The 144,179-nt window shown below is 37.6% G+C and overlaps 2 protein-coding genes across 2 annotated transcripts; both read left to right on the top strand.

The window, feature by feature from the left end:
• The first annotated feature begins 37,330 nt into the window (after positions 1–37,330).
• Positions 37,331–126,361, top strand: C6 (complement C6). The gene is made up of 18 exons (XM_061187744.1): positions 37,331–37,403; positions 42,962–43,124; positions 44,603–44,759; positions 46,037–46,181; positions 50,392–50,533; positions 55,494–55,632; positions 60,873–61,073; positions 74,871–75,111; positions 83,145–83,267; positions 92,762–92,928; positions 95,335–95,560; positions 96,495–96,666; positions 97,010–97,121; positions 100,289–100,421; positions 101,326–101,514; positions 106,555–106,645; positions 115,936–116,177; positions 126,013–126,361. The coding sequence occupies exons 2-18, from the start codon at positions 42,982–42,984 to the stop codon at positions 126,186–126,188; spliced, it is 2,799 nt and encodes a 932-aa protein (XP_061043727.1). The 5' UTR covers positions 37,331–37,403; positions 42,962–42,981; the 3' UTR covers positions 126,189–126,361.
• LOC133089650 (52 kDa repressor of the inhibitor of the protein kinase-like) lies at positions 78,537–81,737 on the top strand. Its single transcript, XM_061187743.1, has one exon. It carries the CDS (start codon positions 78,629–78,631, stop codon positions 80,915–80,917), a length of 2,289 nt encoding a protein of 762 aa, XP_061043726.1. The 5' UTR covers positions 78,537–78,628; the 3' UTR covers positions 80,918–81,737.
• Positions 126,362–144,179: the final 17,818 nt, after the last annotated feature.

Here is a 144,179-nt window from a genome sequence, read left to right as displayed (position 1 = left end):
ATAGGGCTTCTATTCTACCTTCTCCATTTTAAGATCCATCCAAATACTCATAGAGGTGGTAGGGTGGTGCCACTGATCCAGAAACTACCATTTCACATCATGCTGGTTGCATGTGATATGCTTTGTCCTAGTGAGTTACTAAGCATCCTCAACAGGTATTCATCTTCAACCAGTCTTTCCATCTGGTCTTTTGAGGCTTTATGCTAACAACCATTATGAAATACGTGTTCCTGTCATAGCATCTAGTCAAGGCCCCTTCTGTTCTATCAGTTTTCTCAACATTTCCTTGTCACACTATCTGGTCACACAGGAGCTTATGGATACCACAAATAGGCTTCATGCAACTGAGAAAATTATCCCTGGTCCATTCAATTCCTCTAAGAACATCGCGGCTTTTATGCTCCCAACCATATTGCTCATGACACCATTCTGAATTCAGGGTTCCCTGAAAGATTTGTATAATCTCTTCAGAATCCAGGAAATCAGAGTTCAAGACCTGATATTTTTGGATTCCCCAAAATTTATTTGGATATGTTTTGCTGTCCCCCAGGGTCTCAATTTTGGGAAAGAGAATGTAGCCAAGATCCAGTGGTATACTGGAGCCAGCTTATACCAGCTCATGAAAGCTGACCATTATATTTTCAGGGATGTTGCCAGTCAGCTGTTAAACACAGACATCATTTTTAATTAAATTATTGAACTTACATTTAAATTAATTACATTAAGAACAAAGGTAATAATTACTCCAACTCATCGTGTCCTAATAATTTTAATACATTTTTTCTAGTTTTATTAGTATTTTTCTAATAAAATAGACTTCACTAATATCTATGTCCTTGAGGTTATTTATGTGTAATGTATCTTTCCAACTCTCCACTCAGTGACTTCAGATTGGTAGCTTGAAATTGTCCATAATGTATTTACACAACAGAAATTGGCAAATACTATGGTAAACATTTACCAACATGTTTGCTCATTGCTCATAACTCACCTCTTGCCCATTATGTCCTTGAATTCTTCATCTCTTCTCTTCTTTCCAGTGGTCTTAGGGTTATATTCCTTTTGCTTCATGTGTGAAAGGCCTGCCTTTGTATTCTCTTCTTTTTCTGGGTTAAAAAATGTGATGATGACATTTATTATTTATTTAAAAAGAAAGGCAGCAGAGGACCTGGACTTTCAAAAACATTATCCTCATTGTGTGACTACTAACTTGCTTTGCAAGCCCTATCTTCATAATGAAAAAAAGGACAAATCTCAGCCAAGACTCCAAATCATTCCAAACTTCAAACTAATTGAGTTCCATTGGTAAAGATTTATTACAGCAACAAGCAGCAATAAATTGTATATTTACGTTCTGAATAATTCACAATTGCAAATGTGCCTCCATATTTTACCACCTTGGCATTTTTGGTTCCTCATAACTTTCTTAGTTTCTTATGGTAGGCAAGCCGATTTGATTTAACTAGTAATTCATGAACATGACTAATTGTGTTCCCTTGGCATCTTTACCAAATAAAATCACCTTAGAACAGCAATCTCAAAGCAGTGGATTTTCTGTTTCTGTTTCCAAAAATGGAACAGAGAAGGTAAGAGATAGCTTCATTAGTCAATAATAATTATTTATAAAATTGGAGAAACCACAGACTAATGAATGTTTCAGATTCTTCCAGCTCCTACCCTCAATCTTAGTCCAATTAAGTTCTAGACTAAATCTCTATTTTCTCACTCTGTTGATTAAATGGCCACTTTGCCAGAGAGAATTTAAAAGAACAAGCTTTTGGTAAATATATTTATGCCAAATTCTCTGATGAAATGATCCCAGTTCCCTGAGTTATGCAATATTTTCTAAGCCAAAGAAACAGAATAACAAAGTTTCATTCATGGGAAAATGCTAGAATTTTTCCCTGAACACAATGGGAAAGTGGAATTTCTATTATTGAGACAGTACAAAGAATCTAGTTACTTTGGAGGATATAAATATCAATACCTTGCAATTATATAGTGCTTTCTACTTTATCCTTTAAAACCCTAACACCCCCAAAATTTTTTTTTTTAATTTAAAAAGAGAAAAAGGGAGCTTCAAGATGGCGGAAGAGTAAGACGTGGAGATCACCTTCTTCCCCACAAATACATCAGAAATACATCTACATGTGGAACAACTCCTACAGAACACCTGCTGAACGCTGGCAGAAGACCTCAGACCTCCCAAAAGGCAAGAAACTCCCCATTACCTGGGTAGGGCAAAAGAAAAAAGAAAAAACAGAGATGAAAGAATAGGGACGGGACCTGCACCAGTGGGAGGGAGCTGTGAAGGAGGAAAGGTTTCCACACACTAGGAAGCCCCTTCGCGGGTGGAGACGGGGGTGGCGGAGGGGGGAAGCTTCGGAGCCACGGAGGAGAGCGCAGCCACAGGGGTGCAGAGGGCAAAGCGGAGAGATTCCCGCACAGAGGCTCGGCGCCGACCAGCACTCACCAGCCCGAGAGGCTTGTCTGCTCACCCGCCGGGGCGGGCGGAGGGGGGGACCTGAGGCTCTAGCTTCGGAGGTCGGATCCCAGGGAGAGGACTGGGATTGGCCGTGTGAACACAGCCTGAAGGGGCTAGTGCACCACAGCTAGCCGGGAGGGTATCCGGGAAAAAGTCTGGAGATGCCGAAGAGGCAAGAGCTTTTTCTTGCCTCTTTGTTTCCTGGTGCGAGAGGAGAAGGGATTAAGAGTGCCGCTTAAAGGAGCTCCAGAGACAGGCGCGAGCCGCGCTCTCAGCACGGACCCCAGAGACGGGCATGAGGCGCTAAGGCTGCTGCTGCTGCCACCAAGAAGCCTGTGTGCGAGCACAGGTCACCATCCACACCGCCCCTCCCGGGAGCCTCTGCAGCCCGCCACTGCCAGGCTCCCGGGATCCAGGGACAACTTCCCCGGGAGAACACACGGCGCACCTCAGGCTGGTGCAACGTCACGCCAGCCTCTGCCGCCGCAGGCTCGCCCCGCATCCGTACCCCTCCCTCCCCACGGCCTGAGGGAGCCAGAGCCCCTGAATCAGCTGCTCCTTTAACCTTGTCCTGTCTGAGCGAACAACAGACGCCCTTAGGCGACCTACATGCAGAGGTGGGTCCAAATCCAAAGCTGAACCCCGGGAGCTGTGCGAACAAAGAAGAGAAAGGGAAATCTCTCCCAGTAGCCTCAGAAGCAGCGGATTAAAGCTCCACAAACAACTTGATGTACCCTGCATCTGTGGAATACCTGAATAGACACCGAATCATCCCAAATTGAGGAGGTGGACTTTGGGAGCAATGATATATGTATTTTTTTCACTTTTTCTTTTTGTGAGTGTGTATGTGTATGCTTCTGTGTGTGATTTTGTCTGTATAGCATTGCTTTTACCATTTGTCCTAGCGTTCTGTCTGTCCTTTTTTTTTTTTTTTACTTAAAAAATATTTTTTTCTTAATAATTATTTTTTCTTCTAATAACTTTATTTTATTTTACTTTATTTTATTTTATTTTATCTTCTTCTTCCTTTCTTTCTTTTTTTTCTCCCTTTTATTCTGATCCGTGGAGAGGACAGGCTCTTGGTGGTCCAGCCAGGCGTCAGGGCTGTGCCACTGAGGTGGGAGAGCCAAGTTCAGGACACTGGTCCACAAGAGACCTCCCAGCTCCACGTAATATCAAATGATGAAAATCTCCCAGAGATCTCCATCTCAATGCCAAGACCCAGCTCCACTCAACGACCAGCAAGCTACAGTGCAGGACACACTATGCCAAACAACTAGCAAGACAGGAACACAACCTCATACATTAGCACAGAGGCTGCCTAAAATCATAATAAGGCCACAGACACCCCAAAACACAACACCAGATGTGGACCTGCCCACCAGAAAGACAGGATCCAGCCTCATCCACCAGAACACAGGCACTAGTTCCCTCCACCAGGAAGCCTACACAACCCACTGAACCAACCATAGCCACTGGAGAGAGACACCAAAAACAACGGGAACTACAAACCTGCAGCCTACAAAAAGGAGACCCCAAACACAGTAAGTTAAGCAAAATGAGAAGACAGAGAAACACACAGCAGATGAAGGAGCAAGGCAAAAACCCACCAGACCTAACAAATGAAGAGGAAATAGGCAGTCTACCTGAAAAAGAATTCAGAATAATGATAGTAAAGATGATCCAAAATCTTGGAAATAGAATGGAGAAAATACGAGAAACGTTTAACAAGGACCTAGAAGAGCTAAAAAGCAAACAAACGGTGATGAACAACACAATAAATGAACTTAAAAATTCTCTAGAAGGGATCAATAGCAGAATAACTGAGGCAGAAGAATGGATAAGTGACCTGGAATATAAAATAGTGGAAATAACTACTGCAGAGCAGAATAAAGAAAAAAGAATGAAAATAATTGAGGAAAGTCTCAGAGACCTCTGCGACAACATTGAATGCACCAACATTCGAATTATAGGGGTCCCAGAAGAAGAAGAGAAAAAGAAAGGGACTGAGAAAATATTTGAAGAGATTATACTTGAAAACTTCCCTAATGTGGGAAAGGAAATAGTTAATCAAGTCCAGGAAGGACAGAGTCCCATACAGGATAAATCCAAGGAGAAACATGTCAAGACACATATTAATCAAACTGTTAAAAATTAAATACAAAGGACAAATATTAAAAGCAGCAAGGGAAAAACAACAAGTAACACATAAGGGAATCCCCATAAGGTTAACAGCTGATCTTTCAGCAGAAACTCTGCAAGTCAGAAGGGAGTGGCAGGACATATTTAAAGTGATGAAAGAGAAAAACCTGCAACCAAGATTACTCTACCCAGCAAGGATCTCATTCAGATTTGATGGAGAAATTAAAAGCTTTATAGACAAGCAAAAGCTAAGAGAATTCAGCACCACCAAACCAGCTTTACAACAAATGCTAAAGGAACTTCTCTAGGCAGGAAACACAAGAGAAGGAAAAGACCTACAATAATAAACCCAAAACAATTAAGGAAATGGTAATAGGAACATACATATCGATAATTACCTTAAATGTAAATGGATTAAATGCTCCAACCAAAAGACATAGACTGGCTGAATGGATACAAAAACAAGACCCGTATATATGCTGTCTAAAAGAGACCCACTTCAGACCTAGGGACACATACAGATTTAAAGTGAGGGGATGGAAAAAGATATTCCATGCAAATGGAAATCAAAAGAAAGCTGGAGTAGCAATTCTCATATCAGACAAAATAGACTTTAAAACAAAGACTATTACAAGAGACAAAGAAGGACACTACATAATGATCAAGGGATCAATCTAAGAAGAAGATATAACAATTGTAAATATTTATGCACCCAATATAGAAGCTCCTCAATACATAAGGCAAATGCTAACAGCCATAAAAGGGGAAATCGACAGTAACACAATCATAGTAGGGGACTTTAACACCCCACTTTCACCAATGAACAGATCATCCAAAATGAAAATAAATAAGGAAACACAAGCTTTAAATGATACATTAAACAAGATGGACTTAATTGATATTTATAGGACATTCTATCCGAAAACAACAGAATACACATTCTTCTCAAGTGCTCATGGAACATTCTCCAGGATAGATCATATCTTGGGTCACAAATCAACCCTTGGTAAATTTAAGAAAATTGAAATCGTGTCAAGAATCTTTTCTGACCACAACGCTATGAGACTAGATATCAATTACAGGAAAAAATCTGTAAGAAATACAAATACATGGAGGCTAAACAACACACTACTTAATGCCCAAGAGGTCACTGTAGAAATCAAAGGGGAAATCAAAAAATACCTAGAAACAAATGACAATGAAAACACAACTACCCAAAACCTATGGGATGCAGCAAAAGCAGTTCTAAGAGAGAAGTTCATAGCTATACAAGCCTAACTTAAGAAACAAGAAACATCTCAAATAAACAACCTAACCTTACACCTAAAGCAATTAGAGAAAGAAGAACAAAAAAATTCCAAAGTTAGCAGAAGGAAAGAAATCATAAAGATCAGATCAGAAATAAATGAAAAAGAAATGAAGGAAATGATAGCAAAGATCAGTAAAACTAAAAGCTGGTTCTTTGAGAAGATAAACAAAATTGATGAACCATTAGCCAGACTCATCAAGAAAAAAAGGGAGAAGACTCAAATCAGTAGAATTAGAAATGAAAAAGGAGAAGTAACAACTGACACTGCAGAAATACAAAGGATCATGAGAGATTACTACAAGCAACTATATGCCAATAAAATGGACAACCTAGAAGAAGTGGACAAATTTTTAGAAATGCACAACCTTCCGAGACTGAACCAGGAAGAAATAGAGAATATGAACAGACCAATCACATGCACTGAAATTGAAACTGTGATTAAAAATCTTCCAACAAACAAGAGCTCAGGAACAGATGGCTTCACAGGCGAAATCTATCAAACATTTAGAGAAGAGATAATACCTATCCTTCTTGAACTCTTCCAAAATATAGCAGAGGGAGGAACACTCCCAAACTCATTCTACGAGGCCACCATCACCTTGATACCAAAAACAGACAAAGATGTCACAAAGAAAGAAAACTACAGGCCAATATCACTGATGACCATAAATGCAAAAATCCTCAACAATATACTAGCAAACAGAATCCAGCAGCCCATTAAAAGGATCATACACTATGATCAAGTGGGATTTATCCCAGGAATGCAAGGATTCTTCAATATACGCAAATCACTCGACATGATACACCATATTAACAAATTGAAGGAGAAAAACCATATGATCATCTCAATAGATGCAGAAAAAGCTTTTGACAAAATTCAACACCCATTTATTATAAAAACTCTCCAGAAAGTAGGCATAGAGGGAACTTTCCTCAACATAATAAAGGTCATATATGACAAACCCACAGCCAACATCATCCTCAATGGTGAAAAACTGAAACCATTTCCACTAAGATCAGGAACAAGACAAGGTTGCCCACTCTCACCACTATTACTCAACATAGTTTTGGAAGTTTTGGCCACAGCAATCAGAGAAGAAAAAGAAATAAAAGGAATCCAAATTGGAAAAGAAGAAGTAAAGCTGTCACTTTTTGCAGATGACATGATACTATACATAGAGAATCCTAAAGATGCTACCAGAAAACTACTAGAGCTAGTCAATGAATTTGGTAAAGTAGCAGGATACAAAATTAATGCACAGAAATCTCTTGCATTCCTATACACTAATGATGAAAAATCTGAAAGTGAAATTAAGAAATCACTCCCATTTACCATTGCAACAAAAAGAATAAAATATCTAGGAATAAACCTACCTAGGGAGACAAAAGACCTGCATGCAGAAAATTATAAGACACTGATGAAAGAAATTAAAGATGATACAAATAGATGGAGAGATATACCATGTTCTTGGATTGGAAGAATGAACATTTTGAAAATGACTACTACCCAAAGCAATCTACTGATTGAATGCAATCCCTATCAAACTACCACTGGCATTTTTCACAGAACTGTAACAAAAAATTTCACAATTTGTATGGAAACACAAAAGACCCCAAATAGCCAAAGCAATCTTGAGAAAGAAAAACGCAGCTAGAGGAATCAGGCTCCGTGACTTCAGACTATACTACAAAGCTACAGTAATCAAGACAGTATGGTAATGGCACAAAAACAGAAATACAGATCAATGGAACAGGATAGAAAGTGCAGAGATATACCCACGCACATATGGTTACCTTATCTTTGATAAAGGAGGCAAGAATATACAGTGGAGAAAAGACAGCCTCTTCAATAAGTGGTGCTGGGAAAACTGGACAGCTACATGTAAAAGAATGAAATTAGAACACTCCTTAACACCATGCACAAAAATAAACACAAAATGGATTAAAGACCTAAATGTAAGGCCAGACACTATCAAACTCTTAGAGGAAAACATAGGCAGAACACTCTATGACATAAATCACAGCAAGATCCTTTTTGACCCACCTCCTAGAGAAATGGAAATAAAAACAAAAATAAACAAATGGGATCTAATGAAACTTAAAAGCTTTTGCACAGCAAAGGAAACCATAAACAAGGCGAAAAGACCACCCTCCGAACGGGAGAAAATGTTTGCAAATGATGCAACTGACAAAGGATTAATCTCCAAAATATGCAAGCAGCTCATGCAGCTCAATATCAAAAAAACAAACAACCCAATCCAAAAATGGGCAGAAGGCCTAAATAGACATTTCTCCAAAGAAGATATACAGATTTCCAAGAAACACACTAAAGAATGCTCCACATCATTAATCATTAGAGAAATGCAAATCAAAACTACAATGAGATATCATCTGACACCAGTCAGAATGGCCATCATCAAAAAATTTACAAACAATAAATGCTGGAGTGGGTGTGGAGAAAAGGGAACCCTCTTGCACTGTTGGTGGGAATGTAAATTGATACAGCCACTATGGAGAACAGTATGGAGGTTCCTTAAAAAACTAAAAATAGAACTACCATATGACCCAGCAATCCCACTACTGGGCATATACCCTGAGAAAACCATAATTCAAAAAGAGTCATGTACCACAATGTTCATTGCAGCTCTATTTACAATAGCCAGGACATGGAAGCAACCTAAGTGTCCATCGACAGATGAATGGATAAAGAAGATGTGGCGTATATATACAATGAAATATTACTCAGCCATAAAAAGGAACAAAACTGAGTTATTTGTAGTGAGGTGAATGGACCTAGAGACTGTCATACAGAGTGAAGTAAGTCATAAAGAGAAAAACAAATACTTTATGCTAACACATATATATGGAATCTAAAAAAAAAGAAAAAAGAAAATGGTCAGAAGAACCTAGGGGCAAGACGGGAATAAAGATGCAGACCTACTAGAGAATGGACTTGAGGATACGGGGAGAGTGAAGGGTAAGCTGGGACAAAGTGAGAGAGTGGCGTGGACATATATACACTACCAAATGTAAAATAGATAGCTAGTGGGAAGCAGCCACATAGCACAGGGAGATCAGCTCGGTGCTTTGTGACCACCTAGAGGGGTGGGATAGCGAGCGTGGGAGGGAGGGAGATGCAAGAGGGAAGAGATATGGGGACATATGTATATGTATAACTGATTCACTTTGTTATAAAGCAGAAACTGACACACCATTGTAAAGCAATTATACTCTAATAAAGATGTTTAAAAAAATTTAAAAAGAGAAGTCAGAGTCAGTAATACCTCAATGACAGTAAATATTGATGTTCAGTAAAACCCAGTTGGCATGTCTCCTATGCGTAAACAATTTTACTCTTACTCAGAACATTCTGGACTAAAATTCTGAGTTAAAAATTATTTACTGTATTTTTTTCTTTTTAAAATAATTGAAGTATATTTGATTTACAATGTTGTGTTAATTTCTGCTGTACAGCAAAGTGATTCTATTTACTGTATGCTTTATATTTAAATAGGTATTTCTATAGGGATACTTTTAAATATGTGTCTGGTCTAATTTATTTGGTACTAACCAGGTGCTCAAAAAAAAAAGAAAAAGAAATATTGCAAAGTTCACCGGGGAAGAATAATCCTTGTGCAAGAGCTTTCCATATTGTTCACCTAGTTTTGTAAACGCTGGCTACCAAAACTTAACTCTAATGGTTAAGCAAAATCTACCCATCCAGGTATCATACATAGTGATACTTGAAGGTTTAATTTAGTCTCAGGGATTTATCAAGAAAACAGAAATATTTTTGGCAATTACTGAAGCAATATTCGATAGTGGTAATACTACCATATGCATACTATAACCAAAAGAAAACAACAAATTAATTTAGTGAAAAAATTAACTAAGCTGTAAATGTATACACAGGTAAGGTTCTCATAGCACCTGATATGATAATCCAGCATAGCTAGAAGAAAATGATCTGGTATCACCTGGATTTTGCTGTTTCTTTCACAGTGTTCTTCTTTCAAATCTTCTAAGACGGGAGAGCTCTTTTTCCTTCTCATCCCTTATTAATAAATGCAATGATTTATTTTTGCTCATGCACTTACTTAGAAGCAACTGAGTATCACATTTCTGCTGATGTGTTTGCCTCCCTCTACAGTGCACTACAAAAACTTAATTGCCTACTTTTCTGTAACAGGAATAGCTGCATCTTGTTTTAGCTCTATGCTCTTTTCTTATATTACTGCTGTATGACACCCATCCCTCTCCCATGATGTGAATATTCTATGTGTGCAGAGCTTCTCCATCTATGATGTCAGTAGAAAGACTTACACCTTCTTTAGAGATCTGAGGTGATTATGGATCTCTCACATCTGATAGCTCAGTTACACTTTTTGTAGACCATCCACCAAGTAACAATGGTAGCAACAGTTTAAGGCATCATTGTTTAACTACTTCATATCCAGTATCTTTAAGCCACAATTTCCTTGCAGATCAGTGGTTTCATTTACTTTTGACAACTATCAGAATGAGTAGTTAGAGCAGTTATCATTTCCTTATTTAAAATGAGGAAGCTAAGCCCTAAAAATGTTAATTTACATTCCCAAGGTCAAATAATTGTTGACTGAGCTGGCATTAGAAGAAAATCTTTGTATAGACGAATGTTTATGACATTGTTAAATAAATTTTAAAAGTAAAGAAAATAGAAAAATGCAGATAAAAATGATATGCATAATAGAATATTAATTTAAAATATATACATACAAAGAAATAATGCTGGTAGAGAAGCACATTTTATAAATATAACATATCTGTTATGTTCTAGGCTGTGATAGATACTATGTTTATAGAGAGGAGCAGACATGGTCCTTACCACAATGGAACTAATAATTCAATGAAAGAGACAAATGCTAATCAAAGAAATAAAAAATAAATCTATAATAACACACTGTGAAAAGTGTTAACAAAAAAACAAAGTGCTATGAAGAGTATCTAATTGAATATAAATAAGGGCTGATTAGACTCTGAAGAAATTCATTGAGGTTGCAAGCAGAAAGATGACTAGGAATTAACCAGGTGAAAATGTTGAATGATTTAAATTTTTTTTTTTTTTTTACTTTTCTGACTTTCCAAATTTCTACAAAACATGGGGGTTACTTTACCAGTTAGGAACTATGCATGTGTGACTTTTGATTCTCTCTCTGGCAGAGTACTTCCCATCAGACCAAACCTCTTTAAAAAACAACTCTAAAAGCTAAAATTAAAAAGAGGGCAAATAACCAAGGCAAGAAATACTTTAGCAATCAAGAAGCCTGAGAAAAGAAAAATCCACTGTGGTAAGCCAAATTCTCTGTCACTTTTCCTTTTAAGGAATCATCTGATATATGATATGGGCCAGAGTCCTAACCAAAAGGAGATCAGAGCTTTCTGCTGTCTCATAGTCCTAGGGAGCCCAAAGCTAGTAGGACTTCTAAGATAGCCAGAACTCAAGGGATAGGCAATGACGTTGGAATATTTTAATGCACTGCTCAGTAGTAACTTATAGAACAAGCAACCAAAATTCAGTAAAGATGTAGAAGATTTGAAAGAAAGATTTGAAAGAAAGATTTTTTTACTATTAATAAATTTGACCTAATTGAAATAGATAAAAGACTACAAAACTTTTTCATACACATTTTTCAAGTATATGTGAAACATCTACCATATGTTGGTAAATGATCATTTATTGGGTCAAAACACAAGTCTCAACAATTCAAAGGGATGGAAATATATAAATATATTCTCAAACAACAGTGGGACTTAGCTATATATGTGTATTCTAAAGTGTTTGGAAACTAAGTGATACACTTCTAAATTATCTATGGATTGGAGATGTAATAAAAATGGAAATTAAAAAATATTTTAACTTGAAAAACAAATGCAACATATCAAATCTTGTAGAATAAAGCTAAATCAATGTTTAAAGGTAAATTTAAAACTTTATATATATGTATTAAGGGGGAAAAGACTGAAAACAAATGATATAAGTTTATTAAAACATTAAAAAAATAAACCCAAATGAAATGAAATGATAAAAAGCAGAAGTTGATAAAACAGAAAACAAACATGCTAAAGAGAAAATTAATAAGACCAAAAATTGGAGCTTTGAAAAGACCAATACAATTGAGAAAACTTACTCCATACTGATATTGAGAGAGAATAAATATTAATAACAAAAATGTTAATATTAGGAATAATAAAAGACATGATTAGAGAGCCTACAGAATCTATAATTATCATACAAGCATATTTTGAACAACTTTATGCCAAAAAATAGAAGAAAAAAAGAGAAATGAACAAATTCCTAGAAAAACAAAAACATCAAAACACAAGAAATAGGTAATCTGTACACTGTAGTCCTATTTTGATTAAATAGATTTTGTATTTTGTTAAATTCTTTACCTCTCAAAAACTTAGGTCCATATTGGGTTTACTGGCAAATATTTTTAAATAACATCAATCTTAAACTCTTTCACAATATATTTTTTTAAAAAAACTTGTTTAATATGGCCAACATAATCTTTTTTTTTTTTTAATTATTATTTATTTATTTATTTATTTTTGGCTGTGTTGGGTCTTCGTATTTCTGTGCGAGGGCTTTCTCCAGTTGCGACAAGCGGGGGCCACTCTTCATCGCGGTACGCGGGCCTCTCACTATCGCGGCCTCTCTTGTTGCAGAGCACAGGCTCCAGACGCGCAGGCTCAGTAGTTGTGGCTCACGGGCCCAGTTGCTCCGCGGCATGCGGGATCTTCCCAGACCAGGGCTCGAACCTGTGTCCCCTGCATCGGCAGGCAAACTCTCAACCACTGCGCCACCAGGGAAGCCCCCAACATAATCTTAATACTAACATTTGACAAATACATTGTAAGAAAGGAAAATTATAGGCCAGTCTTTCTCATGAACATAGAAACAAAAATCCTAAATATATATTAGCAAATCAAATTCAGATATTTCCAAAATGTGCTTAGTCTCAAAATGCAATGTTGGTCTGAGATTCAGAAATCAACTGATGTTATCTCCAGATGTGATACTCTTAGACAAACCCAAAGTGAGGAATATTCCAAAATTAGCTGGGCTTTATTCCTCAAATTTGTTAATGCCACAAATGACAATAAAAATTTAGGATCTGTTCTTGTATGAAAAGAGAAAATGATAACTACATGAAACGTGATTTGGGGCTGAATTCTGTACTGGAGAGGGAAAAAAGCAATAAAGGATAATATTGAAATATGCATAATGTAAACTGTTCATGCCATAAACAATATCAACAATATTAGATAGAAGTACTGTATCAGTGACTAGCTTTTCTAAATCTGATAAATGTACTTGGATCAATAGTAGACTGGATACAAACTCATCGAAGCAGAGAGTAGAATGGTGGTTGCCAGGGTCTAAGTGGAAGGGTTAATGGGGAGCTATTAGTCAAAGGGTACAAAGTGTCAGTTGTGCAAGATGAATAAATCCTAGAGATCTACTCTACAGCATAGTGCTTGTAGTTAACAATACTGTATAGTATACTTAAAATTTTGTTAAGAGGGTAGATCTTATGTTGTGTTCCTGTCTTTATTAATAACAATTAATAAAGAGGGTGGAAAGAAACTTTTGAAAATGATGGATATGTTTATGTATGGCATAGATTGTGGTAATTGTGTATATTTATCTCCAAACTCATCAAGTCATATACATTAAATACATAAAACTTTTTGTGTGTCAATCACACCTCAATAAAGTGGTTTAAAAAAAAATAAAACCAAGTAGACTGGCTAAATAAACTGTGAAGTTCCTACAATGGAACTTATCTTTGTTGTCTTCTAAACATCTAAGCCTAGGGCAACGCTGTTTTTATTCAAATAGACTACTTCAATTTACCTATTAGAAAAGATTGAGCCAAATGCAATCACACAAAAGTTCAATTAGGCATATTCCATGGTGTCAAGAAAAGGTGTTTTGAGATCTCTTTTCCTGAAGGGTAGGGCTACGAAAGTATCATGTCCATGCCATCTTGAAAGCTTTGCTTAGTGACCTAGCACCTGGGATTGCTCATCCACCCAGCCTATTGTGTAATTTTGTCCCCATCTGATTTCCTTTAGTATCACTGGGGAGAAGAGCAGGAAAAGAACTTTTATTCAAGTACAGTATCATTCAATCATCTAGTCATTGTAAAATAATAAAATCGTCACAGTTTTGTAACTAATTCTCTGCTACTTTCTTTGTTTTCCTGCCTCATGTAACTTATATCTTCCCTGTACTCAGTGGGGTGACAGTACCTGTTAATTCCTAAATGTCAGCTATAGGAGAAACCATAAAACCCAAAACACTTATTTATTACAATAGTACCCGAGGCAAGTTCAGCTTCAGGCTGAATGCATTACATTCAGGGCATACATTACATTAAGGGCATACAATGCCCTTACATTCTCACAAATTGTATTCTTTATATCTGTGTTCAAAACAGATCAAGAAGCTTAATTTGCAATAGAAATTCAAATGGATTTACACAGGTTGAAGTTTCTTAAGATGGGGGAGAAGGATATGGAAAGTATCTGGTTAAATGAATATGGTTAATAGATTAAATGTATTCCCATTTAAAAGCTACATGAATTTCTACTGAATATAGCAATGGGCCATATGGACTTACTTCATCAATTTCCCTTTATAAGAGGAAAGAAATAAAATTTTGTAAATCCAAAAGGACAGGAAGAATAGAGGAGAGCACAGTAGACATAATATTTCAACACCTTTTGGAAAACAGAAAGCAGATGGAAGAATAGTACCTGACATAGAGCAGAGGAAGCTATATGCTAAAAGACACACAGAGAAGAATACTGCAGAGAAGAGAGTCAGTTTTCTGCAGAAACCTGTGGAGGCAAAGGACTTGGAGGCACCAGGTTACCTCATTCAAGATAAGTAACCATCTTACTTATCTTCCCAGCAGGACACTTTAGGCTTGGAAAAACAGAAGAATGGAATGAAGAACATCAGAAAAACATGAAAATAATGTTTTTTCCTTTTAATTTCTTTAAAATACATACAGTAGTTTAAATCAGTTTTCCAACCTTTTTTCCTTATTGCCCGTTAGGAGCCTATTTAGACATTTTTTCCCTTAACTATTCCCCCTGACTCCTGCAATAAAATTTTAATAGCTAAGATATATTCTATACCTATTTATATGTTGTATGTATATCTGAGCTTTATGTATAAAAAGAAAAATCTAAAGTTTTTTTTGTTTAATACAGTGTTCAGAATGACTAAATTTTTTTTTTAAACATCTTTATTGGAGTATAATTGCTTTACAATGGTGTGTTAGTTTCTGCTTTATAACAAAGTGAATCAGTTATACATATACATATATCCCCATATCTTTTCCCTCTTGCATCTCCCTCCCTCCCACCCTCCCTATCCCACCCTTCTAGGTGGTCACAAAGCACCGAGATGATCTGCCTGTGCTATGTGGCTTCTTCCCACTAGCTATCGATTTTACATTTGGTAGTGTATATATGTCCATGCCACTCTCTCACTTTGCAGAATGACTAAATTTTTAAGTTACAAGTTACACTAAAAATTAAAAAGTTACTAGCATGTAACCTAACTTTATAACTGCATGATTATTGCTAAGTAAATTTTAATGTTATTTATTTAGTTCTGTAAGTTGTATAAAATAATAGCAAATTAGCAACATATATAATACACAGGAATAAGAGCTTTTGAAACTATGAATTTTTGAAAAAGGTAATATAACTTAAACATTAAATTTCTTAAAAATTATTTTTAGTGAACTCAACTTTTAATTTTTGCTTGATATGAGAAAATAAAGAGCTAGATATTTATTTGAATATTGTTGATTTTTTTTTCTTTTTAGCCCTTGACATGATGGGTTAAATAATTTTTATAGAACTGAATAAAATAAAATGCAAAAAGCCCTGCCCATCTGTGAATGGCTGCAAGAAAGAAGAAATTAACACGTCCCTTCCCCGAGGCTGGCCTTTCCAGGAGATGTTTTGCAAGACTGATAGCCCTTTTTACTTTACTTCCTCACCACCTCTCCCTCTCTGATTCTATAAAAGAAACTGGCATCCAGACCCGGATAAGATGGTTTTTTGGGGACACTAGCCCGCCATCTTCTCGGTCTGCAGGCTTTCCGAATAAAGTCGTATTACTTGCCTCAAAAAAAAAATGCAAACAATTTTTATTTAATTCTCAGAGCCCAAGTCAAGCACAAAAACACTGAGGATCAAACAATGATTCAATGGCAGCCAATAGACACAAGAAGACCACTTCTTGCAATATGCCTTGAGATAAAGCAAACAATTGAAGAAAAGAAGCAATCTACTCACCACAGTTTCTTAGCACTGATCTTGTAAACATTTTGTGTATCTTCTTTGAACTCAATGTCAACACTGCTCATGAAACCCAACAAACCCAACAAGAGAAATTAAATTCTAAGGAATAAGGTTCTGTTGGGTAAATTTTTACAATGCCATAGACTATTGTAATAGCCAAGAATTTTTCACCACCTTCACCAACAACCAATTTTCATCCTCTTGAGAACAATGTCATTCTTGTAGTGAATGCATAGTTTAAAGCAAAAATTCTAACAGTGTATTATGGAGTTTACATGAAGACTATAGTGTAAATGCCTGGGATTGGGATAAATGCAGTCATGTGGGTACTAGTACTAAGAAATAGGGAGATTAAAAAGCAAAACGAAAAGACAAAACAGCTTGTTGGAGAGGAAAAAACTTTTCTTTACCCTTCTAGGTTATTCTGACTGTTCTGAATTCAACTGACTTAAAAAAGATTAACAGGAGAAAATCAAACAAAAGCTTAATAACATGCATACATGAGAGAGATACAGGAAAACTGAGTAACTCACCAAAATGACCAAAAGCTTCACATTAAGAATTGAAAGTCATGGGCTTGCTCTTGAGGAGCCTGTTTTGTGGTTACGGATTCACAGGTATGGATATGGGCCACATCCCTGGGAAGTAGTTGTACTATAAGTTCAGGATGTCAATTCAAAGTCTTGCATGGGCCAGGCTTGTAACATGATGGAAATTAGTTAGGGGGGAGGGAAGGGTGCTCAGTAAGTAGTGATGGAGCTGTGAGGAATGAATATATATGCCTTGCCCAATTTTTGACCCAACAAAACATGTCTGGCTGAATTTATCAAGTCCATTAATGTCCAACCATTAGGGAATAGAGTGTTCATTATAGGAAAGTGGTTCCCATGGGATCTGGATGTTTTTCTGGCCAAATTCTGTTTTTGTAAATAAAGTTTTATTCGATCACACACACACAAAACCTTCACCTTAAATAACATCTTCAGCTAAAGACAAAAATGGATATTGAGGGTAGTGGTTTGGAACTTCAAAGGGGAGGAAAGCAATTCACATGAGGAAGGAAAAGCAAACGTTTGGCTAAAAAAAAATGTTTGCTTGGCCATGAAGAGATGACGGCACATTGAGTAGACTCTGCTCTCTAGGCCCTGCAGAGTCTGCCCACCACACCTAGCCCATATTCTTTCCAGATATGTCTAGTGATAGCTCTATTCTGGGAACAGGCCCTTTATCTAAAATTTTTTAGGCAATGAAAGGGAAGGTAACAAGAAAAACTTCCCAAATCTTCTGTTTCTTAAAAATAATCAACCTAAATGAATCCTCTTGCCAAAGAGACACATTTTTGGGTGGCAAATTATGCTCCTCTACAGTGCCGATTTCTTAGCGAAGTTTCACAGTCCAGGAGCTGAGTTGGTAGATTGCTCCATCTCACTGACCAGTTTCATAGTCCTGACAATAGGTTAGTCCAGTTAAATTCATTTCAGGAGGAGGTGATGCAGGTGGGCTCTCAAAGTTATGCCTACAAGGTACAGGAATCAGGTATTTAATAACAGACATTTCTATGGAGACCAAAAACCAAAAAAAAAACCCCACAAATGTTAATATTCGGAGGAAATTATAAACCAGTTTCTTAGCCTAGGGGGCAGGAAGTCAAGAAGATTTCTAGATGTCAGTGTCAAAGTATCTTCTGCAGTTTGAAATGTCTCTGATGATGTCATTGAATGTTGAGATAAATTTTCTAAGTGGCTTACACAACAGGCATGAAGATTGTCTAAACATGGGCTATTGCGGTTGTCCCTCTTAAGTTTATATCAAGTTGTTCAGCTTCAGTCTGCAGGACTTCAGGAAAAGGGCAGCTTTAGTTCTCAATGATTCAAAGCCAAAATCAGGGAAAAAACTGAAAATGTAAGTTTAGAGAGTTGTAGCCAAATATTTGAGGAAAGTAGAAGAATTCAGGATCCAGTCCAGTTTACAGGTGGAAAAAAAAAAAACTTAAAAATAAGTAACAGGACTAGAATCTAAGGTCCACAAGGGTGTGTTATAGTTTATATTGAAACATATTTTTTCTCTCTAAAATCACTTCATTTCTATCAAAGATAGCCAAAATAAGACTGATTTGTTCGAAAAACAAGTTTAGTTTAGTTAAACTTGGCCTTATTTACATTAAGTCCAGCAATTATAGCAATTGACCATATTGGCTCTCTTAAGTCTGTTTTTCTGAAACTTTTCATAAGGAATCTCCAGACTGAATTTTTAATAGCCTCTCAAGGCTAAGAAGCCAAGGTAAATATTTCCCATCAGACTTAGCCTCTGATACCTATAAATTTGGGTGAATTCTTCCCTCCTTAAGATCCCCAAAATATCTTGAGGTTCTTACGCCTGACAGGAAGTGACCTTCATACTCACCTGGTGAGGCTTCTGGGAGCCCTGTAAGTAAGGTACCAGGTTGTTTTTCCAAGGGGTTTTATGGCTTCATAAAGTTAATCTTAGTTCCTTAAAGGTGTTTGGTTATATCTGATTCTAAGCACATTCTCAAATATGACATTCCAGTCAAAGTTTTGGTAATATAACCAATGTTTCCAATTGTGTCCTATTACAAGGAGAACAGATTTTTTAGTGAACGTATGTAAATAACTATATTGCCATGAAAATCAGAATGCTTACTAAGAGTCTCCAAATTCTGGAGGGATCAGATAAGGAGAAAAAGGTAAATGCTTCAATTCTGCTTACAAAAGTATAATTTACCAAATTGCTGAAATCTTAGTTAGCTTGAGAGGAAAAGTTTATTTGTAAGTGGAACAAATATTAAAATACCAGTAATACTTCAGACAAAAATCATAAAAATCATAATCATATTCATCAGTTCATTCAGTCCTATGTAATTAATTCTTGTTAATTTTGACCTTTTGTTAGCAGTTTTATGAAGCCATCAGGTTTTCCATTAGAGTTTTATAATTTATTACTCAGGTTAATGGTATGATCTGAAAGTTATCAGAAACCTTTCTATGAATCTTCTTGAAAATGAAGCATTTTTGCAAAAGCATCAGAGTAAAATAACTGTCTATAAATGACAAAAGACATAAAATGGCATGATTAAATATCTGATAAATTATAATGCAATTGACAAAGAAATTTGGTTATTTCTGTGACACATAATATTTAAGATAACTGAAATTATGACATAAAATTTTACCAGGACACATCAGATTTTTAGGAATTTCCTATAATTTTTAGAACACTTATATTAATAGCATTTACCAATAAAATATAACCTAAGAAGGCTTATCGTCACTTATTTGACAATGTTTCCCATGTAATTCTACATGCCAAATAAGTGTAGTTAATGTCTCTCTCAGATTTTTCAGGGGCCCTCTGAAGAATCCCAAAGTTAGCTAGAGGTCAAAAGGACTTCATTTAGAATTTGTTGGGAGAAGTTTGTCAAAGATATCAAAAGGTTTTAAAACACTTAGTTAAATAAGATCATAGGTCTCTGTGAAACAATACTTAGTTACCCACTTAAAGTGACAATAAAAGATTTCAACAGCAAATACAGAAAGTTACAACAAATTATAACTTATAGGGTAAAGAAACTTTTACAAACTGTTCTCAAAAGCAGATCGGTTGTTCAAGAAAACCATCCTCTAACCAGAGAGAGAAAACCAAATTCTAGTTTTATGCCAGTTTACTTTTAATATTAAAATTCATTCACTTAATAAATAAATGAATAAAATTTATTTACTCAATTAAATTCAATCTAATCTTAGGCAGTACTGACCACACACAAAACTCTTTTCTCTGGGTTCCTTTTCTATAAAACTTCTTTTTTACATTCAGATTTCCTCCTATGTTCTCTCTCTCTCTCTCTCTCTCTCCCTTCTCTCTCTCTAACATCTGTTTAGGAAAAAATTACTTCCTTTTTCCTGAACAAAATGCAGTTCCATTCTTTCTACTTTTTAAAAAATTTCCTTGCATACAAAGATGTTTTTTCCTTACTAATTTTAGTAGTTTTAATTACATATGTTAATTATAATTCTTAACCTTTAAACACCTTAATTTCTAGTGAAAACTAAGAAGTAAGCAATTGTGACTGTTATACAAGTATTTTTTGACTGACAAACTTATGACTACACTTCATAATTTCTAGAAAACATGTCCTCACAACATAATTTTTTTTCAATGTGGTACAACATTTTTACTAAAAGACCCAAATATCTTTAATTTTTCTGTAATAAGAAGACAAAAGTAGGTAAACATAGACTGGTTTAACAATAAATGTTTCAGAATTATTATTCAGCTATAATTATCTTATTTGGAAATAATCTAGACATTCAATGAATTCCTATCATTTAAGTTAACTTAGCAAAACTCTAAACTTTTAAGTTACCAAAAAGTATTGGAAGATATTTTTAAGTCTTATCTCACTCACCTCTATCTAAATCCCTTATTCTCAACAATTTTGTTTAAAGTACTCATGAAAACTTCATGAAACATTAGACAAAGTCAGCCATCATGCCAAACTATTTTTCTTGCTGACAAATTTTGTAAGAGACAACATGAATTTATTTGACTTTTTGTAAACCTAGATAAAATAAAAGTTTTATATTTAGTGCTGATAACTCTAAAGACATGCCTGTTTTAATTAAACCGATAACCTTAAACTTGTGTTTATTTACTAAAGATTAATCCTAGATCATGTGAACTTGAAAAATATTTGGATTAGTTTCCATTATATTTTTGAGAATTTTTAGATAAGCACTTGTTTGCTTTAGCCAATTAAATAGAGCTCTTTTTATCAATTAATTGTGACGATACTATCCAAAAGTGAAAAAAAAATCTATAATATCTTTGTGGAGAAGACTTCTAAGATCTGTATTTGCCCTTGACAAACAATCTTAATTAAAGGGTCCGTAAATTAGATTTTGGGTGAGGGAGACTTCCCAGCAGTTTGTACTTTGAAAAAAGCCTCTTTTCTGGGACTTCCCTGGTGGCACAGTGGTTAAGAATCCGCCGGCCAATGCAGGAATACAGGTTCGAGCCGTGGTCTGGGAAGATTCCACATGCTGCGGAGCAACTAAGCCTGTGCGCCACAACTACTGAGCCTGCGCTCTAGAGCCCATGAGCCACAACTACTGCAGCCCATGCACCTAGAGCCCGCGCCACTACAATGAGAAGCCCACGCATCACAACGAAGAGTAGCCCCTGCTTGCCAAAACTAGAGAAAGCCCGCGCACAGCAACGAAGACCCAACGCAGCCAAAAATAAATAATTTTTTTTTTAAAAAACCTCTTTTCTTTTTTTTTATTTTTTTCCTTTGCTTTCAGGTTCTACCAATTGAATTAACTGGGCTCAGTCTCAGGTGATTGTGGGTTATGTTTACATTTCTGATTTTGTAGAGGTTTGCAAGACAAAGACTATTGCTTCTGTTAGCCCTTGAACACTGGCCTTCAGCTTCCATTTCACATTGTGTGGGCTCAGGCTATTGGCCCCCGTTAGCACTTTCAGTTAACATTGCCCAAAGAACAGGTTTACATGCCCTGTTTTACAACACTAGGCAGAGGAAAGTTTCCCCAGTGAGACACAATGTCTATTCCACAAAACAATCTGGTGAAACAAATGTAACCACTTTACATAAAGCCCATTCAAATACACCAATTTGCCTACAAACTTTTTCATCAACTCTTATACCTGTAACCATAGCCTCCACTAGGACCTCATCAATAACTCTTGGTCTTACAGTTCTGGGTAGGGGAAGCACTCCTGGCCAGATATATCATACATTCCCAAAAAACACTCAGGCAATTTTGACATAACCTTTTCACATAACATTGCTCAAACTTTCCAACTTTTACAATCCTGTCAAGCTTTGCACTTTTACATTTTCTCAATCTAATTGTAGCCCATGTCAGGGTCCTACCAGTGGGTTTTGGTACCACAGCTTGTGGGGCTCTCACTTCAAGGAGTCTCAGAAACTTCTCTCCATCTCCCAGTCATTTTTTCCATTTCTCTGTGATATGCTTTGGGTACCCAGTGAGGTGTCGAGCCAAGAGACCCTGGTCTTTTTGTCAATTTTTAATGTGATTAATTGGCTTAACTGTTGCCCCAAGTGATTACCAACCAGATTTCTCATTGTAATTTTTTGTCTTCTGGCTTTTTAAATTTCTGCAAACTGAAGTAAATAGAGTGTAATTGTTGGGGGCCATTTAATATTGGGGAAACTGCAGGGGGTCCTTTGGCCCACTCAACTGTAGGTAGTGTTGAATTTAAAACTTTTTTTTAACCCCATCAATGTCTGTTTTATTTGTCCCATTTCTTAATAAGCATCTAAAGATTTCCACCCTGCTGGGACAAGTCCTGTGACTCTTCCCTTTCCGATTCCTCTTTGTTCCTCTTTCAATATCTGCTTTATTTACCTCATTTCTTAATAACCCTTTAAAATTTTCTACCTTGTTGCGAAGAGTCCCTTGACTTTCCTCTTGGCTTCTTCCCATTCCATTGTTAATAAACCTAATGTTTTTACTAGTGTCTATAAGACCCGTGAGGGGAAGCTGAAACACCAAATTTGATAAGGCTTCCCAAACCATTTTTTAAGGAAGTTCTTAAGGTTAGCCATTATATTCCCTTGTATCCACATTTTAACTTGGTCTTTCCATAGGTACCAATAAAACAGCTATTTAAAATAAAAGCTCTTTAAAAATTTATAAATTTAGAAGTTTTTCCAGTTCAAAAGACCCATCAACTGGCCACTGATGGGTAGGATCTCAATATTGACTCAAATCAGTAAGTCTTTTATGACTTAACCATGGCCGCAGGAGGCATCCCCACAAGAGAGTTCAAAATATGCAGACCTCACAAAATCAAGAAAGCTCACTCTCAAAGACAGTCTAGGATAGCAAAGTCCTTTGTTGTATAAGCAGTAAGAAGTGCCAGCACTAAGAAGGCAATGAAGGTTGAGACTATAAATGTCCCTTATGAACCGGGGCCCCCTATGACAAACTCCCCTGAGAGTTGGCAGAGCCAGACAAAGAATGCCAGTTGCAAGCCCAGGTTCTTACCTGTGCTTCTGACCAATTAGCCATAGTTGTTTGGAATCCCAGTCTATTTGACTGACCACCAAATGCACACTGGTACATGAACCTTCCAGATGGTGGAGACCAAAAAGAATATTCTCACTGGTCATAAGGCCAAGCACTCAAGACATAGCAAAAGATAAAAGGAAAACCTAATCAGAACAAAGGTTTTCCTCCTTATGACAAATGACACAGAGAAAAGAGAGACAAAGCAAAACAGTGATCATCTCTGGGAAGAAAAGGATCACCAAAGGTCGCTAAGTCCAAGGAACTAACTCCACAAATATTTTCTCCTGCTAATCTAATTTTAGAAAGAGAAAAGGCTCATTTCCAAAAGACCCTGAAGGCAGAGATCCAGGAGATTGACTGACATGGTAAGAATTCTTACCTTCTGCTGACTTTTGTCAGTTGTTCCAGGATGCAGCAGCCTCGGGGTGAGTAGCGTCCAGCCACTAAAGTTGAATGCCGCCAGTTATGCTAACTGTCAGAGAGGAGGAAATTTTGCTTTACCTTTCTAGTTTCTCTATCTAAATTCTTTTAGGCTGCTAAAGGGAAGGTAAAAAAAAAAACTTCCTGAATCTTTGGTTGCTTAAGAATAATCAGCCTAAATTAATTCTTGTGCCAAAGAGACACATTTTGGGGTGGCAAATTTTGCTGCCCTACAAGTTCTAGTTTGAAAGTGACTGGTACTGGAGAGAAGACTGAAAACATGGGAAATGGTGAAGTACTGGCTTTGGTTTGCTGTCTTAAAACTTTTCTTTTTTTTTTAACTATATAAATAGATCACTTTAATAAAATAAAGAAGATATTTTAATAAAATATTAAAACCAAACTTTCAAGAATGCTTATTAGATCATTGGTCTTTAAAAAAAAAATCTAGTTTATCAAAGGAACTCTGTTCTAATTACACTCAAAACATTAGTAAGTCTGTTCAAGGAAAAGAAACATAACAGGGACTTCCTTCGTGGCGCAGTGGTTAAGAATCCGCCTGCCAATGCAGGGGACACGGGTTCGAGACCTGGTCCGGGAAGATCCCACACGCCGTCAAGCAACTAAGCCCGTGTGCCACAACTACTGAGCCTGTGCTCTAGAGCCTGTGAGCCACAACTACTGAGCCCGCGTGCCACAACTACTGAAGCCTGCGTGCCTAGAGCCCGTGCTCCACATCAAGAGAAGCCACTGCAATGAGAAGCCTGCACACCGCAACAAGGAGTAGCTCCCGCTCACGCAACTAGAGAAAGCCCGCGCGCAGCAACGAAGACCCAACACAGCCGAAAATAAATAAATAAATAAATAAGCATAACAGAATGATTTGGAGTGGCCATGGGAATACTGTAAGATAATAATGAACAAAGTAAAACAAGTTCTACCAAAGAACAGACAACCCCTAATTCCTTTTTCACCATATATTTGTTGCATTAACTTGGCTAATTGCTAAAGTACATATGGCCTTAGATTCTCCTTTATTAATAATACTTTACCTGCATAAAGATGAGGGCTGTACAAATGGCTAACATGTACATGAAATAGTGCTCAACATCACTAAGCATAAGGAAAGTGCCAATCAAAACCACAATGAGATATCACCTCACACTAATCAGAATGACTTATCATCAAAAAGATGAGATAAATGTTGACAAGTATGTCAAGAAAGGGAACCCTTGTGCACAGTTGGTGGGAATGTACATTGGTGCAGCCATTATGGAAAACAGTACAGAGGTTCCTCAAAAAATTAAAAATAGAACTTACCGCCTGATCCAGCAATCTCATGCCTGGGTTCATATCCAAAGGAAATTAAAACAGGATATCAAAAAAATACCTATATTCCCATGTTCACTGCAGCTTTATTTCCAATAGCCGAGATATGGAAACAACCTGTGTCCATCAATGGATGAATGGACAAAGACAACATGGTGTATATATATAATGGAATATTATTTAGCCATGAGAAAGAAGGAAATACCATCATTTGCACACATGGATGACCCTTGAAGGAAGGCATTATGCAAATGAAATAAGCCAGACAAAGAAAGACAGATACTGTATAGTATCTCTTATATGTGGACTGTTTAAAAAAAAGTCAAACTCTTAGAAACAGAGAGTAGAAAAGTGGTTGCTAGGAGCTGGGGGTGTGGGGAAATTAGGCAGAGGTCAGTAAAAGGGTACAAACTTTCAGCTGTAAGATGAATAAGGCCTGAAGATGTGGTCTAAAACATGGTGACTATAGTTGATAACACTGTATTATATGATTATAATTGAAATTTGTTAAGAGAGTAGAACTTAAATGTTCTTACCAAAAAAGAAAAAAAAAAATATATGAGGTGGTGGGTGTGTTAATTAGCTAGATGGTGAGAATCCTTTTTTTTTTTAAGGTCAGTGCTGACCATTCACAGAAACAGCGAAGCCAATGCAATGGTCTTTGGATTCTTTTTTTGTTGTTGTTAATTGAAGTATAGTTGATTTACAATATTGTGTTACTTTCAGGTGTACAGCAAAGTGATTCAGCTATATATATATTTTCAGATTCTTTTCCATTATAGGTTATTATAAGATAGTGAATATAGTTCCCTGTGTCATGTAAATAGTAAATCCTTGTTGCTTATCTATTTTATGTGTATTAGTTTGTATCTGTTAACCCCATATTTCTAATTTATCCTTCCCACCTTTCCCCTTTGATAACTATGAGTTTATTTTCTATGTCTGTGAGTCTGTTTCTGTTTTGTATATAGATTCATGTGTATTATTTTTTAGATTCCACATATAAGTGATATCATATAATATTTGTCTTTCTCTGACTTACTTCACTTTGTATGATATTCTCTAGGTCTATCCATGTTGCTGCAAATGTCAATATTTTATTCTTTTTTATGGCTGAGTAATATTCCCTCATATATATATATATATATATATATATATATATATATATATCACATTTTCTTAAACCAATCATCTATTGATGGACACTTGGGTTACTTCCATGCCTTGGCTATTGTAAAGGGGGCTGCTATGAACATTGGGGTTCATGTATGGTGGGAATCCTTTTACAATGTGTGCTTATATCATCAAATCCCCACAATACACACTCAAAATATCTTACAGTTTTGTCAATTATATCTCAATAAAGCTGGGGGAAAAAAAAAAGAGGGCTGCCACAGTGAAGCTTTCAACACCTTTTCTAGCTTGAAGAAACACCCTCTTTTTATCTGCCTCCCTCCAGTCTACTTACTAAACCCTTATTCATCTAATACGTCTTAGCTCAAATGTTCATCCTCCATCCTTTCCTGGCCTCCAAATCTAAATTCCATACCCTTTATACTTTCTCATAGCACACTATCATTTTTATGGCACTTTTCATATTTCATTGTATACTTTTAAAGTTATTACTTTAAAAAATTATATACTTTAAGTTGTTATATACTTTGTGTGTGTGTGTTTATTTTTTTTTAATATCAGTTTTGCCTGGTATACTATAAGTAAGCACATGAGAGCAATATCTGTTTTAGTTACAATCATATTCAGGGTTGAACCCATTCCCTAACATATAGGTGGCACTCCAGGAATATTTCCAAAATGAACCTGGAAACAGGCTTTTTAAAATACTTCCAAATTGAGAATGGGTTTGGAAATAATTTGACTTCATTATCAACCCTCTTAAAATCAAATTTTGATAGACTGGTAAGAAAAAGTGGCTTTTTATTGAGTCATAGAAAGAATAAACACAGCTAAATGATCAGTTTCACTTTCTCAAGTGTTTAAGAAACTTCTTTGTCTTTGTATCACATAGTATCCCATGTCAAAAGAAGTTGAGTTTTTTTGTCACTGTAAGACTGTCTTTTGTCATTATCTATTAAAAAAAATACAAGTATTCATCAGAGTTTAGTTATTTTAAAAAGTGACCTCCTGGGGCTTCCCTGGTGGTGCAGTGGTTGGGAGTCCGCCTGTCAATGCAGGGGACACGGGTTCGAGCCCTGGTCTGGGAAGATCCCACATGCCGCGGAGCAACTGGGCCCGTGAGTCACAGTTACTGAGCCTGCGCGTCTGGAGCCTGTGCTCCGCAGCAAGAGAGGCCGCGATGGTGAGAGGCCCGCGCACCGCGATGAGGAGTGGCCCCCGCTCGCCGCAACTGGAGAAAGCCCTCGCGCGGAGACGAAGACCCAACACAGCCAAAAATAAATAAATTAATAAAAAAAAAAAAAAAAACTGTCCTCCTGTAGTGCAAACCCTGACAGTTGTGGGGGGTTTTGTCCATTTTTTCTTTCTTTTTTGTAATGCAGGTGCCTGACTGAAGCTTTGATTGCCAAGGCATCTACTGCAAAAGTCATCCACTTCAAAGACAGCTATCTTGAATAAACACATTGCCAGTCACATGACTAGATAAAGAGGCAGGTCACCTTCCCCACTGAGCTGCCTTTGTTTTGGGCCACTGTTTTTCCCCCCCCAAACTTTAAATTCCTGCTCTTATGTTTTAAATTCACCAATAAAGAGTGAGCCTATGTTTTAAATTCACCAATAAAGAGTGAGCCGGGGAAACCTCAGGCCCCTACCCTTGACCCCAATAAAAGAAGAACCCCAGGTGCTTGGTCACTCACTCTTGCACTCTCTCTCTACCCGAGACCTCACTGTGTGGCTCCAGGTGTGGTGCTGTGAGATTTCCAGTTTCTATAAGTAATCAACCTTTATTTTTTCAAAGTTTCCTGATGGTTATTGCTGAAGGGCATCTTGCAGTCATAATAAGATCCACAAGGCTGGTCCAGCCACAACATTGGTAATTGGACTCAGACACACAACATCTCCCTAAACACTTTAATTCATTCCATTTCTTTCATTTTCCTCTCTACTTTGGCCACAGACCTAGTGATATGTAGAAGGGCAATCAGGAACTGCCGTCTTCCACTGCTGGGGTAAAACACTGTGTATGTCCTGTTAATGGCCTTGTTAGACTTCCAAGCACTTGATTAAAACAACTTCTCCCTTAAAGATCTTGAAGAAAATTGATATTTATTTGTGTGATCCAAATCGCAAAGAGAGGATGTGCTCTGTCTCTCATTGCCTTTTATCTTAGGCTGTTGTTAAAAATTGGAAATGTTTATACATGCCCCAGCACAGTATTTCTTCCTTTGCCTCGCAGCCTCAAACTTAGACAAGTGATCCCAATGATCTCTTACCTGGACTTATTTCTTTCTTTGTTCCATGCTTCAGCTATTGCCATATGCCCAGAGGATCACATCGATGCTACCATTAGCTTTTCAGTAATTTTCCACAGCATCAGTGTTCAGAATAAAAATATTCCCTCAGAGCGCTTTGTCAGAACTATCTCAAGGACCTCACATCTTTCTTCGTTATTATTGCCTTAATCATTAGCTACCCACAACCCTGAAGATAAACAGTGTTCAATACAGCCCACTCAGCTCTCTCAACAGCCATACCCGAATTTTGGATGGCCTTTCTTTCTTAGCCTCTTCCCTTCCATCTTGTAGGTTGAGCCTAGATGGCTCTACCTGAAGGAAGCTACCCAATTTCTAGCTTCCTCTTTCCATGCTACCCTAGGAAATAGAGTAAATCATTTTTAGTAAATATTTAACGGATTTATTAATTTCTACAATGCTGGTGGTTGTAGAAAGCAGGCAATATGCACCATTGACTTAATTGTGGGCTAGGGCTCAGGGCTGACATCAACTGGGATACATGGCTTGGATGAATGGGACAGGGTTCATTCTGATTGTGCAGTGTACATCAGATAGTTGTTCAAATATCTTTTTTGAAATTGCTGGAAATTGCAATTGTTTGAAAATCACAAAATTTATCTTAGTTAAGGATCACTTGTTTGTAAGTAACAAAAATATGTTCAAAGTATCATAAGCAAAAATATATATAATTTATTGAAAGGAAGAGGAGTACTTTATGGAATTCAAGGGAAGGAAGTGTTGAGCCTCATGACAGACAACATTTACACTCCCTGGGCACACTTTTTCAAGTTCCCACTTCATTCTTCTTACTCTCTGCATCTCTGCAGAAAGACATTCTTGCTTCTATTTGCATATGACTTAAGTAAGCTTCCCATTATATCTAACTAGAGTTTCTGAGTCTCAATCCCCAGCCTTGGTACGTGAAATCCAATTGACTCATGCCCAATCCTAACCCATCAGCCGTGTCTAAGAGGCAGAATTATGAGACCTGCAGCCAACTCAGTAGGCCCCAGAAAATTTGATATTCTGAGATAAGAATGGACAGATTTTCTCCAAGTAAGCATAGGAGCAGGAGAAAATAGTGGCAGAGAGAATGACCTGCATTTTTTGAAGTTACAATATTTTAATAAATATTAAATAAATGCTTCTAAAAAGCTATATAATTTGCATATATATTTTGGTTTTTTTCTCTATCCTCTGCATAATAGATTGCAAATTTCATGAAGGCAGGATATTTTTTTCTGCTTTGTTCACTGTTCAAGTGCCTAGAATAATGCCTTGCAGTAAATTTTTGCTGAATGAGTGAATAAAAGGCTTTAGATAATAATAATGGTGGTAATTATAGTGTATATGACTTAAAGACAAGAGAAAAAGTGAATGCATGTGCAAGGGAGATTATGATTTCTGTGACAGGTTTCTTATAATCTTCCGTACTCCTCATATTCCTTTTTTTCTAACCAACTATCATTTTCCTTCAACTAAAGTTCTTGAAAGAATTAACCAAACTTATTCATCTTTTTAAGTCTCAACATAATGTCTGGTGTATAACAGGTGCCCAGTGAATATTTATGGATTGACTGGAATAAGTGAATAGATAATATTACTCTTATGGCACTTTGAAAAGTATCTTGCAAGCCATAAAATGCTACTCAAATATTAGATTGTTATTTTCGTCATAGTGGAGCTTTAGGAAAATGCTGTAGATTGAATGTTTGTGTCCCCACAAAATTCATATGTTGAAACCTAATCCCCAATGTGATGGTATTTGTAGGTGGAGCCTTTGGGAGGGGATTAGGTCATAAGAATAGAGCCGTCACGAATGGGATTAGTGCCTTCATGAGAGATCTCAGAGAGCTCTCTTGCCCTTTCTACTATGTGAGGTTATAGAGAGAAGACGGCGACCTATGAACCAGGAAGTGGGCTCTCATCAGACACTCAGTCTGCCGGCACCTTGATTTTGGACTTCCCTCCAGGATTGTGAGGAATAAATTTCGGTTGTTGATAAGTCACCCAGCCCATGGTTTTTTTGTTTCAGCAGCCCAAACTGAATAAGACAGAAAATTATCTTGGTAACAGTGGTGAAGATGCATGGGGCAACTAGAGGTCAAGAAGAAAACTAGGAAGCTGACCCAAAAGCTTAGGCAAGACCTGCTTGATCTCAATCAGCTTTTTTTGTTGCCCTTTTCCAGAAGGCCCTGCATTGAAATCTAATCCAGGTTTCTCTATAATCCTAGAAGGGGTAAAAGCTTGCAGAGGTTTGAGTTGTTTTATCTTAAAATGCATGTCTATTACATAGATATCTATACGTTAAACCAGTTTTTTTTTTATTTTTTTTCATATTCTTTTCCATTATCGTTTATTACAGGATATAGAATATAGCTCCCTGGGCTATGCAAGAGGACCTTGTTTTTTATCTATTCTATACATAAAAGTTTGTATCTGCTAATCCCAAACTCCCAATCCAACCCTCCCCCACCCCTTGGCAACAACAAGTCTGTTAAACCAGTTTTAGATTAGGAGCCTAACTAGTATTTCATTTTTTTTTTTTTTTTTTTTTACATTCCAAAGAATCACCAAAGGTTTTATTCAATTTAATATCATCATTATGCATCACTCAATAATTCAGCATGTAAATAAAAACAATTCTTGGAGCACTTTGCTGCAGGATAGATTGTTGCTTCTTATGCCAAAAGAGTGAGAACATACATGGTGAATTTTAGTTAAGGACATGTATCTAAAGGCATAATGTAAAATTCAACAATTTTCTTGCAAACTCATTGTGTATAGACAACTTAACTCAATTAACAATTAACTTCTATGTTAATCAATTACAAAGATGAATATTATTCAGGTCCCATCATCAAGGAGCTTTGAATATATTGTATGGAGTAAGAGAGACTAGGAGATAACATACAAATAATCATAACACCTGGCAATATCTGATGAGTTTCATATAAGAGGTTACAAAAAAAGATGAAGGAATCATATAGCATCTGATCTTACGGGCAAAAATGTCTATAAAATGTAGAAACGTTTAAGAAGGAAACATATTTGGAATGGCCTTAGAAGAACAGATGCACAATACACTAATATTTCAGAATTTGGAATTGAGGAAAAAAAGTTTCAAGAAAGAAATACAATGGTAGGAGAAACTGTACCCCATTTTGAAGGAACAGCAAGTTATCCAATATAGCTGGATGATGGCGAATACAAATGAAAGGAGAGAAAATAAGTCTACAGAGGTAATGTAGGATCAAATTGCTCAGGGCTTTAAAAATTAGGTATTAGAACAGTCTTTTGAAAAGAGCAACATTGAGATTTTGAGTCGTGTTGTGCCACTGGGAGGTGAGCTATAGAATGACTAACCTGGCAGAGAGTAGTTCAGAAGGAATTAGAGGAAGAGTCCTAAGGCTCAGAGACCAATTAAGCCACTGATGCGATCTTCAAGGTATGAGTTCATTGTTGCTCGAGGTGGAGCTGTAGCTGTAGACATGGTGAAGAGGTGGAAAAGATGGGAAATGCATAGACAAGAGACACTTCAGAGGTAACAGTTACAGAATTTAGCATCTAGTAGAATAGAGGAAGCGGGGGAGAGAGAATGTCAATGTCACCATTGTGATAGGATGTTCTATTTGGATACTATTAGTGAACTAATATTAGAATACAGAGACTGGTGGAAAAGATGCAATCAACACAAAGGTGCTAGGTAACGACATGGAAGCAGATAAAACGCCTTATGAAAGAAAAGAGGGCGAGGATATAATTCCAGGTGGGAATAGAAAGAGAATCATAAAGAGAGGAAAGAGAGAAATTTCCTGAGAAAAAGATGTATTGTACCATGTCCAGGAGCCAATAGAGGATTCAGAAGTGGTCATTCAGTTTGGCAGTTAGGGGGTTACTGATGGTCATTGAGAGAATAGTTCTTTAGGCTGGTTGTATTTATAACCCAGATTGCAAGTAGTGAAGTTAATAAGGAGTAGATGGTAAGAAATTAGATGCAGTTAATTTAGACTATTCTAATAATTTTAGTAGCAAAGGAAAAGAGAAAAAGATCATGGCAGCCTGAGGTCCAAAGCAAACTTCTATTTTCTCCATTTGAGACTTTTGATCTATGATTCTCCGAGTGAAATAATTTAATTTGCAATTTCACTTTATTGATGCACATATTGACTGACAAAGTACACTCTAAAGGACTTGTGAAATAGATGGGGTCATTAGTCTTGGCTCTAATGAGAAATTATAGTATTTTTGCTATAATGATAAGTTGGCATGTGACTATTTAGCATATGAAAAAGCCTTCAGAGAATCAGCAGCTTCCACTGATCGTTATCTTATGTTTGGGGTTATTTTCGTGGTTGAAAATACCATTTGGATGTGAATCTGTCATCATTAGGACAGGCATAAAGATTTTTAACAGAATACATATTCTCCTTCTGGAGAAATGATAATTGCTCCATTTTAACTTTCCACATCCTGGCTCCTCCTCCTGTGGGTCCTTCCCACACCCTTCTCTTCCTTTACAATTAAAGCCTTTTCTACCGATCACTCTACCTTTAAGCTCACTAGCAAATTTCTACATTATGAAAATATGGAGCATCTTGTACGAAAAGGTATTCCATGTCACCAGCCAACATTTTAGAAAGTCTGCCATTGCTTTAACAGCTCTGGCGACCTTCATAGTATGCTTTGTTTCTCAGCAGCATGCATCCAAATATTGTTTACAGAGCACTCATATTCTCACCCAGAGGCAGACCAGAACACAGTTGTACACAAGCATTCAGTTCCTAGCTCTGGAACAATCATCCATTTATCAGACCCAAGTAAGACTACTTCTGCTTCCCAAAGCCAACTGGATATTGTGGTTGTATTGATCAGACCAGAAATCTCTCCCTTTGGGGCTGTAGGGTTCACTTTTTCTGTAAAGGGCCAGATAGTAAATATTTTTGGCTTTGTGTGCTATATAGTCTCTGTTGGAACTACTCAACCCTTCTGTTGAAGTGCAAAAGCAGCCATAGACAATGACTAATTCTGTGACTTTATTCCAATAAAACTTTATTTACAAAACAGGCATCAGGCTAGATTAGCCTCACTGACTGTAGTTTGCCAATCCCTACCCTAGAAAAGGATCCTGAGTGGGATGTGTCATTTAACCATTCATGAGGACCTAAGATGGAGAATCCAAATACATCATTTGGATGTATTTGGATGCTAGATTCTAATCTAGCATCAAATATGCTAGATTCTCCTTTGATGCCAGGGCAGTTCTGGGTCACAGACATTTGCACTCCCTCTCAAGAATTCCTCTATACTGCATTCAGCTGTTTCCACCTGTGTTTTTCCTGTGCCATGACACACACCTCTTCACTTCTCTGTCTTTCTCATAGCCCACATAAATTAACAACTCTATTTAGCCTCATCCTATTGGCTCCTGACACTTGCCTCTCCAGGGTCTGACTTTTAGTATTTTCCCTTAACTCCAAACACCATGACCTGAGGGAAAATGTATTTAAATTTTAGGGACTCAGAGAACCACCTAGAAGAAGTACACACACTTAAAGGATATATTTTCTTGCTCAGTCCTAAAATATTTTCTCTCATCTTTATTGTCTCAGATACTCATGGGTGAAATTGCTACACCAGCCCCAAGTGTCTTCAACACAGGTCTGCAACGCACCACTCTTCCTTCCTAGCTTAAATTTTCAATCTTTAAAGTCTCAGTACAGTATAGGAGAAAGAAAACAGACCTGTATTCTCGGTCTGACTTGCTTTGGTCTTGGGTAAGTTACTACCATGCATGTTAAAGCATGATATCTTGGAGTACTGGCTCCCTTCTCTGCTTCTACGAATCTTTATACCCACTGAAATAATCACTCCCCGCCACTTGGTGAAAGTTTAATTTTTCTGAAGAATGTTTGTTTTAGCCATTTTCTATATTAAGGATATAATTAGTATTTTTAAAGGAGGTTTTTATTGTTTTGAAAAAAAGTTTGAAAAACATTTATTTTACAAATAAGGGAACAGTTTCAATGAAGTAAAGTGACTTGTTGAAAGTCACCTAGCTGGTTATTGCAGAATCAAGAGTAAAATATGTCTCCACATTCTCAAGCCCTAGTTTTCTTTTTTCCTTTTTTCTATTGCACTATTTTGTTTCACTTCACCTTAGCATAATTACCCATATTAGCAAATCTCAAGCTATACTGTGAACCTTTCATAGAATCATAATTGTCATTAGATTTAAAGATCCCATTTGACCATTGCTATTTTAAGTCTTTCCAGATTAAATATTTTATTTGGTTTTGCTGGGATACAGAAATAATTTTTTCTGTAATAAAGTTGTATCTAGTAATCTTACTAAATTCATTTGTTAATTCTAACATGTATCTGTAACTCTTTTTGGATTTTCTATGTACACAATCATTCTGTCTGTAAGTAATACCATTTTCTTTACTTTTTTTTCAGTATAATACCTTTTTTTTCCTTCCTTGTTGCACTGGATAAGATCTCCAGTACAGTATTGAATAAAAGTGGTGATACCGGGCATCTCTGTTCTGGCCTTAGGAAGAAAAGGTTCAATATTTTTCCACTAACTATGATATTAACTACAAGTGTTTTGGGTTTTGTTTCATTTACTTTATTCTACCTCATACCATTTATAAAAATACAGTGTAACTATAGAGAACTAAAGAGGATTTCTGAAATATAAAACTATAGGATTAACTGAAGAAAATTTGGGACTATATCTGTGACTTTAGATTTCTTAAACAAAATGATTTCTTAAGCAAAAGAAAAACTATCCAAAGCAAAAATTATTAGGGGAAAATAGACAAATTAAATTACATTAAAATTAAGATTTTCTCATTAATCAAAGATACCATAGATAAAACTAATACATAGGTGACAGACCGAGAGAAGAGAGATCTGTAAAATCCAAATCTTACAAGACACTAATACCTAGAATGTACGGGGCACACCTGAAAATCAGGCAACAAAAATATAAAGGAGCACAATAGGAAAATAATCAGAGAATATGAATTGTTAATTCACAGATAGAAAGCCAGAATGTCTGGTGAGAATGGGATACTGAAGTTCACTACTGATCAGAGATATGCTACTTAAACAATCCTGAGATACCACTTTACATGCATCAGAGGTAATATCAGTAGGTGGGTTAAAAAAACATGCTAGTAAGAAGTCCACATAGACTGCTGGTAAGTGTGTAAACGTGTATAGTTTTTCTGAAGAGCAACCTGGAAGTCTTTAGGAATTTTCTCACAGGTTCACAAGGAAAGAGCAAATTGTGTTTATAACTGCAGAGAGTTGAAGCCAACAAAAATACCTGCTAAAAGAGTGGATAAATAAAATGTAGTTGATACAATGAATGTCTGTGTTCCAGTAGATTTACACTGAATAAGGCTCAGAAGCATAATGTTGAATGAAGAAAGTAAGAAATCAAATAAAACTTTAAGCAAAATACCATTTGTGTAAATTATAAAAATACACATGGAAAATGATACTTTGTATTTTTAAGATATAAACACATATATCTAAATAATCATATGTAAGGACAAACATGAAATACACTAACACATAACTAATCTGGGAAAAGAAATGAAACAAGATCATGGGGGAAAATAGTGAAATAAAGTAAAAGATCTTGCACAGACCAATGACGATATGGTTCTATAAACTGTGGAATGTGATAAATTCTGTGCATTTAAATCTTTTTAAAAATATATGCTGTCACAAAATTATATATCATGTTTTATATTTTATATATATATATACACATTCCTTTGAATGTGTATACTTACACAGAGAGACACATACACATACATATTATATGACTGGAAGTATTTACTCCAAATATTAATAGTGGTTTTGTCTGTTTATAAAAAATGATTTTACTTTTCTTCTTCATACTTTTCCACATTTTCTAAATCTTTCTCAATAAATATTATATAGTCAGAAAAAATCTATATTTTTTAAATTAAATGGACAAATTCTTAAAGAGCAAGGCAATTTTAAACAATTTATTCTAAAAGTTTTTCGAAATGAAGTCAGAAACTTTTCAGTAGCAATACACATTACAATATTCCTTGAACGGGAAAATCATTGAAAAATCAGGACCCTGTGCAATATCTCACTCTGAAGAGTTGCAGGGTTACTGCTGGTTGAAGTGATCATTTGCAAAGTCCAGAGTTTCTAGGGAATGTTTATTTTAACAGCACTCTAGGTGTTGTTAGATCTCTGGGACATGACTTGTGTTAGTTAACAATGGGGAAAAAAGACTTGTTTGGATTGTCTTATAAACCCTTTTCACTGTGAGTACCTATTGTTTCCTTAGCCATTGCAGATTAGTTCCCTGGATACCACAAACTCTGTTTAAGGTGAGTGACATAATGATCTCCTTTGTATTCTTAATATTTCAAAATCATAGATCATGTTTCTAACAAACTTACCCTATCATGCATGAAAAAACATAAGAGCTTATAGCTATTTGTCTTTCTTTTAATATAAGATATAACTATTTTGCTTAATCCTCAAAAGAACCAAAATATTTATATTTCTTAAAGAAGTGTCCTTGCAGAGAGCTGTCTTGGTGAAATCAAGTTTTTCTATGAGCTAAGCTACAGTTAAAAGTAAAACAAACATACCCTTTAGCCAAAGACTAGTCATGTGCCAGAGCTCCCCAGCCTGCCCTAGCAGTGGTAAATATAATTTCTTGGGCTTCCAGGGCATGTGTGGAAGGAAAAAATAAGAAATAAGAGATTCAAGACATTTACAAGGAGATGGAAAGGAAGAACCTGCAGTTGGGGGCAAACTAGAGCATCCTCTGAACCCGTCGGGTAAGATGTGCTGAACTGCCTTAGGGACAAATCATTCATGTAAGTCAAGGATGTGGGAAGGTGACAGGTCAGAATAAAATGGATTTCATCCTGTGCTAGAATTCTCCAAATGCTCACAAAAGCCATCTTCAATGGTTCAATGGGATCACTAATTTTTAGAGTTCAAGAGCGGATGACAATTATGAGAAAACTGCAGAACTGCTGCTCTTCTACTATGTTACTGCAGTGGAAGATTTTTCATAACTATCTTCCTCTATTCACTGAACATTCTTTTTGTTCCATGTTTATAAGAAAATTGTATGGTAATGGGTATAATGCCTGCATGAAAGTTTAGATATCTCCAAAATGCCTAGAGATGTTGAAAATTAATAAATAAGGAAGCATTTGATATTAGATGCTGGGCTATGCTAATAAAAAAATAAGAGAAATAATTCTTTTTATTTGAATGAAAATTATCATTTTAACATAAAACAATTTTTCCTTATAACAATAAAATGTTATAAAAAGAGAAGCTACCAATTAGCTCTTTTATTAGCATCTCCTCAAATAAGAAGCTTTGGCATTACCATCTTCATTTTAGCATTTTCCAAATTGTCTCAGAATACTATAGCCAAAGAAGAGATCAGAATATTTTACATGAGTTCTGTTCTTGCAGTTTTTGATTATAATTGGAATAAAATCCCCCTATATTTTTCAAGCTTTTGGAAGTTAAAACAGATAGCGTCTGCTGAGAATTGAGAACTAGTAATCTCTTGTAATTCAACTTCTACCTATTGTTTACATGCTGATTCCAAAAAATACTTTAAGAATTTGTTTTCTCTACAATTGAATTATTCTGGAAAATATCTATCTGTTCAAAATTTAATAAGAAAAACAAACAACAACAAAAACCCCTCTTTTAAGTTTCCTTGCTGAAGCAGTTCCTATATGAGAAGATCCCAATTTGGGGTTGGGGGGATGGGGTGGTGGTCTGTCTAGTGATTAACAGGGAAACTTCACATTGTTTAGGAGCCTCAGCTCCCAAGGGCCCTGAAGACAGTTGAAAACCATTCAATCTCAACTTGGGTCTGATGTATAGGGTATAGGACTCATACTATGTATTTGGCCTGATCACAGCCTAATTTCTGGACATTCTTGTCCCAAAGTCTATGGTTCTGTGCTGCTGAAGAAAACCAGAAAAGGTGAGTTACATACCAGTGAAATAAAATTGGCAGGCAAGTGCAGTGGTCTTTAAAGGAGCCTCTCTTTTTTATGATTGAAATAGCTTAGGGCCATAGCAGCTTATCTATGAGTTGGATAAAAAAGCTTGGATAAAAATCATGGGGAGCATCTTCAGTTTCTCTCTACCCTCCCCAGACAATGATAATGAATTCCATTTCTTTTTATCTCACTCAATGGATACTCAAATGTGTGTCAATTCCACTTTAAATTGAAGGGTATATTCAGCCATATGTCAGTGGATTTAGTTGCTTTTATTCTAGCATTTTTATCTGAGCTTGTAGGACAGTTTAAAAATGCTTACTGACTTACATACTAAGTGAAGTAAGTCAGAAAGAGAAAGACAAATACCCTATGATATCACTTATATGTGGAATCTAAAATATGATACAAATGAACTTATTTACAAAACAGAAACAGACTTACAGACATAGAAAACAAACTTATGGTTACCCAAGGGGAAAAAGGGTAGGTGAGGGATAAATTAGGAACTTGGGTTTAGCAGATACAAACTACTATATATAAAGTAGATAAACAACAAGGTCATACTGTATAGCTCAGGGAACTATACTCAATATCCTGTAATAAACCATAATGGAAAAGAATCTGAAAAAGAGTAAATATATATATATATATATTCAGTTATGTATATATAACTGAACCACTTTGCTGTATGCCAGAAACTAACACAACATTGTAGTTCAACTATACTTCAATTAAAAATTTTTTAAAAATTTAAATGCTTACCAATTTATTATGAAGAAATGCTCTAGGGGCTTCCCTGGTGGCGCAGTGGTTGAGAATCTGCCTGCCAATGCAGGGGACACGGGTTCGAGCCCTGGTCTGGGAAGATCCCACATGCCGTGGAGCAACTAGGCCCGTGAGCCACAATTACTGAGCCTGCGCGTCTGGAGCCTGTGCTCCGCAACAAGAGAGGCCGCGATAGTGAGAGGCCCGCGCACCGCAATGAAGAGTGGCCCACGCTCGCCGCAACTAGAGAAAGCCCTCGCACAGAAACGAAGACCCAACACAGCCATAAATAAATAAATAAATAAATAAAATAAACCCAAAGTTTAAAAAAAAAAAGCTGAACTATAAAAAAAAAAAAAAAAGAAATGCTCTAACTTCTGAGCATAATGGAGAAAAAAATTTTTTTTTAGAGAATTCTTATATCTGACCTCAAACTCTTGGCTTGAATGAAGATTTATAAAATGAGGAGACTCATTTTTTTAACTGAAGTATCCTTTCATCCAAATAAAAAAACATAAAGTAACCACATTAAAATATAATTTTAACTCATCCTCTGAGACTTTTGAGGGAGCCATATTTCAGTAGGGCAATTTGGCAAAATCTATCAATATTTTAAAATTCATATCATTTGACTGAGCCATTCTACTGCTAGGAATATTTGTTGGTCCCAGGATATACTACAAAAGTATGCTAAGATATAATATAAAGATGTTTATTGCATTATGTATGTATACTAAATGTCTACAGTTAGAATAATGGTTAAATTCAGTATAATACATCTATATAGTATAAAACTATGCAGTCATTAAAAATAATGAAGTAGATAGGACTTCCCTGGTGGCACAGTGGTTAAGAATATGCCTGCCAATGCAGGGTACACCGGTTCAATCCCTGGTCCAGGAAGATTCCCACATGCCATGGAGCAACTAAGCCCCTGCGCCACAACTACTGAGCCTGTGCTCTAGAGCCTGTGAGCCAGCACTACTGAGCCCATGTGCCACAACTACTGAGCCCACACACCACAACTACTGAAGCCCGTGCACTCTAGGGCCCACATGCTGCAACTACTGAGCCTGTGTGCTGCAACTACTGAAGCCCATGTGCCTAGAGCCCGTGCTCCAAAACAAGAGAAGCCACCACAATGAGAAGACCAGGCACTGCAACAAAGAGTAGCCCCTGTTCGCCTCAACTAGAGAAAGCCCAAGTGCAGCAACAAAGACCCAACGTAGCCAAATAAATAAATAAAATTTAAAAAAAAAATGCTAGGGGAAAAAGAATGAAGTAGATATACATCTATTAATATGGAAATATCTTTAAAGCATATTGTGAAGTGAAAAACAAAGTACAGAGTAATATACATCATACTTCTTTTTTGTGTATATATTTAAAGAACATGCATACATGTATATGTGTAAGGGGATGTGTGGAAGAATTTTCCCTCCATTTGCTACTTATAAAAAGAGAAAACTGATTATGTGTAGGAAGAGGTTCTGGCTATAGGTAGAAGAGACCTCAGGTGTTACATTTTTCTTTCTGTTCTTTTTAAAATTTTCAAATGCAGGCGTATATTATATGTATTTTTTAAATGTCAGCAGAATTTTTCTGGTTGGTTATATAATAAATCATCTTAATTTTCTTCTTCATGCATTTCTATATATTTTAGAACACAATAAATATTATCAAATAAATAAGAGGCAGACTAACTTAATATATTACGGTGTTCTAAAAATAAATTTGAATCTCAAGAGATCTAGTTTTTTATTTCAATCAACTATTACAACAAACTAGAAGTAAACCAGTTATGCTATTGCTGAAACAATGGGTGACAACTGAACAGACAAGTTCATTTCTAGTCTATGAAATATCCTTAATCTGGCAGAATTTTTGAGAATAATATTACAGAAGTGGCTGTAATTATGGACTTAAATTACATTATTCAGATTTCATCAAAACCCGTTTCTAAACTGTTTCCTAGACTCAATTCTACAACATTTATTCATTACGTGGTATGCTTGCTCTCATTCTTCTAAATGCTGAAATGAACAAAACAGACAAAAAAGATCAACTGTCATGGTGTTCATATTCTAGTGAAGAAGGAGAAAGGAAAGAGGAGATATTTATTTAAGTTACATAGTAATTTATATATTAGGAAGGTATGAATAACAGAGAAAAATAAAGCAGTGAAGGAAGATAGGAAACACTGGTGGGAAACTGTAATTTCAAAAAAGATGGTCAGGGATCTGATTTTATTTGTAAGATGAAAAGTAACTAAAGCCATATTTCTAAATCATGTTAAACATGAATAGTCTTATTTAACATCAAAACATATTTTCAATTTTCACATGATTCTTGCTGTAATTTGAGGAGCCCATAATTTTGAAAAATTCATGACCGATAGCTATAATTAAATTTGAAACACTCAAGTGTTACTACTCTTTTGAAAAACTAATATTTATTGAGTGATGATTCTATACCAAGGATTGTTCTAAGCACTTTACATGAATTTTCTTCTTACTGAATCCTAACAAAAGTCTTATGAAGAAGGTAAAAGTGTTATTCCTATGTTATGGATAATAAAACTGAGACACAGAGAAATTAGGTGAATGGCATTCTATTAATATTTCTTTAAATGGAAGTTACTATACTAATTACAGCAGCATTTTCTGTACATATTTAACCATGTTGTGTGTTTTGTTAGAGATACAAAAATCAAAATGGCAATATTGGGAGGGCAGATAACGGTTTTGCAATTTCCATCCAATAACACACAGATCCTCAAGGCTCCACAGCACATGAGGAACCACTGGTCCAAGTTTTCTCTGGCATTCCGCCACATCTGAATAAACCCTCTTGTGTTCTGGGTAGTGGAGTTCCAAGCATCTAGATGCTCCAGGAACACTAGTTAGCGTTATTAGAAATTTAATGAAGGAATGCATCTCATCCAAGAATGAGGAGTCTTGGGCTGTTACTTGTCACGTAGTCTCAACCTTATTGTTCCTGCTTAAGCCTCAGTCTCATCATCCATAAGATGAGGCAGTTTAATCTGAAGGTTTCAAAGATCCGTTCCAGCTCTAACTTCTATGACTCTAAAAGTAGAGATAGTTGGACAGTGAACTCTCTTTAACAAGCTTCCAAGGTGCCAGAAAAGTAAATAGAGCTTCAAAAAGAAGGGTTCCAAAGTCCTTCTCCAGGCCCAGAAAAGTATGAAAAAAGGAAAGGTAGTACTAGGTAGTACTTGAGGGCACTGTCCACACACAATAAGCAGTTATTTTGAAAAGTATAAGATTATATAAAAATTCCCATTTAGGAATGAAATGAGATACAAATATATACTACATAGTTTGTCTTGTAGCCTATCACTAACAGTTCAGAGAAACTTACTAGTACTAGGGTTTGTAACTATGGGAATGTCTACCCTAAAAATCTTTAGAAATAACATGTATACTCATAAGCATGTGAATTTACAGGTGTTACTTTGCCTTAAGGAAGGCAAGATGTTTTCTAAGATCATATTTGAGGTTGTAACTGAGAATGACCTGTAAAGTTTTACCTCACAGATGTTTGGTATGTTTTCTATCATTTCTTTTCAGGGTCTGGAGGCTCTCCAGGCATGGCCAGACACTCCGTCTTATATTTCATCCTGCTGAGTGCTCTGATTGACAAGGGCCAAGCCTGTTTCTGTGATCATTACCCATGGACTCAGTGGTCCAGCTGCTCCAAAACCTGCAATTCTGGAACCCAGACCAGACAGAGGTGGGTGTGGACTTTGTAGCTTGTCTTTGTGCCCTGTGAAACCTCAAGGACAGAGTTAGCAAAATCAAAAGTGCCACACTAAGCGATGGGGAAAAAAATATATCTAGAAGTATAATTTTTGCAGAGTATAATCCGTAATTTTTTTTTTTAATTTTGAAAAGAATTCATGAATTTGGATGTCATTTGAGGTCTTTTCCACATACGGTTGAAATGGAGTCTACTTTTGTTCTCCATAAAAATTGAGGTGTTTCAAAGAAATTTAATTAAGAATCTGTGCAATATTTTCAGTTGACTAACTTACTTAGAATCACTACTCAGGCTTTTTTTCAATCAGCACATAACTCTGCTTGCCTACAGTTAGAGAGTTAATTATAGAGAATTTTCTACTCATTCAACTGAGTCTAACAGGACCTCAATTGAGGAGCACTGCTAGCTATTAGCTTGATTGTCGTCATGGACCAGAAGGCAAGAAACTGTGTTTGCTTGATAACATTTAATAATTCAGCCTTTTCATCAATTCAGACTACTCATCCCCCACAGTTTCTTGAAATCTGTTAGATATTTCTATTCCATGAAGATGCACACATGACTTGGAGGAGAAAGGCATATATTTAATGTGTTTTAACTGTTACAGCACTTTTTTGAGATCTATTTTAGAAAACTATTTTTACATATGTAGTGTGAGTGTCATTAAATCACCAACTGACTGCCCCAATAAACCATCCACGAAGGATGTAAGAACAGATTTGTTTATAATACTTCTCTACTCAAGAGTCCCTCAGTAGCTCTCTACTGCCTACCAAATAAAGTACCACAATATATTCCATCCCTCTCAATTATGCACTTCTCAGGTCCGTCCCACAAGTTCCTTCATAGACGTGTCATACTCCTCCACCTCTAATCTTTGCACACGATCTTCCTTCTGAATGCCCTTCCCTTTCTTGCCTGGGAAATTCACATGAATTTTTCAAAATGTATCTCTCATGTCACTTTCTCCTTTAATCTTTGGGCCCACGGCACTCTGGCTCTATCTCAATCATTGTATTTATCACCCTGTGTTGTCATCTTTTAAGCAATTTGCAGAAACTTTCTTCTTCCTTTTCTTTCCCTTTCAGTCCCTTCCAGGAATTCAGTCAGGGCCAGCTTCATGGACGTGTGACCTGTGCAGTCACACAGGACCGCACACCGAGAAGAGCTCTGTGCTTGGCTTAATGCTCTGCAGTCATTTTCTTGAAATTCTTAGTAAGCTTTGAACGTGAGGCCCCCCCGTTTCCATTTTGCACAGGGCCCAACAAATTATGGACCCAGTGCTGAGTTCCAGTAAGTGGTAAGAATTGCACACATGCCACACTGCCTGATTTTCCATGAAAACCTTCTTTCCTTGTATTCACTGTAATTGAGTCAATGATCTTTTTCTTATGGAGCTGGAGCCACAATGAATATACTCATTCTAAGTAGCTTTTTCCTCACTGTTACAGACAAATCGTTGTGAATCAGTACTATCTGGAAAATTTTTGCGACCAGCTTTGCACCAAGCGGGAGACCAGAGAATGTAACTGGCAAACTTGCCCTATCAATTGCCTCCTGGGAGATTATGGACCGTGGTCAGACTGTGACCCTTGTGTTGAAAAACAGGTAGGTGACATGCGGGTATATTCAGGAAATCAGAATCACAATAAAGTTCTCAAATTCCCTGACAGACTCAACAGTCATAGAAATGCTGAATTTCTCCAATATTTGAAAATAAACTGTCCCAGCTTCCACTGAAGGAAAATTCCATTTAGCAACATTTTGGGGGGAGGGAGGATTCATTTTGCATGGTTTATCGTCATGTGAACACCAAAAAAATGTTCTTCCCCCCAGAATTGGTATTGCACTTGCCCAGCTCTGAATTCCACTGCCTGTGCCCTCTGAGAGCTCACAAAGCAAAAACAAGTGCTAAAAAATGGGGATTTCAGTCCAAGGTTTAAAATCAGACAGAAATGAGGGGCATTAATTAAAATGACTCCTTGCCTTTCCTCTAATTTCCCTCTCCCCATGGGAAAGTCCCTCTATTTGTTTATTGTTCCCAGCTGCAATATTTACCCATCTCAAGCTCATTCCTGTAAGGACACTGGCCCATGCGAACCCCAGTCAGGTCAGGGGCTAAGCATTCAGACATCAAGGAAGTAAAAAGAACTCATTATTGGAGCACCCACTCTCTGAGAGAAATTGTTCTAGGCCCTTTACGTACATCACCTTATTCAAACTTCACATCACATTGTTTTTCTACCCATTTTATAGATGAGGAAGTTACAGCTCATTAGGGGTCAAGTAATTTGCCCAAGAATACACCACTAATGAATAGAAGACTACATTTTGAACTTGGATTTTTCTGACTTCAAAGTCAGTACTTTTTAATCCTGTCCTATTTCTTTCCTTCTCTGACTCTTTGTTTTACTACTGCCTGTTTAAAATCTTTTAAAGTGTGGAGAATGTGTCAGCCCTGGTTTCCATGGTGACTTCCTCATGCAAAAGAGCCCCCAAATCCTTTCACATTTATCACAGTACACTATCTTTGAGGAATAAAAGAGCTACTGTTATTACCTGGAAGATTTATTGCACTCAGGACACGCTCAGTAAATATGTGTGCATTTGATTTCTATTCAGTTTAGAATCATATGATTTCAGAGTTAGAAATCTTAAGAAATCTTTTATCCCAGTTCCTCATTTTACTGGTTGGAAAAGTGAGATCCAAAAAGTATTGACTTCCCTAAGGACACACAATAATAGAACTGGAAAAAGTCATTATTTAATTCAGCAAACGCCACTATAGGAAAAATCACTACTGTGATTGAGAAGCCCAGTTTTCTTAGATAGTTTTTGGCTTTGACCCAGCCTCAGTTACTCACCTTTCTCTCCTTTTCTTTCAGTTTAAAGTTAGGTCCATCTTGCGCCCCAGTCAGTTTGGAGGACAACCCTGTACTGAGCCCCTCATGACCTTTCAACCATGCATCCCATCTAAGCTCTGCAAAATTGAAGAGGTTGACTGCAGGAATAAGTTCCGCTGTGACAGTGGTAATGTACTTTTGGAAAATGTTCAGTCTTCATTAAAAATGACTAAATAAATTTATTCCAATTGACTCCCAGTGAAAGTCATGATAGAGAAGTCCCACCATATTTTAAGCCTGTGGGGACAGGGGTGTTATGCTCCCAATTACATGCTATTCATGTGTAAAATTACAGCTTTCAAGCTATAATCATCTTGACCACTTACTTGATTCATTTGCTCATCAAGTACCACTCCCAGGTTCCGACACTGTGATACAGCAGTAGGAAGAGAATGAGGAGGAGGAAACGGAGGAAGAGGCAGATACTTCTAAAAATCGGCTATTAATAAGCACAAATCTAGACTCAGAATAAGCAATTGAAAAGGAGTGACAGATTTTTAAAATTTTAATATAGTTTATTAAGATAAGAATATTAAAACTAAGATAGTATGTCAAGGGGATGACTAGAGATGATGTGACAAATTTTCTGGTGTGGTCCATTGAATGACTCCAAAGGTAATTGGCAGAAGAGGAAGTTGAAAATGATTTAAATGGTGGCAATGTTCCCTTCAAGTCCAATTCTCATTCAGATTTGTAAATTTTGATATTTAAGTATCATTAGATTATAATCAAATTTTGAATATACCGCTTAATCTATGTATTCTCTTGCTAATTAATGGCTCTCCAAAGCTCAACACTTTGAACAGTCTAGATGAGATTTCTACACACTTTTTCAGGAAAGGTCCAGATGGTAAATATTTTAGGCTTTGCTGGTCATACGGTCTATGCAGCAGCTATTCAACTCTGGCATCTTAGCATCAAAGCTGCCATAGACAGTAGATAAACAATTGAGCATGGTTGTGTTCCAATAGAATTTTATTTACAAGAGCAAGTGGCAGGTCAGTGTTCGTCCATGGGCCATAGTTCACTGATTTCTTATATAAATAGTCAATTTAAAGTTAAAATTAGAGTTCAAATGAATAAAATCCCATCATTTCTGTGTACTCTGAGATACACTGAAAAGTATTTAGAACTAAATAGCAGATTTCAAATTCCTATAGAAAATTGACCCTAGACTTGGGTCTAATATTTCTCTCTTCTTACGCCTTGCTTCCTGCCTTCAGCTTTGCCAATCTTTTCTGAATGTCAGGCAGGAATGCTGGTGCCAGGGTTTTCCCTCTGTGCCTCATCCCCCAAACCTGAGATGTGAGGGTGGGACGTGGGTAGGGAGATAGACATTATGCCTACAAAAATAAGGTCATGTCACATATTGACAAAAGAGGGAATATAAGAAAAATCTTGATGGCAATGGCTCAGGGGAATGCAGACCTTAGCATTATAACCAGAATATTAAGATAAAAATTTAGAACTGAAGCACAACTATTTGAAGCTTGAAGGGTAGTTTTTAGAACAGATTACCAGGAAGAACTCTTTTATTCAATAGATGATAAATCTATGAGATTTATTACAAAAGAGCTTTGTTTAGGCCAAAAATATCCACAAGTTTGAGAAGGCTTTAGATACATCCATGAGCTAACAATTCATAATGAGGGATTTCAAGAAAGTTAGTGGTATAGGCACAACTGATCTCTAGTTCATCAGCAATATGTCCATAACTAGTGATATAAACTGAACTGTTGAAATACATCTGTAATGATTGGTAAGCAGCTGCTACCCTGAGGTCTCTTAGTGACCTCTGCCCTACTGTCCAGATCCCTTCACCAAGAATCCCTAGATCTTCCCAGGATCCAACCACTAACTAGCTAATCCCTGGCACAAATATGGTTGGAATCCATTCTGATTGAGTGGTGCCATGGCCTATTGGTTGTTAAATATTCCACTGAAGATGATATACCACTGTGCTCTCCTAGAAACATCCACTAATGCCACTCTGAAAGGGAATAAAATGTTGAATGGACCATTATTTGTCTGACTCAGGATACTCAGAATGATGTCTGGCTCAATTAACAACAACATCAAAAAATGTCTATCTTTCCCTTCCTCTCTCATGATTGCATCTTCAGAGTCCCCCAAGACTAAATATATTACTTTAATGTATACATGGATCTTTGAAAAGTACCCATGAGGATAATCCCCATGCACTATGCCAACTCCTCTCTCAAAGTTGTAACTTTAAGCATAAAGATGAGAATTTGCAACTAGTTATAAAAATAATATACTATTGTAGTAACACAAATCAGTTCAAGTAAATAGGAAAATCATGTACAATTCAAATGACTACATAGTTCCAGGTGTAAAGATATATATGCATGTGCTGGCTAAAGCATGCTGACTTCTACAAATCCTGTACTATCCGAACTTCCCTTCATTTTTCCCATTCCTTCTTTGGTATAGGATATATTTATGGCTTACAATCTCTCTCCCCTTGTGCTTCCTATTCCTTTGTGTTTCCAAGGCCTGGAATCATTCTCAGCTGTGTCCCATCACAGACCTATATCACTCCTGTCACCCATTCCTAAACATCACTGAAGAGAATTCCTCTTGCTTTCATCCCTACCCTTGCTAATAAATCCTCTCTAATATCCCCAGAAGTACCAAATGAATAGAATTCCTAACATATCTGGTACCCTGATCACAAACCTAGGTTAATGAGAACTGTACCTTACATGTGTATCCCTACCTCCACCTGGTAAAAAGGGATATTTTTTAATGTAACTGTATCAAAAATTAGCTTTTGTTCAAATTTGTGAGTGCTAGGTTCAAAACTTTTAAAAACTGTAATATTTGTCCTTTCTTTTTCTTTAGGAAAAGCCTCTCTATTGCATACTAAATTACCCATTCTGCTCTGCCCTAAGAAAAGCAAACAGAAAAACTAGAGATGTGCTGTTTTAAAAACAGAGCGTCTTTCAGGTTATATCTTGGGAATGACAGGAATTCAATTCCCTCTGTATTTTCAGTCTTGTATGTTTATGATGCTCAGAACTATAATAATGGTCTCGATACAAGATTTTGAATAATCAAAGGAGGACTTAATTACTTTCATTACATTCTACCTTCTTACTGAATATTATTAACCAAAAAACTAAGTACTTTCTAGGGAACTCCCTATTAGTACAAAAATTTAATTCAACAGAATACCCAATTTCCCCAAGCATTTCAGTTAGTCCAAATAGTCATGCATAGCTGTAGTGAGAGGTTGATCACAATTTAAAATAGGTAAGCAGATAATCCTGAGTAAAACATTTAATCATTGTCAGTGAGACCTGTACGTAATGGTACAGATGCCAGCATCCTTAACTATAGGCAAGAGGCTGAGGGGCAGGAGAAGGGGTATCTGTCATTGTACATAAAGCATTTCAATTTCGGTAATATATAGGCACATACTGATTCCTAGGATCCTTATGAAATTCATCAAGTTTAAAAAGGAAGGGAATTGTCTGGGTACATGGAGTTGGTACTATTTTCTAAATTCACTCAAACTGCTACCTAATACTGTAGTACCTAGGCATTTAATTTGTCCAAAAAAAAGTTATATATAGTAAATTATATGCAGTGAAACAATTAACAGTAATCATAAACAGTGAATGTCTAGATTAAAATATGTAGTAATTATGTATAGTAAAATACACAGATAGTAAGTGTGCAATTTGATTTTGACAAATATATACACCCATGTAAACAACCTCCAATCAAGGTACAGAAAATCTCCATAAACCCAAAAAGTTCCTTCTTTCCTCTTTCCAGTTAATCCCTCTCCTTGTAGTTGAACATCAGATAAAGGATTCAAATGGCATGACTCTTCTGTGTCGGGCTTATTTCACCCAACATAAAATTTCAGACATTCAGCCACATTGTTATGTGTACCAGTAGACGTGTGTGTGTGAAATTATAGTTTTTTTTGAAAGAAACAGTGACCTTGAGTCTGTTATCCTGAATCAAAAAAAAAAAAAAATTCTGAGCCGATAGTTAATTTTCTCCTACAGAACATGATTTCTGCCGCAAGCTCACTGTAATGGTAATGGGATTCCAGAATTATTTCTCTTATTTAAGACAATGAGTTCAATAATGACTAAATAATTATATCCTGACTCTTGTAATCCTAAAAAATAAGGGAAAACATCAGTTTGTCATTCAATTTCCATATTTCCTAAATTTTTGTCAAAAATAATGAAAACTTGCCCTCAACCTTCCCTTGAAATTTAAAGTACTCATGTTTCAAATCAGCAAATACTTTCTTAAATGACCATTTGTTGTCAATGTTGCTGTTTCTTGACTAGGTCGCTGCATTGCCAGCAAGTTGGAATGCAATGGAGAAAATGATTGTGGAGACAATTCAGATGAAAGGAATTGTGGGAGAAAAAAATCAGTATGCTCACGGCAGTATAATCCCATCCCTAGTGTACAGCTGATGGGCACTGGGTATGTACCATCTTTTTATCATTTGGGAAGTAGGACCATCTCAGAACTAATGAGTTGGAAGCAACAATGAAGCAATGAGACCCACCACTGTCTACATTCCTCATTAACCTCTTACTCCTCTCACCAGCCCTGTCCCTGGCACTAGGCTACCATGCTCAAGCAGCACGTGGCCATAATCCTCATTCCTAAGGAATAAAAGAATTTAGCATTTTCATATTTAGTTCGTAGCAGACAATGCTGTGAGTACTTCATAAACATAGTTTGTTTTAATTCTTATATAACCTTCTGACAGCTCTAGAGGGGATCAGGGCAAACTGGTGGGAGGCCAGCCAAGCTGGGAGGTACCAGGGTGGATTCCCGGGACTATATCTTGAAAAGGTGAGGACCCACTCAGAAATGTGCAGTCTCCACATCTGTATGTTGGAAGACTACAAACTGATTTGACGTTAGGTCCTAAAATTTCCTAATTAGAGTTGATTTCAATGAGAGTGCTTCAACAGCATCTTCTTATCAATGTGCAGAAATCGTTTCCTTCTTCTCCATTCCCTGGAAGAAAACGTCAGCCAAAAACTCCTACTGACAATGGGAAAAAGAGTATCAAAAAGTATGCTTGTGAGTGTATTGAAAGTGAAAACACTAAAGAAGCAAAACCATTCTTCAAGCATGAGAGGCAAGCCCTGAGCCAATAGTGGAGACAGAGCCAGAAGGAAAGGAGTCAGGCAAACACAGAAAAAATAGGGTGATAAAAAAACAATGATGTGAAAAGGTAGGGGAGTAAGAGGAGATGTGAACATGGCGAGGGTGTCCAAAACTTCCTCTTACATGGACTATGTGATGTATGGATAGGTCAGTACAGTTTAAACGCAGAAGATCAGACCTGCATTACCATCTGGTTCTACTTGCCCAACTTACAAACCAGGAAAATGAGCCTCAGTGAGATTAAATAACCTGTCCAAGTTTAACAGCTAGTAAATGGAGGAATAGGATTCAAATTCAGACTCCAAGACCTGGGTTATTTCTACCATTTCATTCTGATTTGGGACAATATCCACCTTAGAGATGGGAACGTAATGGAAGAAACCTTGGTGGGCCATGCAACCCTCCTCCTGATCTTTAAATAGTGCTCAGAAATTCTAATGTTCCTATTTTAGGTCATGAAGACATTGGAGGTTTGTCAAGGGATTCTAAATTCATTAGACTGAGACAGTGTCTGAGAAAACTTGAGGAAATACAAGAAAAATTGAAAACAAGAGCTAAGCCTTAGTTGGAAGCATAAGAAAAACCAGTGATCTCTTGTACTCTCCTTTTCTCATGGTAAAGAATTCTTCTTTCAATTTTTGCCCGGAAAGCAAATAGTTTTCTATAAACTTTTATTGCTTTGTAGTGGGTTCTTTTTGTCTTTACTTGTACAGCCAGACTTGCATAAAATGAAACCTTGAGGCACCAAAGACAAAGAACAGAAATTGCAAATACAACCTCATTTGATTAGAATAAAAACTAGAAGCTATTGAACCAAACTCAAGGACAGCAGTACAATGGAACAGCCATTAGTCTGGAAATAAGGGGAGCCGTGTTCTAGACCTACTTCTGCATTAATTCATTAGATCGTGACCAAGTAATTGAACATCTCTGGGCTGTAGTTTCCTCATCTGTATGTTGGATGACTACAAACTGATTTGAGGTTCTGTCCTAAGAACTCCTAATTAGAGTTGATTTCATCAAGAATGTTTCAACAGCACTTATCAGGGTACAGAAATGGTTTCTTTTTTTCCTTTCTTTGGGAGAAAAACTCAGCCAAAAATTCCCACTGATAATCACATTTTCTAATGTTCTGATTGATTAGGGGTGACATTACAAACTTGCCTCTTGTTCAGTTGGTCTAGACTCTAGAGTTACAGCTGGGGAGGACCACATGCTCTGTGTACTTTGGCAGAAGGACCGTGTGGGCCCCTGCCAACCAGAGCTGTTGTCCCAAGAATTCTCAGAAATGAGCAAAACCTACTGGCTCAGGGACAGCCAGTCCTCTCCTCGCCTCCCCAGGGATTGAGAGCTGCTTACTGGAATCTCTCTAACCTCCTGGCCTTAGAATCTCTGCCTCCCTCCAACACATTTCTACCCAAAAAAAGAAGTTTCCGGGGTGGCTGTCCCTCTTTTTAAATGGCATCTCTCCAAGAAAGAATAATAAGACATACCAACATTGCTACTTTGTCAACATCAGTCACAAGGTCTGAAATCTGAAGCAAGAATCAGGCGACAGTAGTATGCTGTTTGTTTTTTCTCAGGCTCAGCCAAAGTACAAACACGTACACATACACACACACACACACACACACACACGTATAATACATGAACACACATGCATATTTATGTATCTGTATAGATGAAAATTTTAATTAAATTCAAATAGTTACAAAATATAACATTAAAGCCAAATTAGATAAAACACTTTAGAAACCTAAAATATTAAAAGCCACGATGTATTTGAAACACCAAAATATTTAAAGTCAACTTAAATGCCACAGAGGGGAGGAGAAAGAATAGAGCTCAAAATTGCTGCATAGTTGGCTTCACTCCTAAAAGTTTCCTCAGACGTGCCCTGACAGAGTTACCTCCACAAAAATCCTATCTTCAGGCTCTCTGCCAGTAGCTGCTACCTTCATAGATTCCTCATGACCTGGGAAGCATTTTTCTCAAGCCCTTTCTTGTTTGTGACAAATTTATAGTACATGGTATAAGGCAGTTAAAGGTAAACAATTCTTTTTTCCTCATTGATCCCTCTTAACTCAGAAAATGAAAGAGTCTTAAATACGTGTGTTTGTCATGCTAATTTAAGTACTTTGGAAAGTTCTTTCCAGACCAGCTCCTCTTACTTCCTCTCTCAAATACCCATTGATACAAATTCAAATATGGGTGAGAATTTGACTAAGAGTTACAAGTCACAGAACCCACAGGAATCACTCTTTTTTTTAAAACAGCTTTTTTGAGATCTGATTCACATATGGGTCCTCCTGCTGTGTACCTCATTTATTCTCACACTACTGCCACACTCCCAACACTTCTGATGCCAGATGCGGGGTAGGTTTCCCCCCACCAAGCCATTCTCTGTGTCACCAGCCGGGAGCCCTACAGTTTAACCGAATTTTGACCCAATCTACTTAGAGATAGTGTCAGATCCCATAGGTTAAGGGCTCAGTCCTGCAAAACTGCCCCTGCCCCCCTGCAATGTCAGATGCCAATTGCAAGTTCAGGTTCTCACCTGTGCCTCTGACACATCGAAGATTTCCAAGAACTCATCCTTGGGTTTGATTAATTTGCAAGAGCTGCTCACAGAAATCAGTAAAATAACTTACTTATATTTACCAGTTTACTATAAAAGGATATGATAAAGGATACAGATGAACATCCTACTGGGAGAGATGGGTAGGGCAAGGATGTGGGAAGGGGAATGAGCTTCCATGCCCTGGTTAGGTACCACTGTCCCACACCTCCATATGCTCACCAACCCAGAAGCTCTCTGAACCCCATACTTTGGGGATTTTTATGGCGGCTTCATTACATATATGTGATAGATCATTACTCCTATTTCTAGCCTCTTTCCCCTCTCTGGAGAATGGAGGGTAGGGCAAAAAATTCCAAGCCTTGAATCATGGCATGATCTTTCTGGTGGCCAGCCCCCATCCAGGAGCCCACCAAGAGTCACCCCATTGGAACAAAAGACACTGCTGTCACACAAGAAATTCCAAGGGATTTAGGAGCTCTGTGTCAAAACCTGGGGTCAAAGAACAAATATAGAACAAAAGATGCTGTCAGTGTTCTCATCATTCAGGAAATTACAAGGGTTTTGAGAGCTCTGGTCCAGGAAATGGGGGACAGAGACCAGTATATATATTTTCTATTATCTCATCTTATGTAATCCAGCATTATCAAATTTTTTTTTTTCACAGCTACAATTTAAGAATATTTATTGTGTTTTACATTAGGGGAAGAATTTCTAAATATAAAGCAATGGAAGAAATTAAAAGACAAAAATGTATTTGAATGTCCTTCCAACAATATTTACAAGTTTTTACAATGTGTACATCATCATAATAAAATTAATGAAGAAGATGAAAAATAAAAGAGTTTTTAAGAAAGGGGGGGAAAAGTAACATACAACTTTTATGTTTATATAATAACATTATCAAATTTTTGACACAAAACTTTTTTTTTCACAGAATACATATTAATATCTATAAGAACTTGGAAAACAATTAGCATTCTGGAAAAGTTTTCATCTACCACAAAACAATTTCTTAAATACTTGATTTGTACTAAGCTAATTAATCTCTCCATGCTTCAATTTCCTCATTTGTAAAATGGGTATAATAATTATATCTATATCACATGGTTATCATAAATATTAAGTAAATATAATATTAATATTAAATACAGATCAAACAGTACTAGACTTACAGTAAATATTATGTAAGCATTTGGCAAACAAATTTTAAATATCATTATAGTTATTAATAAAAACAATAATAATATGATTACAATTCTATTAAAATATTGCTATTACTATTTCATTATTAGCTCTCTATAAGAATTCTTTTACTGTATCATACTGAAGGAAGTGAACCCAGATTGGCATTAATTATGTAATAATTTATTTCATAATCTACTTCCAAAGTTTGTACTCGTTCTGTAACTCATGAAATAATTATAAACTCAAATTTTATGTCATGATGACAGCCTAGAACAATTAAATAAGTGGAATAGGGAGAACTTAACAGAGCCAGAGGGGCTGAGTTTGGCTTCCAGACCTTTTTGGGTACCTCACCATAAACTACAAAAAATGGGCTTTCCTTCAAGCCATTTGTCATGAGTCAAAAATGTCTAAGAGAAGAATTTCTTTCATATACAGTAAATTTTAAAGATTGCTCTACATCTACTGAATTCTTAAAAATTACTTTGTTTATAGGTTTCACTTTCTGGCAGGAGAGCCCAGAGGAGAAGTCCTCGATAACTCTTTCACTGGAGGAATATGTAAAACTGTCAAAAGCAGTAGAGCAAGTAATCCATACCGTTTCCCGGCCAATCTGGAAAATGTCAACTTCGAGGTACGACAGCTTATCATGGGGCACTCCAAACGCCAATGGTGATAATAAGCTAAATTTCCAATGAAAAATGGGTCATGAAGGAAGGGACAGAATAAAAAGGTAATGAACATTTTTCATCACCTTTTATGTGTTGGTGTTTAATCCTTCCACAACCCAGTGAGGTCAGTGTTATTATCATCAATTTACAGATGGAAAATAAGGAAACTAATTTGTCCAAAGTTAAACAGCTAGTAAGTAGTGGATTAGAGATTTAAGCACAACTTTTCCAAATTCCAGAGTCCATGCTTTCTCCCATGAACAAATAGCTGTAACATGTCCCCACTCAGATAAATGACTTGTTTTATTCAGAATTTTCTTCTACCATAGTTAGTTCTCTTGGATAACCACAAAATTTAGACATAACAGAGTGCCTGGCTTCTAAAAAAGAAATTAAGATGAATTTAAATATAACGGGGGTAGTTCTGCTTACCTTCCACCCCATTTTATTAGTTGGTTTGGTTTTCTGTTTGTTTTCCTGAGAGGTAACAAGCAGCATACTATATATTCTCAGAATCTAGCCCAGTGCCTTACACATGACAAGTACTCCATACTTGCTGAACTAAACAATTTGTTTCTTTTAATTTATGATAAAAGAAACAGGAAAGACATGACTTTAATGGCTACATCCATGCATACAAATTTGACATACTAGAGAGAATTTCAGAAAATCTAATGATTTCTGAGACCACTTTACAGATAGTATACATTCAGCAAAATTCATTCAATCCCTTCAAAAAAAAAAAAAACTTTTATATTCATATAAATACAGGCATTTTCCAATTTGACAAACTCAATTTAAAAACCATCTAATATATGTTAATGGGTGTGGGGAAATGTCCTTGGGGTCCAACTGCCAAATTCAAACACCTTTGGGGAGACTTACCCTGAGAAGTCCCATCCCTGCCTGGAGGTAGATGCGACAAAAGTAACATGTCTCTGAGCAGGTAAAGAGAATACTCAGTATCTCCCCACAGATCCAGAAGATGCTAACCCCAGAGGGTCCACCACTACCAACGGAGGTAGAAAAGGTCTTGCTGGTATGCTGAATAGGAACTCAAAAGAGACCTTTTTCCAAAGGAAAAATAACATCAAAAAGTCTGTCAATGATTGAAGATGTATTCTATTCTTAAGATGTATTGAGTAGGCTTTGTAGACAGAGCTAAAACCCGAACATTTACATATAATATCATTAAGTTGGAGGATGCTTTCTAACTCCTAAACAACCAATCCATAAGCTTACTTTCAAAATACAATAATTTCCAAAGAAACATACTGCCTATATTCTCTGCAAGCATCCATTTTATACAGTTTTACAAGTAACAAATCTTAAGCTCAGCACAAGAGAGCAAATACGGGCTTAGATAACACTTTACACTTATATGATACCTAGGGTTTTCAAAGTACTCACATATGTTGTTTTACTCAAGTGCCATAACAACCTTCCCAGAAAGAGAAATTTATTTTATGTTCATCTTACTTATAGGAGATTTAGGATCATTGAAGTTAGAAACTTTCTCAGAGTAATGCAGCAAGTAAATGGCACAGTGGAATTAGAACTGCTGGCTCCTGGCTCCAAGTCCAGGGCTGCCTGTGCCAGATGAGACGTTGATAGTAATATCAAGAGAGATATTAATGACTCTGCAATGAGTGCCAGGTCCGAGTACCTTTCCTAAACTATCATTTAAAAGGTATCACCTGTGAAGTTCAACAATGGTGTGCCAGAGCCAGCTCTCCCAGCTTAAAAAAGCCAACTGTTAAATTTTCAGGATTTTTGCAAGCCGATTATTAAACACGGCCATTATTAAATATTAAATATATAACCAGACAATTAAATAAAGATATTAAAGACACAGGTGATAATTACTCAAAATGTATCACTTCTTAATTACTTTGCCACATTTGACCATTCTCTATGCCCTTGAGGTTACTTACATCTATTGTATCTTAAAAATACTGTATAATAATTTGCAGGACACAACACTTAACCATCAAAGCCAACTATCAGTCCTTGCGAAACATTATAAACCATTAGTTTTCCCACCAAAAAAATAGTAATAATTTGCTACTGTGCATCTCTTCCCAAGTTTGAATTCAGGGGCATCATATAGGTAGCTTGAAATCAGCTGTAGTAGGAATATTTATGCCACAAGAAAAGGCAAACGTTGTAGTAAATCACAGATTTTTTTTCCCTCTCAAAGAATTGGTTGTTAAACATTTACCAGCAGAATGTTGGATCCACCCATATAATTTAGTAACCCAAGCGTGCACGGCAAGTTACATCAGGAAATACAGCCTGAAAAATCCTCATTCAGAAGAAAGTAGACTCATTTCGTTATCCATGTAGTTCTGAAACTTGTCCAACCTTAAGAAGCTGCCTGAGCTGACCTCTAACTATACGTCATTGCATTTTAGATAATATTCAATTGCTGAGGAAGGTCATGGTGATATTTCTTCAAACAAAGATTTGGAAAAGACCAGACCCAAGGTCACAGCTATTGGTTTACTTTCCACTGATCTCTTTATTACTTTGTTCATACCGTTAACAGGCAGCTGTGCAAATCTAAGCTATTCCTTACTGAAAACAGTAGAGGAAGAGAAATTCAGCAGGCATCTGACTTCCTTTCTTCTACAGTATCGGAGCTTATTGAGACAGATGAAATCATGGGCTGGCTGGCACACAAAGATTAGAGGGGGCTCCTGAAAGGAAGGCAATTGGACAGCAAGTCAGAACGGAAGACCATAGAAGAATTCTGCCCCTCAGGGATCTTCCAAACACTAAATACAGAGCTAAATACCATAAGATCCCTGCACCAGTCCCCAGAGTTGTATCAGTGTCTCAGGAATCCTCCTCTCGTTTCTTTGGAGCTGCTGCTTGCTACCGGGTGTATGCTAAAGCACTTGCTGTCACCAGCAAACTGCAGAGTGCAGTTACCACTAGACTTTTGATTCTTACCAACATACTGACTTACCTAGACAAGGTCTCTTGCTATATCCCAAAGCCTCAAGCCTTCGTAGATCTGCAATGCCCCCAAAGCCTCCCTAAATCCCTTGTGAAATTCACAACTTCAGGTTCTGTCTCTAACCTTCACACCACAGAAACTAGGTGTCACTCTGTCCCCTCCATTCCCCAAGTCTCTCTTAACTCTCTTCTCCCCCTCCCTACAAACCCAACTCCTTTCTTCAAACACAAAAGTGAAAGTGTCAACACATATCGAGCCCCAGGAGGTCATCAGCCCACAAGATCCACAGGTAGTCAGGATGGGCTAGGAATAAGATGTAAAATGAGGATTAAACCTTTTCCCCAGAGTTTGCTTAACATCTCTTCCTGGGAAAAGCTAGGAAGATGGAGCTAATCAGAGCCCACCAGCTGTTCCTTACACCTCACAAAAAGAACTCGTCTTCCTCCTTTCAAATGTTGTCTTGGCTTTCCATATTCCCATTCATGAAACAGCATTCCCATTCATTCATTCATTCTCTCTCTCTCTCTCTCTCTCTCTCTCTCTCTTTCTCTCTCTCCCACACACACACATACACATTTACTTGGTCAAAAACTTCTGTTGACTTACCTCCTAAATATCTTTCAAATCCACCACTTTCTCTCTACCCAACCACCATTCCCCTATGCCTGGCCATTCTCCTGAATCACTTGGCTGATTGCAACAGTTTTTTAAACTGCTCTCCTTGCCTCTACTTATTTATCTGTAGTTAACATGAGCTTTGCAAAACAAATGTGATGACAACATTCTCAATTTTTCAATCACTCAAACAATATTTTTAAAGAACTTAGCAGATGAAAAATCTTGCATTTAGAAGTCAGTTTAAATGCTTTAGCAGGGCATACAAGGCCAGGCCCCAGTTTCCCAGTTCAATCTAATTTTTCAGCACTGCTCATCTATAAAACTGCCTTCCCACCAAGCCAATATGGGTGGTCAGATTTTCTCTGAGCTTCTGCCCAGGATACCCAATGCCCCTACTTTACGTGCAAATATTGTTTTCTTTAGGCTGACACATCTTTTCTTGTGTGAGAGTTAATTTATAAAATAAAATATTTGTAGTCTGAGTTTTTTAGGCAAATGGTAAAGAAATGTCAACAACTACATTTAAATATGGTTGTACTGCTTTGTTGTTAACAGATGAGCTTCATTTGTGGACATTTTAAATGCTAACTAGCAGGCACTGCAATGTCTCAAAGGAACACTGAACTTTTGACTGTATTTTACTGTTAAGCAAGATTCTCTTGCAGCTGGGTTATTTCTTCCCTTGACTAATTGTGCAAGCTATTTAATTGTGACAGGTGGTTTGCCTCACAGTGCATTTTAATATTGAATAGTTTAAAACAAGAGATTTTTCCATTGCAAACCAGACAAGCATTTTTTTTATTGGAATATAGTTGATTTATAATGTTGTGTTAGTTTCAGATGTACAGACAAGCATTTTTAACATAAAGAAGTACTTTTCAATCAATTTACTTTGCAACTTTAAAAAATTTGTCCATTGTTCTCTTCTTACCAGCAAAACCATAACAAGGATTTACCTTGGACTTGGCAAATACCTGCTCCACTCATAATTCAAGTCCCACTGGCTGTTTTTTTTCTTCTTCCCAGACCCAGTCAGGTGAAAACTGATAACCACCCACCCGGCAAAACCAATGGATTATTTGATTATTTGTCCTCTGTCTTGCAGACTTGGCCAGTGGAGTGCTAATGCCCAACCTATGAATAAGACTAAAGGGTTGGTGATGGAGCCAGAGCAGGGTAGGACAGGATCTGCCCTCCCCTTTTCTAGGCCGCACTTTTCTGAAAAATACCTTCCATTAGCTTGCAAATGACATCAAATTCACAGGCAGACTAAAAATAACTCTCTATTCTTATCACCTCACTAAATCTCAGTTATGGAGTCATTTCCTTGATAGAGGTTTTCCTGGTATTGCCTCTCTGAGTTTTATAGTTATTTGTGGCACTCCCCTTGACAACACAACACTACCCACATTGAATTAAGTATCTGTGATTATCTTTCTTCCTCACTAAACTTTGACTCCCTGAAGACAGGGAATAACACTATACCTCGTTCTCTAGCAAGATGGGTCCTCAACAAACCATTTACTGAATGCATAAATGAATGAATGATCATTGCATTAAATGTTCACGAGTAACTCCAATATTTCCTAAATTATGTCTTACTTCATATGGATTTTTCTCCAGGTACAAACTGAAGAAGATGATTTGGAAACAGATTTCTATGAGGATTTAATTTCTCTTGAAGTTAATAAAGATCAAAAAGGTTTAGCTTTCGGCCAAGAGAAGAGCTCTTTTAGTGTACCAATTTTTTATTCCTCAAAGAGAAGGCAAAGCAGCACCCATAATTCTGCCTTCAAACAAGCCATTCAAGCCTCCTACAAAAAGGTAAAGAAATGGTTCCTGTTCTTTTTATTCTTTCCTGAAAATTAACACCAATTCCAGCAATCATGCAAGGAGAAGGAGAGAGTTTTTAATATCAAATGAATAGGATTTCTAACACAGATTTAAACAGGCTTACTTTTTTGTGGTTATATCCCACTTCAAAAGTTATAGAGATAATATGTATAATAATGTTTCTTTTTTGCATGCATTTGTCTATGTTTATGGTTGTGTTCTCTTTAACTTTTTTCTCATTATTTTAGGTGTATTTCTTATAAATCACATGCCACAAAATGTTCCTTTTTAAATGCGATCTGACAGTCTAGGGTCTTTGCTAGAGAAATTCAGCCAACTTATATTTAGTATCTCCCCTGAAATATTTGATCATATTTCTTCCATCTTTAATTTTTCATACTCAACTTTGTTGCTGGTTTCCTATTTCTTTACTTTTGTTTTTTCTGGTCACATTTCTGTTTACTCTTTTTTGTCCTTTTGGTTATTTTGGAGGTTCTACTAAACTTTTAAATTCTGCTGGTAGTTACCTTTCTCTAGTTAACAAGCATAATTAAACATATGTTTTTCTTTTATCACTTGAAGTAATATCTGTAGCCTCCCAAAGGATGTTTTATTTACCTATTCCCCACATCCCATTCCAAAGATCTCCTTGAAAACATATTTGCTTGTCTTTTTCCCAACACTATCATCACAGGGCTCCAAAACCTCAGTTTTATTGAGGTAGTTCAAAATCTTTGTATTTCAAGTTATTCCTAGGATTCCTAGGGATTGTTTTGTATTCATTTATATATTGTATATGTTCATTTGTAATTTATTCAGGTTCTTGTCTTCCCAATTAACAATTCCTCACATAACACTTATAAATTCCAAGTTCATAATCTGTATTTTATATTTGCATTATATTTTATATATGTATTTCTATATATGTGTGTATATATATATATATATATATATATATATATATATATGTATATATCCATCCCATATACTCATTACTGCTTCCTCTTCTTTCATCTTCCCTTTCTTGAGATCCTGTTCTCATTCAATAACCATATTTTTAGTATTTTCTTCAGGGAGGATACATGCAAAGTATATACCGTAAATCCTTATGTATCTACAAATGCCTACCTTTTCACTGAGCAATAAAGATAAAGAACACCATGGCTGGATAAAGGAATCTTGGAACATTGTCTTCTTTTCTTCAGAGTTGGTGGATGTTATTCCACTATCTTCTAATTTCTATTGTTACATAGGAAAAATTACATGTAAATTGATCTTTCTTTTGTTTTCTCTCTGGAAATTTACAATTTTTTTATACTCTAAGTATTGGACTTTTTCCACTAATCTTGCCAGAAACTAATGGAACTCTTTCAATATATAAAAATGCATCTTCATCCATTAATTTTTCCTCATCTGTTCCTGTTTCTTTTATTATTTGCTTGTAAAATCTCCTAGATATTATTCCAACTCTGAAATGATTTAGGGGATAGACATTTTCTATTAGACATTTTTAGACATTTACAAGTGTCTTTTAAAATGGTATCTGTTCCTATTACAACCACCACTCTAAGTAGGATTTGTTCTTTTGAAAGAGACAAATGGGGAGACTGAGCCATGAATCACAGTACCTGAGGGGAGAGGTGAAAAGAATAGACAGAGGTACCAACACCAGAACCAATGGCACCAACACTGGAGGGAACCATTCTATGGCTCCTCCTGTTTTTACCGTAGTGCCCCTCATATTTTTTTATTTATTAATCCATTCATACATTTATGTAAATATAAGAACTTATAGCACTATACAGATAATCTTTCCAAGCATTTCATTTATCTTCAAAAGAACCCTAAAAGGTAATAGTGGATTATTTTTTTGCTTTATTTTTATTTTTTAAATTGAAGTATAGTTGATTTACGATATTGTGTTAGTTTCAGGTGTACAGCAAAGTGATTCAGTTATACATATATATATATATATATGTATATACACATATACACATGTATATATTCTTTTTCGGATTCTTTTCCATTATAGGTTACTACAATATATTGAATATAGTTCCTTGTGCTGTATGGTAGGACCTTGTTGGTTATCTATTTTATTTATAGTAGTGTGTATCTCTTAATCACAAACTCCTAATTTATCCTCCCCCCACCTTTACCCTTTGGCAACCATAAGTTTGTTTTCGAAGTCTGTGAATCTGTTTCTGTTTTGTAAATAAGTTCATTTGTACTGTTTTTTTTTTTAGATTCCGCATATAAGCAACATCATATGATATTTGGTTTTTTCTGACTTACTTCTGTCTGACATACTTCACTTAGTATGATAATTTTTAGATCCATCCATGTTGCTGGATAATAATTTTTTAATGTACTGTTGAGTCCAGTTGTGTCACTGGTGAAGTCAACTTGATACCAGTGTTCTTTGAATGGGAGACTGATCACTGTTTTGCTGAAATCCAAATGTACCACATCCATAGCAGAGGTTCAACCTCCAAGTGGAGGAATGCAAGATTTCGTTCCTGGCCTCTTCTCTCTAGCTGTCTCAGGCCCTTGGAGATGCCATCCAGACTCATGGCTTCAAATACTATCTACATGTTGATGAAGCCAAAATTCATGTTTCCAGCACTGTCAGTTGAACTCTATTCCAACTGCTTGTTCAACATTTCAACTTGGATTTTAATAAGCAACTCAAAGACAGCATGTCCAAAACTGGGCTCTTGATATTTCTCCCTGCTGTAACTTGTCCCTTTCCCAGTCTTCTCCATCTTGGGAATGGCAATTCTAACTGTGCAAGTGGCTGTGAGTAAAGACCTTGAGGACATGATTGATTCCTTTCTTTTCTTCACATCCCTATATACAATCGATCAGCAAATCCTACTGGCTCTGCCTTAAAAATACATCCAAATTCTGACCAAGTTCCATCACCTCCACAGCTACCATCCATGGCTCAAGGCACTATGGCCTGGATAATGCCAATAGATATCCAAGGGGTCTTCTTCCTTCCTCTTTAACTGTCTTTCTGTCTATTTTCAACAGAGCAGCCAGAGTGATACTGACTGGATACTGGCTATAAATCATACCATTCTGCTGCTCAAACCCTCAAAGATTAAAAGCTTAAGTCTGTCCATTGACCTACAAGACCCCTCATTATTTTTCTGCCTTCATCCCCCATTATTCTCCCCTGTCCTCATTCAATTCAGCTCATAATGCCTCCTCACTGTTCCTCGAACACAGGCTGGCCGCACCCTTACCCCAGGACCTTTGCACAAGCCGTTCCATCTACAAGCTTTCCCCTGAGATTTCTGCTTGCCTTCCTTTCATTTTTTTTTTTTTTTAACTGGAGTATAGTTGGTTTACGCTGCTGTGTCAGTTTCTGCTGTATAGCAAAGTGAATCAGCCATACGTATACATATATCCCCTCTTTTTTGGATTTCCTTCCCATTTAGGTCACACAGAGCACCAAATAGAGTTTCCTGTGCTATACAGTAGGTTCCCATTAGTTATCTATTTTATGCATAGTAGTGTATATATGTCAATTCCAATCTCCCAATTCATCTCACCCCCCATTTCCCCCTTGGTATCCATACCTTTGTTCTCTACGTCTCTGTCTCTATTACTGCTTTGCAAATAAGATCATCATTACCATTTTTCTAGATTCCACAAATATGCATGAATATACCATATTTGTTTTCTCTTTCTGACTTACTTCACTCTATACGACAGTCTCTGGGTCCATCCACATCTCTACAAATGACCCAATTTCATTCCCTTTTATGGTTGAGTAATATTCTATTGTATATACATACCACATCTTCTTTATCCATTGCTCTGTTGATGGACATTTAGGTTGCTTCCATGACCTGGCTATTGTAAATAGTGCTGCAGTGAACCTTGGAGTGCATGTGTCTTTTTGAATTATGGTTTTCTCTGGGTATATGCCCAGTAGTGGGATTGCTGGGTCATATGGTAGTTCTATTTTTAGTTGTTTAAGGAACGATACTGTTCTCCACAATGGCTATATCAATTTACATTCCCACCAACAGTGTAAGAGGGCTCCCTTTTCTCCACACCCTCTCCAACATTTACTGTTTGTAGGTATTTTTGATGATGGCCATTCTGACCAGCGTGAGGTGATACCTCATTGTAGTTTTGATTTTCATTTCTCTAATGATTAGTGATGTTGAGCAGCTTATCATGTATCTCTTGGCCATCTGTATGTCCTCTTTGGAGAAATGTCTATTTAGGTCTTCTGCCCATTTTTTGATTGGATTGTTTGTTTTTTTGATATTGAGCTGCATGAGCTTTTTCTATACATTGGAGATTAATCCCTTGTCAGTTGCTTCATTTGCAAACATTGTCTCCCATTCTGAGGGGTGTCTTTTCATCTTGCTTATGGTTTCCTTTGCTGTGCAAAAGATTTTAACTTTCATTAGGTCTCATTAGTTTATGTTTGTTTTTTATTTTCATTACTCTAGGAGGTGGGTCACAAAAGATCTTGCTGTGATTTATGTCAAAAAGTGCTCTGCCTATTTTTCTTCTAAGAGTTTTACAGTGTCTGGCCTTACATCTAGGTCTTTAATCCATTTTGAGTTTATTTTTGTGTATGGTGTTGCATTCTTTTATATGTAGCTGTCCAGTTTTCCCAGCACCTCTTATTGAAGAGACTGTCTTTTCTCCATTGTATATTCTTGCCTCCTTTGTCATAGATTGGGTGACCATAGGTGGTGGGTTCCACTGATCTATATTTCTGATTTTGTGCCAGTACCATACTGTCTTGATTACAGTAGCTTTTTAGTATAGTCTGAAGTCAAGGAGTCTGACTCCTCCAGCTCCGTTTTTCTTTCTCAAGATTGCTTTGGCTATTCAGGGTCTTTTCTGTTTCCATACAAATAGTAAAATTTTATGTTCTACTTCTGTGAAAAATGCCATTGGTAATTTAATAGGGATTGCACTGAATCTGTAGATTGCTTTGGGTAGTATAGTCATTTTCACAGTATTGATTCTTCCAATCCAAGAACGTGGTATATCTCTCCATCTGTTTGTATCATCTTTAATTTCTTTCATCAGTGTCTTATAGTTTTCTGCATACAGGTCTTTTGCCTCCTTAGGTAGGTTTATTCCTAGGTATTTTATTCTTTTTGTTGCAGTGGTAAATGGGAGTGTTTCCTTAATTTCTCTTTCTGATCTTTCGTTGTTAGTGTATAGGAATGCAAGGGATTACTGTGTATTAATTTTGTATCCTGCAACTTTACTAAATTCATTGATTAGCTCTAGTAGTTTTCTGGTGGCATCTTTAGCATTCTCTATGTATACTATCATGTCATCTGCAAACAGTGACAGTTTTACTTCTTCTTTTCCAATTTGTATTCCTTTTATTTCTTTTTCTTCTCTGATTGCTGTGGCTAGGACTTCCATAGCTATGTTGAATAATAGTGGCAAGAGTGGACACCCTTGTTTGTTCCTGATCTTAGTGGAAATGGGTTCAGTTTTTCACCATTGAGAATGATGTTTGCTGTGGGTTTGTTGTATATGGCCTTTATTATGTTGAGGTAGTTTCCCTCTATGCTCACTTTCTGGAGAGTTTTTATCATAAATCGGTGTTGAATTTTGTCAAAAGCTTTTTCTGAATCTATTGAGATGATCATATGGTTTTTATCCTTCAATTTGTTAATATGGTGTATCACATTGATTGATTTGCGTATATTGAAGAATCCTTGCATCCCTGGGATAAACCCCACTTGATCATGGTGTATGATCCTTTTAATGTGTTGTTGGGTTCTGTTTGCTAGCATTTTGTTGAGGATTTTTGAATCTATGTTCATCAGTGATATTGGCCTGTAATTTTCTTTTTTGTGACATCTTTGTCTGGTTTTGGTATCAGGGTGATGGCAGCCTTATAGAATGAGCTTGGGAGTGTTCCTCCCTCTGTGACTTTTTGGAAGAGTTTGAGGAGGATGGGTGTTAGCTCTTCTCTAAAAATTTAATAGAATTTGCCTGTGAAGCCATCTGGTCCTGGACCTTTATTTGTTGGAAGATTTAAACACAGTTTCAATTTCATTACCTGTGATTGGTCTATTCATCTTTTCTATTTCTTCCTAGTTCAGTCTTGGAAGGCTGTACTTTTCTAAGAATTTGTCCATTTTTTCCATGTTGTCGATTTTATTGGCATATAGTTGCTTGTAGTAGTTTCTTACGATGCTTTGTATTTCTGCGGTGTCAGTTGTAACTTCTCCTTTTTCATTTCTAATTTTATTGATTTGAGTCCTCTCCCTTTTTTTCTTGATGAGTCTGGCTAAAGACTCAATTTTGTTTGTCTTCTCAAAGAAGCAGCTTTTAGTTTTATTGATCTTTGCTATTGTTTTCTTCATTTCCATTTCATTTATTTCTGCTCTGACCTTTATGATTTCTTTCCTTATACTAACTTTAGGGGTTTTTGTTGTTGTTGTTCTTCTTCTTCTTCTTTCCTTAGTTGCTTTAGGTGTAAGGTTAGGTTGTTTATTTGAGATATTTCTTGTTTCTTGAGGTAGGATTGTATTGCTATAAACTTCCCTCTTAGAACTGCTTTTCCTGCATCCCATAGGTTTTGGATCATTGCGTTTTCATTGTCATTTGTCTCTAGGTATTCTTTGATTTGCTCTTTGATTTCTTCAGTGATCTCTTTGCTATTTAGTAACGTATTGTTTAACTTCCATGTGTTTGTGTTTTTTACAGTTTTTTCTGTAATTTATTTTAATTTCATAGTGTTGTCATTGGAAAAGATGCTTGTTATGATTTCAATTTTCTTAAATTTATTGAGGCTTGATTTGTGACCCAAGATATGATGTATCCTGGAGAACATTCCATGTTCACTTGAGAAAAAAGTGTATACTTTTGTTTTTGGATGGAATGTCCTGTAAATATAAATTAAGTCCATCTGCGCTAATGTGTCATTTAAAGCTTGTGTTTCCTTATTAATTTTCTGTCTGGATGATCTGTCCATTGTTGAAAGTGGGGTGTTAAACTCCCCCACTATGATTGTGTTACTGTCAGTTTCCCCTTTTATGGCTGTTAGCATTTGCCTTATGTATTGAGGTGCTCCTAAGTTAGGTGCATAAATATTTACAATTGTTATACCTTCTTCTTTTATTGATCCCTTGATCATTATGTAGTGTCCTTCCTTGTCTCTTTTAACATTCTTTATTTTAAAGTCCATTTTATCTAATATGAGTATGGTTACTCCAGCTTTCTTTTGATTTCCATTTGCACGGAATATCTTTTTCCATCCCTTCACTTTCAGTCTGTATGTGTCCCTAGGTCTGAAGTGGGTCTCTTGTAGAGAGCATATATATGGGTCTTGTTTTTGTATCCATTCAGCCAGTCTGTGTCTTTTGGTTGGAGCACTTAATCCATTTACATTTAAGGTAATTATCAATATGTATGTTCCTATTACAATTTCTTAATTGCTTTGGGTTTGTTTTTGTGGGTCTTTTTCTTCTCTTGTGTTTTCCACCTAGAGAAGTTCCTTTAACATTTATTGTAAAGCTGGTTTGGTGGTGCTGAATTCTCATAGCTTTTGCTTGTCTGTAAAGCTTTTGATTTCTCTGTCAAATCTGAATGAGATCCTTGCTAGGTAGAATAATCTTGATTGTAAGTTTTTCCTTTTCATCACTTTAAATATATCCTGCCATTCACATCTGACCTGCAGAGTTTCTGCTGAAAAATCTGCTGATAACCTTCTGGAGATTCTCTTGTATGTTATTTGTTGCTTTTCCATTGCTGCTCTTAATATTTTTTCTTTGTATTTAATTTTTGTTAATTTGATTAATATGTGTCTAGGCGTTTTTCTTCTTGGGTTTATCCTGTATGGGACTTTCTGCACTTCCTGAACTTGGGTGACTATGTCCTCTCCCATGTTAGGGAAGTTTTCAACTATAATCTCTTCAAATATTTTCTCAGACCCTTATCTTTCTCTTCTTCTGGAACCCCTATAATTAGAATGTTGGTGCATTTAATGTTGTCCCAGAGATCTCTGAGACTCTCCTCATTTCTTTTCATTCTTTTTTCTTTATTCTGCTCTGCAGCAGTGAATTTCACCATTCTGTCTTCCAGCTCACTTGCCCATCTTCTGCCTCAGTTATTCTGCTACCGATTACTCTAATGTATTTTTCATTTCTGTTATTGTGTTCTTCATCACTGATTGTTCTTTAGTTCTTCTAGGTCCTTGTTAAACATTTCTTGTATCTTCTTAATCCAAGCCTCCATTCTATTTCCAAGATCTTGGATCATATTTACTATCATTACTCTGAATTCATTTTTAGGTAGATTTCCTATTTCCTCTTCATTTATTTGGTCTTGTGAGTTTTTACCTTGCTCCTTTGTCTGCAACATATTTCTCTGTCATTTCATTTTGTCTAACGTACTGTGTTTGTGGTCTCCTTTCGGCAGGCTACAGTGTTGTAGTTCCTCTTGCTTCTGTTGTCTGCTCCCTGGTGGGTGAAGTTGGTCCAGGTGCTTGTGTAGGCTTCCTGGTGGGAGGGACTGGTGCCTGTGCTCTGGTGGGTGGACCTTAGTCTTTTCCTTCTGATGGACTGGACCACATCAGTTGGTGTGTTTTGGGGTTTCTGTGAGCTTAGTACAACTTTTGGCAGCCTGTCCACTGATGGGTGAGGTTGTGTTCCTGTTCTGCTGATTGTTTGGTGTGAGGTGTCCAGCACTGGAGCCTGCATGCAGTTGGGTGGAGCTGGGTCTTGGTGTCAAGGTGGATATCTCCAGGAGAGCACACACTGATTAATATTTCCTGGGCCTGGGAATTCTCTGGTGGTCCAGCATCCTGGACTTGGCACTCCCACCCTGGATGCCTAGGCCTGACCCCTGGCAGGGAACCAAGAGCCCACAAGCTGCACAGTGTGACCAGAGAAAAAAGGGGAAAAAAAGGAAAAGAAAACAAACAGATAAACAGAACCCAATACAAAAGACAAAAACAAACAGCAAAACAACACAAAAAAAGGAAAAAAGAAAACAAACAGACAGACAAAACCCAAGACAAATGATAAAAACAAAACCAAATAAAAACAAAGAAACAGACAAAAAAAACAAAGAAAACAAAAAAACAGGAGAACAAACAAAAGAGGTCAAAAATGAAAACAGTCAAAGACTAATTTAACAAAAACAAAAAATAAAAAACTAAACAAAAAAAGAAAGCAAACTAAATAAAAGGCAAAGAAACCATAAAACAAACACACAAAATGACCAAAAACAAAAAAAAGAACAAAAACAAGGGAAAAAACCACAAAACAACAAAAAAGTAAAGTAAAAATAGAAAATTTTTAAAAATATTAAAAAATAAAATATAAAACATAAAAACAACAAAAACTGAACAAAATGAAACAAACAAAAAAGAATAATAGTGATAAGAATATTTTCCTGGGGCCTCCACTGTCAGTGTCCTTGCTCCCACAGTGAACCACAGCCAAAATCCACCTCCCCAGGAGGCCCTCCAATACCTCTAGGTAGGTCTCGACCCTCTGTGGGCTCTGTAGGGACAGCTCAGACTCTGGCCTGGCCCAGCTTCCGTGTGTACTTGCCCCCAAAGTCCACCGCTGTTAAAGCTAGACAGGTCTCTGTTGTGGGAACACTCATTGTCTATTCAGGTATTCCATAGATGCGGGATTTACCAAGCTGATCATGGGAATTTAATCCACGGCTTGTACAGCTGCATGGAGTGATTTCCTCCTCCTTAGTCACACCACCACTGAGGCTCAGCTTTGGTTTTGGGCCCACCTCTGCATGTGTGCCCCCCTCCGACATCTGTTCCCTGCCAAGGCAAGAGAGAGCAAAAGCCACACTTGATTGGAGCACACTTACTCACTCAGGCCAGGGAGGGGTATGGCAGCCACAACTGAGGTGTGTGTGAAGTGTCCACGGCAGCAGAGACCAACAGGCAGTTGCAACAGACTGGGATACACTCACTCCAGTGGGAGTCCCTCCCAGTGCCGCAGAGGCAGGGGCTGGCATGTGGGGGCAGTGGCGGCCCTGCCCCTTGAGCACCACGCAACAATGGCACCTCGTTTCCTAGGCAGACCACACTTCCTCTAGGGGCATTCCTGGCCTCAGAGTCCCTCACTCCCTTCCCCTGTTGTATCCGTGCAGCCAACAGTGATCCTTTCCCCAGATATGCTCTCTTAACCCCACACTTTAGCACTCAGCCCCTCCCAGCACTGGCAGAGTCCCATCTCAGGCAGGGGCACCCAGGGCTGATTCCCGAGGAGGCTTTGGCATGGGCAGTGCTCAGGAACCTGGAGCCTATGCAGGCAGAGGAGGCCTTGGATTGAGGGGCAGGTGAGCCTGCTCAGATGGGTGCTCCTCCCAGTGCCCGGGGAGGCCAAAACTGTTGGGTGGGGAAGGAGGTTGCAACGGCGGCCCCAGCCCTTGTGTGCCACTCAACAATGACTTCTTGCTTCCATGGTGTCCCAGACTTCTGCAAATTTTCCCGGTTGTGGAGCTCCTTACTCCTGTCCCTTCAGACTGTCTTTTCACAGCCAACAGCTGTCCCCTCCCTGGGTCCATGCTCCAAACCCCACTTTCCAGCACCCAGCCCCCCTCTGCACCAGGAGACACACAACTCAGGCTGGGATGTGCAGAGCTGTGTTGTAGACCATGCACACAGTTCTTACTTTGTCCTGCCTTCCACAGACGGTCTGCTGCATTCCCCTTCGATCCTCCGAAGGTCCCTTTCTGTCCCAGCTGATTTCCCCACCATGAGGGGGTTTTACTGAGTGCAGGAACTTCTCCTCACCTTTGGCTTCCCACAAGGGGTACTGGTCCCTTTTTTGATTCCTCTTTTCTTTTTTTCTTTCTTTTGTCTTACCCAGTCGTGAGGGGATTTTTCTTGTCCTTTTAGGTGTCCAAAGTCTTCCACTAACGTTCAGCAGGTGCTCTGTGAGAATTCTTCCATTTGTAGATGTATTTTTTTTTTTAATTGGGATATAGGTGCTTTACAATGTTGTGTTAGTTTCTGCTGTACAATGAAGTGAATCAAATATATGTATACATATATCCCCTCCCTCTTGATGTACTTCTGAGGAGAGATGAATTCAGTGTCCTCTTATTCTTCCATCTTGACTCCTCCCCCTCAGTAGTAGATGTTTTTAACACCATTTGGCACATGAGTAACTTGAAGTCCATATATTTATTTTTAATTCAACAGAATTCATCAAATACCTACCATGTGTCAGGCACTACACTAAAGTCCAAGAAGTCAAGTCACTCCCATGATCTTACTATGAGTAAATATCAGAGTTGGGAATTAAAATCAATTGTCTAATTTTTTCTAATTGCCCACTATTCACATCTACCACATCATATTTCAAGCTACTTGCTTATTCATTCATTCCTTTATTCATCATTTCACCAAACTCTGGAAAGAGTATAGCTCTGGTGATATGAGCATGTTGAAAAAGAATAAAATAAATTCCTTTTATAACACAGATTGTTAGTTCACTTTTGAATGGACTCTGGGTCATATTGTTCCCCTCACACTTACCAAATTATATTCTTAAGACAAGTTAGTGTCAGAACTACCAGGAGGTAAAAAGACACCTCCCCAGACCCTTCTTTTAATTTATTGATTCAGCATGTCTGGGATTGGGCATGTGAGTCTGGCTTTTTTCAATAAGAGTCCCCCAGCTTGCTCTGAAGCAAATCTATTATTTATATATATATACCAGTCTCAAAATTAAGGTTTGCTTCTCAGAATTGGTTTATAAATGTTTCAAATATGCTAGAGAACACTTGTAAAACCCTTATCTGTAGGTAAACAGCTGTTATTTTATCTCTAATAGTCTGCCCCAAAGTGGAAACATTTCAGGCTATTCACAGTATCAGGTTCGAACATATGAAACTGCTGATATTCAACCATTTTTGACTTACAAGATTGTCAACTTTGTGTGGTTCAACCCAACATCTTTGGTTAGATCTGAGCAGAATAAGGATATCTCAGGTTAAATAGAAAATGCTACTGCAACCTCTCTTAATCTTATCAAATAGAGAAAATAACGTCCCACAAACTTGAAAATCAATCCAAGCCCTTAAGTGGAGTTTAATGCTTTATTTATCTTGTCACTAAAAGATCTGACTAAACATTTGTTGGGCAGATAGTCTGTTTCAAGTCAAAATACCAGTTATCTCAGCAAGATTCAGTGCTTTTTTGAATTTTTTTACAAAATTGAACCAACAAAAAGATGGTTAAAATAAAGCAAGCTCTCACAGAATGTTGAACTAGACCACACACGGTTAATAACATACTCTCACGTAATTTTTTAGTCCAGAATAGCCAGTTCTAACCATCATGCACTGACAAGTGGGGCACCATGGAGGTGCTTGTGCTAAGTCGAGTTACCAAAATTTCACTTGTATTTTCCACAATTTCATTTTTTAAAGCAACCTGGAAATTTTTAACAACCCATTTCAATGCGCATATCCAAACAGGCACATTTCAGGTATTCAGGAAGTAAGTGTGCTTCTTTCTAAAAGCACAATGTCCCTCTACCTTTCCAAAGCCACACCTCCATGACAAAATTCAAGTATTAAACTTAGAATTAATGGACTCTTAAAATGTAAGCTCCATAAAGACCTGAATTTTTTCTTCCTTGTTCACATCTATGTCCACTGCATATGAGATAACTGAGAGATAAATGTATTGAAGGTAAGGAGATAGGAAAGAGTAAGGGAAGGGAGAGAAGGAGGGAGGGAGAGAGAGGAAAAGAGAGAGAGAGGTGGATGAATATTGACTCTTCCTCAAGCTTTGTGGGGTTTTTCTTCTTTTGTGTTAACAGTCATTTTGTGCCACAATTATAGCACACAGAAAGATAGCTGTTTGATAATTTACAGCTATAATAATGTAATTAATAAATTTAACAATTTAACTAATAAAGACCTTTGGCTAAAATATGCCCCTCTCTCTTTTTATTACTTAAACATTACAATTTGCTAAAATTGAGAAATCAGTTACAGTATATAAATTTTTTTTTAAAAGAACAGTATACGTGGATACACACATAAAACAGTGGCTATGGAGAAAGACAATATAATGGAATGAAATTTGGGGCATAATACCAATCACCTAATCCTAAATTAACTTGACATAACAAAAGACAAAGAAAAAAGAACCTCCAAACAAATATTTCTGTTTACGGATGGAGGAGAGAGAATACAAGTAATTTTGTTTAATTTTACTCCTTACATAATTCTAAGTCATAACATTTTGGAGTTGAAAGGGGTGTGAAATGCCACAGATGAAGGCTGTGCAGCAGGTGAAATTTCCCAGACAACTGAGGCCCAGAGAATTGACCTGCTTTTCCCGAGTCTATGACAAGGCTATGACTTGAATCTCATTGTGTAACTTCCAGTTGAAAATTTACACAATCTTTGTTCAATTATTTGCATTATCTAGGCTTTCTAAATAATAACGCGGTAGGGGTGCACCCACAATTGACCATCAAGAAAGAAAGATTTACTTTTTGATACTTGATCTCTTTTTGGTAGAGAGCACATGCCTCAGTCACACAGTTTACATGATTGAGGTCATCTTAATCTGTTTACCATTTTGAACATCTGAGGAAAAGGTACTGGAAAAAATAAAATGAAAATTATCATTTTGTCTGTGGGAACATGCAATGGAGAGTTAACAATTGTTGTAATGCTGTGGTTAGAATGAAGCTGATGATAAGCATTTAATGCTTGATCCCTCAAGCTTTCATTACCTTTAATAATATTTTTCTTTTTTTTAATCCTTTCTCCTCTTCCATTTAGGATTCCAGTTTTATTAGGATCTATAAAGTGATAAAAGTCTTAAATTTCACAATGAAAACTAAAGATCTGCAGCTTTCTGATGTCTTTTTGAAAGCACTTAACCATCTGCCTCTAGAATACAACTCCGCTTTATACAGCCGGATATTTGATGACTTCGGGACTCACTATTTCACCTCTGGCTCCCTGGGAGGCGTGTATGATCTCCTCTATCAGTTTAGCAAGGAAGAACTAAAGAACTCAGGTTCGCTTTCTTCAACCTTCATTTTTAACTGATAAGATAGTGTGCAATACATTTTTCTCTTTCTCTATCCTTTTAGTTCTTCTTTATTGACTTTATTTTGACCCTGCTTTATTTCCAAAATGATATGAAGAAAAACCAAAAAGTACACACTCAAGGAAATAAAATAAAAATATAAAATTCAGACAAAAAGAAGAAGGAAAAATAAATAGTCTTCACCTCTTTGGGCATCAGATTTGACCCAGAATTTCCTGACATTTAAGAACATCATAAGCTGCTCAGTAGTGGTAAAGAGAGATGCATGCCATCACCTCAAGGAAAACAAAATTTGTCTTGGAAGTAAACTCTAAAAGATAATTTACTTATAGCAATTTTATAGGAGATAATTTTATAAAACTGTAATTACAACAAATCCACTGGCAGTCTTTTTTCTTTCTTTCTTTCTTTTCTTTTTTTTTTTCCTTGGCCGTGCATCTTGTGGGATCTTAGTTCCCCGACTAGGGATTGAACCCAGTCCCTCAATAGTGAAAGCGCGAAGTCCTAGCCACTGGACTAATTCTTTTTCTTTTAATGATTTTAACTGAAAGTCAAGAGCAAAGGATGAAAAGCAATTAAGGACTTGACAAGGGACTAAGTTAATATGGGCCAGATATGCACCTATTGGTGACAAAACTTGAAACCAGATGGGAAGCACTTTCATTTGAGGAAAGGTTGCAATTTTATATCTTGGGATATAATCAGTGATATTTTTCTGCTTACATATAAAATAACAATATAAACCTTGGTTTAAAAAATAAATCTTGGTTTCTTATTATCCTAGATTGCCAATATTAATTACTATTACTTAAGTACCTTTGTATAAATTTTTCAGGCTCCTGTGTGAAATTTTTCAGGCTCCTGTGTGAAATGACACAGCGTCCTTGTGATGCTTCTATCTTGAGAACATGGCTAGGAAATTGTATAATAACCAGAACCCAACTGACAGATTCCCCTAAATAAATCAGAATTCTTGATCATTTAACATTTATACAAAAGAAATAAAGAATTTATTTTAAAAGACACCAAGCCAACTCTGAGGTCAATAGAGTTTCAATCCTTCTGTTCTTATATCTCATTATGGCAAATAGTAATGTTTAATGGGGCTTCCCTGAGTCCTTCTAAACCTTAATTGATCAGATGTCCATCATTATCTGTTTTTTAAGAGAGGAGATGTAATAAATGTCTTTGAGAAAGATTTTCAGTAAGAAGGTCTTCAAAATTTTTTGCCTTACAGAGTTACTGAAATCCAAAAGACTTATGCTGTGATGGGCTTTCCACACTGCCTGCCTCTTATGTTTCCTTACAGTTATCCTTTCCACTGGAGCAATGTTTGCTTGATGAATTTCATCAACATTTATGCTGAGCAAAAATCGTTCGGGGAAGTCTCTGGCCCTTGACTCGGTTTCATCTCACCCTTGGGATAAAATTATTCTGGTCACTGCTACTGTAGCCGAGAATAATTTCTCACTTGATAAGCTATACTCATCATGCATTCACAGCAAAGCCTCTAAAGGCTTAGAGTTCGGGTCAGTTAAAGAACTATGTGAATCTTTAATCAACCATCCAGCATTTTAATAGTTGAAGCCCCATAACAAAAATGAAGAGTGATGAGCTATACTTTCTTCCTGAAATATTCTCACCTTCCATCTTTTTCTCTTTAAATAAAAATAGAGACTTCAGTCACAGAGCCACACATAATAAGAGAAAGAAAGGGAGTTTGAGATATGATATAAAACTGGAAATATATAACCATACACACCTATGTACACATACACACACTATATATATACATAGTATTTATAGTATGTGTATATGTATTTATATTTAATATATTAAATAAGATATATATCCTTATATTCGATATTTTTATATGTAATATATATTCTTATAGTCATTAAATATGTGCATATCCATGTATATATATACTTCTCTGAGTCACAATAATAATATTGGAGCTCAATTTTAATTGTGGTTAAGATGAAGCTCACTCAGACAGAAACAAATCTCAATAAAATGGAATTCTCCGGTGGGTGTGCTTACCTGTTTTTGCCCACTCTTCAGATGAATACATATTCTGGCCTCCTCCCTTTTCCCTCTTTTAGTCCTTCTCCCCTTACTTCTCAATAATGTAGAGTTAGAGTTTAGGCTTAGTTTTTATTTGCTTTATTCAATAAGAATTATTTGCTTTATTCAATAAGAATTATATCCCTTGTCATCAATTTTTTTTAAAATGACTTGAATACTTCATAGTACTTTCTCTAGTGCAAGAAGAATAAAACAAAATTAAATTGCTTTTTATTTGCATTCCTTGATTTATTCCTCTACTGCACAGTGTCCCATAGTCAATTTAAAACCTTGAATAAAAGTTGGCATTGCTTCAGCGTGCAAGGTAAAAAGAATTTCAGGAATACAGAGAGAACATTAAACAATTAAAATATCATGTTATACAAGATGGTAATTTTAAAGTCCTTTGACTGGGAAGTTATTTTCTGCTCTGAATTAGAGAAGAAAAACTATACACCCCACTATTTATCAGTATAACATTTTTGGTTGACACTGTTGACCTTTGCCCAGTCAGAGTAGCTGAGGACATTTCTGAAATACTCATCCCTGTGTCACATCAGAGGGACACTCAGGCTTGAGAGGGCAAGTGCTTCAGCATCAAGAAACTCCTGTGTCAGTGTGGATATGGGTCAAGCACAAGCTATAGGACATCTTGTGAAGAAGAAAAGGCCGGTACAGAAATTCACTGATAAAGCCTTGATATTTTGATCACTGCATGACCAACACCATGACTCATAAGAGAGATTCATCATTCAAATCTTTAAGCATTCTCCTATAACCCTCAGCAAATGTAATTAACTAACTTTATAGTTAATTAATTATGTTATAATTAGTTAATTGGTCACATACAATTTAATTTTCACTTATAAATCATAGAAACCTAATGAAAGGATGAGTTGTGCACCACAGACGTATTAAATTCCTCACGTGGCCTAAACATTTGCCTGACCCACTTCTAAGAACAATACTACCAGAAGAAAAATGAGTCGTGTTTATTCAGTCTGACCAAAACAGCCATCAAACCAAGAATTCTTTACTCCCAACCTGTAGTACATTTCTTTGAATGGGTCAAACTATTGAAAAAACTGTGAAGTAGGAAGCCCCATTCCCATGTACTCAGCCTCATTCCTCGGTGATCTGCACCCTCAGGTTTAAATTTCAGCATCATACTCACATGATGCATCCAGCTCTGAAAACATTCTTCCCTGCCTCTTGTAACCTGCAACCCTAAGAATCAGTATCTGATAAACTACTTTGCTTTAAGGTGCTTAAGAGCTCACATAACCCCTCCCCCCGGCGCGCCGGCCCTAACGAGCCGGCCGGCCGGCCTGGCTCCCCTCCCCGGCCCCGACGGGCGGGCGGGCTGCCCTGAGGAGGCGGGGAGGGGAGGGCTGGGCCGGCCGGCGGGCAGACGACGATGCCGAACTTCTGCGCAGCCCCCAACTGCACGCGGAAGAGCACGCAGTCGGACCTGGCCTTTTTCAGGTTCCCGCGGGATCCAGCCAGATGCCAGAAGTGGGTGGAGAATTGTAGGAGAGCAGACTTAGAAGATAAAACACCTGATCAACTAAATAAACATTATCGATTGTGTGCCAAACACTTTGAGACATCTATGATCTGTAGAACTAGCCCTTATAGGACAGTTCTTCGAGATAATGCAATACCAACAATATTTGATCTTACCAGCCATTTGAATAATCCACACAGTAGACACAGAAAACGAATAAAAGAATTGAGTGAAGATGAAATCAGGACACTGAAACAGAAAAAAATTGATGAAACTTCTGAACAGGAACCAAAACATAAGGAAATAAACAACAGCAATGCTCAGAACCCCAGTGCAGAAGAAGGAGGTGAAGAGCAGGATGGAGACATTTTACCTTTAACCCTTGAAGAGAAAGAAAACAAAGAATACTTAAAATCTTTATTTGAAATTTTGATTCTTATGGGAAAACAGAACATACCTCTGGATGGACATGAAGCTGATGAAATCCCAGAAGGTCTCTTTACTCCTGATAACTTTCAAGCACTGCTGGGGTGCCGGATCAATTCTGGTGAAGAGGTTCTGAGAAAGCGCTTTGAGACAACAGCAGTTAACACATTGTTCTGTTCAAAAACACAGCAGAAACAGATGCTAGAGATCTGTGAGAGCTGCATTCGGGAAGAAACCCTCAGGGAAGTGAGAGACTCTCACTTCTTTTCCATCGTCACTGACGATGTGGTGGACATAGCAGGGGAAGAGCACCTGCCTGTGTTGGTGAGGTTTGTTGACGAAGCTCACAACCTAAGAGAGGAATTTGTGGGCTTCCTGCCTTATGAAGCTGATGCAGAAATTTTGGCTGTGAAATTTCACACTACGATAACTGAGAAGTGGGGATTAAACATGGAGTACTGTCGTGGCCAGGCTTACATTGTGTCCAGTGGATTTTCTTCCAAAATGAAAGTTGTTGCTTCTAGACTTTTAGAGAAATATCCCCAAGCTATCTACACACTCTGCTCTTCCTGTGCCTTAAATATGTGGTTGGCAAAATCAGTGCCTGTTATTGGAGTATCTGTCGCATTAGGAACAATTGAGGAAGTTTGTTCTTTTTTCCATCGATCACCACAACTGCTTTTAGAGCTTGACAATGTAATTTCTGTCCTATTTCAGAACAATGACGAAAGGGGCAAAGAACTGAAGGAAATTTGCCATTCTCAGTGGACAGGCAGGCATGATGCTTTTGAAATCTTAGTGGACCTCCTACAAGCACTTGTTTTATGTTTAGATGGTATAAATAGTGACACAAATGTTAGATGGAATAACTGTATAGCTGGCCGAGCATTTGTACTCTGTAGTGCAGTAACAGATTTTGACTTCATCGTTACCATTGTTGTTCTTAAAAATGTTCTGTCTTTTACAAGAGCCTTTGGGAAAAATCTTCAGGGGCAAACTTCTGATGTCTTCTTTGCAGCCAGTAGTTTGACTGCAGTGCTGCATTCACTAAATGAAGTGATGGAAAATATCGAAGTTTATCATGAATTTTGGTTTGAGGAAGCCACAAATTTGGCAGCCAAACTTGATATTCAGATGAAACTCCCAGGGAAATTTCGCAGAGCTCAGCACAGTAACCTGGAATCTCAGCTAACCTCTGAGAGTTACTATAAAGAAACTCTAAGTGTTCCAACAGTGGAACACATTATTCAGGAACTGAAAGATATATTCTCAGAACAACACCTCAAAGCTCTTAAATGCTTATCTCTGGTACCCTCTGTCATGGGACAGCTTAAATTCAATACATCAGAGGAGCATCATGCTGACATGTACAGAAGTGATTTACCTAATCCTGACACACTCTCTGCTGAGCTGCATTGTTGGAGAATCAAGTGGAAACACAGAGGGAAAGATATAGAACTTCCATCCACTATTTATGAAGCCCTTCATCTGCCAGACATCAAGTTTTTTCCTAATGTTTATGCATTGCTGAAGGTCCTATGTATTCTTCCTGTGATGAAGGTTGAGAATGAACGCTATGAAAATGGACGAAAGCGTCTCAAAGCATACCTGAGGAACACTTTGACAGACCAAAGGTCAAGTAACTTGGCTTTGCTTAACATAAATTTTGATATAAAACACGATTTGGATTTAATGGTGGATACATATATCAAACTCTATACAAGTAAGTCAGAGCTTCCTACAGATAATTCAGAAACCATTGAAAATACCTAAAAGACTTTTAAAATAGGCTTTCTCTTATATTTGATATTTGAAAAAATCTGTAAGAAATTTGAAAATATCTTACAGAAAAGTTGTAAGGTGTACGTAGGCCACTTAATCACTGAATATCTTGACCTGTAGGCCTCCCATTGAGTACATTAGTCATTGATAATCTGCCTGTTTAAATGGCCCGTTTGAAGTCCCATGCTTTGGAGACCTAACTGTCCCATGCTTTGGAGACCAGAAGATAGCATTGAAAGTACCATGTTACACTCTGTGTGATCTCTGCTAATGGCACTTTGAAATTGTATTAGTTTGAATTGTATTAGTTAAGTCATTTTAGATATAACATTTGTCACTGTGGATCCAATTGTCAGGTACTTAGTTATCAGTTCTTTGAAGAAATAAATTTTGAGGAGGTATGGGAGGAAGGAATACATTTTATAAAACATTACAATGAAGCTCATGACTGACCTTTGAATAGTAGGAGTTTTAAGTATGCTGTTAGAAATCTGTAAGGGACCGTTAAAATGATCAGGCTGTAAGAGAAACATGTGAGCTCGCCAAACAAGGATTTCAGTGTAGATTTTGCCTTTATCAAATGCAGTTGAAGGAACAAGTTATAGTTAAAGTTTGAATGGAAGAGCCTGCCATTGTTGTTCCACATCTGATTGTTGCTGTTTACATTCCTTTATTGAGCCTACATCTTCATAAGCTTTTTGACAGGTATATGTTGAACACTTCTGTTTCATGGTCAAGACAGGATCAGAGACCATGGATACTGACAACTGATTAGTCTGTTTTCTTCTGTCTTTTTCCATGACTATATCTACTGCCTCATTTTGATTTACAAGCAAAACCTAGAAAACCTACAAAAATAAGTGTTTTGTGGTTTATCTAGGAATAATACAGAAAATATTGCTGTTATTTTTGGTGAAGAAAATCAATTTTGTATAGTTTATTTCAACCTAAATAAAATGTGAATTTTGTTTAAAAAAAAAAAAAAAAAAAAAAAAAAGAGCTCACATAACACCTCTATCTCTCATGAGCTTGTATTTTTCAAGGCAATTTTTAACTAAACATCAAAAAAACTGGATTCTAGTTTAGGTGTTTTGGGTACCAGGTCAGGTGACTTGGGAAGCTGTTAAAAAAAAAGAAAAAAGGAAACATTTATTCTCCTCAAATTACCCCAGATAGGCAGTACCACGTTAGCCTCCAAACAGCCAGACCTATTTCTCTGTGCTTTGTCCCACTCAATCCCTGACATCCCCATCGGTTTTGAAGTCATTAAGAATAATGGCTAGCATTGGGGTGGGAAAGACTGATTCAGATACCAAAATCTTTAACAAATGATGCTCCGAAGTTTGTTAAAAGATAAGAACAATGAAGACCAAAGGAATTAGAATTGGATGTCCTGAGCTTCAGAGCATCAAGACTTTTACAAGAGTTATAAAACTGTGGAGTGTCATCCTATGAGAGCAGCACTGGGAAACTAGGAAGATATCAAGCCCAGCTCCAACTCCTAAAGAGGCTGGGAATGAGGCAGCATCAACCTCCCTTGGAGACAGCAGTGAAAATATATCAAGTATAGGCTTGAATTAAGATGAGGAGAAAGAGCGAACAGTCATCGAGGACATAAAAGAAGAGTTCATGAGTCAGGAAGTCAGAATTTCTGAGAGTAAAATGAAAGGGTTTTGGAGGTAGAGGTGGAGTGAGCAGCTAAGTCAGGGAGGGGAAGTATAGCCAAGTATGAGAATGAGTGTTCCGGGAAGGAGAGGTGACCAATGAGATTTACATTTTAGGTGGTGAACGGGAGAAGAAGTGAAATGGATTCAGTTCTCACAGAATCAGCTGTGGCCCCAAAAGAAGGCCTGACAGCAGGGCACCAAACAGAGCATGTGTTCATCTCTTGACTTGTGGGGCTATACAAGGGCAGTGGCCAGCAGGACGGGAAAGCTTAGAGATTTATTGTGTAGGCAACATGGAGACGCCAACATGATCCCCATGGGGGAGACGGCAGGGACTCATATATACCTCTTCTCTTCAGCATGTCCCAGGGCTTGTGAAGGACTGCCTCTGTAGTAAAAGCCATTAATCATTCGAGCTCACGGGAACTGGAGGAGTTGTGTGCTGATATGGAGCACCTGTAGCTCCCCAAGTGCCCAGAGCCTCATGCTCCTCTTCCCTGAATTCTCCATGGTACACTCTCAGGGTTTTTTGCTTGTATTCCATTTCCTAGGTTTAACGAAGGCAGAAGCCCAAAACTGCATCCGGGTTGAAACAAAGAAACGCTTCCTTTTTGTTACGAAAACAAAAGTGGAAAACCGGTGCACCACTAACAAGCTGTCAGAGAAATATGGAGGTAACAGTGCTTTCTCTTAGCAACTTACCCAGTGCGTCCTGACTGGCAGTAATTTAAGTACCATATTGCACATGACTGTGACTATACTATTTTTCACTTTTCATTAGTTTCATTTGTTTGTCTCAGAGCCTATGTGTGGTGGGGGAAGGGAGCAAATCAAATACTAGTACTACTTAAAAGGGGACATGTTTAAGATTTTCTTTATCTCCTATTTAGTTTGTTTAACTGAATGCACATTTATTTATTCTTCCTCTCGGCCAGACTCAGTATTAAGCATTGTAAAGTACAGATGGGCATGAACTAGGTCTTCCAATCAAGGAACTTACAAAGTAAGGATACATATAGACAACCATTAAAAATACAAAAGATGTGGTACATATATACAATGGGATACTACTCAGCCATAAAAAAGAATGAAATAATGCCATTTGCATCAGTGTGGATGGACCTAGAGATTATTATACTAAGTGAAGTAAGTCAGACAAAGACAAATACCATATGATATCACTCCTATGTGGAATCTAAAATATAATGCAAGTGAACTTATTACAAAACAGAAACAGACTCATAGACATATTATAGAAAACAAACTTATGGTTATCAAATGAGAAGGGGGGGTAGGGATAAATTAGGAGTTTCGGATTAGAAGATACAAACTACTATATATAAAATAGATAAACAAGGTCTTACTGTATAGCACAGGGAACTATACTCAGTATCTTGTAATAAATCATAAAGGAAAAGAATATGAAAAAGAATTATATATATGTGTGTGTATATATATCCATATATATGAAAAACTGACTCACTCTGCTGTACACCAGAAACTAACACAACATTGTAAATCAACTATACTTCAATAAAAAAAATAAAATAAAAGACAAATAAGCTGTAAGAGAAGTACATTAAAAAGGCTCAGGCAACAAAGCCAGAAACCTGAGTGCTGTCTTTGATTTCTCCCTCCCTCTTTCTAGCCTCTACATCCAATAAGTAGTCATTCCTCCTCCTTAATATTTCTCCCACTTCTCCCAGCTCTTCATTTCCACAGACATGCCTTCCATTCATCATTTCCAACCTGGATTACCACAGAGGCCTCCCAACTGGTTCCCTTGCCTCTGGTCTTGCCTTCTTCCAATCTATTCTACACATTTTCTGTTAGAGGAATATTCTCCAAGGCAAATCTTATCATGAAACACCCATGCCTTAAACTTGTCATGGTTTCACATAGCATTGAAGATAAGTTCCTGCCTCTCTCTCTGCCTAGCTAAACTTTATGTAGTCTCCTAAATAAGTCATGCTCTCTCCTGTGCCTTGCCATTACAAATAACTCCTTCCTCTGTGTAAAATTTTCTTATTCCCTTACTCTTCCTGACTGATTACTACTTCTGCTCAGAACAAAGGAAATCAGAATCACAAAAACTCCCAAAATATGAAGTTTATATTGTCATGGGAGGACAGCCAAGGAACAGATAATAATATCATATTTATTATAATAATAAATAGGTAGTTTTAAATATCAGAGCCTATCAATGGTCTACATGTGGATGCCCATGTTGAGCATAAGCAAAATGAGAGCTGATCTGACAACTACACATTTGTATTATACCCCCCCAAAAAAAGAACAGTATGCAAAGCAATCAACCTAGTAATATAAACCAAAGAATGTACAGATTCTATAGCAGTTTGTCTTGCAATAGAATAATTTAATAAGAATGTGAATTCAGTAAATCAAAAGCTCAGAGATGAAAACATTAAATATAAGAATTAATTGAAAAGGAAGATTTCAAAGCTAAGGTACAAAGACAACAAATATTGAAGAGTATCGCCATTATAGTTATAAATAGACACTGCAAGTTCAAAATATAATTGTCTGAAGATAAAATTAATAAAGAAAAGATCTAAAGTAATTCATAATGAAAAAATCCAGATATTAACCATTATTAAAGAATATCTAATGGAAATGGAACGACAAATGTAATTCAATAGATGGGAATTAGTGTTCCTGAAATAGATAGCCCAAGAAATGAAACAGAAAAACTATTTTTTTCAATATATATAAATAAATAAATATACATACATATATATATAAAGTCCCTGAAATAAAGGAAGCAATTTGTCTTATTTGTATTAGAAATATTGTTCAAATATACAATTTCAAGACAAATTCTAGTTAATTAGCTAAATACAAAGATTTTTAAAATGAATTCAAGTATCCTAGCTGAAAGAACAAGTTCCCTACAGAATAACAACAAAATCTGGCTGGCGTCAGACTTCTTCTTGACAAAATGGAAAGCTACAAGATGATAAAGGAATGTCCACAAATTTCTAAAAGAGAACAGAAAATGTGTTCATATGTAGAGGTAACAGAAAGACATCTCAAAACATGAGAGAATTCTGGAAATATTCATTCTTGAATACTTACCCAAAAAAAACTACTCGACTATAAAATCCATCCAACATAGAGATGAGAAAATGTCAAATGTGAATTCTAGTTTTCAGCTTGTTGGGACACTGCAAAATCAGAGACTATTGCAATAGTCTCCAAACTGGTTAATCAACTATCAATCCTGCCCAGCTGACACATTGCTAATATTCCTGAATTGTGTCAATTCCCCAACCCAAGTTTTTAGTGCCTGGCTTTTAGCAGATTCTCAACTAATGCTTATTAATCACAATGACAATTTGCCTAAAAACAAAGACACATTTATGTTGTTTTCTAAAAGCAAAGCACACTTGAGAACAGATGTGGATTGACTGGTTCAAGATGGCAGAGTAGAAGGACGTGTGCTCACTCCCTCTTGCGAGAGCACAGGAATCAAAACTAACTGCTGAAAAATCATTGATAGGAAGACACTGGAACTCACCAAAAAAGACACCCCACATCCAACACAAAGGAGAAGCCACAATGAAACAGTAAGAGGGGCACAATCACAATACAATCAAATCCCATAACCGCTGGGTGGGTGACTCACAAACTGGAGAACAATTATACCACAGAAGTCCACCCACTACAGTGAAGGCTCTGAACCCCATGTCAGGCTTCCCAACCTGGGGGTCTGGCAACAGGAGGAGGAATTTCCAGAGAATCAGACTTTGAAGGCTAGCAGGATTTGATTGCAGCACTCCAACAGGACTGGGAGAAACAGAGACTCCACTCTTGGAAGATACACACAAAGTAGTGTGCACATCAGGACCGAGGGGAAAGGAGCAGTGACCTCATAGGAGACTGAACCAGACCCACTTGCTAGTCTTGGAGGGTCTCCTGCAGAGGTGGGGGACAGCTGTGGCTCACCATGGGGGCAAGGACACAGGTGGCAGAAGTTCTGGGAAGTACTCCTTGGTGTGAGTCCTCCCAGAGTCCACCATTAGCCCCACCAAAGAGCCTCTAGGCTCCAGTGCTTGGTTGCCTCAGGCCAAACAACCAACAGGGAGGGAACTCAGCCCCACCCATCAGCAGACAAGCAGATTAAAGTTTTACTGAGCTCTGCCCACCAGAGCAACTCCCAGCTCTACCCATCACCAGGGCCTCCCATTAGGAAGCTTGCACAAGTCTCTTAGATAGCCTCATTCAACAGAGGACAGACAGCAGAAGCAAGAAGAACTACAATCCTGCAGCCTGTGGAACAAAAACCACATGGACAGAAAGATAGACAAAATGAAAGGGTAGGTGCTTCCCTGGTGGCACAGTGGTTAAGAATCCACCTGCCATGATATACTTAAAGTGATGAAAGGGAAGAAACTACAATCAAGGTTACTCTACCCAGCAAGGATCTCATTCAGATTCGATGGAGAAATCAAAAGTTTTACAGACAAGCAAAAGCTAAGAGAATTCAGCACCACCAAACCAGCTCTACAACAAATGCTAAAGGAATTTCTCTAAGTGGGAAACACAAGAGAAGAAAAGGACCTACAAAAACAAACCCCAAAAAATTAAGAAAATGGCAATAGGAACATACATATCAATAACTACCTTAAACATGAATGGATTAAATGCTCTAACCAAAAGACACTGGCTTGCTGAATGGTTACAAAAGCAAGACACATATATATGCTGTCTACAAGAGACCCACTTCAGACCTAGGGACACATACAGACTGAAAGGGAGGGGATGGAAAAAGATATTCCATGCAAACGGAAATCAAAAGAAAGCTGGAGTAGCAATACTCATATCAGATAAAATAGACTTTAAAATAAAGAACATTACAAGAAGCAAGGAAGGACACTATGTAATGATCAAGGGATCAATCCAAGAAGATGATATAACAATTATAAACATATATGCACCCAACATAGGAGCACCTCAATACATAAGGTAACTGCTAACAGCTATAAAAGAGGAAATCGACAGTAACACAGTAATAGTGGGGGACTTTAACACCTCACTTACACCAAAGGACAGATCATCCAAACAGAAAATTAATAAGGAAACACAAGCTTTAAATGACACAATAGACCAGATAGATTTAATTGATATTTATAGGACATTCCACCTCAAAACAGCAGATTACACTTTCTTCTCAAGTGCTCATGGACCATTCTCCAGGATAGATCACATCTTGGGTCACAAATCAAGTCTCAGTAAATTTAAGAAAATTGAAATCATATCAAGCATCTTTTCTGACCACAACGCTATGAGATTAGAAATCAATTACATGGAAAAAAACGTAAAAAGCACAAACATATGAAGGCTAAACAATATGCTACTAAATAACCAAGAGATCACTGAAGAAATCAAAGAGGAAATCAAAAAGTACCTAGAGACAAAAGAAAATGAAAACACGATCCAAAACCTATGGGATGCAGCAAAAGCAGTTCTAAGAAGGAAGTTTATAGCTATACAAGTCTACCTCAAGAAACAAGAAAAATCTCAAATGAACAATCTAACGTTACACCTAAAGGAACCAGAGAAAGAAGAACAAACAAAACCCAAAGTTAACATAAGGAAAGAAATCATAAAGATCAGAGCAGAAATAAATGAAATAGAAATGAAGAAAACAATACCAAAGATCAATAAAACTAAAAGCTGGTTCTCTGAAAGGATAAACTAAATTGATAAACCTTTAGCCAGACTCATCAAGAAAAAGAGGGAGAGTACTCAAATCAATAAAATTAGAAATGAAAAAGGAGAAGTTACAATGGACATGGCAGAAATACAAAACATCCTAAGAGACTACTACAAGCAACTCTATGCCAATAAAAAGGAGAGCCTGGAAGAAATGGACAAATTCTTAGAAAGGTATAACTTTCCAAGACTGAACCAGGAAGAAATAGAAAATATGAACAGACTAATCACAAAAAATGAAATTGAAACTGTGATTTAAAACCTTCCAACAAAAAAAGTCCAGGACCAGATGGCTTCACAGGTGAATTCTATCAAAAATTTAGAGGAGCTACCACCCATCCTTCTCAAACTCTTCCAAAAAATTGCAGAGGAAGGAACACTCCCAAACTCACTCTATGAAGCCACCATCACCCTGATACCAAAACCAGACAAAGATACTACAAAAAAAGAAAATTACAGACCAATATCACTGATGAATATAGATGCAAAAATCCTCAACAAAATACTAGCAAACAGAATCCAACAACACATTAGAAGGATCATACACCATGATCAAATGGGATTTATCCCAGGGATGTATGGATTCTTCAATATACGCCAATCAATCAATGTGGTACACCATATTAACAAACTGAAGAATAAAAACCATATGATCATCTCAGTAGATGCAGAAAAAGCTTTTGACAAAATTCAACACCCGTTTATGATAAAAACTCTCCAGAAAGTGAGCATAGAGGGAAACTACCTCAACATAATAAAGGCCATATACAACAAACCCACAGCAAACATCATTCTCAATGGTGAAAAACTGAAAGCATTTCCACTAAGATCAGGAACAAACAAGGGTTTCCACTCTTGCCACTATTATTCAACATAGTTTTGGAAGTCCTAGGCACGGCAATCAGAGAAGAAAAAGAAATAAAAGGAATACAAATTGGAAAAGAAGAAGTAAAACTGTCACTGTTTGCAGATGACATGATAGTATACATAGAGAATGCTAAAGATGCCACCAGAAAACTACTAGAGCTAATCAATGAATTTAGTAAAGTTGCAGGATACAAAATTAATACACAGTAATCCCTTGCATTCCTATGCACTAACAACAGAAAGATCAGAAAGAGAAATTAAGGAAACACTCCCATTTACCACTGCAACAAAAAGAATAATATACCTAGGAATAAACCTACCTAAGGAGGCAAAAGACCTGTATGCAGAAAACTATAAGACACTGATGAAAGAAATTAAAGATGACACAAACAGATGGAGAGATACACCATGTTCTTGGATTGGAAGAATCAATACTGTGAAAATGACTATACTACCCAAAGCAATCTACAGTTTCAGTGCAATCCCTATCAAATTACCAATGGCATTTTTCACAGAATTAGAACATAAAATTTTACTATTTGTATGGAAACAGAAAAAACCCTGAATAGCCAAAGCAATCTTGAGAAAGAAAAACGGAGCTGGAGGAGTCAGACTCCCTGACTTCAGACTATACTAAAAAGCTACTGTAATCAAGACAGTATGGTACTAGCACAAAAACAGAAATTTAGATCAGTGGAGCCCACCACCTATGGTCACCCAATCTATGACAGAGGAGGCAAGAATATACAGTGGAGAAAAAACAGTCTCTTCAATAAGAGGTGCTGGGAAAACTGGACAGCTACATGTAAAAGAATGAAACACCATACACAAAAATAAACTCAAAATGGATTAAAGACCTAAATGTAAGACCGGACACTATAAAACTCTTAGAGGAAGACATAGGAAGAACACTCTTTGACATAAATCACAGCAAGATGTTTTGTGACCCACCTCCTAGAATAATGGAAATAAAACCAAAAATAAACAAATGGAACCTAATGAAACTTAAAAGCTTTGGCAAAGCAAAGGAAACGACAAACAAGATGAAAAGACAACCCTCAGAATAGGAGAAAATATTTGCAAACGAATCAATGGACAAAGGATTACTCTCCAAAATACATAAACAGCTCATGCAGCTCAATATTTAAAAAACAACCCAATTAAAAAATGGGCAGAAGACCTAAATAGACATTTCTCCAAAGAATACATACAGTTGGCCAAGAGGCACATGAAAAGATGCTTAACATCACAAATTATTAGAGAAAGGCAAATCAAAACTACAAAGAGGTATCACCTCACACCGGTTAGAATGGGCATCATCAGAAAATGTACAAACAAATGCTGGAGAGGGTGTGGAGAAAAGGGAACCCTCGTGCACTGTTGGTGGGAATGTAAATTGATACAGCCACTATGGAGAACAGTATGGAGGTTCCTTAAAAAACTGAAAATAGGATTACCATATGACCCAGCAATCCCACTACTGGGCATACACCCGAGAAAACCATAATTCAAAAAGACACATTCACCCCAGTGTTCATTGCAGCACTGTTTACAATAGCCAGGTCATGGAAGCAACCTAAATGCCCTTCGACAGACGAATGGATAAAGAAGAAATGGTACATATATACAATGGAATATTACTCAGCCGTAAAAAGGAACGAAATTGGGGCTTTTGCAGAGATGTGAATGGACCTAGAGACTGTCATAGAGAGTGAAGTAAGTCAGAAAGAGAAATACAAATATCGTATATTAATGCATATATGTGGAATCTAGAAAAATGGTACAGATGAACCAGTGTGTAAGGCAGAAATAGAGACACAGATGTAGAGAACAAACGTATGGACACCAGGGGGGGAAAGCGCTGGGGGGGATGAATTGGGAGATTGGGATTGACATATATACACTAATATGTATAAAATAGGTAACTAATAAAAACCTGCTGTATAAAAAAAAGAAAAATAAGAAAAAGAACTTAGATTTGTCTATTTCTAACCCTGAGCTATTTTGATTAAATCATTTGACTCCAAACTTTTATAATCTGTAATGGTACCATTAAATTTTTTTGAAGATATATCCCTAATATATGTATACTTACTAACAAATGTTTGTAAATATATTATTCTAAAAATACATTATGGACAAAAATATATACAAGTGTAGAAAATAGAAAATATCAAAAGATAATCTATATGAAATAAACAGAATTTTTCCTTGTCTTGCTCATATCATAATGATAATACTTCATAAAATTCCTTAAAATTTTTGATATGTTTTGAGAGTGCCTTGCTGTCAAACTCATGTTGTGATTGATGAGAAGCTTGTGGAAGAAATAGAAGTGTCTGTTCTTCCTTCTATTAGTTGTTTTCCTTATGTTTCACTGTTGGTATCATCTTCAGTCTGCATTTTCTTTCTGGAATCCTTTTAAGCAATTTATTCACTTGTAAACGTTCTGTTCAAAGTAGCTAATAGAATACTAAATAGGCTTAACTAGTTCTTTCTTCAGGGTCCCATGCTTATCATATATAGCTCTTACCAGTGTCAATCCATTTATGACATATATCAATCTGCATGTCAGAGTCACTGTCAATAGGTATATGATATATTGGCAAATAATAATTTCTCCCTTATTTTTTCATAGAGAGAGTATTTCACCCATTGTTCTAATCATCTTAGACTCTCTTACTGTAGAATTTCTAAACAGTTAGGGGCATGGCTGATCCTTACTGACACTCCAGAACAGACACCAGATTAATGCCATTAACTATTACCCATATCAGTAGCCTCTTTTCCATTTGATTTTATTTCTCACTATAATTTCTTATTACTCAGTTTCTACCCATATTAAAGACACCATTAGTTAAGAGGAACTGTTTTGAAAATTTATATGAAAGATCTGTGCTGTATAGAGTAAACGCCAGTACCTCTAAAGCAACATTGTGCCAAATTTTAACTTGAGGTTTAATTTTTTTTTTTTTTGGTTAGTTGTACTTTTACTCCTGTCTTTAAGCTTAAAGTTATTCTATCAACATTTTTCTGTAATTGTAGTCAGTTATGGCATGGCAGTCAACTGATTGGGTACCAGAAACCATGTGGTTTATGTTATTCCGGGGGCCCAAGACATATGCCCATATAAGTCAAAAGTGGGATGCTTGACATCAAAGAGCAGGAGACAGAGTCCTCAGGCCTTGGGCTACATCTGCATCCCAGCCCCCCTCCTCCCCCTTAATATCCATGTGTTCCAGGCCAAATTACTTCTGGCTTCAATGTCCATGTTTATAACACCTACTGCTCTGGGTTGTTATGAGAATTACATAAATAATGAGTGCAGAGTGCCTGGCATACACGTGTTGCTTAATAAATGGTAGCTGTTGGCACTATTATTATCATTTCTATTATTAAACTCCCTATAAGGACAAGAGACGTGTTCCCTTGCTTTTCACTTAGTTTACTTAATGGAGCTACATGACTCTACCATCTGCTTCTTTCTCCTGTGCAAATAGGCTTTACTTTCAAGTTTGAATTTGCAATAAAATTAAACGAGTAATTTTCTTGAAATACCTTGCAGGTTCGTTTATGCAGGGATCAGAGAAATCCATATCCCTGGTTCAAGGAGGGAGGAGTGAGTATGCAGCGGCTTTGGCGTGGGAGAAAGGGAGCTCTGGTCCAGAAGAGAAGACATTTTCTGAGTGGTTAGAATCAGTGAAGGAAAATCCTACTGTGATTGACTTTAAGGTAAGATTGAAAAGCATTATGGGTAAGAGCTAAAGCAGTTCTCTGGCAGCCCAAACTGTACATCACACAATTCCTTTTCCATTTTCTTCTCAGATGATAAAAGAAATGTCTTTCTTTAGTGTGTATTCACAACATACCTTTTTAAAAAACATTAAATTACACATCTCTTGTTTTTGCGGTTCAAACAAGCATTCTGTAGTACAGCATTTAGAATTCCCAGCACACATTAAATACCAGAAGAGGGAGTTTAGTGCATGAAACTGCCTAAACTTACCTGGAGTAGTGTTCTACTCCCCATGTATGTAATAAATTTGATTTCTGTATTCTTCTTGCAATTCTTTATTTGATGAACCCTCCTAAATCTTCATTTATAGCTCTGTGGGATAAATGGGATTTTAGACCCACTTGATTTTCTGTTTCTATCACCATTGATTAAATTTACCAGCCTTATATTTGTTGTAATTACATTAAAGGGTGATTTTTATTAGGTATGAAATACTTTGTCCACAAATCAGTCATATGCCACTTTGAGCCAGTTTTGCCTAAAACATAAGCACATTTTAAAAAGCCCCTTAAGGAGCTATTCTGCTCATTTCATTTAAATGAAAATAAAGGAGTTCAATCATCATGAAGGTAGAATGATTTACATGTAGCATGAAGATACTTGGAGCTCTACAGGTTATGGTAGGAAAATGAGGTCCAGCTGCCCATCTGGGCACTTGTGAGTCATACACTGTATTAGAGAGTCATTCCTCTGAGGTTTTAAAATGTTAATTAAAATGAGCCCTGCGAGACCTAAATAGACATTTCTCCAAACAATATATACAGATTGCCAACAAACACATGAAAGGATGCTCAACATCCCTAATCATCAGAGAAATGCAAATCAAAACTACAATGAGGTATCACCTCACACCGGTCATAATGGCCATCATCAAAAAATCTACAAACAATAAATGCTGGAGAGGGTGTGGAGAAAAGGGAACCCTCTTGCACTGTTGATGGGAATGTAAATTGATACAGCCACTATGGAGAACAGTATGGAGGTTCCTTAAAAAACTAAAAATAGAACTACCATATGACCCAGCAATTCCACTACTGGGCATATACCCTGCGAAAACCATAATTCAAAAAGAGTCATGTACCACAATGTTCATTGCAACACTATTTACAATAGCCAGGATGCGGAAGCAACCTAAGTGTCCATCGACAGATGAATGGATAAAGAAGATGTGGCACACATATACAATGGAATATTACTCAGCCATAAAAAGAAACGAAATTGAGTTATTTGTAGTGAGGTGGATGGACATAGAGTCTGTCATACAGAGTGAAGTAAGTCAGAAAGAGAAAAACAAATACCATATGCTAACACATATATATGGAATTTTTTTAAAAAATGGTTCTGAAGAACCTAGAGGCAGGACAGGAATAAAGACAAAGACGAAGAGAATGGACTTGAGGACACGGGGAAGGGGAAGGGGAAGCTGGGACGAAGTGAGAGAGTGGCATGGACATATATACACTACCAAATGTAAAATAGATAGCTAGTGGGAAGCAGCTGCATAACACAGGGAGATCAGCTCGGTGCTTTATGACCACCTAGAAGGGTGGGATAAAGAGAGTGAGAGGGAGATGCAAGAGGGAGGGCATATGGGGATATATGTATACATATAGCTGATTCATTTTGTTATAAAGCAGAAACTAACACACCATTGTAAAGCAATTATACTCCAATAAAGATGTTAAAAAAAAAATGAGCCCTGATTTTGTGTTAGCTCCATATTTGTTACTGTAATTCTTCTATTGATCCTACCAGCAAGTTCATTTCTCTATTTTGTCTCTCCACATTTTCTCATCCGGTTCCACCAAAAGCCAGTAGTACTGTCCCTGGAAAAACAAAGAACACTGAAAGCCTCTCTTCACCCTTTCCAGATTTTTCTCCTTGAGTCAAACTTGATGAGCCTTCAGCAAAGCATTCCTGAGCTGCCTAACTCTTGGTCACTTTTCTCAGTACTTTGATGCATGCATTTGATGCTTAATAAACAAGTCGATGTAAATCCAAGTAAGCGACCCCTCATGTGAGGCTTCCTCCATAGTAGAATTCCGGGGAAAGTAAGCTCCAGATACTTTACACCTGCCATGCTTTAGGGACAACAGAAGCCAGCTAATCTTGCAGATAGCTGCACTACCCACTGTAGAAGGGAAAGAAGCTCCCCCGCCCTCATGGGGAGGGCTTTTCTCCACTAGTCCAATCGACAGATATACCATATTCTACAACAATCCCTTTGAAGTGTGGGATTTTCCAGACCTTGCCTCTCATTCCACGGGAACTGGGCGATGATGACAACATATGCCAAAGAGATGTGACTCTGACTGGACCTCCTCTCTCCCATCTGCTCTTAGCTTGCTCCCATCACAGACCTGGTAAGAAATATCCCCTGTGCGGTGACAAGACGGAACAACCTCAGGAGAGCTTATCAAGAATATGCAGCCAAGTTTGACCCCTGCCAATGTGCTCGATGCCCTAATAACGGCCACCCCACGCTCTCAGGGACCGAATGTCTGTGCGTGTGCCAGAGCGGCACCTACGGTGAGAACTGTGAGAGGCGCTCTCCGGATTACAAATCTAGTAAGTGTCAGTAACTTGCTATGAGGTAGGAAGCTTTCCCCTCCCAAACGTATTGTAGGTTGGTCAATGAAAACAACAAAACAAAACAAAACTTCTCTGCATAAGAGAACTGCATAAGCAATTTCCACCTTATGCAAACTCACAAGGAAAATAGGCCTGGAGAAAGTTAGACTCAAAGGTCAAACAGTCCTGGTGTGAATCTCAACTGTAACCTACCAGCTATGTGACCTTGGGAAAGTCACCTAACCTCTCTATGCCTCAATCTGTTCTCCATAAAATGGGGATAATGCCACTATATACCCAAAGATTATATATGTGTGTATATATATATATATATATATATATATATATATATATATATACAGCACAATGCCTATAACATAAAATAAATAAAATAATAAAACACACTATAAAGTAAAATATGTGATGCTCTTGTTATAAACCTCTTGTGCATTACAATGTAGAATGAGAGTGGCTTGTAATAAGGGATAAATTAAGACACAACCAAAGTTTTCATACAGGACCAAGCAATGTTCATGGTTACCTCTAACCCTCCTTAGAAAGAGGATATGTCATGGGAGTAAGAATATAGTCTATTACCTTTAAAAATGTAATTTTATATATATTCTATTTGGAAGAAGTTCATATGTATGCATATATTTATGTATATATGTATGTGTGTGATATGTTGCTGATAGTTGAAAACGATTCATAGTTGTTGCCATTTTATTCAGGCTGTGGGAACAAGAAAGGGAAATCAGGTGATATGTCAGGCCCTTTGCGCAGATAATTTCTTTTAATCCTCACAATAACCCTACGATATTCCGCAAAGGCTCCCACAGCTAAACTGTGAGGAAGCTCAGTTGACCTGGCTTCAAAGCCCCAATTCTCCCAGAGGCACCATGATCGGTGGGTGGGTCTTCCTGTGTTCCAGATGCTGTAGACGGGAACTGGGGCTGCTGGTCTTCCTGGAGCACGTGTGATGCTACTTACAAGAGATCGAGAACCCGAGAATGCAACCACCCCGCCCCCCAGCAAGGAGGGAAAAGCTGTGAGGGGGAGAGGCGGCAAGAGGAGCACTGCACATTTTCCATAATGCAGAACGAGTAAGGATGGGTATGGGGAGAGAGCGGGGCATCTCCCCCGACACCGCTACTAAACTAGACAGTTAAGATATTTATTTTCTTACTGCTAAGTAAAGAAGATTAGAATTTTGCCTATTCCAACACAACATATCAGTGAGGTGTTAGATCGGCTGCTACCCCTTTTCCTCTCTGTTTTCTCTCTTTTTTAAATGTATTATATACATATATATATATATACACACATATATAATGTGTACATACGCGTGCATATATGTATATATATAAACATGTAAATGTGTGTGTGTATATATATATATATACACATATTTATTGTCTTATACACACGTTTATTTTTCCCTTTTAGCGGGCAACCATGCATCAGTGATGATGACGAAGTGAAAGAAATAGACCTCCCTGAATTAGAATCAGATTCAGGGTGTCCTCAACCAGTCCCTCCAGAAAATGCATTTATCCGGGTAAGCATCCTGACCTTTACTTTAGGTTTGGAATCCAAAAAAATAGAAGTTAAGAAACATGTGCTTTCTTTTATTTAGAGTTATTTTTTTCTTAGTTTAATAACTTGTTGACTTAAAAAGTAAAAAGGAATATTTAGAAAGGCTCCATCACTTTTCCCTGTGAATTCCCTGGAGGTGTCCTCATAGCTGGTCGTTAGACCAAACTAACACACACACTTTTGTGTGCCTTGACACTACTAACTCATGTGGCGGTACATTTATGTGAGTGGAGAATGGTTTGGATGACTTCTGTAGGAATCTGCAACTAAGATCTGACTGTTTATTTCTGAATCTGAGCAAACTAACCCCCTATCTAAGGCACGTTATCAGAGAAACAAACTAGTCTTGACTGTAACATAGGAGGTGTTGAGTCTGTAATGGCTTCTTAGGTTAAAAACCTATAGAATTCTTAGGCAGTCAGTACAGTTTTAATACCTTTTAATTTTATCTTTTTTCATTAAACCACTATATGTTTCTATGATTAAAAACAACTAAATACTTTTTGTTAGACAATTCTGTGGCTTTAGATTAAACTTTCAGGAGATAAATAATATTTAAAATTGATCACAGGAGGCATGTGTCCTAATCAATTTTACCTTTTTTTAAAAAAGTTTACCTTTCTTAAACCCAGTAAAGCCTTTCATTTGTTTCCAACTGTATCATATTTATGATCAAAAATCAATAACCCTCGATTCTCCAGGGCCAGCAAATAAATATCCATGGAACATAGTCTGGGCTAATGTATCTTCCCTGTTCATTCATCTTCTGTTCAAGTATAAGGTACCAGGCCTAAAGGTGTGAGAGGGAGGAAATATTTTGGAGGGGGAGTAATGTCGATTAGTCTTTACTCTAGAACCAGAGATTCTCACTCTCCAGATGCACTAGAGGCTAGTCTTGAGCAGGGCCCAGAAACTTCCATAACTAACAAGATCCCTGGTAATACCGATGCTGCTAGGTCAGAAGTCACACTTTGGGAACAAATCCTTTAGAATAAGAGTTAGCAAACTATGACCCACAGACCAAATCTGGCCTGCCCTCTGTATTCTTTTCTTTTCTTTTTTTAATGAAATTTATTGGAACACAACCACATTCCTTTGTTTACATAATGACCATAGCTGTTTTGTGCAACTGTGACACAAGGTGACAGACACTGCCTGACCTGCAATTGACGATCAAGGCCCTTTATAGAAAAAGTTTTCCAGTCCCTGCCCTACAACAGTATCCTCAGAATTACATTTTGTCAGATCCAGATACCTAAATAATTTTTAATCCGTTTGTGCCAGCTGCTTAAATAAAGTATTAAAATGATTGACATTCTAATTTTAAAAACACACAAAGGGTTTAAACAGTGATTCATTCTTCTAATTACTCTTTACAAAATTAGATTATATGTTTCCATTTCCATGAATAAGTTCACTCCTTGTTTTAATTTGTTCTTTATTAAAGGCCTAATTCCTACCTGACTATAGTTTTTGCTCAAAAGTAATACAATTTTAACTTTTCCTACTGAGTACCTTCTAGATTCCTACTAGCAAAATGCCCCTATATGGAGTCAAACAGAGGCAGGTATGCCTCATTCCAGGCTAGAGCAATCATGTCATTGCACGTGAAGATATCTTTTTAGTGACCAAGACACAAGTCCTACCCCCATTGGCAAGTGACAGTGACTTTGGGTAAGGGTCCTTGTTTAGTCAGTCTAGCAGATATGTCGGACAAAGCTTGATGGTTGCAACATACACTTATACGTTATAGCTTCATAAAAGAAATGGAAGCAGAAGTTTATGACAATAATTTATTTCAGGATGAATGTGCAGGAAAAATGTGCAGCCTTTGAATAAAACATCTAGATCATTAATACTAGTCACCATGCCATTTCCCTTGGAAACACAGCCATACCCATAATAACCAAAGATGGAATGCTCTTTTTTGTATTCAGGAAATTAATCACCTTCTAGGAGAAAAGTTGAATCACGTGGCCAAGTAATAACAAATGTTGACGATTGAGCCTTCACCTCCCTCAAAATTCCCAACTTCGATTCTCAAAGAATAATTTCCTAGCCAATTCTTTGTACTTGTCTCCCACTCTGTAAGGAAAGAGTTACATTACTGTTACATTATGGCTTCCTAAGAAGGAGAGTGTTTGCATTTTTTCAGCAAAGAGTTATTAAGCCCCGTGTAAAGGTTTGTGAGGGGAGACCTGGTAATAGAAGTGCCACTCAAGTGTAGGGGCGGGGATGATAAATGTGATAAACATAAATTAGAGCTTTGTACAAGTTTCCCCCCAAAACTGAAAAGATGGTACACCTGATGAAGCTGGGGAAATGAAAGAGATTTTCCACAGAGGAAGTTCTGTTTGAGTTGGGTCTTGAGAGAACGGAAGAGACAAGATGTTGAGGATAGAGGGAACAGCCAGGTAAAGACAGGGAAGCATGAAAGAGAGTATTATGTGCAAAGAATAGCAGATGGCTTTGTTTTGCTAGAGCATAGGTTCTATGGGAGGAAATGGCAAGAGGTGAGGATGGGAAAGTGGGTTAAATGTCATATTCCAAGCTAAGAATATAAAACCCATCTTATCTTTATAATCTTTTAGTGACCCCCAAATGCCAGGAGTTGTACTTTAATTACACATTAACTGGGAAAGTATATGATGACCAATAGGTTATTAGGAACACTTTCAAATGATTTGTAGTCAATGTGTTACCATAGCATCTGCATATATTTTCTGCGTATGCAGGATACATTTTTTATTCCATTTATAGGCACTACAGGATATATATATAGTTTTCTTTTTCTTGCAATAGTAAGCCATCTCATATACAGAGGGGAGCAAGTTATGAATTAAAATAAATATATATATTCTAATCAATTTAAGCAGCAATATGGAAGACGGATTAGAAGAGGGACCGATTAGATAGTTGTCCTGGTAAGAGATAATACATGCTGTGAGCAAAGACAATGATAACGGCAAAGGAAAGGAGAGAATTTTGAGAGATATTTAGAAGTAGAAATTGAGTAGACTCTGAGTAGATACAGGATTGAAGGAACAGAAAGAATCCAGGAGGACCCCAAGGTGTTTGAAGGTATTATTCATAACATTAGTAATGTGCTGATTTCTGTTTTAATTCTAGAATGAAAAGAAACTGTATTCCGTTGGGGAAGAAGTGGAAATCATATGCCTTACTGGTTTCAAACCTGTTGGATACCAGTACTTCAGCTGCTTACCAGACAGAACCTGGAGGCGAGGAGATGTGGAATGCCAACGTGAGAACTGGGCAGGCCTTCCACATGACTCCGCTAGAGAATGGATGTGCCCCAAATAAATAGAGCAAAGTCACACCCTTAGATTAGTACACTTTAATATTTTTTAGTAACTCTGGTGAAAAGGTTTAGTAAGGCAGAAAGTAGGATTCATCTGCTCAAATTAGATTTCAAACTATCTTCATAGTTTAGTTTTCCTGCCCCTGCGTATTAGCAGGACTGTGAGGCATGTGCTTGAGAAGAAATCTGGGAAGTCTGCTAACTGCATCTAACCACAGGCATCTGCCTCGCCCGATGTACAAAGAGATGCGAAATAATGAGTCCCAGGAAGCTGATACTTACACTCTTTGTGTATCAGAGATGGGATTTTTTGTGAAATGCAATTTTCTCCTTGGAGCACACCCACATCCTTTGCTCAAAGAGAGAGGAGGAGTTTGCAGGCTCCCCACATACCCGTGCTTCAGGAAAGTCAAAATGCAATTCACACAAGGCTCAGATGGGGACTCCAAAGAGTTATTCTGGAATATCATGACACAGAGTTGAGACCAGTGTCAATTAGAACATCCTGTCTCTGTGTCACCCACAAGGTGGTGACTTGCTTTTGGGAAAACTCACTGGGGAAGAGAGTGGAAAAGATTATTTCTTGAAAAGGTCCCAATGATGTAATGAAAGTTAGGAGTATCTGAAGCCAGTTCCTTAGCAAGTTCTTCAGTTAATGGAACTAAAGACAGTTTCCCAGTTTCTCAACTGGGATCCTCAACCCCCAGTTTTTCTCATCAAAAGGCAGCATTAAAGCTGAAATGCGGTAAATCACATTAAAATCACTTCTTGGATTGCACAAAATCTGCCTGTATCCATTGAGTATTCTGCTCCACCAAATACATCTGAAATATTTCTCTCTCTGCAGGGACAGAGTGCCTCAAGCCAGTGGTGCAGGAAGTACTGACACTGTCACCATTTCAGACGTTATATAAAATTGGTGAATCCATTGAGCTAACCTGCCCCAGAGGCTTTGTTGTTGCTGGGCCATCAAGGTACACATGCAGTGGGGATTCCTGGACACCTCCCATTTCAAGCTCACTCACCTGTGAAAAAGGTGAGTAGCTGCTCAGGATACTGGGGTCTGCTAAGGTGGTGTCCTTTGTGGTTGGTCGTGTAGCATCTACAGAGGAGCTATTTCTTAAGAAGATTCCACTGACGGGCTGGGTTGTATTTCACCCCATGTCGATGATGAGGTCAGGCAGCACATAAGTAGCTATTGGTCAAGTGGATATCTTCATATCTTAGACAGTGAGGTCAGTTTTCTTTTCCAATTTAATACTTCACTATTTTGAGGGAGCGCAAGTGCTCTCATATGAAAAAATCAGAATTGATGGTTAACTGAAAATTTAGTTCAAGTGGAGAGCCATAGAAAATTAGTCCACACTACTTTTTAATTAAACATTTTATTTTAACTTAGAACATAGAAATACACAAATATTCACCAATTTTCTGACATAGGACCAACCTCTTAGTTCCTAAAGGGTCTCCTGATTTGAGTTCCAAGATTTCTTTCTCGAATAAAACAAATACATAATTCATCATCTATGTTATCCCATATCAGTTTCTCTAAGACAGTGGGTTTTTTAACTCCAAGTGCGGCACTTCTTTAAGAAACACCTCTGCTTAAGTCCCATCCCCTGGTTCTGATGCCATTGAGCTGGGAGGGCCCAATATTTTGTGTTTGTATAAAATCTCTCTGAGTTAATCCAGATACAGACGAAGTTGAGAATTATCTCTCTTTTGAAGAGAGATGAAAGCTTAAAGGCAACTTTTGCAGCAAATTTGACTACAAAATGCTTTTATTTTTCCTTAATCTTTTATAGTAGTCTCATCCACATTAATTCCAAGCAAAATTTTTGCAAACCACTTTCAATTATTCAGCATTTTCAACTTAGTTTTTATAAAAACAACTTTTTTTCCTCCTTTATCAGTTGATATGTTTAATCAACTTACACAATTACAATAGTAACTGGCATAAATAGACTTGGAAACAAACAAAACTGACTCTTGGTAAGTCTATAGCTGGCCTGGTGAGGGCAGAAGTGTGAAGCTGTGGCAGAGAGGAGCCTGTAAAACTTGCAGTTCAGTGTTAGACAGGCAGCTGGCACGGAGCAGCTGAACACCCTGGTTAGTCTGGCCTGTTGGTTACTTGGAGGACAGTTAAGGGAGCTTCTACTAATTCATATCTTCCAAATTTCTCACCATGCTTTTTCAAATAAAGTCTAATTTTTAATCAGAGAATCCTTGATGATCTCTCTGAGCTCAGATATGATTGAGCCTATTTTGTCAATGAAAAACCAGCGCTTCCCTGGTGGCACAGTGGTTGAGAGTCTGCCTGCCAATGCAGGGGACACGGGTTCGAGCCCTGGTCTGGGAAGATCCCACATGCCGCGGAGCAACTAGGCCCGTGAGCCACAACTACTGAGCCTGCGCGTCTGGAGCCTGTGCTCCGCAACAAGAGAGGCCGCGATAGTGAGAGACCCGCGCACCACGATGAAGAGTGGCCCCCACTTGCCGTAACTAGAGAAAGCCCTCGCACAGAAACGAAGACCCAACACAGCCATAAATAAATAAATAAATTAAATTTAAAAAAAAAAAAAAAACCCAAAGGCACAGAGAGGCTAAATTAGACCCAAAGTCAGACAGTTTGGGTCAAACAAGAACTGTGCAGCAGCCCTGATAATTCCTCAAGCTCTCTGCCATCTTGCCTTCTTTATCCTCTTCTGGGCTTTTACCATGTGTGAAGGAAAAGGGGAAACTTAACCTATTATATAACCTTAAAACTATTGATAAAGAGACCACATGGAAATTTGTGAGAACTTCAGGTTAGTATTGTGGCTTGGTTTCACTCAACTCCTGATCATATATGTCAGAGGTATGACTGCATTTGGGGACCACAGGGTTTAGAGAGTTAAGATCCTCTGGGCATCTTAGGTAGCATCCTCCTCTTTATAAAAATAACAGCATATGTACACACACACACACACGCAAATGCACGCATGTCTCCGTGTTTGGAAAAGAAATTAAAATTATAATCCAAACTGAGAGATAATGAAATGTTCTACATTGAGATAAAGGAAAGAAATATCCCATCTCATATACTTTCTCTCAACAACGTTGGCAGGAAGATCAATGAAGGGAGTCACAGAAAAAGAAAGAAAATCATCAATAAAACTGAACACTCTTTTCTGTCAATGTGGGAGGAGCTGTGTGATAAAGAGACTTCAGGTCATTGGTTGGCCAGGAAGACTTTTAATTCTTTCAACGTGAAAAAGAATTTTGCTTCCTGAAGAAATGAGATGCTGCACACCTCCACTGTTAGTTTTTTCCCTTCATCTAAGAAATCAACACCTCCAGAAGATCCCCTTGCCCTCAGCACTTAAAAATCGCAATGTTCTCATTTCCATGTTACTCACAAACTGTGCAGGGCAGGCAGCATGGGCAGCTGAGGGCCAGTTTGGGCTTCCACCTGACGCTTAGTGAGGTAGCAAAGAGTCCTTGCAGGTGATCATTGATAATGTCAAATTGGTAGGGAGGGAACAATGCTCTGTGCGCTTGAAAGTTGATGCTCTTTGGAAACAATGTATAGCTTAGGGTCCTTCCTTGACCTAAGCGTGGATTTATTTACAAAAGCCAAAGAGGCATAGCCACACAGAAACCAAAGAAAAACAAGCCCATGTCAATGGAAATCTTAGTATCTGAGACCTTACAAGCAGCTATAGGTCTCCATGTTCATGAAAGTTCTGAGCCAAATTTCACCAGATGGAATGAGAGTCCTAACAGAGGGTAATAATAGGGAATGGAAATTCATAGCAGCAAAGAAGAAAACCTACCAATTTTCTAAATCTTTATTTTTGCCTCTAACATAAACCTCCTTCCCTACCAAACCTCCTGCCTGATATACCTGCCTACAGCCCTCCTTTGACAATTATTTGCTTACAGAGGCCACTGTGGTTCTGTGGATGCCTGATGAGTCAGATCCAGTCCAGGGACTAGACTGTGTTTCATCCAGGAAGCTCAGGATGTCAGCTCCAGGTTTAATTCAACCAGTCTAAAGCTTCTCTGGATGAGCCTGAACATAAGCAAAGATAACCAAGATTCCCCCTTCTATATAATATATCCAAGTGTTCTTCCTTCTACTTTAATCTCCCTTCCTCTCATACAGACTATTCAATTGCTCATCTTAGGTCAAGCATCATTTCCTTATAGATCTTCCTTACATTTCTCAGTTGGATTTTTTTGGTGATATGATCTCCTGGAACTGTATTTCTTCAAAATACCTATCTCTGCCTTTAATTATAGACCCATCACTGTGATTGTTTGATTAATGTCTGCTTTCCCACTATTAGGGTACTACTGCTGTTTTCATTCTATTTTCTTTTCCCACATAACATCCTAATATCTAGAATATCATGCAGGGATAAATAACTACATTTGGGAGTTGCACTTCTTCATTGATTATTCTTATAAGAAAAATCTGACTTTCAAACCATTATCCCCCCAAATCAATTCACACGATTGTTGTCACTGACATCCATATTGCTAAACAGAATAGACAATATTTTGGTCCTCATCTGCCTTGCCCTCTCAGCAGCATTCAACAGTGTTGACCTTCTTCTGCACATTTGTTCTTTCCCTGGCTTCCAAGACACAACGCTGTCTGGTTTAGCTTCTACCTCTCTGGCTGCTGCCCTCTATTTTTGGCAGGCTCCTGCCTTTGCATGGACTTTAAATGTTGGAGTTCCTCAAGGCTCAGATCTGTCCCCTCACCTCATGCTACACTCTCCTGCTGGGGAATCTCACCCATACCCATAGCATCAATGGTTCCTCCATAGGCTAATAACAAATTTAAATCTTTATCACAGACTTCTCCACTGAGTTTTAGACTTGAATATTCAAATTCCTATGTGTCTATTTTGTTTGGCTGTCTTAAAGAGACTATAAATTCAACATGTGCAGAGAGGAATTCTTGAGTCATCACCGTAGCTTCCCTACAACTAACATCTTCTAGTATTTTCTGTTTCAGTTAAGGCACCAATATCTATTCTCTTATGCAAAGTATAAACCTAAGAATTATACTTGACAGTTCTCATAACTTACCCACAATATGCAATATCATCCATTTTATGTGCTTAAAATGTCTCAAGTTCATCCACTTCTCTCCATTTCTACCTCTAGCACTTTGGTCAAAATTACCATTCTCTTTCACCCAAACTACTATAATAACCTCATAAATTGTCTACTCTCTTGACCACCATGCCTCTCCAAATTCATTCTCCACAGAGAAGCCAAAATTAATTTCTTTTCCAAATCCAGACCTGATTTTGTCACACCACCCCCTGCTAAAACCTATCAAAGACTTGCCACTGCTTATAAAATAAGACAAAAATCCTTTGAAAGCCCTTTATGACCCTACACAGTCTGCCACACAGCCATCTCTCTGGCTGTACCTTTTCCATGCCCTTGTTTCCTTGGCTTTCTTACAGTTCCAAGAAAGTCACACCTCTTGGTGTGTACCTCTCTTTTGAGCACGTTTATGCCTGCTATTGCCTTTGCTTCAAACACACTCCATTTTCTCTTCCCATTTTACCGTTCATAACCTTCCTGGCTACATCAATTTTCTTGATTATATGCTTTCTCTTTAATAGCACTAATAACAGCAGCAATTCTATGTGTACAGTGTGTTTTTTTGATTAATGTCTGTCTGCTCCACAAGACTAGAAGCTCTGAGAGCATGGGATCTGGGTCAAATTTTTCTCAACCCACTATCCCCAGAACCTATGGCAGTGCTGGGAAATCATAGTCACTCAATAAATGTTTGAAAAACAAATGAGCAAAAATTTCACCAATTCCATTCTCTTTAGTTCTCTGAACTTAGTAGCAGTTCTAGGTTGGAAAACGACAGCTCCTAGAGCTAGAAAGGACCTTTCAGGTGGACTATTTCATGACAACATATTTGGAAAAGCCAAAATGAATGCTCTAACTCCAAAAGAAAAATGAGAACCTTTCACCACTGCCTTTTCTCCTAAATTCAAAATTATCACTTGAAATCCATGCTATGCATTGTTCTTATCTTCATTTTCTTTTGTTTCAGATACCTTGGCACGCTTAAAAGGCCATTGTCAACCAGGACAAAAACAGTCGGGATCTGAATGCGTTTGCATGTCTCCAGAAGAAGACTGTGGGTAAGAGATACTCTATGGGCTCTCTTTAGAAACGGAAAACCAGTCTAGTGTAACCAACTTAATGGAGGAGCTGGGCTTCTTGAACCATGAACACAAAGCATATTAATTCTTCACATACCGATACCCCTTGTGCTCTGTTGAATTCCTCCTTCCCCACTTGGTAGCAAGCTTTCTTAATTGTCTCTCACCCTTGTCCACTAAGTTTGCATGGCTTCTGTTACTAAAACAGTTTCATTCTGCGGGCGCGAGATGCAGCTATCAGCGCAGACACCAGAGACGGGCATGAAGCGCTAAGGCTGCTACTGCAGCCACCAAGAATCCTATGTGCAAGCACAGGTCACCGTCCACACCTCCTGTCCTGGGAGCCTGTGCAGCCCACCACTGCCAGGGTCCCAGGATCGAGGGACAGCTTCCCCTGGAGAACACAATGTGCACCTCAGGCTGGCGCAACATCATGCCAGCCTCTGCCACCACAGGCTCACCCCTCATTCTGTACCCCTCCGTCGCCCCAGTCTGAGTGAGCCAGAGCCCCATAATCAGCCACTCCTTAACCCCCTCTTGTCTGGGTGAAGAACAGATGCCAGAAGGCAACCTACATGAAGAGGCGGGGCCAAATCCAAAGCTGAACCCCAGGAGCTGTGCAAAAAAATGAGAGAAAGGGAAATTTCTCACAGCAGCCTCAGGAGCAGAGGATTAAATCTCCATAATCAACTTGATGTACCCTGCATCTATGGAATACCTGAATAGACAAGGAATCATCCCAAAATTGAGGAGGTGGACTTTGGGACCAACTGTAGACTTGGGGATTGCTGTATGTGCCTGACTAGTTTCTGATATTTATGTTTATCTTAGTCTAATTTTTAGTACTTGTTATCATTGGTGGATTTGTTTATCGGTTCGGTTGCTCCCTCCTTTTTTTTTTATTACATTTTTAATTTTAATAATATTTTTTTATTTTTTATTTTAAAAACTTTTTTATTTTATTTTATATATTTTTTTCTTTATTTCCTTTTTTTCTCCCTTTTCTTCTGAGCCATGTGGCTGACAGGGTCTTGCTGCTCCAGCCAGGGGTCAGGCCTGAGCCTTGGAGGTGGGAGAGCCGAGTTCAGGAAATGGGACCACCAGACACCTCCCAGCACCATGTAATATCAATAGGCGAGAGCTCTCCCAGAGATCTCCATCTCAATCCTAAGACCCAGCTCCACCCAACGGCCAGCAAGCTCCAGTGCTGGACACCTCATGCCAAACTAGCAAGACAGGAACACAACCCCACCCATTAGCAGACAGGCTGCCTAAAATCATACTAAGTTCACAGACACCATAAAACACACTGCCAGAAGCAGCCCTGCCCACCAGAAAGACAAGATCCAGCCTCATCCACCAGAACACAGGCACCAGTCCCCTCCACCAGGAAGCCTACACAGCCCACTGAAACAACCTCACCCACTGGTGGCAGACACCAAAAAGAACAGGAACTACAAACCTGCAGCCTGGGAAAAGGAGACCCCAAACACAGTAAGTTAAACAAAATGAGAAGACAGAGAAATATGCAGCAAATGAAGGAGCAAGGTAAAAACCCACCAGACCAAACAAATGAAGAGGACATAGACAGTCTACCTGAAAAAGAATTCAGACTAATAATAGTAAAGATGATCCAAAATCTTGGAAATATAATGGAGAAAATACAAAACATTTAACAAGAACCTAGAAAAATTAAAGAGCAAACAAACAATGATGAACAACACAATAAATGAAATTTAAAATACTCTAGAAGGAATCAATAGCAGAATAACTGAGATAAAAGAACGGTTAAGTGACCTGGAAGATAAAATAGTGGAAATAACTACCACAGAGCAGAATAAAGAAAAAAGAATGAAAAGAATTGAGGACAGTCTCAGAGACCTCTGGGACAACATTAAATGCACCAACATTTGAATTATAGGTGTCCCAGAAGAAGAAGAGAAAAAGAAAGGGCCTGAGAAAATATTTGAAGAGATTATAGTTGAAAACTTCCCTAACATGGGAAAGAAAACAAAGTTCAGGAAGCACATAGAGTCCTATACAGGATATTTCCAGGGAGAAACATGTTAACAAACTATCGAATATTAAATACAAAGAAAAAATAATAAAAGCAGCAAGGGAAAAGCAACAAATAACATACAAGGGTATCGCCATAAGGTTAAGAGCTGATCTTTCAGCAGAAACTCTGCAAGCCAGAAGTGGCAGGACATATTTAAGGTGATGAAAGGGAAAAACCTACAACCAATATTACTCTACCGAGCAAGGATCTCATTCAGATTCGATGGAGAAATTAAAACCTTTACAGACAAACAAAAGCTAAGAGAATTCAGCACCACCAAACCAGCTTTACAACAAATGCTAAAGGAATTTCTCTGGGCAGTAAACACAAGAGAAGGAAAAAACCTACAATAACAAACTCCAAACAATTAAGAAAATGGTAATAGGAACATACATATCGATAACTACCTTAAATGTAAATGGATTAAATGCTCCAAACAAAAGGTATAGATTGGCTGAATGGATACAAAAACAAGACCCATATATATGCTGTCTACAAGAGACCCACTTCAGACCTCGGGACACATACAGACAAAGTGAGGGGATGGAAAAAGATATTCCATGCAAATGGAAATCAAAAGAAAGCAGGAGTACCAATTCTCATATCAGACAAAATAGACTTTAAAATAAAGACTATTACAAGACACAAAGAAGGACACTACATAATGATCAAGGGATCACTCCAAGAAGAAGATATAACAATTGTAAATATTTATGCACTCAACAGAGGAACACCTCAATACATAAGGCAAATGCTAACAGCCATAAAAGGGGAAATAGACAGTAACACAATCATAGTAGGGAACTTTAACACCCCACTTTCACCAATGTACAGATGATCCAAAATGAAAATAAATAAGGAAACACAAACTTTAAATGACACATTAAACAAAATGGACTTAATTGATATTTATAGGCTATTCCTTCCAAAAACAATAGAATACACTTTCTTCTCAAGTGCTTATGGAACATTCTCCAGGATAGACCATACCTTGGGTCACAAATCAAGCCTTGGTAAATTTAAGAAAATTAAAATCATATCAAGTATCTTTTCCAACCAAATGCCATGAGACTAGATATCAATTACAGGAAAAAAAACTGTAAAAAATACAAACACTTGGAGGCTAAACAATACACTACTAAATAACCAAGAGATCACTGAAGAAATCAAGGAGGAAATCAAAAAATACTTAGAAAAAAATGACGTTGAAAACATGATGACCCAAAACCTATGGGATGCAGCAAAAGCAGTTCTAAGAGGGAAGTTTATAGCAATAAAATCCTACCTCAAGAAACAAGAAACAACTCAAATAAACAACATAACCTTACACCTAAAGCAATTAGAGAAAGAAGAACAAAAAACCCCAAAGTTAGCAGAAGGAAAGAAATCATAAAGATGACATCAGAAATAAATGAAACAGAAATGAAGGAAACAATAACAAAGATCAATAAAGCTAAAAGCTGGTTCTTTGAGAAGATACACATAAGTGATAAACCATTAGCCAGACTAATCAAGAAAATAAGGGAGGAGACTCAAGTCAAAAGAATTAGAAATGAAAAAGGAGAGGTAACAACTGACACTGCAGAAATACAAAGGATCATGAGAGATTACTACAAGCAACCCTATGCCAATAAAATGGACAACCTGGAAGAAATGGACAAATTCTTAGAAAATCACAACGTTCCATAACTGAACAAGGAAGAAATAGAAAATATGAACAGACCAATCACAAGCACTGAAACTGAAACTGTGATTAAAAATCTTCCAACAAACAAAAGCCCACGACCAGGGCTTCCCTGGTGGCGCAGTGGTTGAGAATCTGCCTGCCAATGCAGGGGACACGGGTTCGAGCCCTGGTCTGGGAAGATCCCACATGCCATGGAGCAAACGGGCCCGTGAGCCACAATTACTGAGCCTGCGCGTCTGGAGCCTGTGCTCCGCAACAAGAGAGGCCACGATAGTGAGAGGCCCGTGCACCATGATGAAGAGTGGGCCCCGCTTGCCACAACTAGAGAAAGCCCTCGCACAGAAACAAAGATCCAACACAGCCATTAATAAATAAATAAAGCACACCTAGTATAGTGTAATTTAAAAAAAAAAAAAAAAAAAAAGCCCACGACCAGATGGCTTCACAGGCAAATTCTATCAAACATTTACATAAGAGCTAACACTTATCCTTCTCAAATTCGTCCAAAATATAACAGAGGGAGGAACACTCCCAAATTCATTCTACAAGGCCACCATCACCCTGATACCAAAACCAGACAAAGATGTCACAAAAAAAGAAAACTACAGGCCAGTATCACTGATGAACATAGATGCAAAAATCCTCAACATAATACTAGCAAACAGAATCCAACAGCACATTAAAAGGATCATACCCCATGATCAAGTGGGGTTTATCCCAGGAATGCAAGGATTCTTCAATATATGCAAATCAGTCAATGTGATACACCATATTAACAAATTGAAAGATAAAAACCACACGATAATCTCAATAGATGCAGGAAAAGCTTTTGACAAAATTCAACACCCATTTATGATAAAAACCCTCCAGAAAGTAGGCATAGAGGGAACTTACCTCAACATAAAAAAGGTCATATATGACAAATCCATAGCCAATATCGTTCTCAATCATGAAAAACTGAAACTATTTCCTCTAAGATCAGGAACAGGTCAAGGCTGCTCACTCTCAATGCTATTATTCAACATAGTTTTGGAAGTTTTAGCCACAGCAATCAGAGAAGAAAAAGAAATAAAAGGAATCCAAATCAGAAAAGAAGAAGCAAAACTCACTGTTTGCAGATGAAATGATGCTATACATAGAGACTCCTAAAGATGCTACTAGAAAACTACTAGAGCTAATCAATGAATTTGGTAAAGTAGCAGGATACAAAATTAATGCATAGAAATCTCTTGCATTCTTATGCACTAATGATGAAAAATCTGAAAGAGAAATTAAGGAAACACTCCCATTTACCATTGCAACAAAAAGAATAAAATACTTAGGAATAAACCTACCTAAGGAGACAAAACACCTGTATGCAGAAAACTATAAGACACTGATAAAAGAAATTAAAGATGATACAAACAGATGGAGAGATATACCATGTTCTTGGATTGGAAGAATCAACATTGTGAAAATGACTATACTACCCAAAGCAATCTACAGATTCAATGCAATCCCTATCAAACTACCAATGGCATTTTTCACAGAACTAGAAAAAAATTTTCACAATTTGTATGAAAACACAAAAGACCTCAAATAGACAAAGCAACCTTGAGAAGGAAAAACAGAGCTGGAGGAATCAGACTCCCTGACTTCAGACTATACTACAAAGTTACAGTAATCAAGAAAGTATAGTACTGGCACAAAAACAGAAATATAGATAAATGGAACAAGATAGAAAGCCCAGAGATAAACCCACACCCATATGGTCACCTTATCTTTGGTAAAGGAGGCAAGAATATACAATGGAGAACAGACAGCCTCTTCAATAAGTGGTGCTGGGAAAACTGGACAGCTAAATGTAAAAGAATGAAATTAGAACACTCCCTAACACCATACACAAAAATAAACTCAAAATGGATTAAAGACCTAAATGTAAGACCAGACACTATAAAACTCTTAGAGGAAAACATAGGCAGAACACTCTATGACATAAATCACAGCAAGATCCTTTTTGACCCACATCCTAGAGAAATGGAAATAAAAACAAAAATAAACAAATGGGTCCTAATGAAACTTCAAAGCTTTTGCACAGCAAAGGAAACCATAAATAAGATGAAAAGACAACTGTCAGAATGGGAGAAAATATTTGCAAATGAAGCAACTGACAAAGGATTAATCTCCAGAATTTACAAGCAGCTCATGCAGCTCAATATGAAAAAAACAAACAACCCAATCAAAAAATGGGCAGAAGACCTAAATAGACATTTCTCCAAAGAAGATATACAGATTGCCAACAAGCACATGAAAGGATGCTCAACATCACTGATCGTCAGAGAAATGCAAATCAAAACTACAATGAGGCATGACCTCACACGAGTCAGAATGGTCATCATCAAGAAATCTACAAACAATAAATGCTGGAGAGGGTGTGGAGAAAAGGGAACCCTCTTGCACTGTTGGTGGGAATGTAAATTGATACATACACTATGGAGAACAGTATAGAGGGTCCTAAATAAACTAAAAATAGAACTACCATATGACCCAGCAGTACCACTACTGAGCATGTACCCTGAGAAAACCATAATTCAAAAAGAGTCATGTACCACAATGTTCATTTCAGCTCTATTTATAATAGCCAGGACAAGGAAGCAACCTAAGTGTCCATCGACAGATGAATGGATAAAGAAGATGTAGTACGTATATACAATGGAATATTACTCAGCCATTAAAGGAAATGAAATTGAGTTATTTGTAGGGAGTTGGATGGACTTAGAGTCTGTCATACAGAGTGAAGTAAGTCAGAAAGAGAAAAACAAACACTTTATGCTAACACATATATATGTAACCTAAAAAAAAAAAGAAAATGGTTCCGAAGAACCTAGCGGCAGGACAGGAATAAAGACCCAGACGTAGAGAATGGACTTGAGGACACGGGGAGGGGGAAGGATAAGCTGGGATAAAGTGAGAGAGTGGCATGGACATATATACACTACCAAATGTAAAATAGATAGCTAGTGGGAAGCAGCTGCATAGCACAGGGAGATCAGCTCGGTGCTTTGTGACCATCTAGAAGGGTGGGATAGGGAGTGTGAGAGGGAGACGCAAGAGGGAGGAGATATGGGGATATACGTATACGTATAGCTGATTCACTCTGTTATACGGCAGAAACTAACACAATATTGTAACGCAATTATACTCCAATAAAGATGTTTTTAAAAAAATAGTCTCATTCTGATGATAAAGACTCATTCCTGTCCAGTTTAAAATCAGACTCATGTATATCAAAGCCTTTCTCTTCCCCCTAAATATAGGGGAAGTTTGTGCCTCCAAAAGCTTGGAGTAGAAAAAGAGGTGTGCGCATGGACTTCACACACACACACACACACACACACACACACACACACACATCCCTTTGTGAGATTATTCTTTCATGTGGTGGCAGAGAGCTTGAAGAAAAATGATATATCCTTACATGGCTGCCACGACTCTCTGCTGTTATAACTGCCCTTTTTTACATGAACTAACCCTGACACGTCGAGGGTGCTTATTAATTTAAGGGCTACTTTCAGGGGAATTTAATCGGAAATAACATTAGCTTAAGGTAAAGTTTTGTTTCTCTATCTCACAAAATAAATGCAGGGGAAGGCAGTCTAGGGATGGTCTGGTGATTCTCTCATTTCAGATAGGACTGGTGCTCCTTCCTGCTTTCTGTTCCGCCATTCATTTTTTTTAAATCTAATATTCGTAATTTATTTTTTATTGAAGTATAACTGATACTTTACTTATTTATTTATTTTTATCAAAGTAAAGTTTTCTCTTCTGACATTTTTAAATTTATTTCATGATCCAAGACTTCCCTGCTGGAGTACAAAGGAAGGAAGACCAGAAATGGACACAGTCTCTCTTTTTAAGGAGAGTTCCTGGGAAACTTATCATGGCGTCCATCTCATTATCCTTCTCTTATTCACATGGCCCGGTGGACCTGCAAGGGAGGCTATGAAATGCAGTTCTTTGGCTAGAAGCAAAAGCGTTTTTGAATAAAATTAGAGTTAAATGACTGAGGGAGAGAATGAATGATGGAGTAGGAAGCCAACAGACTGTGCCCAGCTGTGATATTTCACTTTTTTTTACTTTGAAATATATATTTTAAACAATGCAGACTGTTCTAAGGCAATTTTCATCTTTAAAACCATGTGTCCATAATTGTTACTTTTAAATTTTTCTTCTGTTTCTTTGCACCAACTTTTTCTTTTCACTTTTAACACTGATTCGCTCTCACATTCCTCTGAGCTACAAATGAACAAACACTTGTAGGGACACATTAATTTGTTTGTTTATTTATTTATGAGAACACTACAGGGTCTTTTTCTGTAACATTCCACTGATAGAATTCAACCCAAAGATGGCTCTATCTACCCTCCTCAGTATTAACCACAAGTGGTCCACTTTGTATGAGCTTCTTGTGGCTGGGGTCCCCTCACCCATCAGATGGCCTTCTAGGGAATACTTAAAATGTTCCCATTGTCCATTTAACCCAGAGGAAACTTCTATCTTTATCTTTGCAATACCCAACCATGAGAATACAGACTGTCCTCTGGAACTGTCTGAATTTCAGCTCAGTCCTACCTCTCTAGCCCCTTTCTATACTCCTCAGTCCTCTTTTATATGGCATTGAAGATGTTTGTGAGAGTGGCTGGCCCTACAGCTTAAGTTTTCAGAAAGTGGCCTTTTGTTCTCAGCTATGGGCTTCAGTTCCTGGAAACAATTTTACACACTGGTGCACTGATTGTTAACTCTTAAGTTGACATTAGAGAAGAAACTCATATTTGGAATAATCAAGGCGTTCCTGTCCTCTCAGCAAGAGAAGGACTATGGCTAACCTTTTGTTAGCAGGACCCATCCATTTACTTAGATTTAGCAAGTTAGCCAGGGATTAATTGACTTAAAAGCTCATGCTCTTAACCACAATACAAATACACTTACAAAGCCATATAAGTATATATAAGACTCTTGTATTACAATTAATAACTGTTAAAAAGTGTTCAGAGGAGGTACAGGCTACCATCAGCTAGGTCGATCAGGATTAGCTTCAAAATATAGCCAGGAATTGATCTGGATGCAGATAGGCAGAGAGGAGAGACAATGCAACATTGATTGAGTAGGGCTTGGCATGGTAGCAAAGGAACAATAATCTTACTGGTTTAGAAAATTGTCAATTTTTCAGATGATAAAGAGGGATTAAGGAGGATGGAAAAATGATTCTAGAAAGAAAAGTTGATTGGATCAAAATATGGAAGATTTTGATCATCAGAATTTAATAATTCAGACTTTAATTTGAAGGCAATTGGAGTAGTACCATGCTTAAAATGAAATTTTAGAAAGAGGAATCCCAGAGTATGCCAGATAATATGAGAGCCTGAAAGGAGAGAAATTGGGGGAAAGAATAGCTGGGTGGTAAGTTAACATATGAGTTGGCTACACGCCATCTCTTCTTTTCTATTCTTCATATATAAATGCTTGCTTTCCTCTCTTGGACAGCTTTTATTCAGAAGATATCTGTGTGCTTGATACAAGCTCCAGTCATCACTTTACTTCAACCGCTTGTAAGTTTTTGGCCGAGAAATGTTTGAACAATCAGCAATTCCATTTTCTACATATTGGTTCATGCCAAGAAGGTCCACAGCTAGAATGGGGTCTTGAAAGGACAAAACTTTCATCCAGTAGCACAAAGAAAGAATCCTGTGGCTATGACACCTGCTACGACTGGGAAAAATGTTCAGGTAAGCTCCAGTAGTGACCCATACTAGAAAAGCTCTCACTTAACCTTCATCTCAGCTAATATATCTTACTTGCATTTATACATTCTTTCTTTAAAATAACCTTTCCTTAATCAAAAATAATTCTTTTCATTGTAAAAAAAAAATTTATGAATTGATTGAAATAGAAAGGAAAAGTAGAATCCAACCCACCCAAAATTTTGGTGTAAATCTCTCCAATCTTTTTCTGCACATACATAATCAGTCCCACCCTTAGACCCCAGTAAGAAGAACACCCTTCCTGATCTATGCTTTAGGTACCCTTCTTCCCCATCCCCAGCTTTGGAGGGCCTTTATCAAAATTGTCTAAGTTTCCTCTGGTAGTTGGAACCAGCTTGGGCCAGCATAGGTAGAGTGCCCTGAGCCTGGACATGGATACCAATTACCAGGAGCATCTAACTCAAATTTTTTGAAGTCCTCTTGCAGTGCCTGGAATCAGCCCAGACTGGCAGGGTTATATAGGCAGGATGTCTTGAGCCCACACATAGTCCCTCATGGGCCCAGGCCCTGTTTCTTCCTTGTGGGACATTCTCCTACCCTCTACTGCTTCTCTTCCCCACCAGGCATGGGGTCAACCAGATGTTCTAAGGAGCTCTGGGACTCCACCTATAGAGTCATCCCTTGCTCACAGCTAAACCTCGTTCCCAGAGAGCAGCCTGGTGAGCCACTGGCCAGCAAGGTAGTCTTTCTCCAAATTGCTTGCGATCAGACAGCTAGTACGGTGCTGACACTAATTTGGAGTGACTTTAATCATTTATATAAAGAGGCACCCCATTAAAAAAATGTCCATGGGGCACACACCTCAGGGGTGGCATTGATTATGTTACAAGTTTTTTTAAAAATAGGATCATATACTACATCTTATTTTTTATATTGCTATTTTTCACTAAATATATCATGAAACTATTTCCATGTCATCATATGTTATTCTGCCACATAATTTTCTTTTTTTTAATTTAATTTTAACTATTTTTTTATACAGCAGGTTCTTATTAGTGAGCCATTTCATACATATTAGTGTATATAAGTCGATCCCAATCTCCCAATTCATCACATCACCACCACCACCCCCCACCACTTTCCCCCCTTGGTGTCCATACGTTTGTTCACTACATCTGTGTCTCAATTTCTGCCCTGCAAACCGGTTCATCTGTACCATTTTTCTAGGTTCCACATATATGCGTTAATATACGACATTTGTTTTTCTTTTTCTGACTTACTTCACTCTGTATGACAGTCTCTAGATTCATCCACGTCTCTACAAATGACCCAATTTCATCCTTTTTTATGGCTAAGTAATATTCCATTGTATATATGTGCCACTTGTCTTTACACATTCATCTGGCAATGGGCATCTAGGTTGCTTCCATGACCTGGCTATTGTAAACAGTGCTGCAATGAACATTGGGGTGCATGTGTCTTTTTGAATTATGGTTTTCTCTGGGTATATGCCCAGTAGTGGGATTGCTGGGTCATATGGTAATTCTGTTTTTAGTTTTTTAAGGAACCTCCATACTGTTCTCCATAGTGGCTGTATCAATTTACATTCCCACCAACAGTGCAAGAGGGTTCCCTTTTCTCCACACCCTCTCCAGCATTTGTTGTTTGTAGATTTTCTGATGGTGCCCATTCTAACTGGTGTGAGGTGATCTCATTGTAGTTTTGATTTGCATTTCTCTAGTAATTAGTGATGCTGAGCAGCTTTTCATGTGCTTATTGGCCGTCTGCATGTCTTCTTTGCAGAAATGTCTATTTAGCTCTTTTGCCCATTTTTTAATTGGGTTGTTTGTTTTCTTAATATTGAGCTGCATGAGCTGTTTATGTATTTTGGAGATTAACCCTTTGTCCATTGATTCATTTGCAAATATTTTCTCCCATTCTGAGGGTTGTCTTTTCATCTTGTTTGTAGTTTGCTTTGCAAAAGCTTTTAAGTTTCATTAGGTCCCATTTGCTTATTTTTGTTTTTATTTCCATTACCCTAGGAGGGGATCAAAAAAGATCTTGCTGTGATTTATGTCAAAGAGTGTTCTGCCTATGTTTTCCTCTAAGAGTTTTATACTGTCTGGTCTTACATATAAGTCTCTAATCCATTTGGAGTTTATATTTGTGTATGGTGTTAGGGAGTGTTCTAATTTCATTCTTTTACATGTAGCTGTCCAGTTTTCGCAGCACCACTTGTTGAAGAGACTGTCTGTTCTCCATTGTATATCCTTGCCTCCTCTGTCATAGATTAGTTGACCATAGGTGCGTGGGTTTATCTCTGGACTTTCTATCTTGTTCCATTGATTTATATTTCTGTTTTTGTGACAGTACCATATTGTCTTGATTACTGTAGCTTTGTAGTATAGTCTGAAGTCAGGGAGTCTGATTCCTCCAGCTCCATTTGTTTCCCTCTAGACTGCTTTGGCTATTTGGGGTCTTTTGTGTCTCCATACAAATTTTAAGATTTTTTTTTCTAGTTCTGTAAAAAATGCCATTGGTAATTTGATAAGGATTGCATTGAATCTGTAGATTGCTTTGGGTAGTATAGTCGTTTTCACAATATTGATTCTTCCAATCCAAGAACATGGTATATCTCTCCATCTGTTTGTATCATCTTTAATTTCTTTCATCAGTGTCTTATAGTTTTCTGCATACAGGTATTTTGTCTCGCTAGGTAGATTTATTCATAGGTATTTTATTCTTTTTGTTGCAATGGTAAATGGGAGTGTTTCCTTAATTTCTCTTTCAGATTTTTCATCATTAGTGTATAGGAATGTAAGAGATTTCTATGCATTAATTTTGTATCCTGCGACTTTACCAGACTCATTGATTAGCTCTAGAAGTTTTCTGGTGGCATCTTTAGGATTCTCCATGTATAGTATCATGTCATCTGCAAACAGTGACAGTTTTACTTCTTCTTTTACAATTTGGATTCATTGTATTTCTTTTTCTTCTCTGATTGCCGTGCCTAGGACTTCCAAAACTATGTTGAATAATAGTGGCAACAGTGGACATCCTTGTCTTGTTCCTGATCTTAGAGGAAACGCTTTCAGTTTTTCACCATTGAGAATGACATTTGCTGTGAGTTTGTCATATATAGCCTTTATTATGTTCAGGTAGGTTCCCTCTATGCCCACGTTCTGGAGAGTTTTTATCATAAATTGGTGTTGAATTTTGTCGTTAGCTTTTTCTGCATCTATTGAGATGATCATATGGTTTTTATTCTTCAATTTGTTACTATGGTGTATCACAGTGATTGATTTGCATATATTGAAGAATCCTTGCATCCCTTGGATAAATCCCACTTGATCATGGTGCATGATCCTTTTAATGTGTTGTTGGATTCTGTTTGCTAGTATTTTGTTGAGGATTTTTGCAACTATATTCATCAGTGATATTAGTCTGTAATTATCTTTTTTTGTAGTATCCTTGTCTGGTTTTTATATCAGGGTGATGGTGGTCTCATAGAATGAGTTTGGGAGTGTTCCTTCCTCTGCAGTTTTTTGGAAGAGTTTGAGAAGGATGGGTGTTAGCTCTTCTCTAAATGTTTGATAGAATTCACCTGTGAAGCCATCTGATCCCGGACTTTTGTTTGTTGGAAGATTTTTAATCACAGTTTCAATTTCATTACTTGTGATTGTCTGTTCATATTTTCTATTTCTTCCTGGTTAAGTCTTCAAAGGTTATACTTTCTAAGAATTTGTCCATTTCTTCCAGGTTGTCCACTTTATTGGCATAGAGTTGCTTGTAGTAGTCTCTTAGGATGCTTTGTATTTCTGCAGTGTCTGTTGTAACTTCTCCTTTGTCATTTCTAATTTTATTGATTTGAGTCCTCTCCCTCTTTTTCTTGATGAGTCTGGCTAATGGTTTATCAATTTTGTTTATCTTCTCAAAGAACCAGCTTTTAGTTTTATTGATCTTTGCTATTGTTTCCTTTGTTTCTATTTCATTTATTTCTGCCCTGATCTTTATGATTTCTTTCCTTCTGCTAACTTTGGCTTTTGTTTGTTCTTCTTTCTCTGGTTCCTTTAGGTGTAAGGTTAGGTTTTTTATTTGAGATTTTTCTTGTTTCTTGAGGTAGGCTTGTATTACTATAAACTTCCCTCTTAGAAGTGCTTTTGCTGCATCCCATAGGCTTTGGATCGTCGTGTTTTCATTGTCATTTGTCTCTAGGTATTTTTTGATTTCCTCTTTGATTTCTTCAGTGATCTCTTGGTTATTTAGTAACATATTGTTTAGCCTCCGTGTGTTTGTGTTTTTTACGTTTTTTTCCCTGTAATTGATTTCTAATCTCATAGCGTTGTGGTCAGAAAAGATGCTTGATATGATTTCAATTTTCTTAAATTTACTGAGGCTTGATTTGTGACCCAAGATGTGATCTATCCCAGAGACTGTTCTGTGCACACTTGAGAAGAAACTGTAATCAGCATTTTTGGGTGGAATGTCTTATAAATATCAATTAAATCTATCTGATCTATTGTGTCATTTAAAGCTTGTGTTTCCTTATTAATTTTCTGTTTGGATGATCTGTCCATTGGTGTAAGTGAGGTGTTAAAGTCCCCCACAGTTATTGTGTTACTGTTGATTTCCTCTTTTATAGCTGTTATCAGTTGCCTTATGTGTTGAGGTGCTCCTATGTTGGGTGCATATATATTTATAATTGTTATATCTTCTTCTTGAATTGATCCCTTGATCATTATGTAGTGTCCTTTCTTGTCTCTTGTGACATTCTTTATTTTAAAGTCTATTTTATCTGATATGAGTATTGCTACTCCAGCTTTCTTTTGATTTCCATTTGCATGGAATATCTTTTTCCATCCCCTCACCTTCAGTCTGTATGTGTCCCTAGGTCTGAAGTGGGTCTCTTGTAGACAGCATATATATGGGTCTTGTGTTTGTATCCATTCAGCGAGCCTGTGTCTTTTGGTTGGAGCATTTAATCCATTCACGTTTAAGGTAATTATCGATATGTATGTTCCTATGACCATTTTCTTAATTGTTTTGGGTTTGTGTTTGTAGGTCTTTTCTTCTCTTGTGTTTCCCACTTAGAGAAGTTCCTTTAGCGTTTGTTGTAGAGCTGGTTTGGTGGTGCTGAATTCTCTTAGCTTTTGCTTGTCTGTAAAGCTTTTGATTTCTCAATTGAATCTGAATGAGATCCTTGCCGGGTAGAGTAATGTTGGTTGTAGGTTCTTCCCTTTCATCACTTTAAGTATATCATGCCACTCCCTTCTGGCTTGTAGAGTTTCTGCTGAGAAATCAGCTGTTAACCTTATGGGAGTTCCCTTGTATGTTATTTGTCATTTTTCCCTTGCTGCTTTCAATAATTTTTCTTTGTCTTTAATTTTTGCCAGTTTGATTAGTATGTGTCTCAGTGTGTTTCTCCTTGGGTTTATCTTGTATGGGACTCTCTGCGCTTCTTGGACTTGGTTGGCTATTTCCTTTCCCATGTTAGGGAAGTTTTCCATTGTAATCTCTTCAAATATTTTCTCTCGTCCTTTCTCTCTCTCTTCTCCTTCTGGGACCCATATAATGCGAATGTTGTTGTGTTTAATGTTGTCCCAGAAGTCTCTTAGGCTGTCTTCATTTCTTTTCATTCTTTTTTCTTTATTCTGTTCTGCAGCAGTGAATTCCACCATTCTGTCTTCCAGGTCATTTATCCGTTCTTCTGCCTCAGTTATTCTGCTATTGATTCCTTCTAGTGTATTTTTCATTTCACTTATTGTATTGTTCATCTTTGTTTGTTTGTTCTTTAATTCTTCTAGGTCTTTGTTAAACATTTCTTGCATCTTCTCGATCTTTGCCTCCATTCTTTTTCTGAGGTCCTGGATCATCTTCACTATCATTATTCTGAATTCTTTTTCTGGAAAGTTGCCTATCTCCACTTCATTCAGTTGTTTTTCTGGGGTTTTATCTTGTTCCTTCTTCTAGTACATAGCCCTCTGCCTTTTCATCTTGTCTATCTGCGAATGTGGTAACTCAAGATGGATTAGAGACCTAAATGTAAGACCAGACAGTATAAAACTCTTAGAGGAAAACATAGGCAAAACAATCTTTGCATAAATCACAGCAAGATCTTTTTTGATCCACCTCCTAGAGTAATGGAAAGAAAAACAAAAATAAACAAATGGGACCTAATGAAACTTAAAAGCTTTTGCACAGCAAAGGAAACCATAAACAAGACAAAAAGACAACCCTCAGAATAGGAGAAAATATTTGCAAATGAATCAATGGACAAAGGATTAATCTCCAAAATATATAAACAGCTCATGCAGCTCAATATTAAAAAAAAAAACAACCCAATCCAAAAATGGGCAAAATACCTAAATAGACATTTCTCCAAAGAAGACATACAGATGGCCAAGAAGCACATGAAAAGCTGCTCAACATCACTAATTATTAGAGAAATGCAAATCAAAACTACAGTGAGGTATCACCTCACACCAGTTAGAATGGGTTTCATCAGAAAATCTACAAACAACAAATGCTTGAGAGTGTGTGGAGAAAAGGGAACCCTCTTGCACTGTTGGTGGGAGTGTAAATTGATACAGCCACTCTGGAGAACTGTATGGAGGTTCCTTGAAAAACTAAAAATAGAATTACCATATGATTCAGCAATCCCACTACTGGGCATATACCCAGAGAAAACCACAATTCAAAAAGACACATGCACTCCAATATTCATTGCAGCACTATTTACAATCGCCAGGTCATGGAAGCAACCTAAATGCCCATTGACAGACGAATGGATAAAGAAGATGTGGTACATATATACAATGGAATATTACTCAGCCATAAAAAGGAACGAAATTGGGTCATTTGTTGCGACGTGGATAGATCTAGAGACTGTCATACAGAGTGAAGTAAGTCAGAAAGAGAAAAACAAATATCGTATATTAACGCATATATGTGGAACCTAGAAATATGGTACAGATGAACCAGTTTGCAGGCCAGAAATTGAGACACAGATGTAGAGAACAAACATATGGACACCAAAGGGGGAAAGCGGCGGGGGGGGGGGCGGGGTGGTGGTGTGATGAACTGGGCTATTAGGATTGACATGTATACACTGATGTGTATAAAATTGATGACTAATAAGAACCTCCTGTATTAAAAAAAATAGAGAAAATCTATTTATTAGGTTTATAGACATGTGTGCAATTTAAAAAAAAAAAAACTCTACTGTTAGCTTGAAAAAAAAAAAGAACATAAAAAGTTTGAATACTTACCAATACTGGTCAAGTTAGCAGAATGTCTTGGGGTAGTCATACTAAAACATGAACATTTCTTAATAAGTGATTTAAGTCATTTAAAATATCCTTTGATCCTACACACAGTTAGAAAACTGAAAGCCTTTTTCCCCCTAAAGATATGGTCTGCCTGTGCCAGCCTTCTTAGTTGGTGAGCAAAAGTCAGTGTCACAGAGATTTCTGTTCCTGTAACACTACAGAACAGCGTCAATGTACAAACCACAACATTTATAAAGAGAGGAAACTAAAAATGTATTTTATACCCAACCCACTCATGGCAAGTTGGGATATTACTAATTTTGAGTTGAATTGAATGTTACCTTGATTAAATTGTGTTCTTGATTACATTGTGTACTTTGTTACTCTTTTCCTTCTCTATCAAAAATGAAATGAGAAAAAGTTTAAAATGGAACTTCAAAGTAACATGAAGTTCACTTTGCAAAACTTAGAACACAGAAGCCTTCCCAAGGAGCCTATTTTTATAGCTATGAAATGTTTTATCTAAATTTCAAAAATATCCAACATCAACCAACAGGAGGGGAAAATGTATTCAATAAACATCCATTTAGTATCCAATATGCCAAAGTCACTGTACACAGTAAGGTGAGAGGTATGCTGATAAAGGAGCTTTGTACCCTCAAATTGTTCCATCTGGGGAGTTAATTTTCACAGTTTTTCAAATAATTACATGAATAACTTTAATACAAGACAGTATGTGACAAGAGCGGTAAGAGAGATAAATACCTTCTGGCCAGGAAGGGTTTCATAAGGATGGAAACATGAATTAGTGGAGGTGGTAGGAAGGGCCTTTTCATGCTAATAATCTGAAAATCATCTTGCTAAGAGTATTTAAGCTATAACATTCTACAAGAGTGGTGACCATGGCCTTTCCACAAGCCTGGGGAACTGACTTCCTCTCTAGAGGTAGAACAGTCTCCTATCCTTCACCAAACCCTATAGTTTCCAACAACAAACAATACTCTCCCCAACTAGAATTTCTCTAGCTGGTTGGCAAAGATGTAAAAGGGAAATTCACGCCTTTTTATGAACTATTTCCTACTGAGGACAGGAAGCTTATACGCTTAATGATCATCTCCCCATTCCCTTTCCCTATTTTCTCCCATCAGTTGAGACACATGGGAAAGAACTGATAACTGCCCCCAAAGAGACTACAGCCTGATTCTCAGGCTGACTCAGATATTTTGGCAACATAAGTTATCACAGATCCACCAAATACATTTCTTTTTTGAATACTTATATCTGCACCCTCAAATTCAGAATTGAAATCAATTGATGAAGTGGAATTAATTGAGCACCTTGTTAACAATTGAATGGGATAAACAGATGGAGGAACCATAGTTACTGCTCTCTAACAAAGCACTTATAACCGTCTTGGGAGAAAGACATATGAAAAGCTAACTAACAAGAAAGTATAAAAACATCAGAGGTAGTGCTGACAAATTTACACCATTAAAGTTTATTTAAAGGAAACATCAGTGGGGGTACGTGGCTATAAAATGCTTCATGAAAGAGGTGAGGCTTGTAGACATCGGACATGTGGGGAACTAGAAAGAGCACGTCAGTCCGGCAAAAGAAGGGGCTAGTGTGAGCAAAGGACAAAACCTGGAACACCTTCGGGGTCTTGCTTGGGAAAGAGAGAGGGAGTCACTCTACCTGGGATGGAGAAAGCAGAAAAGATAATGTTGCGAAGGGATGTTGAGACCATCTGTGGAGGACCTTGAACTTTGACTAAAACATGCGTGTATGTAAATGAGCCTATATCCATTTACTTAAAACTGATTTAATATGCTTGGCTTTGGTAACTTTACCCCTAAATGATCATTTTAAAACTCTTTCATGAACACAAGATTTATATGAATTATGAAGTGTTGGGGTGGTTTTGAAACCAGGCCTTATAAAAGTGTCACCCAATTTAACTGCTTATTAAAAATCCAGATTCCTAGTCATAACCCAGGAATATTCTAGAAAGAAATTAAAAATGTGACACAGAGTTATGTTAAAAGAGTTCAGGCTTGCGAGTCATTCATGATTTAAAATATGCCTCTACCACTTACTAATTGTGGGATCATGGGCAAATCACTGAACCTCTCTGAGCCGAGTTTCTTCATCTGTAGAATTAGTATAATGCCATATAGTTCTTATGTTTATTGTGAGAATTAAATGAAATAAAGCACACAAAGCACTTGGCATAGTATGTGGTTTCATGGTGCAGGCTCAATAAATGATACCTTATATAAGTGTTCCCAGGTGGTGCCGATGAGAAAAGAACATGAAGGACAGACTGAAGACATTGTGGAAATGGATTGACTGGATGTGGGCAGTGAGTGAGAGGGAGGTGTCAGAGGTAGCCCAGCTCTTGCATCTTACTGACTTACCAGTGCCCTCTCCTCTCTTATTCCCAGATCACTCCATTCAGCCACAGTTGGGTCATTGCCTTTGTTCCAGCATTCTCACTCATTGCCACCAAAGTGCTCACTGCTCTGGGGACAAGTTAGGTAAAATCAAACCCTAAAGCACTGTGGTGAGTCACACTGTCTCTCTCATTGCAGCTGCCACCTCCAAGTGTGTCTGTCTATTGCCCTCCCAGTGCTTCAAGAGTGGAAACCAGCTCTTCTGTGTCAAAATGGGATCATCAATGAGCGGGAGAACAGTGAACATCTGTGAAGTAGGAGCTGTAAGGTGTGCCAACAGGAAAGTGGAAATACTGCATCCTGGGAGGTGTTAGACCTAACACAGTTACTGATAAACAGATTTACTGCCCCAAAATAATCCCTACAAAAGGACACTCTTGAACCAACAGCAGACTGGCATATCCAGGAGTTACCAACATAAATCCTTTTGTGTTCGTTTCACATTATTGTTCTCCCTGCCTCCCGTGTCTTCTCCCCTGTCCAGTTCCCATCCATGATGCTCTGTAGCATATCCCTAGGTAATAACTTCCACATCAATCTAATAAATTCTTCTGTTCATGTTGCACTAAAATGATGGGACTTCTGAGGACCTTATGAAGCCGGTGGTATTAAGCATCCTGACAAGTAGAAATCAGAACAAAAACTGTAATTTTCTTCAATGAATCAATAAGCATAGAAATCTACAACTTGTATAACACATTCTTGAAACCCAACCTTCATGCATTCACTCAACAAATAATTGTGAATGTCTACAATGTTCCCAGTACTGTTTAAGGTGCTGGGGAATCAGCAGTGACTAAAACATACAAAAGCCCTTGCCTTCATAAAGCTCACATTCATGTGGAGGAAGACATACAGAACTTAAAATAAGCAAATAAAATATATAGTACGTTTGATGGTGATAATTGCTATGGAGAAGATAATGCAGGGAAAAGTGAGTCCCATCCTTAATCCTCGTCTTACATGAGGAAATATTCTATAGTTAATAAGCGTCACAGTAAGGATGATTGGACTCAAGTGGAAGTTGCCTTGCTTAAAGTAGTTAATAAACTTCTGGAGTTTTCTCCTTAGGAGACTCTCTTTGCCTCAGCTAAAGTGCATCAGAAAGCTTTTAAGCTAAAGTGTGTGATGGATGGAAAATCATAAGAGAATTTCAAAGGAATAATTTTTAAGGTAAGGCATATCTTTTGTATTAGGCCATACCATGTAGACACCCACTTCTTAGAGTATCATTTTGAGTTGGGGAAGAGAAACATCTTTGGAACAGCAGTTCTCAAACATGAGTGTGCATTGGAATCACTTGGAGCACTTGTTAATATAGTTGCCTGTGACCTACCCCCAGTTTCTGGTTCAATAGTTCTGGGGTGGGGCCTGAGAATCTGTATTTCTAACAACTTTCCACGTGGGACTGCTCATGATGATCAGGGGTGTCGCATTTTGAGAACACTTAGCCTAGAAATGGAGTCATAAAACAGCTAATCCAACTACTAAAATAATGACCTCAAAACTTTAGCCAGCCAATCTCCAAGCAGGTGAGTAGAAGCAGATTCCCTTCTTCTAAAACTCACTGGGATGTCCACCTAATGGAAGGGGTCTATGAGTCACAGCCATCTGGCAGCACCCTCTTTAGGCCTTATACATTAAATCTCACTCCTCCATCTCATTAATCATAAGATCTTGGCAAAAATATAAAACATCTTGGAATATCAAAGGCTAAGTATGAGGAAGGGAAAAACCGAGAAAGAGAAAACACATTTTCCTGGTATAACGGCAACTGAGTGGGAATTGATCTTTGCCCAGGAGTCAGTGACGCATCTTTTCCCCAGTCATGCCACCCTACACCCTTCTCACTACAAAAATGGTGCAGGCCACTCTTGTAAGCTTCGCGCCCTCAGCACTCCCAAGACGCCAAAGTGAGGGCAAAGTTTAGGCATTAAATATTCCCACACTCAAATGAGAACCACCACCAACTGAGTCAAGACACTTTGCTCAGGACTGACGACTCACACCAGCTCCACACCTTTCTGGGCTGTACAGCAGGACTAGGGGTGGGAGGGGAGCCATAGGGATCTGCAGGCGCAGGAAGGCAGTGTTCATAGTAAGAGTCCTGTTATCTCCCTCAAGTCCTTTTCCTCTCCTTGGTGAGGAGGAAGAGGATGCTGTAAGTATCCACTGAAGCCAGGCAACCAAAGCCTTGAAAGAATCATTTGTCAGGGCACCTACATCCAGGATATACAGTGCTGCCCTCGATGGCTGGAGGCTGTGGAATCTTAGAGCTGCCACTGGTGAGCAGGTTGCTGGAGGAGTTTCTGGGAGGCATGGATTCACACGGGGAGAGTTCTCTCTTACAGGAGCACAAGACCACTTCCTGCCTAGGGCGTGCTGAAGGCAGGATGCTGACAGAGTGGTCTGCACCGTTTCCATAGTGACAAGGGAGTGCTGTGGCATGACTGGGAAAAAGATGGGTGCAGCCCTTTCTCCATCTCAGTCCCAGGATGTAAGGAAAGAATGGAGAACTTTCGTGGTTCCCATGGCTCCCTAGGAAGGAGTAGAGAGAAGAGGAAAAGCAGGTGCTCTGAGGCCACCCTGCATCTTGGACACGAACCTATGGAAAGCACCAAATGGAGACTTAGCTGCCTCTCTCACAGGAAGTTCTGGGGGACAGTGTTGGTAGGAGAAAAGCAAACACCACCCCAGGGAAACACAGGGGCCACCAATAACATAGAACCAGATTTATTGAGAACAAGACCAAAGGGGACACCCTGTCACTGACTCCTGCCATCTCTCTGAGTCCACTTCCTTCCAACACCAGACCCAGCAGATGCAGGGGACAAGGTGTCCTAGAATGAGACATGCCTCTCCATCACTTCTATGAGGGGTAGGAAATTTGCGAGAACAATCCTCATCCCTTCCCTACCCCAAGTCCTCTGACCCAGAAGCCTGGCTGACACTGGAGGTGGGGAAAGAGATGAGATGTAAATTGGATATAAGATTAGAGACTTAAACTGGACTGACTTTTAAAAATAGTGACTGACCAGAAATCCATGTGATCTGTCTCAGACTTAATTGAGGCAAAAGAAGACAGGGATTTGGCAGAACCTAGAGAAAACCATGACTATTATTAGCTTGTTGGGGCTACCATAACGAAGTACCACAACCTGGGTGGCTTAAAATAACAGAAACATATTGTCTCACAGTTCTGGAGGCCAGAAATCTGAAATCAATCTGTCCACCAGGCCACGTTCCTTCTGAAGACTCTAGGAGAGGATTCTTCCCCGCCTCTTGTGGCTTTTCGTGTTTGCCAGAAATCCTTGCCATTCCTTGGTTTGTAGATACATCACTCCAGTCTTTGCCTCCATCACCTCATGGCCACCTTCATTGCCTTCCTTCTGTGCATGTCTGTCTGCCCAAATGTGCATTATCTTATGAGGAGAGCAGCCTTGTTGGATTAGGGTCCACTCTAATGACCTCATCGTGACTGGATTACATCTGCAAAGACCCTATTTCTAAATAGGTTTACATTCGCAGGTGCCAGGGGTTTGGACTTCAACTTATCTTTTACTACAGACACAATTCAACCCACAGCACTGTGATTGGGAAAAAAATGTTTCCTGTTTACACCCCATAATATAATCAAAGGTTTATACCAACTATTGCATTCATATTGTTTGATTAAAATCAGTCAATCTTGCTTGTTTGCTTTAAAGTATTTTATTCTTTAACTTGTAGCAATCTTCCCTTTTAATGGTCATTGGTTGGTCTTTTTTAGCACTTTAGTTACCTTTGTTTCAAAGGATTTTTTGAGGGCAGGAATCCATTAAAGTTTTCATTAGGCTAATTTGCATACCATTTACCAGTTGAATTTTTCACACTTTGACATTAATATTTTTTTTAACATCTTTATTGGAGTATAATTGCTTTACAACGTTGTGTTAGTTTTTGCTGTATAACAAAGTGAATCAGCTATATGACATTAATATTAATATAGCAATTTAGTACAATAAGTGTTAAGAGCTAGTGATAAAATTGTCATCATGAAGCAGAGATCAAAACTGAAACAAATTAAATACCTGGAATTTGGACCTAGAATCTCCTGCACTGTCCTAGAAGATTAAACAAATTCTAGATCAAAGGTAAAAGCTTCATCCTCTTAGGCTATTAGAGATGAATGCTAAGCTTTGGTGACTGTAGCTTAAATAACTGGAAACCAACTCAGGTCCTTTTTTTTAATATGGATTTTAATTTTTGTTGATTCTGCAAGATATTGACAAAATAAATGAGACCCCAGTTTAAAGAACTTTATAAATAGACACGCTATATATCTCAGATGTCCTAGAAGTACAGAGTTCTAAGACTGTGCTTTTTTCCAGTCCTCTGGTGGGGTGACATTCAAGTTTAAATGATGATTTCCTCTTTTTGGCAGTCTTCAGTAAAGCTCATTAAATTTTAGACTAAATTGTTACTCTTTCTACAAAAGCCTGCAACTCCCACAACCAACATTCCTTAGAGTTAAAGACTGAGATCTTCTGTTGTTTCCAGAAGAACACCCACAAGCTAAACCAAACCCACATCCCTTCCTAAATTCTGAGTAACAAGAATCTGACAGATCATGATGGCTCTGGTTGGTGTTGGGAACCAAATATCCTGAGGCTTGATTAATTGGATTCTGAATGGCTGGCTGTCTCCAAGGTCACCTTCATTCTTTTGGGATATATTGTGTGTGGAATCAATGAGGCATCCAGTTTTTAACCAAATAAATGGCCTGCAAAATTATAGTTGTATCCATTTTATTTTATGAGCATGAGACAGGCCACTGCTACACTATTTGTCTTCTTAACAAGTTCTAGCTACACAGCTTCAGCCCCATGTGTCAAATATCAGTTAGCAGAGGTACGTGTCACGAATCAAGGGACTCCAAAGGACGGACGGTACACTGAAAATCATGCTCACAAAGATTTATATAGAAAGATGTTCGTCACAACATTATTTATAATAGCAAAAAATGACAGAGCCTAAACGTTCAATAATAAATTATGCCCCCTTTATATGACGGAACAGTATGAGACCACTGACAAGCATCTTTTAAAAAAGATTTTAAAGGACATAATAAAGTGAAAAACTAGGCTGCAATACTATGTATGCTGAGAGTTGTGTAAATTGTGTGTATACACATGCCTTTAAAAACAGTGATTGGGAGAACAAATCTCTGGAATTTGGAGTTATTTTTATTTTCTTATTTATGTTTTTCTGCATTTGCTAGATTTTCTACAATCAGCATGCATTTTTTTAAAAATCTTTTTTGTTTTTATTCCAGTCATGAAAGTAACAAAAGCTTATTGCAAAAACTTTAGAAAATACGGTACAAAATTTATACTTTAATAAGTTATTTTCATTTTGATTTGTTCTCAGGCTCACACATTTGTTATTATTTGTTGTTGTTTGTTGTTAAATATATTATTCAGCATGCATTTTTTAATATAATCAGTCATGAAAATCATTCTTAAATCTTCTCTTCTACTTAGGTAGAAAAAACACATAGCTAATTCTGCTTGTTTAGAAAACTGATAGCAAATAGGCCTTGGAGTTCAAGCCAGCTCAACTGGTCTAAATTTGCATGTGTAAAGCAGGTAGTAGCTTTCAGCCAGACATGTGAACCTCACATGGATGCATTCATTCATTCAAAGCATTGTCTGAATACCTGCTAAGTCACACGGTTAGACCTATAATTGTGCAAAGATTTTGGACGTACTTACAGTATACTGGGAAGATTTTAAAGATATAATTAAATCAGTATTATACAAAATAGAAAGCTATTTAAAAATTACAGGTACAAATAACATCTTTAGGGAATTAAAAGAAAACTGGACAGTTAATAAAATAAAATCAAGCCTAAATTCTTAAAGTTTTATTACAGTTGGAGACACTGAGTAGCTGTTTGAACTTGGACAAACATCTGAGACTGTTTCCTCATACGAAAACCGGACAATACCAGCCAACTCACTCTATTTTTGCTGAGGATTGGCTAGAGTGTACTATATATTTGTATATATATATACACACACACACATACATACACACAGCAACTACTAAAGAGCCTAGAATGAAATGTGCATTCAACTATTCAAGTACTATTATTATTATTACTATTATTATTTAACACTAATGGAGAAGAGTGGCTGGACTTCTCCCTTTATTTCCTGTCACATGAGACACTTCCTCTATTGCCATTCTTGCCATTGAAGCATGATTTATTAAAGAGTCCATGGACTGACTTAGATTGTTCAGGGGCAAGAAATGGCTGGAGTATTCAGACTAAATATTCAGACAAAGTTTTCAGACTAAGTTGATTAAATGGACTTGTTCACTGTGCTTGCACAGGCATGACCACAATGATCAAAATCAGCAATAAAGGTTTTAAGTTCTCTTTAGAATGAATCACCCTTTATACCAAATAAATGGAGATGGCCCAACATTTACAATCAAAAACATAACAATCTATGATATCAAGCAATGTGGACAGAAGACCCATGATTAGAAAGTGAAGAGGAAATTAGACTGGGCAGCTGGAAATACACTCCAAGGATTACTTGCTTGATACCACCCTGCCAGTATGCAGTGACACAGATTTGAAAAAGGCTACATTTTTACCTAAAACATGACCCTTAACGTGAGGGAAAAGCCATACCGCAGTTCAAGTCATGAGATGAGATTTTTTTGTCCTTGCTGAAGCTGTATTTGTAGTCACACCAGGGTATACAGCACCACCCTAACTGAAGCATTTCCATTTTGGTTATAACCACTGAGGACTAATTGCTCCTTAGGGCATGTCTCCCCTTCCCTTGAAAGACAGTGATACATACTGGTACATTGTTGCAGTTGTCAAAAATACTGCCCACCGGTGCTGCTGGCTCTCCATCTCCCAGGGACTTGGCAGGAACATACTTCTTGGCCCCCATGGGTTAGGGTGTCATGTAATTGGTTCTGACCAATAAAATGACTAGAAGTACATGTGTAGCTTCTTGGACAAAACGTGTAATTGCTGGTGTGAAGGTTCCCCCAAGCCCCCTTTTCCCTGTGGCACATTTGAAATGCTGGCTCCCCCATCAACCTGAATCCCTGAGTCAGTAACATGAGCAGAGTTCTCTATGCTCCACTGAACTTCTATGGGTATATGGCATGAGCAAAATATAAACGTTTCTGAGATTGGGGGGGGGTATATTTGTTACATTGTTACCTAGCCTACTTGTCTGATATTAACTGTAACAGATGACATGATGACCTTGGAAGCTGATCTCTTTCACTTGCGCAAATTGCATCCCGGGACACTCGGTTTCCTATGGGCATTACTGAGTAAATAGGAATTGTACTGCTGTGAACATGGCCTATAATCACTAGTATGCTTGGGACAAAAATACAGAACAAATTAAAATTAGGAACAGGGAGTGATTATACTTAGTTCTTAAATACATTCTTAATTGCATCCATCATTTTATAGAGAAATTGATTAGTGGAAAATTAAAGTTAAAAGAAAATAAATCCTTACATAGAGAGTTTACCTGCCAGGGCTATAAAGAAACATAAATGCAAAAATGGTGAACACACTTTTAACAAATTCCTTATTATACTTGGGAAATTTTTTAGACTCTTAGAAACACTTATTATTTTAAAAAGCATTTAAAAGTTAATTAAATCTACTTCATATTTCTTGATTACCAAATCATTACTATTATGTTTCATGCCAATTGCTTATCAAAACTACATTCTAAAGAACTTCAGGCATTTGCTAATGATGCAGATATACAAAAATGGAATTTTCATTCTAATTTCTAATGCTTGGATATAACAAAATCTAACTAGTATACTGTAGCACAGGGGTCCCCAACCGGTCCGCAGCCTGTTAGGAACCGGGCCACACAGCAGGAGGTGAGCAATGGGCAACGGAGCGAAGCTTCATCTGCCACTCCCCATGGCTCCCCATTGCTCGCATTACTGTCTGAACCATCACTCACGTTACCACCTGAACCATTCCCCACCCGCCAACCCCGTGGAAATATTGTCTTCCATGAAACCAGTCCCTGGTGTCAAAAAGGTTGGGGACCGCTGCTGTAGCAGGTAGTATTTATTGCCCCTCCTCCCACATTTTTTCAGCTCCCGGCCAATTGCCAGTATTTCAGGAGAGGCTGGTACCAGTCCCAACACCAGACCCAAGAAGTTAACCACAATTGGTTTAAGTCAGTTAATGGGGTTCCATTTCCCTTCCACAGATGGTTTGGACATGGGCAAGTGATGCAAATCTGATGAATGAGAGGTGAGGAGCATCTTCTGGAGGGCTTCTTAGAAGGAGTTTCTCACTCTCCAAGAGTTCACAGGAAGAGATGGTCTCTTCTGAATGTTACAATGTTTGAATGTGATGCTTGAAACTACTGCAGCCATCTTGCCACCATGAAGAGGTTTCCATCTGTGGTCTAGGCCAACATATGGAAGAGGCTCCAATAGAGACCTTTGTGGTCTCTTAGACTGAAACCTTTGTGGACCCTTGTGAGATCACTGAGCCACTGAATTACCCAACTCTGGAGCATCCATGCTTCTGGTCTTCCTGTTATAAAATAATACAATTTCTCTATAGCTTAAGCTATTTTTGAGTTGGGTGTTCTGCTACTTGTAGCCAAAGGTATCCTGATTCAGAAATTAGGTTTGTACCTTCATGATGTTGGTAGCTTGATAATACGTTTTTCTTTTAAATGACTATAACTTGTTTTTAAAAAATGGAGAATTCTCCCTCTCGGTTGATGACACTTAACCTGCATCTAACAAAAAGAAGATGAACCTTCAGAAATGGGAACTCATAAGGCAACAATTTAAGTGTATAATAAATTTCTTCATTATTTCTTAGAAAACCAAAGTCGCCTCTAAAGCTTCCCAACCAACCAGTAATTAATTGTAGGCCTATTGAGCACTCAGTGACATATTTAATTCTCTGAGGTGAAAGGGAGACCTAAAGCTTACTAAGCCACTACTGGGCGCCAGAATCATCACGTAAGTATTTTATTAGGCCTCACAGCCACCCTAAGACATAGGTATTATTGGCCTCATTTAGAGATGAGGAGACTAAAGATCAGAGGCCAGAGCTACTTGTCAAAAGTCTATACCTCATAAAAAGCAGAGACAGACTCCAAACCTGGCCAGTCTAACTCAAGAACTCAGGGGCCAACGGTACTGTATCAGTGCTAAATGTATTGATTTTATAATTATACTGTGGTTATTGTAGTGGTTATAGAGATTGCTGCAAATCTTTGACACTCTTCCAATAAGATAGGGATTCTACAGTTGTCCATCAGCAGATGAGTGGATGAACAAACTATAGTATATACTACATACAATGGAATATTATTCAGCTTTTAAAGGGAAAGAAATTCTGATTCTATGCTACAACATGGATTAACCTTGAAGACATTATGCTAAGTGAAATAAAACAAACATTGTATGATTCTGCTTATATGAGTTTCTTCAAATAGTCAAATTCATTGAGACAGAAAGTAAAATAGTGGTTGCCAAGGGCTGGGAAGAGGAAGGAATAAGGAGTTATTTGTCTTACAGGTATATAGTTTGAGTTGGGAAGATGGAAAATTTCTGGAGATGGATGGTGGTGATGGTTGCACAAAAATGTGAATGTATTTAATGCCACTAAACCATACACTTAAAAATAGTTAAAATGGTAAATTGTATGTTTTGCATATCTTACCCAAAAAATTAATAAATAAACATAAATAAAGAAGATGTGAGTTCTAATCTCCCTACCCTTGAATTTTGGCAGCTTCTGACTACTTTCATTAAGGAAGTAGAGCAAAAGTGACGTTATGTGACTCGAGTCTGTCCAAAAAAAAGGCCTTGACACTTTCACATTGTTCACAGAAACACTCACTCTTAGTGCCCTGAACTGCCATAGCAGACGCCCAACAGCACTGAGGCAACCCAAGTAAGGAAACCCAGTGAGGAAACCAAAACACAAAGAGGCCACATGTAGGGGTCCTGGTCAGCAGTCACAACTTAACCCAGATGTTGAGATAACCAGTCCAGACACCAGACATGTGAATGAAGAAAGTTCTAGGTAGTTCCAGATTCCAGTGTTTAAGACATCTCCAGAGGTTTGAGTCTTCCCACTTGAGGCTCCAGACAGCATAAAGCAGAGGCAAGCCATCTCCTCTGTTCTCACTCCAAATTCCTGACCCACAGAATCCATAAGCAATACAAAATAGCTGTTGTTTTACACCACTAAGTTGGAACTGGTTTGTTATATAGCAGTAGATAACAAGAATAATTATGTAAGAGAATGTCTCTGTCTCAGGAAATATACATTGAAGTACATAAGAATAAAGGATATGATGTCCACATCTTACTTTCAAATGGTTCGGGGGTGTGAAATATATATATGAATATATATATTCTCTCATATATATATTAAAGAATTATAAAAGTGGCAAAATGTTAACAATTGGTGAATCTGGTTGGTGAAATGTGTATCGAGTTCTTAGTGTTATTCCTGAGATTTTTTGTAAGTTTGAAACTGTTTAAAAGTAAATTTAAAAAGAGAGAAGCCATGGGCTTCCCACCATTACATGTATGAGACATCATACCTTATAAAATCATAGTAAAAACCCAAAGCAATATCTAATTTTTTGTTGTCACATGATACAAACCACTTCATTCCATTTCTGCACATCAATCTCAGTCTGGAAGGGAGACATTCAGAAGTAAAACAGAGCTTCTTTTTCACCTCAGAGCAAGAGACAACCACGTAAGCAGAACACAGCATTGTGGTCTGATCTGGAACATAGGACATATTTTAACATGTACCCATTTTCTATCCAAAATATGGCTTTGTAAAACTGCAACATGCAATTATGGTGTGCTCTCAAAAATGTTTGTTTGAATAAGTGTTTAAAAGATAATAGGCACCTAAGAAACTGAGTAGGGTCTCCCACTCTCCAAAGGAGAGTTGGATGCTCTTATAAAGCCAAAAACCTAGGTGAGAGCAGATTAAAAAAACAAACAACAAAAAAAGCTGGATTCTATTTAACTATAAACAAGAATCAGTTAGTACTCTTTGCCTGGCTGCACTTAAGGGCTGATGGCAGCTAATCATTCCACACTGAGCATTAGCGATCACAACCCTGATTGCTCACAAGACTCTCATTATGGGGCCTGAGTAGACAGAGGGAAACAGCACAGCCCTGGGGTTGAATTTCTCTTTGTGGGCGGCTGTCTTCTTCACCCGATCAATATGCCCATTTTACTCAAGACCAGAGATCTCATTTTTCAGATTGTTGTGACTTTCTGCTCTTCCGTCTAAACAATGGCTTTAGTCTTTGGAGGACTTTACTGCTTGCCTCCCTTCCCAAAGAGAGTGGCTGGGCAGGAACAAAGAAGGAGGACCGGGTCCAAGCCCAGTATCTTCTGTCTGTTAATGCAAGGGCACCAGAGTCAATGACCATAAGACATGTTTTCGTGGAGGTATGGGCAACTGAACTGAGAGTAACTCAGGAGTGTGGCTTCTGGGTCCTCAGTCACTGGAAACCATCCCCTTAGCACCACAGGATTGGCCAATAGCACTAAGAAAGTCTCAATTGTGCCTTTGTTTTCACTGGGTGCTGCCTCTGTAACAAATTAGCATAAACTTGGTGGCTTAAAATAACAAACATTTATTATTTTATGGTCTGGGAGTCAGAAGACCAAAAAGGATCTCAGCTAAGAGCAAGGACTGCATTCCTTCTTGTGCCTCTAGGGGCAAATCCCTTCCCTTGTCATTTACAGCTTCTAGAGATCATCTGCCTTTAAACCCAGAAATCTCATCACTCCAACCTCTGCTTCGGTCATCACATTCTCCTCCTTATCTCTCTTTTCTCTTCTCACTTTCTCTTATCAGAACCCTTGTAATTACATTAGTCCCACCCAGATAATCCAGGATCATCTCCCTATTTCAAGATACTTAACCTAATCACATCTGCAAAGTCCCTTTGTGCATGTAAGGTAACACAGTCAGAGGTTCTGGAGATCGGGACATGGACAACTTTGGGCAGTCATGGTTCTGTCTGCCACATCTGGTATACTCCAGATGTCATTAGCCATAATAGATCAGAGTTCTCCATGAACTTGGAAGTTGGTTTTTTTCTTATTTAAAAAAATCATTTTACAAAGCAGAAGACCAACATCATTCCCGCAAATAGTAAGGATATCCTGCCCTCTTTGCTCCTGACCCCATAACAAGGGACCAGAGTTGCTAGAACCTTCCAAAATACTTGGATTTGAATATTATCAGGACTGTCTCCCTATCTCATATTTAAGTTTCTATAAGCATTCTGCTTTATTCTCTATCTCCACAGATGAGCTCTATCCCATAGTAGAAAACACGATAGCCAGATTTTAAGGAAATAATGAGTAGATAAAACTTGGCTCTATGAGTCTCAAGTTAAAACCCCAAGAAAGACTCTCATTAATCCTGCTTCAGGGGACTTCCCTGGTGGCGCAGTGGTTAAGACTCCACCCTCCCAATGCAGGGGGCCCAGGTTCAATTACTGGTCAGGGAAATAAATCCCACATGCATGCCATAACTAAGGTGCCTGCCTGCCACAACTAAGACCTGGCACAACCAAATAATAAATAAATAAATAAATCCTGCTTCAGTAAGATGGCTACCTCTAGACCAATCAACTGTGATCAAAGAGCAAGGTCATGTAGAGCAAAGCAGCTCTGGCACTAGCACTCTGCAAGAGAGAGAGAGAGAGAGGTGGGGGGAAGGGGCGCAATCCCCTTGAGATTGGATACCATAACTAATACAGCGGTGCAATGTCACAACAAGCTTCGAAATAGATACCTCCCTCAGAAAGTGGAGACACTGTTACCACAATAAGAAATCTCCTAGCAGTGGTTTCCCAACCTGGTAATCATCAAAATCATTTGGAGAGCTTTTTAAAAATATTGACTCCCAGGACTTCCCTGGTGGTGCAATGGTTAAGAATCTGCCTGCCAATGCAGGGGTCACCAGTTTGATACCTGGTCCGGGAAGATCCCACATGCCACGGAGCAACTAAGCTCATGCGCCACAACTACTGAGCCTGCACTCTAGAGCCCACGAGCCACAACTACTGAGCCCATGTGCCACAACTACTGAAGCCCGCGTGCCTAGAGCCCGTGCTCTGCAACAAGAGAAGCCACCGCAATGAGAAGCCTGTGCACTGCAACAAAGAGTAGCCCCCGCTCGCCGCAACTAGAGAAAGCCCGCGTGCAGTGACGAACACCCAACCCAACCAAAAATAAATAAATTAATTAAAATATATATATATTGACTCCCAAGTCCCACCCCGATCTACTAAAACAGAATCTTCAGAACTTAAATAAAAGCACACATTCAATTAAAAGCCCAATCAGGAAAACTCTTTCAGATCTGGGCTGAGGCAGGCAATTTATAACAGGAATCATGTTACCTACCTGTTCTGAGTCCTTGGACACTGGTGCTAATCCAAACTCTATCCCTCACCCAGTTTCTTACACCCACTTTAAAGCTTCCACACCTTTCCCAGGCTTGTACCAGTGCAATAAGATCACTTGGCCACCTGAACCTTTCTCTGAAAGTTTGTTCCTTTAAAGACTGTGCTCAAGTCCTCCACCTTGGCTGGATGCACTGGCTGACTCTAGCTTTAAGCTCAGGAATCACAGAAATCCACACCCACTGGTTAAGGGAACTATTTCATTCCTACCCATTACCTCTAGAATGTTTACTGCTCTAAAATAGCAAGGAATGGAGGAAAAATGAGGAGAGAAAAATGGTGGAGAGTAAAATGAAAGTACTATGACAGACTGGGATGAAAGAGAAAAGAATGTGTCATGTTAAAGGGTAGGCAATTTAGGCACAAAAACAGAGATATAGATTAATGGAACAGGATAGAAAGCCCAGAGATAAACCCATGCATATATGGTCACCTTATCCTTGATAAGGAGGCAAGAATATACAATGGAGAAAAGACAGTCTCTTCAATAAGTGGTGCTGGGAAAACTGGACAGCTACATGTAAAAGAATGAAGTTAGAACACTCCCTAACACCATACACAAAAATAAACTCAAAATGGATTAAAGACCTAAATGTAAGGCCAGACACTATAAAACTCTTAGAGGAAAACATAGGCAGAACACTCTATGACATAAATCACAGCAAGATCCTTTTTGACCCAGGTCCTAGAGAAATGGAAATAAAAACAAAAATAAACAAATGGGACCTAATGAAACTTAAAAGCTTTTGCACAGCAAAGGAAACCATAAGTAAGATGAAAAGACAACTGTCAGAATGGGAGAAAATATTTGCAAATGAAGCAACTGACAAAGGATTAATCTCCAAAATATACAAGCAGCTCATGTAGCTCAATATCAAAAAAACAAACAACCCAATCCAAAAATGGGCAGAAGGCCTAAAGAGACATTTCTCCAAAGAAGATATACAGATTGCCAACAAACACATGAAAGAATGCTCAACATCACTAATCATTAGAGAAATGCAAATCAAAACTACAATGAGGTATCACCTCACACCAGTCAGAATGGCCATAATCAAAAAATCTACAAACAATAAATGCTGGAGAGGGTGTGGAGAAAAGGGAACCCTCTTGCACTGTTGGTGGGAATGTAAATTGATACAGCCACTATGGAGAACAGTATGGAGGTTCCTTAAAAAACTAAAAATAGAACTACCATATGACCCAGCAACCCCACTACTGGGCATATACCCTGAGAAAACCATAATTCAAAAAGAGTCATGTACCACAATGTTCATTGCAGCTCTATTTACAATAGCCAGGACATGGAAGCAACCTAAGTGTCCATCGACAGATGAATGGATAAAGAAGAGGTGGCACATATATACAATTGAATATTACTCAGCCATAAAAAGAAACGAAATTGAGTTATTTGTAGTGAGGTGGATGGACCTAGAGTCTGTCATGCAGAGTGAAGTAAGTCAGAAAGAGAAAAGCAAATACCGTATGCTAACACATATATATGGAATCTTAAAAAAAAAACACAGCTGGTTCTGATGAACCTAGGGGCAGGACAGGAATAAAGATGCAGACGTAGAGAATGGACTTGAGGGCACGGGGAGGGGGAAGGGTAAGCTGGGACGAAGTGAGAGAGTGGCATAGACATATATACACTACCAAATGTAAAATAAATAGTGGGAAGCAGCCACATAGCACAGGGAGATCAGCCTGGTGTTTTGTGACCACCTGGAGGGGTGGGATAGGGAGGGTGGGAGGGAGACGCAAGAGGGAGGGGATATGGGGATATATGTATATGTATAGCTGATTCACTTTGTTATACAGCAGAAACTAACACACCATTGTAAAGCAATTATACTCCAATAAAGATGTTAAAAAAGAAAAAAGAGCAGCCACAAAAAAGGCATTGCTAACTTCCACACTATCAATAATAATAAAGACTAGTAACCAAGTGTGAAGACAGTTGTTTGGCTTTTTAAAATATATTATGGCAAGAAAAATCATAAGTATAATGTAAGTTCTCAAATAAAATGTTGATTCATGCTGCTACTAAAAAAAAATAATAATAATGGTTTTACAGTTAATGGAGATTTAGAATCAAGGAAATACTTTGATCCCCCAGGCCATTCATCCCTCAACAACAGGAGTTCCAGAAGGCTTAAGGCCTATTCCTGGCCTCCCACTTGGATAATAAAATTTAATTTTCCTTAGATCCATTTTGTGAAGTCCTTACGAAATCGCCAGTTTCTCTCTCTCCCTCCCCTGCTCTTTTGCTCTCTCCAGTCTGTAAAAATCTTTTTGAATGTCAGGTGTGCTTGTCAGCATCACTCTAGCTTCTGGCTTTGTAAAAAGATGAAATGTTCCTTTTTTTCACTGTTCCCTGGAACTGTCTCAATGGTTTAGGAATATTTAAAACTTAAGATTTGAAAAAAATGTACCTGTGAAAACTTTTTTTTTTCAGTGTCTCCTATGCTTACTGAGCGATTTAAACATTTCACTTCTTTCTGCATCATCTTTTTACAACTATGTAGTCCTAGAATTATTTCCTTTTTATCCAAATTTTAAAAATTATTAGCATAGAAGTATGTAGAATATTTGTATAATTCTTTTCTGTTCCTCTGTATATATAATGCTCCTGTTGTATTCCTAATTTTGTTTGCTGAGTTTCACCTTTTTTTCTTAATTAGACCAGTTAATGGTTCATCTATTTTTTCTCATTTTTTAGGAAAACACAATTTTTTTCTGCATTTTCATTTACTAATGTCTTTCTACACTTATGAATGAATTTCTTCTTCTTTCCTTTGGTTTATATTTCTTATTATTTGCTTCTTGAGTTGACTGCTGGATTCATTTATTTCATTTTTTCTTGTCTAGTAAATGGCTGGTAATCTGGGGGAAAGAAAAAAAAAAGGTAGGCAATTTATCCTCTAACTCAAAAGTTGGTGCCAAGATCACCTGTACCAAAATCATCTCAAGTAGTGCTACTCAAAATGCTTGTCTGTGAATTATTTATTATGGTCTCCAAGAAGATAATGAGCTAGCACCAAAATGTAAATCAACGAACTGCTTCCTTTATCCACAAAGTCTTGCTTAAAAAAAAAAAAAAGTAGGCTAAACTAAGCAGTGTAATTAGTAATAAAGTTCACATGCATTCTGTCATAGGCTCCTTGTCCCATGAAAACCAGCAAAAATCAGTTCTCAGAAGGCACTTCAATTATACTTGACCTAGGGTACTTGTTTAAATAATAACAGCAACAACAATAATAATAATATACTGAATGTTTACTATATGTTTCAGTGTTATGTATATTGTAAGTTTTACGAGTTGTCTACTAAAATTGGTAGCACTATATATGAGGAAAGGAGCTATACTAAAATTCTTCTTAGTAAACCTCAAAATAACTGACACAGAGCTACTGATACAGCAAGTGATCAAAATATACTTAATTGAACAAAGTAAAAGCATAAGAGAAATAAAGAAAATGTTGGATTAGAAATATAAATTTAGAAGTCATCTACCAGTGACACAAAAAGACATATAAGTAAATAATTTCCCTAAGAGAATAAAGCCCAATTTTCTTTTTTGAATTATTCATCCACTAATTCATTTTAGTATTTATTCATTCAATTGAGAGCTTACTAAAAGCATTATTAGGGACAAACATGACTCTTACTCATGGAGCATAAATTATTAGGGAAAAAACAGAAAATAAATGATTAATTACTAATAAGTAAGTTATTACAAACTGTGATGAGATCCAAAGAATTGGAAGAAGCCAGACAGCATGTGAAGTCTGAGGGCAGGTGGAGCAGACAGTGAGAACAGCCCAGGTAAAGACCCTGAGATGAGAAAGGGACTGGGGCCTTTCCAAGAAGTGAGGCTAATTTGACTTTTGCTTTCAAGTAGGTTGGAGGCCAATATGCTGTTGAAAACAAAAAGAAAATCCAGACAACTTTTAAATTATATATTAAGGCGTAAGAAAGCTGTAGAAGCAACAAGGACCAAACGGGATAACATTTCAGAGAAGGAACTTTCAAGAGGTGAGCTGAGGATTTGCCTCTGTCCCTGGGGACACGTGCTGATCCTGGACATTGGCTACAGGCCAAAAATCAGGGCAAGGACAGGCAGGGGGCCAATGCTGGGGGACAGAGAAACCAGTGGGATCTTTCCGTTGTGCAGGATGGAGTGATAAAACTGGAGAAGTGAATGGCCTCAGGCACATGGCCACTTTCTCCCTCAAAACACTGACATTCCAAAGATACAGAACAGGAGGCTAAAACATTAAACTGAGACCTTAGAAAAGCAGAGGGATTTCTTGCAGTCTCCCAGTGCTTAGGAGCAAAAGACCTGGGAGGAAAAGAACAAGTAAGAGTCAGGAGCCCTTGAGGGAATGATGAGATGACCCTGGCAATATCTTACCACATTTTACATGAGGGCATGTGCCAATACAGAAACATCAGCACTTCTAGAGGCTGAAAATCCAGGCTGGTTCCTGGCAGTGCCACAGGTGGGGTATGGAAAAGCCAGCAGAACTTTCAGCAGTCCTGTAGGCTAGGAGTGACAAAAATGGAGATTTCTGGGCTTCAGCACAGAGTAAGTCTCTCCCGCAAGACATCTGCCAATTCTGAAGCTTCATGGGGTAGGAGGCTAAAGAGCTAAGCCAAAAGCCTCTCAAAATAGCCTAAAATTAGATTGCAGTGATGGCTGCACACCTCTGTAAATATACTGAATTCCATTGTACACTTAACGTGGGTGAATTGTAT

The sequence above is a fragment of the Eubalaena glacialis genome, chromosome 4, assembly GCF_028564815.1.
Source record: "Eubalaena glacialis isolate mEubGla1 chromosome 4, mEubGla1.1.hap2.+ XY, whole genome shotgun sequence".
Lineage (NCBI taxonomy): Eukaryota > Metazoa > Chordata > Mammalia > Artiodactyla > Balaenidae > Eubalaena > Eubalaena glacialis.
The sequence above is the reverse complement of the archived record's forward strand: the minus strand, read 5'-3'. Positions and strand labels throughout refer to the sequence as shown.

Bases quoted from the DNA above. Each gene is read 5' to 3' on its own strand.
- LOC133089650 (XM_061187743.1), top strand. From the start codon at position 78,629: ATGCCGAACTTCTGCGCAGCCCCCAACTGCACGCGGAAGAGCACGCAG.
- C6 (XM_061187744.1), top strand. From the start codon at position 42,982: ATGGCCAGACACTCCGTCTTATATTTCATCCTGCTGAGTGCTCTGATT. The intron at 43,125-44,602 runs GTGGGTGTGGAC...TCACTGTTACAG, and splicing joins GGAACCCAGACCAGACAGAG to ACAAATCGTTGTGAATCAGT. The intron at 97,122-100,288 runs GTAAGCATCCTG...TTTTAATTCTAG, and splicing joins CAGAAAATGCATTTATCCGG to AATGAAAAGAAACTGTATTC.